The sequence below is a fragment of the Cricetulus griseus genome, chromosome 2 (genome assembly GCF_003668045.3).
Source record: "Cricetulus griseus strain 17A/GY chromosome 2, alternate assembly CriGri-PICRH-1.0, whole genome shotgun sequence".
NCBI classification, from domain to species: Eukaryota; Metazoa; Chordata; class Mammalia; order Rodentia; family Cricetidae; genus Cricetulus; species Cricetulus griseus.
The window spans coordinates 413,525,093-413,669,271 of NC_048595.1; the positions used below are offsets into that span (position 1 = coordinate 413,525,093).

Here is a 144,179-nt window from a genome sequence, read left to right on the forward strand (position 1 = left end):
GCGGGTGTCGCCTCAGCACTGACTTGTGCCTGGAGTAATAGCAGTCAGTGTACCCTGATGTATTCTCTCCAATAAGAGCCTCGTTGTTTTCGGGTATGCACACATGAACACCAGCCGCTGCGGTTTTGATGCGTAGTTCCTTGCACTGATAAGCAAAAACTGCTGAAGTCATGAGGCTGCTCCAGACAGAGCCCTCGTGTGAGTCATACGAAAGCTCCACTCTGCTGACCTCTGGCAAAAAAGGGAGTGAAAGAGAACTGGAGAGGCGGATGGGGAGAGGTTCAAGTGCGGGTTTTCCACTTGAACCTGGACTATTATGGGTCAGGAGCTGTGTGCAAAGAGACAGCCAGGATGCAGTTGCTACCACCGTTCGGAGAGAGGGGAGGCGCACAGCTGTCAGAGAAGCCAGCCTGGGAGCACCGAGGCTGCTGCGTTCGAGGTATTTGGATCCCGGGAGGAGCATCTTTCTTTATTGGTAAACCAAGCAATTCAGGCAGACGCTCCCTTTTGTAGCAGTGTCTGATTCCTCTGCGGTAGGTCTAAACTCATAAAAAGAAAATTCTATTAAAGTCACAGAGGATTTATGGCCGTAGTTATCAAGTTTTGGGGTGTGCTTGTAAACCAGGAGAGGGGAATACTCTTTGGCTTTGGTCTCTTTTGACTTGAAATAGAGAAAGTGGTTCTCCTCTGGCCATCTCCGAGCCACTAAATGGCAGGGCTGAACTGTAGAGGGCAAGCTGCCATACTGGTAGGTCCGCTGTGGATTCTCGGGTTCAGTAATTATCTCATGATGATTAGCAGTGTCTTACTGGATCATTCTGGCATTCCATTAAGTACGTAGGAACGTGGGTGGGCATGGGGGAGACCGAGTTAAACAGAGAAATCGGAAAACATCCATCAAGGAGACTGGGTGAAATTGTGCAGGTGAAGGAGAAACTTGGCATTTCAGCGATAGGTATCATGGTGATCTCTAAGGCACCTGATTTCCAGGAGAGGTGCCTTCAGAGGGTGGAGGGAGCTTAGAAAAATAAAATAAAATAAGACAAGCAAACAGGCAAATAAAACAAAACAAGGGTTTTGCCAGCCACCAAATTGAGTTTGTACACGTACTTTCTTTTTCCTCTAGCTAACAGACATAAAAGGAGCAACGTGTTCCTTGTCTTCATTTCACCCCAGGGGACTCCAGGGCCCTGGTGACCAGAAGCTGGAGAGCAAAAGGCCCCGGAGTAACAGTGACTCTTTTCAGGAAGAGAATCTGAGGCAAGGGTTGCCATGGGTGAGTGAGCCATTGACAGGCATCAAGAAGAATGTCATGGGTGCTTGTCTAGGGAAGCTGGCCTCCACCTTCAGGGATGCCTGTGTGGGTCCCCCGCCCCCGTACACACAGGCTGTCTAATGCTCCTGGGGAAAAGACAAGTCAACATTATTTTTGAAGTGCTCTTTTTGTCTTGTCACCTCTCACCCTACCCCATAAGCAGAAGAAGAGCCTCCCTTTTGGGGCAGCCTCATCTTATTTGAACTTGGAGAAGCTGGGTGAAGGCTCTTATGCCACAGTTTACAAGGGGATTAGCAGGTGAGTGATTTGTCAGACCTTAGATGGGGGTGTCTCCTATTGCATTATAAATCCAACCAATGTATCACAGCCATTCACAGCCTTTGGGACTGTGACAGGACATCTGGGCCAACAGGAAGGAGATATGGTGATTTTAACAGCCTCGAAAACAAAAACAAACAAACAAACAAACAAAAAAACTCCATAACAACACAGATCTTCTTTAGCTAAAATCAACCACTAAAGAAGGTAGACTTCCTTCACCGTTGACCCAAAGAGCAATTACGACCTATAGAGAAACCAGTAAGGTGTCTCTAGAGTTTTTCTTATCCCTTCCTAAATCTCAAAGTGTGAAATTGTAGTGTGAAATGTTTTACTCTTTTGTCTTTTCGAGGGGACTACAACCCAGCACCCAAATAAATACATTCTTAGTTATGAGTGTCTGCCCTTAGCTTGGCTTGTTTCTTGCCAGCTTTTCTTAAGCTAGATTATCCCATCTATCTTTGGCCTCAGGGCTTTTATCTTTCTTTTTTTAAAAAAAAAGGCCTCAGGGCTTTTATCTTTCTTTTTTTTTTAAAGATAGATTTATTTATTTATTTATTTATTTATTTATTATGTATGCAGTGTTCTGCCTGCAGGTCAGAAGAGGGCACCAGATCTCATTATAGATGGTTGTGAGCCACCATGTTGTTGCTGGGAATTGAACTCAGGGCCTCTAGAAGAGCAGTCAGTGCTCTTAACCTCTGAGCCATCTCTCCAGCCCCTATCTTTCTTTATACCTGTATACCTTTTCTTTCCCTCTTATTCCATGTCTGGCTGTGTGGCTAGGTGGCTGGCCCCTGGTGTCCTCCGTTCTTTATTCTCTTGATCCTTCCCTTCCTCAGTTGTCCTTCTATTTATTCTCTCTGCCTGCCAGTCCTGCCTATCCTTGCTCCTGTCTTGATATTGGCTGTTCAGCTCTTTATTAGACCATTAGGTGTTTGAGACAGGCAAAGAATCACAGCTTCACAGAGTTAAACAAATGCAGCATAAACAAAAGTCGCACATCTTAAAATAAGATTCCTTAACATAAGATATGCAAAAAACTACATCCTGTATTTTCTGAATCTGTAAAATATACAAAATGGCTGGAAAAAGAGAATGCTTATTCAAAACCCTGGTACTGGTTCTAAGATGGAATTCTGATCTTTCTGGTTGCCTTCTAGTAAGTTATCCTTACTTTCTTACCAAAAGTTGGAAAAGTTTATCCTTTAATATATGGTACTCCAATAGAGAAAATAATGACTTAATGGTAGTCATGTTTTAAAAATACAAATATTATAAAACTAAGTATTTTTATTTGGAATTTGTATACCTGTTGCCATCTTTGTTAAAATAATATTATTAGGGAAATACAATCTGAAATGCATTGTGTAGAACCAGAATTTTATTCATGACCACAAATTATGCTAAGAACCAAAAAAATAAAGTATTTCCTTCAATGAACTCAGCTTAGTAATAGGATAAAAGTGCATTAGAAATGCTTTGACTTGAGCTCACAACCATATAAAAACCCAGGGGGAGCTAGCTACACATTCCTATAACCCCAGTACTGTGAGGAGAGGAAAGAGTGGGACAGGAGGATTGGTGGGGTTTGCTAGCCACCAGACTAGATCCAAGTTCAGCAAGAGACCTTACCACAAAAGAATAATATATGTATTACATATAAGAAAAGAATCATATACTTCTACTATGTATAATATACCACAAAAGGATTATATGCATGCATGTATATTCATATCACATAGGAGAGGGAGAGAGGTTTATAATATAATAAATAAGAATAAAAACTGGCTTTAAACATCCATTAGAGATGGGCCAGTTAAGTAGTCACTGTACTATGAACTAATATGAAAAGAGGCCCAGTATTGAAGAAGAAGGAGGAGGGAGTAGTGATGGTACCTATATAGAACCACATGTATTCTACAGTCCTGTTTAAGGAAATAAACAGTACTTATAAGGGTCTGAGGACAAAAGATTTACTTTTAGTGATTGAAACTGGAGACATGACATTTATGACTTAAATTCACATCTCCAAGTACTATGCGGTGGCATATACCCATAGCCCTATCACTCAGAAGGCTGTGGTAGGCCTATAGAAGGCCAGCCGGGGCAGAGTGAGATCTTAGCTCAAAAAATCCTATCTTAGATGTTCTAGACAATGTAAGAAGACTGAGACTGAAGATCATTTTTCAGATTGTAGCATGGTCTTTCTAGAAAGCCCAAGCCAATCCACCTTAAATTATCAAACCTAGTCACACATGGCAATCATCTGATCAGTTGCAAAGTCAATACAAGTTGCTTATGTATTAGAAAGAATTATTTAGAAAATATAGTAGAGAAAACAATTCTCACAACAGCAACAAAAATATAATTGTCAGTATTAAAATGAGCAGGGTTCATAAAGACTTGTTATGGTACACAAAAAACTTAAATCAGACAGTTTGCTGTAATCAACTAATTTTTGTGCTGTGGATATTTATTATGCCCATGCCGTGTTTTATCTGTTAAGAATACTTTGGAGAACTAGAGACAAATACTTCCACACTTGTGGAGTGAGGGAGGAGTACCAGACCATAAACAAAACAGTAAAACAGTGGACCAAAGGGGGCTGAGAAACGTCGCCAAGGCAATCACAACTTTAAAAAGAGTGATAAGAAGAGGCCTCACTGAGAAAGAAATGTTTGGACAGGGAATCTGAGGAAGGTGACAAGAAGCTAGATGCAGGGACACAGAGGACAACTCCAAGCGGTGGTGGTGGTGGTGGGGTCTGTGTGCCAGAATCAACCCCAACATTGGAGGAGTTGGAAGGAGGCGATGGCTGGGAGGAGCTAGTAGGCGTGGGAGTAATTTGGTGGATTACAAGGTGCTTGCAAATACAGGACAGTTAGAACCTAAAACCGTGGAGATGACATTGGTTCTCTGACTTCAGGTTTTGATGTGTACTAACTAGAAGTGTTCCTTGAAATATTTAAGGAAGTTGTGATTAGACACCCACCCTGGCTCCTGGGAACCCAAATCCAGGTATACTCAAATCACTTGCCAAAAAATGTTGCATATAACCCAATACAATGGAAATGTTATGCAAATAGTTGGATGTGGAATTGTATAGGGAATGACAAGAAAAAAGTCAATATACATTCAAATATTTTCAATCTGTGATTGGTTGAATGCACACACATGGTACCCACAGACACGAGAGCTGGTTTTATAGTTTAAGCACAATTAAAATCGTGTAGCAAAGGTATACATGATAGATCAAAGACATTTTTAAAAACACGGGTCTTGCTAACATAGCCCTGGCTAACATGGAATTCAGTATGTAGATCATGCTGGCCTTGAGCTTGTGAACTTTCTTATCAGTGCCTCAGTACCACCACACCTGACAGAAATATGACTTTTAAAAGCTCTGGATATGTACAAATCTAAGTAATTAGTAAAATTTAATAAATGAACATTGTGACCTTTCAAGTCAGTAGGGAACAAAAAAATGTTCCCCCAAACAGCTCTAGGACAGTTAGCCTTTTTGCAAATTGAATATAGAATAAGAATACAGTGGAGTGAAGATTTAAATGAACAAGAAAGTGCACAGTAACTGGGTATAAAGGTCATCTGGGTGCAACCTTTAAGCTGGTGAGATCTGTGTACGCATTTAACATTCCACATACAGGAGTGCGGTGGTCATGGTGCCCATCTGTCCATCTGTGTTCCAGACAGCACTGACTCCAAGACACTTTAACGAGTGTTTCATTGAAACAGCTATAGTTAAATCGATGCTGGCAACCCTAGACAAAAATCAAATTCTTTTACAACAGATGCCTTCAGCCTTTCAAAACTGCCTATGTACCACAATTATTGAAGAGCAGTGGAAATTCTGATAGAGCAGAACATTTCTAAACATATTTAAACAAAAAGGGTTTTTGTGGGTGGAGTGAAATAGAATTTTATAGACTCAAGATCTCATTAAAATAGTCTAGGAAATACTATACATAAAAAAATTTAAGTTCAAAACTTAAAAGACAAGTGAAAGCAAGTGGTAAAAACCTATGTAAGACATTCCTGTGGAAAGATGAGGGAAGGATAAAATAAACAGAAAAGGCTGGGGGAAATATAGTTCCAAAAGTAAAGAAATTAAAATTAAATTAAAAAGCCATACACACACAGGCCAGCCTGTGAAGTTGAAAACAAAACTAAGCCCACACTGATGAGGGGTTTGGCAGAGTGGCATGGGCATCAATGGAAGAGTTTCCAAGGGGGAAAATCTGCCAAAACCAAGGCACAAAATTAAATGGTATTGAGTTAGAACCCAAAGAATAAAATATCTATGAGTCTCTGCTGCTCCAAATGAATGGTTCAATAAATTAATAAATAAGACAGAAGAAATAAATCTCCATGCAAAGGAATTCCAGATATCTTACACAGGTCTACTCTCTCAGAAGAGGATGACAGCAGATCCATTCCCAAAGTGCAGGTTACACTTAGGGATGTCAATCCTAAAATAGGGGCGGGGGTGGGGGTGGAGGGGTGGGGGGGGGAGGGAAGGGCAGTCACTTTACAATAGACATTCAACAAGTGCTACCTCAGAGAGGCATTTACAATCAACATCAAAAGTCCTAGGTCTTGACAAAAGAATGCCCCTGTGACATAATATGGTCAAGATGGCTCTTGACCTTCCCTAAATTCAGAATCCCAGCTTAATCTTAAGAGAGACTTCAGGAAAAAACTCAAGAAAGGAGCAGCTCTCTACCAAGTTCTTAGCCAGCACGCCTCAAAACCATCAAGATCACCAAACACAGGGAAAATCTGGCAAACTGCACGGCCAAGAGGAGCCTAGGGAGACACAACAACTAACATAGTCCTGGATAGCATCTTGGACAATAAGAAGGACATGAAATAAAAGCTGAATAAATCCTAATGTGCTTTAATAACAATATATCAACATTGGTTCATTAATTATTATCATTATTTTACACTAGTTCAGTGTTTTGTTTTGTTCTGTGGGGCAGATTCATGTATTTCAGTTCTGGCTCAACTTTATATGTAGCTGAGGATGACCTTGGTGCTAGAATTACAGGTATAGGTCACCGTGCCCATTTTGGTTCATTTCTTGTTACTGCTATGCCTTACTAAGTAAGAGTCAACAGTAGAAGAGACAGAGTGCAGGGATATGGGGACTTTCTATGCTATTTTCTCAGTTTTTCTACTTTTTTTTTTTTTTTTTTTTTGGTTTTTCAAGACAGGGTTTCTCTGTGGCTTTAGAGCCTGTCCTGGAAATAGCTCTTGTAGACCAGGTTGGTCTCGAACTCACAGAGATCCACCTGCCTCTGCCTCCCAAGTGCTGGGACTAAAGGCGTGCGCCACCACCACCCAGAGTTTTTCTGCTTTTCTAAAATTGTTCTTTAAAAAAAAATGAAATTTAAAGCAAAAAAAAACAAATCAAATGAAAACTATGATGATCATTTCTGTAGCTAAATCTTTTCCCATAGCCCCCATTATTTTCTTAAGGGAAACAGTCTCACACTAGCCCAAGCTCATCTCCGGAACTCATCATGTAGCCCAGTCTGACCTTGTGGCAACCTTCCTCCTACCTCAGCCTCTCAAGGGCTAGGGTTACAACAGGAGCCACCAAGCCCATCACAGTATTCTTAAAATAACCCCAAACTGCAAGTTATAGGAATTTGGAATTGGCAGAACATACTGTGGTGTGCTTGTATGATAAAATATAGCATTATTAAATGTCACAGTGTGTAAGAGTGAATGATAAAACCAGGCATGGTGGCTTATGCTTGTAAACCCGGTACTAGAAAAGTCAAGGCAAGAGGATTGTTATGAGTTCAAGGCCAACTTGTTTTGAAAGATCATGAGTGATAATAGAAAATGTGAAACCCAGAGAGAACAGATTATCGACAGTGGATCTCACTGTATTAAAAACAACATGGCCGGGAAACAAACAAACAAGCAAACAAAAACCTTCTTGAATCTCTGTATTTATTTAATATTACAAACAAAATTATAAAAACAAATAATAAAATAAACAACAAAAAAAGAAAAAGAAAGAATTCAGCTGTTATCCGAAATGAAATGTTTATGTACTAGGACATGTGAAGGAATGCCTTTGTTCTAGCATCTTCAATCAAGCTGTTGCCTTGAACCATCTCAGTGAGTGTGTGTGTCTGCCCTGCCCCTTTCTAGGATAAATGGACAACTAGTAGCTCTAAAGGTGATCAGCATGAACGCCGAGGAGGGTGTGCCTTTCACAGCCATCCGGGAAGGTAAGACCAAGAACAAATGGACCCCAGAGGTTGTTTTGATTACTTTATGGTGTAAAAACAATGTAAAGGATTCAGGCTGCTCACTCAGCATGCCGTCTCTGGTATTTCTAGAAGTGATACTATAATTTCAAATTTTGATTTTGTTGCCATTTCCCAAGATTATTTTCACTATTATTTTAGTATTTGTTCTTGAAGACAAAGTTCAGAGCTGCCGTCCATATTATGACCTCTATGAGCGTTTACTAAATGTTTTCTGAATGTTTGGGTTCTTGCTAAAACCAAGTCTATACAACCCACAGAGATTCGTTCAAAAGAGAGAGGGAGAGAAGTGTGGCATCATAGGAATACTTGGAGTGGGAGAAGGGGGAGGTTCGCCTGATTACAGCATGCTTTCTTGTTTTGTTTTTGTTTTTCCTGAAGTGTTTAGGGATTGAACAAAGGGACCACACATATTCGAGTACAGATGCTTGCATGCGCGCGCTCGCGCGTGCACACACACACACACACACACACACACACACACACACACACACACACACTTTTTTTTTTCTTTGAGACAGAGTCTCACTAAGTTCCCCAGGGAGGTCTTGAACTTGCAACCCTTCTGCTTCAGCTTCCAGGATAGATGGCATGTTCTTTCAGCATTCTTTCTCTCCCTTTTTCTCTATCTCCCTCTGGAACTGTCTCTGTTTTTCTTGTTTGTTTGTTAAAAATGAGACAAGATCTCACTAATTGCCTAAGCTAGCTCCAAACTTTCTATGTAGCCCACTCTGACCTCAAATTTGCAGTACCCCTGCCTCCACCTCCCAAGAGCAGGCACTGTAGATGTGCCTACAAACCTAGCTTCCTGTGTTCTCTTTGCTCCCTGGGCAGCATGGTAAGGCGGTAACTAGGGTAACTAGATCGGAGTTTGCATCATCTGGTTGCTAGGCACTAATGAAGTGATTCCAGGTCCATTGCTTCTCTAAGACTCGGTTTTCAGCAGAAGTGGCCAACAACAGGACATGTTTCTCGGAGCTGTTATAAAGACCAAATGATAATACATGACACTTTTCACAATCTCTTTTTAGGTTTCAATGAATAGTCACTGCTATTGTTTTATTCTTGAATTTTATTACTTTTTAATTACTTATCCGTGAGAAGATTTATACCACAATGTTTAACATTAATAATTTTTAAACTTAAAACTAACATTGCAAAATAAAAGAATATAATTTATCAACATTCCACCTAAGGTTTCTGTTTGTTTGTTTGAGGCAGTGTCTATGATAGAGTCCAGACTGGCCCCAAACTCATTATATAACCAAGAATGGCCTTGAGCTCTTGATCCCCCTGCCTATGCCTCCCAAGGGCTACCATTACAGCTGTACCACCAGCTCAGACTTATACTTCCTGCTGGGAATCAAATCTTGAGCCTCAAGCATGCTAGGATATTGGTTACTTTTCTATTGTGGTAATAAAATACCATGACCAAAGGCAACTTGAGGAAGAGTTTATCTGGCTTACAGTTACAAAGAGGGAAGAGTCCATCATGTGGGGAGGGAAGGATGTTGGGAGAGGCAGAGCAGCAAACAGCTGCCATGGTAGCAGGAACAGGAAGTTAAGAGAAAGCACCTTCAAACACACACACACACACACACACACACACACGCACGCACGCACGCACGCACGCACGCACGCACAGCGAGCAAAAGAGCAAACCGGAAGTGGGGATGCCGTGAGCTCGAAAACCAGAACCTTCATTGATGTGCTTTCTCCAGCAAAACTGCACTGTCCCCAAACAATGCCACCAACTAAGAACCAAGTACTCAAATACTCAAGCCTATGAAGTACATTTGTCTTTCAAACCACCACACTAGGCAAGCATTCTTATCAGCTAGATATGCCCACACCTTATGTGAGCAATTTGAATGATGACTATTGATCTCTGAAAGAGATCCTAGAAATGGCCCTTCTTCAGCCTTAGGTTCTTCCTCTTAGCTTTGTGTCTTCCCTTCTTTACTGGATGGGTGCAAAGGATAGTGCTGAATGTTTGAAAAATGAACAGAGAAAGCCCCATTCTCCGTTCTGCTGTTCTCAGTCTTAACAGAGCAGATAAGTCAAATATTGAGTGTATAGAGGCTGTTGTAAGTGGAGATGAGTCTCAGTGTGGCTAATGGAGGCATAGTTTGGACTGGACTTAGAATAGGTTATGCAAACAGGCATAAAAAAACAATTCAGAAAATGAGTTTATAACTCAATTTGATGCCATTTTCAAAAGCCTCTGATGTCCCTAGGAGACATTTTAAATTTAAGTAGAAAGGCCAAGATGCTATCAGTTTAAGTGGGGACTCATTCTGATAGGATCAGGTGCAATTTGGGGGAACACATGGTTCAAGTGTTTAACATGATGGAAGCTGTACTTACTGATGTACTTAATAGTGGTCCAAATGAGAGGATGATCACATTTGGAGACAAAGGTGTGGAGAGATGAAAGAGGATTTCTGAACATAGTCAAAACCTCCAGGTCACCAGAAAGTGGACTCTTTCTATGTCAAGGCTCTCTCCCATCGTTCTCTGGACATTGCCTTTTGTGACCTTGAGTGCACTGATTACGCTTATATTTTTGGTTGTGAGCCTAGCCTTTAACGGCTGAGCCATTTCTCCAGTCTGAGTGCACTCATTACTCACAATGGGTTTTGTCCTATTTTCCCCATAGCTTGGGTTCTCCCGGTCCACACATCTGGCAGTCACAGTGAAACCTTTTTTGCAGCAGGTTTTGCTAACAGATGTTCTCAGCCTGGCTCAAAGCAGCGCCCCCGCCCCCCGCCCCGTGTATATTTCTATATGCACAACCATTCCTGCATTGCTTTACTGCCTGCTGCCTCCCACACAGGTGTTCACAATTACAGCTAGGGTTCCACTTCAGACTTCTTGGTTTGTTTTATGGACTGCCCCTTACTGAAGGCTTTGCTTGTATGATTCGAAAAACCATGAAAGGATTTTGACACATCGGAGGTGGTTTGACTTCCAGTTTCCAACAATGGCTGCTTCTTTTTCCTTCAGTGTCGTGAAACTTGCAGCCTTGAAAGCAAGGCTCTACTTAAGAACTTTGGCACTGGCTCATTTTTCCCTGGGTAAGATCTCATTGGATGTGAGACCAGAGAGAGACCAAGGTTAAATGGGGAGGGCTGGAAAGCAAGATAAGAACAGCTGGAGTTCATTAGTTAAAATCAAGGGTCATTAGCTAAAAAGGCAACCAAAAACCATGTGCAGAAAAAAACTAGCAGCCTTCTTTCCAAGTCCTGAAAGCAAGAATTCTGTTTCTGAGCAGTCTGCTTGCTCTAAAGATGTGGCAACCTGGGATTATTGAGTAGAATTTTGCTACATGGGCAGCCTCTCAATAGGTAAAATTTGTGTTTGTATTCATGTGCTCTTCATATATAATATGAAATTAATAGAAGTCTGAACAGCACTAAGGGAACATTTTAATAAGCCTTCATGCATCTTTCAGTCCCCTTAACACCTTTTGAGACATTATATCACATGGGCAACAGTCAAACCAAATTTAATTCAAACAAACTCTCATGACTTTATGTGTACTCATGCTACAATATGTACTGGGTGCCTGAGATGGCCAGGCACTCTGCTGGCTACTGGATACATAATAGCATACAAGCAAGTCCCTACTACCCTCACTTTTTCTCCCTGTGGTATTGAGGATCAAAGCCAAGGCCTCACACATGCTTAGACAGTGTTCTACCACTGAGCTATTTGCCCAGCCCTCTTTTTCATTTTTTTATTTTGAGACAGCATCTCACTGATTCGCCCAGGCTGGTCTTGATCTCCTGAGGTAGATGGGAACCCAGGCCTATGACGTGCTATTGTTAGACCCCTGAAAACTCAGATATCCAGGATCCCAGGCCATGACCGAGGTCACCCCGATCACCAGGTGGATTCGAAAGCTTGCTGCAAACTGCATGAGGCTTTATTGTAATTTAAAGAGCTAACCCCATGTTAGCTAGGGTCTTTCACCCACCTGCCATGGTGGATGGCTAGCAAAGACAGCTCAAACCCGCTGCATACAGATCTTTATAGGGCAGCATAAGGGGAGTGTCTAGGGGTACGCACAGGCTCAGGATTGGTGTGCCTCCAGGCTTGGAGGGTTTGCCGTGTGTTGATTGGCCAACTGGTTGTTATGGCCCATAGGCCCTCCCAGGGTGGTTGCTATGCTCTGCGCATCATTGCTGTGTGCTTGTCCGTAAAGTACACCCAGGGTCATAAAACATAGTACCACCAGCTAACTTCTGATTGGTTCCTTGTCACGAGGCAGGCATCTGACCTCTAAGTGACCAAGGCAAGGTTATGGCAAGCATGTGTTACTGTCGTGGCTGCTGAAATGGGGAGCTGGTCCCTTCACTATCTTTATCCTTTTGCTAATTAAAGGATGACAGAGCTGAATATGGTGATACATACTCATAATCTCAGCACTCAGGAGGCAGAGGCAGGAGGATCACAGTAAGTTCAAGGCCAGTATAGTCTGCATAGCCAGTTCTAGGCAAATCAGGTCTATATGGCAAATCCCTGTCTCAAATAAAATAATATGAAAAAAAGATAAAAGATTGGAGGCTTTTGTAGCAACTTAGAATCTTTTATTATTGGCTCAGAATCACATTTCAAATGTTTACTTTTATAAATGGGAGAAAATGCTTTGAGTAGGCTGATTTTTATGGATTTTAGATCAATGTGCCTTAGTTTTATTGAATTCTATATCAGCATCCTAAGAACGGATCTTATTTAAAGGCCTTTCTAGAAACAGACAGCTATGGTTTGAACCTGTCTGCAGTGGTTTTTTAAAAAAAAATTTATTGATTAGTTTTTTCATTTATTTTACATCCCAACTATAGTTTCCCCTCCCTCCTCTCCTCCCCTTCCCTCTCTGCCTCCCCTGTGCATCCCCCCATGCTCCCGCATCCACTCCTCCTCTGTTTCTGTTCAGAAAGGGACAGGCCAACCATGGGTGTCAACAAAACATGGCATATCGAGTTGAAATAGGACTAAGTTCCTCCCTTTGTATTAAGGCTGGGTGAGACAACCCAGTATGAGGAATAGGTTCCCCAAAGTGAGCTCAAATGTTAAGGACAGGCCCTGCTTCCACTGCTAGGGATTCCACAAATACACCAAGCTATGCATCTTTCACAATATGTAGAGGGCCTAGGTCAGTCTCATGCAGGCACTCTAGCTGTCGGTCCAGAGTCTGTGAGCTCCTATGAGGCCATGTTAGTTGTTTCTGTGGGTTCCCTTGTGATGTCCTTGACCTCCCTGGTTCGTACAATGTCTCCTCCGCCTCTTCAAAAGAATTCCCAGAGCTCTGCCCAATGCTTGGCTGTGGATCTCGGAATCTGCTTCCATCCATTACTAGATGAAGGCTCTCTGATGACAATTAGGGCAGTCACCAATCTGGTTGCAGGAGGTGGTCAGTTCAGGCACCTCTCCGCTATTGCTAGGAGTGTTAGCTGGGGTCATCCTTGTGGATTCCTGGGAGTTTCCCTGGCATCAGATTTCTCCCTGACCCCAAAATGTACCCCCCTAAAAATATAGAACGCTTCACAAATTTGCCTGTCATCCTTTCGGAAAGGGCCGTGCTAATCTCTGTATCCTTCCAATTTTAGTATACGTGCTGCTGAAGGCAGCACTACGGTGTTTCCTTAAGAAGTTGTATATACACTCTTTTCTGAGAACCAGGAATGTGACATGCCTCCCTCTACCCCAGTTTTTGTCACTCCCTTATATTAACACCGGGAAGTACAATATGCTGCTGTTGAGGAAATGAAGGAGTCTGAGCCTCAGAGAGGCTGGGTAACTTGTCTGAGGTCACAACCTTCTTCAGTGTGAGAACTAATGTCTGTTACATTTAAATTCTCTCCACTACACAAAACTGCAAATGCTTGCTTGACTGAAGCATCTCCTTCAGCAAGAGCAAAGGTGAAAAATAGAACTCTGTTCTATGATGCTGTCTGTGTAAAAATCGAGGCAAGCATAGAAGACTCCAGAAAATAAGCCGATAGTGTGAAGTCAGCAGTTCTCCGGTTTATCCTATGGAACCCGAAATGGCAGCATTTAAACTAGAAACAGTTGCAGCTGAAAACCCTTTGAGATCATTGTAGAGTAATTACTTCTAATCTATTTGTGAGAAAATTCACCCAAAGGAGGTTCAGGAACCTTGCTGGGGGTCATCTGATAAGATCAGCAAAGGGTCTAATTAGAATCTCAAGTCAGCTATCACCACAGAGGGTCCCCTTGGCTGACAGGAATTCTACCTCAAGTATAACCTGATCTCATCAAGGACATAACGTATTCATTGCATAGTTACAGCCTTATGAGAAATAACCCCAGGGATTTTTTTAATTCTAAAATTATTGTGTGTGTGTGTGTGTGTGTGTGTTCTCATGCACACTCAAAGCTGTGCCATGATGCCTATGTGGAGGCCAGAAGACAACTTGGGACAGTCATTTTTCTTCTACCTTTACATGGATTCCAGGGACTGAACTCAGACTTGTGTGGCAAGCACTATTGCCCACTGAGCCATCTCACTGGTCTTAAGAGTTGTATTAGCATATATTAGCACAACAATGGGTTTCATTGTGTCGTTTTCATACATGGTATATTTCGATCATATTTACCCCATTAGAATTTTTTTGTTTTTCGAGACAGGGTTTCTCTGTGTAGCTTTGGAGCCTGTCCTGGAACTCACTCTGTAGACCAGGCTGGCCTGGAACTCACAGAGATCCACCTGCCCCTGCCTCCCGAATGCTGGGATTAAAGGTGTGTGCACCACCACCCTGCCCATTAGTATTTCTTGTCCTGACCCCTACCTTCCAACTTCTATTTTCATATTATTTTATGTGGCGTGAACTAATGAATTTAATTAGGGTTTCTTACAGGAATATGAGCAAATTACCAGTGCCACCATACCAGGGAGGAGATATCTTTGTCCCTTATTGACTATCAATTACCTATAGATCCTCAGGGAACTAGGGGGACTTGTGAGCTCCTCCCCTCCATAATGGAATGTTGATTGACCCAATCTCTTGCAGGCTATCACAGAGGCCGAGAGTTCAATGGTAATGGCCTGAAGACAGTATTCCACAACATTCTGCCTCTTCTTCCAGCTTTTACATTATTTCCATTCTCTTATTCTTTGGTGTTCTCTGACCCTTGGAGGGGGTAATATAGATGTCTTATTTAGGGATGGGCATTCAATAGGCATTTACTCTTAGTACTTTGTCCAGTTATGAGTCTTTTCAGTAACTACTGCCCAACACACACACACACACACACACACACACACACACACACACACACACACACACGGAAGCTTCTCTGCTCAAAGCTGACAGCATCATTAATCTATGGATATAAACAGAAATATTCAAAGGCAATTTAACAGGCATATCATGTTCACTTAGCACAACAACAGTAGCTTTTCCACTAGGGCCTATGATCTGAGCCACAGACTTCTGATGGAGTTTATAGTACCACATATGAATTCCTTCCTGTGGAGCAGGCCTCAAATCCAAGGATGAAGTCCTTGGTTACCCCTCAAAAATGTATGCCACCATTGATTGCACCAGAGGACATAATGTGATGGGGGTCTAACTTCCAAAGAAACCAGAGCTACTTATCTGACAGTTGCCTTAATATTTATCAAAGATTTCTCTAGATTATACTGCTTCTTGGGATGCATAACTTGACTTCTTACCATGATTTGTGGCTCTTATGCCAGAGAAAATGTAACATTAGGGAATGCAAATCCTTTATTTATTGTTCAGTGTCTAACAGAGTTGGGGTTATAATCCATTATTGATTCCTGCTTATGTAGGAGTCATTAGAAGTGGCATAGTGTTTATTGATTCTCAAACATTTACTGAGCACTGAACTCCAGGCCTGTGTTAGTGCAGGAAATGCAAAGTCACAGGTGGAGTAGTCTGTGTCCTCAAGTAGCCTATAGACATGAGAGAGCCTTGGTTACCAGGATATACAGACATACTCTAGGACTGGGAGACAGACTTGTTCTACCTACGACTGTTACCTTTCACATCTTTTCCTAAACTAAATAGAATAATGTAGAAAATATCAAAATATCATGAATCACCGTGCTGGCAAAACATCAGTTTTCCTTAAAAAAAAAATCACTCAACTATAGGTCGTAATGAAATAAAGAAAACCAATAATGTAAGTATTCATATGTCACTGTGAGATAGAAATATTTCCCTGAATTATTAAATATCTCACATCATAGTATATCTAAATGTTTACCTTTCTTTTATGCTGAATAAAGGTCAGCGTTGACCATTTTCCTTTGGATTAAGTTGTTTTATTCATGTTTCTTATTTGATTTTCTGGTGTTTCATGACCAAACCAAGTTAATGTATATGAAATTCTTACAGCAATGCCTGGTATATCTTAAATAATCTAGGTGTGTTAGCTGTCATCATCATTGTTACCATCATCGTCGTCACATTATTTTAGGAGCAGCATACAGTTCAGTGGAAGATCCACTCAAAGCTCTGGGATGATCCCCAACATCCTACTAAAATAGTAGTAGTCAGAGAACTACTTTTATTTTTATTTTTATTAAAAATAAAATATTTTTATTAAATATAATATAATATAATATTTTTATTAAAATTTATTTTTATTAAAAATAAAATAGTCAGAGAACTCTCACTGTTACTCTTCTAGAGTTCTAATTATCTCAGTGTCTTTTCTTTGAAGAAAAACAGAAGTATTTTGACATAAGGGACAGTTTGTTTTACTTTGAGACAGGGTCTTATGTAGCCTAGATTGGCCTTGATCTTACTATGTAGCCGAGTGTGAATTTGAATTCCTGATCCTCCTACCTGGATACATCTTCTAACTGCTGGGATTGCAAGCTTGAATCCACATATCTCTCTTACTTGATAGCTGTGAAATTTCCAGAATCAGCACACCAATTCCAGTATCGTTCCCTCTTTCTCAGTTGACTTTTGCATCCTTAAGTCTTTAAGACCAGATCCCACATCCTACTGTAATGACTACAGAGTCCTCAAAAGTAGAAGAGAGAAAGGCTTTCCTCCAGGAGTTTCCTTCTCAAACTTACCTATAGGCCAGAGCATGTTAGACCCTCTGGTGTAGGGGCCCAATCACATACCAGCAATTCCATGAGCTACAGACTTAAACTATCTCCTGCTTTTCGTGCAAATCCCCTATTAGTTACTCAGTAAAATTCCATTCCCATGTGACTTTTTCAGTATCCTGGGGCATTGGAAAAACAGTGGAAAAAAAAGGAGCAAGAGATAGAATGGTTTTGATCTAGGTAAGGAAGGTGTCTGAAAGGAGCAAGGAACAAAGCATCTTCAACAGAAACACTGCTGTCCAAAGCTACACATATGAATGATACTATGGAAGGCGTCATCACAGATTTGACAGTAAGTAGCACTCCAGACAAAATTCTAATAAGTATCAAAGAGCCAATAAGCAGAAAAGGCAAGAGTGGCTGTTCTCCGTGAAGCTTATGGTCATAGGGGAAGACTGACAGCAAGCAAGTTTGTGTGTGTGTGTGTGTGTGTGTGTGTGTGTGTGTGTGTGTGTGTGTAAGTATGTATATATATCTGATGACAGGTATATGCTATGGAGAAGACTAAAAAAGGATGATGAATAGAGAGACTCCTGGGATGAGAGAGGTAGAAGGCTGCGATTTCATCAGCAATGGACAAGGAAGCCCATATTTTATACATACTGTTTGAGCAGAGTCCTAAAGAGAGAGAGAGAGAAAGCATGCAAAGAGGGGGAAAAAGAATTGTGGGTGGAAACAATGATAGCCACAAGGAGGGGGTGGGAAGTGGAGGGTGGTGTTGGAAAATGCAAGCATTGAGGAACAGTTAAGATGCCATTGTGGCCAGAGTCAGGGAGTGAGAGTGAGAATGGTAGGAGACAAGCACTTAAGAAAGGGATGGAGTGGGGTGGGGTTGGGGAGGTAGGGGTGGGAGGGTGGGGGCAGGGGGTGGGACTGGGCAGGCCGTTGCAAGTCCTTTGGCTTTTTCTGAGTGAGCTGGGCGGTCACTATAGGGGTTGGAAATCAGAAGGGATTTGCTTTGAACTTTACTGAAAAGAATCACAGGTTCGGACTGTAACAATAGGAAGAGGCAGCAGAACAGACAAACAGGGAGACTACTGGGTGCCTTTGCAGCAATTCAGCAAAGTATGAGCATGGCCTGACCCAGGAGGACAGTCAGCATCATGGAAAGCAGTGAGGGCCCTCAAGTGTCTTACAGATTTCCAGATGGGTTTGTTGAGGGCATGAAAAACTAAGTTGAGAGGAACAGCTGTTTGCAAAAGGGTGAATGGCTTTACCTTCTGCAAAGGTTTTGTGAACTGAAGATAAGATTGAAGTGCAAATAAGTTCACAACAGAGAAATGACAAAAGAGGCGCATTCCCCATTGCTGAAAAATGGAGATTATTGAGAAAACTACAGAAGTAAAGCACTCAAGTATGTATTTTTTGAGCATCTTAGCAAATGATAGTTTTGAAGCTGTTGTGATTAATAAAACATGTCACCACAATTTTTAAAGTAAGCCTGAGGAATTTTAGTGATATAATTATGTAAAAACAAAGTTACATCAAAAGTGAAATTAGCCTTTAATCCCAGCACTTGGAAGACAGAGGCAGGCGGATCTCTTTGAGTTCGAGGCCAGCTTAGAGCGCGTTCCAGAACAGCCTCCAAAGTCACAGAGAAATCCTGTCTCAAAAAAAAAAAAACCTAAAAAAAAAAAAAGTGAAATTAAAACTGGGTGTGTTAGCAGCTATCTGCAATACGAAATCTTGGGAGGCTGAGGCAGGAGAATCATTTCGAGCCTGAACCCAGCCTGACCTACACATTGAATTCCAGGACAGGCGGGGATACATAGAGAGACCTGGCCTCAAAATAAATACATAAATGGTAAATTAATTAATTAAAATATTTTAATTTTCTTAGTCATTTGTTTTTCCATATCCTTTGGAGGAAAAATCGAATTTTGTGTGTAGCGTTAAGAATGGAATCTAAGGCCTTGCACTGAGCTATATTTCCATCCCTACAAGTAGACACTTTGTCCTGTATATATGTAGAGAAACAGAATATTCTGAGATTATTTATAAATAAAAATGCAAGTGTTCTCAACGGATGGCCAGAAGTCATTACTGTAAGTCTGGGAGGTATTAGAAACTCTAATAAAAACACACCAAAAATTAGACTTTATAACTGGGAGTGGGGGTTTTGTGGGCTCAAGGTGAAAGAGAGAGTGGGAAGCCGGTATAAAGACATTAACTGTAGTTTGCATCTCTGTAACACTTGGCACTTAGCAAGGGTTTTAGGAATGGGGTCTGAGTCTATTCACAACCCTGTGAAATGAAGTCAGGAAAGATGGTATCTCCCTCTATAAGGTGGCAAGTTCTCCAAAGCTCACTGGAAGAGAAAGTGACAGAGCCAGGATTCACAGGAGGGCTCCTGGCTACACAGCAGCCCTCCCTTAAGACAGTATAGATACTTGATAAATTAAGTGCTTACTCTTGGCTAAGTATCGAACTGCCTGTTGCACAAGGTGGTGTGGTGGCATCCAAAAGACAGAGAAAGTCACTCTGGTCCTGGGCAGATATCAGTCTGGGCCTAGCAAAATTAAACAGAGGCTGTGAAATTGGCTCTCATATCCACAAAAGGAATTCACTGTTAAAAGTGAAAAAATAAATGTGGTCCATAAGGACCCTGTGGCCACAGGGAAGGCGGGCTTTCCTAAGCCTGAGGGGCTTTGCCTGTCTCTGAACCAATCATCACAGAGATTAGGGTGGGACTGTGCAGCGTCCAGTCATGGACACTTCGAGGTCACATGGCCACTATTGTGTAAAAGCAGGTAGCTCAGCTAGAGGAAATGGACTAAGGGGAGTATTGGCTTTCTAAGGAAAACAACTGAGTTCCCACTAGAGGGAAAACTGACCATTAGGAGGCAAATGCAGTAAGAAGCATAATAAGACACGGAATGGGGTGTTTCTAGATTGCAGAAACACTCAGTTTATTTGGGGAGGGGAGAGGTATCCGTATGCACACACATGTGCTTGTACATGTACGACTGGGTGTGTGGAGGCCAGGGCTTGGTGTTGGGTGTCTTTCTCGATGGCTTCTCCACCTTATTTGTTGCCACAGGATCTTTCACTGAACCTGGAGCATAGTGATTACTAGGTGGGTCCATGAGCCCTGGGATCATTTGGGTCAGCCCCACTCTCCAGTGCTGGGATTACAGGCCTGCCCTGACACACACACACACACACACACACACACACACACACACACACACACACACACACACACACACACACACACACACACACACACACACACACACACACACACACACACACACACACACACACACACACACACACACACACACACACACACACACACCACAACACACACACACACACACACACACACACACACACACACACACACACGCACACACACACCCTAGCTTCTCCTTGGGTTCCAGGGATCCAAACTCAGGTGCGCATGCTCCTGAAACAGGTACGCACTTACCCCCTGGCCATCACCACTGCTCTGAGTTTGTTCTTAATCTTCAGAACTCTACAGTAGGTAAAAGTTGGTACAGGAGACTCATCAAGTAAAAATGTAAGCGCAAAGCAAAACATTGAGTTTTGAGGTTTTCTTTTCAAATACACTATTTTCCTTTTTTGGGGGGGAGGTTTCAAGACAGGGATTCTCTGTGGCTTTGGAGGCTGTCCTGGAACTAGCTCTTGTAGACCAGGCTGGTCTCGAGCTCACAGAGATCTATCTGCCTCTGCTTCTACCTCCCGAGTGCTAGGACTAAAGGCATGTGCCACCACCGCCCAGCTCACTAGTCTCTTTTTTAAAAAGGTTTATTTGTTTATATACTTTATGTGTGAGTGCTTTGTCTGCACATACACCTGCAAACTAGAAGAGGGCATTGGATTCCATTATAGATGATGGTGAGCCACCATGTGGATGCTGAGAATTGAACTCAGGACCTCTGGAAGAGCAGCCAGTGCTCTTAACTGCTGAACCATCTCTCCAGCTCTATTATTTTTCTTTTTTAATTAGTGTTTTTAGTTAGAGGATAAAATAATGGATTTCATTATGACCTTCTCACACCTGCATAACATTGCATCCTACTAGAATTTTTCTCTTTCCACTACTCTTTCCTGTCTCCCTCTCCCCATCATTAATCCCTTTCCTCCCACTAGATAGTCCCCGTTTTGATATATATATATATATATATATATATATATATATATATATATATGCATGCATGTATATTTGTGTGTGTGTGCATACATCGGTTCCCCATGTTGCCAGGAGCTGATGTGAGTGTCATCCTCAATCACTCTCCACAGTACTTAGAGAGGCAGGGTCTCTCACTGACCCCATGTTTATTGGCTCAGCAGTTTGCCCAGAGATCCCCCTTGCCCACCTCCTGCTTTTATGTGGGGTGCTGGCAGCTGAGTTTCAGTCCTCCTACTTTCAAGGCAGGAACTTTACCCACTGAGCCATCTCCTCAGCCCTCTATGTATTTAAATCTTGATTCTATGTGTGAGAGAAAATATGTGATATTTTGTCTTTCTGCTCCAATGCCCTTTCCTGTTCTCCTTTTCTCTCCCTCTAAAGGTTTCTTCCCCCCTTATATTTCAGCCACCACTTTTATGTCCTAAATATAAGTGTGCATATATGTATATATATGTACATATATGGTTTGTGTTTTATTTTGTTCCATTCTCTTATGTCTTTTGTTTGTTTGTTTTTGATGCAGGGTCTCACTCTGTAGCCAAGGCTGTCCTTGAATTTGCAGTTATCCTCCAGCCTCAGTCTCCTGAATGCTGGCATTACAGTCATGATCCTTTGTACTAGGCATCACTTTAGTCTTAAGAATTCTATTTTCTTCATGCTTGGACTTATCATCTCTATGCCTGTCCCTGTTTTCCTCCTTCTGAAGTTGTGGGCCTTCCAACTCTCTGGAACTCCCAAAAAACAGCCTTTCCTGGTCTTTTGTGTCAATCTCTCCTCTCTAATTGGGTGCCTTCATGAGGTAACAATGAGGGCAGGCCACTGGTAAAATGCCTGAAGCAAGACCCTAGAATTTTAATTCATTAAAATAAGTAAACAATAAGTAAATATCTGCTTTTAGAAACATAACAATAACCTGTTACTGACTGGCAGGAGACAGCTGCCAGCACTGCTTAAGCTCAGTGCTCTCTTTTAAGTTTGCATTTCCACAGAGGGGGTCTGCAATATTCCCTCAAGAGGCTCTTCTGTAACCTGAGGCCTCGAACCAGACCATTGCAAGTGTCGCAATGAACACTTGCAAGTAAAGATATGTGAACAAAAGGGTTTACTGCATGACTCACTGTTGTCACCCTGCAGCTTCCATGATGACACTGATTTTTCCGTTTTTCTTTTTTACTCTTAGGCTTTATTTTATTTGGGTCTGTTGCAAGGGCAGAGGGTGGAGATGAAGGGACAGGAAATGAATGGGATCAAGATGCATGATGTGAAGGACACAAAGAATAAATAAAAGGAAAGAAAAAGAAGAAGAAGAAGAAGCAGCAACCCTTCTGTGCCATATAGGTTACCACCACTCTTTACCCCACACTCCTGTCCTTCCCTCCCCCCAACCACATCTATCAGCCTCCTTGGCTTCTGGCTGGACTTGGCCTGTTAACTCCTGGCCACTTATTGGAAACTCCTGCTCTAAGAGGTGGGACAGCCAGTTTCCTGCATCTCCGATGGCCTTTGTGTCTCTGAGACCAGGCTCCCATAGCTCTGCATCTGGAATGGTGAGAGTCCCGGCGGAGACACTCACAAATTGCTTGGAGGAAATTGATTAGATAGAACGGAAGCACCGTTTGCAACCATTAAGCCTGTCAGAGATGGTGGCTGTGGAGAGGTGGCGGTTCACCATTTTTAAAACAATAAAAGTCCTTTGTCATTTCAGATAGTCGTCCAGAAGAGATTCATTCCCAGCAGTAAAAACCCAAGACCGCTTGATTTGAAATGTTTAAAAAAATAAAGATTGCTTAGGTTAAAAGGAGGGCTTTCTTGATTGGGGGTTGATGTAACATCTTGTTTAAATCTTTCTAGCCTCCCTCCTGAAGGGTCTGAAGCATGCCAACATTGTCCTCTTGCATGACATTGTGCACACCAAAGAGACTCTGACATTCGTATTTGAATACATGGTGAGTTCTCTAGACTTCTCCAGCACATGGGGGGAAAGCCTGGTGCTTGTATAATGAGTCTGTTAATATTTCATGGCACGATAAAACTTTCATTATAATGTGGAGGGTATGAGGGGGCGCTGAAGTGCTGAGCAGGGCCTTGCTGCTCTGGCCGGAAATGAGTCGCACGTCTAAACCTGGATTTTGTCTGCCTTGTTCCCCTTGCCACCAGTAATAAACTAAGATTTTGCGTCTGCTTTCTCATAAAATTTTGCACTTTTTAAAGGCTATTTTAATTGCCAATAGAGCCTGATTTGTATCATTGTCTAAGCAGATAGATATAAAACACAAGATATTTAACGGGCATATACAAGCTTACTAAAGAATAACTCAATTTGTACTTTTGAAAGGGGAAAAAAAAACATTTAAACGAACAGAAAGAAATCCTGAGGTAAGTGTTCTTGACCTACCTTCAAGGACACTTGGAAAGTGAAAGCTTCTTTTGCTGTGTTCAGAACCAGTCACTCAGATGAGTGTCTCTGTGCCAAGAAACAGGCTCTGTCGACCACTTTATCTGACCTTAAGGATGGGGTCCCAGAAAAATCTGGCTGTTTCCCTTTTACATTTTAGTCTAACACATGCTTATTTTTGCTGTACCTCCTCGGGTGCATGGTATGATTTAAGATCCTGTCCGAGCACCACTGACTTCTGCCCTCTTTCCCTGCTGTTCTGCTTAGCACACAGATCTGGCCCAGTACATGTCTCAGCATCCCGGAGGCCTTCATCCTCACAATGTCAGGGTGAGTGCTTTGAGAGTCAGGCTCTCCTCTGGCCTGTCCACAGAGAAGCTTCTGGAAACAGACAGTGATCACAGAGAGAAGTCCATGGTGCAATAATAGACTGGATGTGATTGCTTACACCTCATCCCAATGCTCTGGAGACAGAGGCAAAGGATTATTGTGAGTTCAAGACCAGCCTGGTCTACATAGTGAGTTCTAGATTACGTAGGCTACGGTGTGAGATCCTGTCTCACAACAACAGCTAAGCAAACCAAAAGAAGACAGACATCATGAATACTCTAGGAAAAGAAACTGTTCCTCAAGAAACCAAGATGTGGAGCTGGGCAGCCTAACTCAACAGTGCGTTTGTTTGTATTGACCAATTAAATATAAGTATATCAAAGGGAGGGAAGTGAAATGAGGCCAGCATAAAATAGACCTTTATCATGGCAGGCTGCTGTGGCCTCTGATGAAGTTCACAATGCCCACCCCAGCAGGTTCTATGAAACAGGAGATTAAATCCCATTTTCTCCTTCATTCGAGTAGAAATCATAAACCCTTAGCTGGCTGCAATTCTATATGTGATGTATTTCATATATGGAATATCACTTGTATTTCAAACTTCTTACTCCCCAGGGTCTTATCAGCATCAGCAAAATGATCCACTCTTAAAAATAACTCTATGTGAGTTGCATTTGATGGGGTTGTTCGTTATAACTAATAAGTACTTGTGTGTTCATTTATTAAAGAAATACATATGGAGTACTTAGTGCTGCCTTGAGGTATGTTGATTCGATGGTGAGAATGTTGTGATTGTTATTTAGAATGAGTTTAAAGTGCAGTTGGACTTTACAAGGTAGTTAGAAGTACAGTGTTCAGTGCCTGGTTATGTGGACAAGGAATTCTGGGAGAATACTTGGTAAGCAGAGATAGCCTGATCATAGAAGCAAACCTTTAAGAAGAAGATTTGGGGACAAGGAGCAATAAAGAAGAGTAATAAAAATTAGATAGTGGTGTGGAGACAGGCTAGAGAACTAGACAGAGATGAGCTTTGTGGAAGTGTACACACACACTTGTGTACACACACACTTTGAACTCAAAGGCCAACCTGGGCTATATATCAAGACCTAGAAAGCTAGTCTCCTCGCCAGAGAGAGAGAGAGAGGGAGAGAGAGAGAGAGAGAGAGAGAGAGAGAGAGAGAGAGAGAGAGAGAGAGAGGAAGGAAGGAAGGAAGAGGGTTGGGGAGGTCAGAAAGGGAGGGAGGGAGGGAGGGAGAAAGAAAAGTAGACAGAGGAAAAGAAAAAAAAAAAGAACATGTAGTACTGTCAAGGGCCCTCATGAGAGCAAAACATTAAATTGTCTGCATGACTATGTTTTGTGGGGTTTTTATAATTGTTTTAAAAGATTTATTATTATTATTATTATTATTATTATTATTATTATTATTATTATTATTATCATTTTGGTTTTTTGAGACAGGGTTTCCCTGTGTAGCTTTGGAGCCTGTCATGGAACTAGCTCTTGTAAATCAGGCTCGTCTCACAGAGATCGCCTGCCTCTGCCTCTCAAGTGCTGGGATTAAAGGCATACACCACCACCACCCAGCTCAGATTTATTATTTTTGAAATTGTATGTATGTATGTATGTGATTACAATTGCCTACAGAAGCCAAAAAGGGAATTTGATCCCCTGGTGTTGGAATTACAGATGGTTGGAGGCTGCTATGCAGGATCTGGGAACCCGACTTCCATCCTCTGCAGGAGCAGTCAGTGCTCATAACCCTGAGCCACCTCTGGGTTGGCTACACCACCTTTCCTTCTTGAAAACGGTCGTATTAACAATTCCAATGGAAGAGTAGAGAAAGCAGGCATTTCAGTTGATTCGGATGTGAGTTCTACCAGACATGTGGAAAGAGGGTGGAACAGGGTGTGGAAGAAACTGACAAAAGAAGTTAAAGAGACGGTACTGGCTTCTAGACTGAGTCTAGCCTCAGTCACTGTGTGCCAATAAGCAGGATGCTAAGGGGAGTGTGGACTGCAAAAGATACAGAGAGGATGATTAACTAGAACACTTGGAGAAAAACCAACCTCAAAACTCGAGTAACACACATAGCAGATTGTGAAATGCTGAGAAGTATAAAGACACAATTCCTGCCCTCAGACACTGTAATAAAAAAACAATGTAATATTGTTTTTTTAAAACATGCTCAATAAGGGGCTGGAAATATGTCTTAGTGTCTAAAAGTACTTACTGCTCTTGCAGAGGACCTGGGTTTGGTTCCTAGCACCCACATAGCGGCTCATAACCATCTGTAACTCCAGTTCTACGGGGTCTACCATCCTCTTCTGGACTCTGTGGGCATTGCATGCAAGTGGTACACAGACATGCATGCAGACAAAACATTCATACTCATAAGATAAAAATTTTTTAAATTTAAATTTTTAGTAAAAAGTAAGACCTGGTCCTGTAGCTATGCAAAGAAGTAAGTGCTTTCTTGTTTGTGTAATTATTTTTATTACATTTTGTTTATTAATTTTGTGTGTGGTGGTGGTGGGAATACATACTTGCCATGGCACAGGTGTGGAGGTCAGAGAACAACTTGTGGGAGTCAGTTTTCTCCTTTTACCATATGGGTCATGGGAACTGGACTCAGGTCACCAGGCTTGGCAGCAAGTTTCTTACTGTGGGGCAGAGTTGGGGCAGGGGAAATTTAATATGATCAAAATATATTGTGTGAAAAACATTTAGAAGAAAGCAGAGGCCGGAGTCAGAAATCCCAGTTGGAAACTTCTGATGTGCATTAGCCCAGTGCTTGTCAAACCCATCGAGGAGATGGATGGCTGGGATTTGGTTCAGTACATCAAGGATTAAGCTTGGGTGGGTTTCTGGAATTATCCATAGTGTTGTGGAGGTGCTGGGAGGACCATAGTGTAGGGATCCAGATAAGACTCTCCAAGCCCTAGAGTATGGTAGAGATGCAGGAATGGAAAGGAGTGTGGCACACAATAAGAGTTCAGGGAGGGTTTGGTGACCAGCTGGGCATGAAGAGGAAAGGAGAGGGGGAGGCAAACACGATGGATTTTGAGCTTTATTAACCAGCAGAATTATAGCTGAACTGACCAAAATGGGAGAAGAGGGCCTGGAGAGGAAGCGGAGAATCAAGGCAACTACTTGGGGTGGACTGCACTCCGGGAAATGAGCAGTAGGCAGATGAGGAGTTGGTGAGTGAGGAGGTTGAAGAGGGGGGCCAGGAGCTGAAAGAGGTCTTAGGGTCACTGGCACGTGGGGTTTGGAGTAAAAATTGAGAGCAGATAATTGAATGGGCACAGACAGGAGGACTCATGATAGGATTCTTGTGCTCAGGGGTAAGAGAAGGAGTGCATAGCGATTTCAAGGACATAGGCCAGTGCATTACAACTGTCAGAGGTGGTGCAGCTGGAGACATTAGCAGCATGGCTAGCTCCCATCTTTTAGGGCCTGCCTCTTGGGTGAAACCAGGTTCTTGGTCTTGCCACAGAAAAGAATTTCAGGTTGAGCCAGCATGAAGCAGTGTTGGAGCTTATTGAAAGATGTGTGTATGTGTGCATGTATGGGCGTGTGAATGTGTGTATGTAGCCCTGGCAACCCTGGAATTTGCTCTGTAGACCAGGCTGGCCTCAGACTCAGAGATCCACCTGCTTCTGCCTCCTGAGTGCTGGAATTAAAGGCGTGCACCGCCACTGCTCACATATATAGGATTTTAAAAGCTCTATCTCCATTCTCTCTCATGATAATGGAGATGATAAATGGCTCTAGGGGTATCTTGAACAGTAATACAATTTTATGAGATCAAATCAGGAGCCACTAAAGTTTCCAGCATGGTTGGGATATATCCTTGCACTGTAAATGAACTTTCTGGTGACATTTCTAAAGAATTTCAGGTATACAGTTGGATAGAGAAAAAGACTGTAAGCAAATCTTAATTGTGCTGGAACTCATGACTTCCAGCCAACAAGAGGTTTCAACTAAACTCTAGATTGAGGGTTCCTATCTCTGCTCATATCCCCATAATTGTCCCTATCTTTGTATCCTGCCTCAACAAACACCATGAATACCATTAAAAAGCATATTCTTGACTGCAAAGACATTGTAAATGTATTAGCAGTCCATTAATAAGTAGAAGAATTTATGGGTGGGTAGTTTCCTATGAAGGCAAAATGTTATCCAATCTAAGGTAGTGGTAGGAATGGACTCCCCAAGTGGAAGCAGCTGTGAAAGTACTAGGAAAGGCACCCCCAAACTGAATCTAATCAGTAAATTTTGAATTTGTAATTCATGGAATTAGAAGCAGTTAAATGTGTGATTAAGTAGAAGTCACAGCATAAGATTCTTCTGTGTCATGCTACTCCATAAAGGACTTACCAGATGCTTTTATTTATTTGTTTGTTTATTTACTTATTTTGTTAGCATACAAAATAAAGGACTCCACTGTGACATCTTCATAAGTATATTGGTGTCATCTAATGGCATTAGGCAGGGAGGGAGCAACTCAAATTTTTTTCTCAATAGTTCACTCAAATGACTATGTGGGACGTGAATCAGAGACGGAAATTTCTCTTTTGTGTGTATGTTATATTCCCTTGACTTGACATTCACCTTCTACGTTGCCTCCAACCCCCACACTGGAAATCCTCTTCCTCTGCTGACTCTTCAGTGCTGGGTTACAGCCTTGACAGTGAGCCTGGTTAGGACAGCCGTGTACAGATGTGAGCTGACGCTGGGAAAGGCTGGGTCTGTGATCAATTAGCCAAAATTGATGAGCGAAGGAGGAGTCAGCAAGAATATTTCTGGCTTTGAATAACAAGATGGAAGGCAGTGAGGGAGGAACAGGAAGAAAATGGATTTTGGATGGATATAGTGAATTATATTTTAGCCTGCTGAGTGAGAGCATTATGGGATGTTTAGACTATGTGAGTCTAAAAGTCAAAAAGGAGATTTGGAGGCTGGGGAGATGATTTAGTAGGTAAAGTACTTGCCGAAGAGGCATGAGGCTCTCAGTCCGGATCCCCAGCAGCCACTTAAAAGCCAGGGATGGTGGTGTGCATCTGTAACCCCAGTGCTGGGGAACTGGAGACAAGTGAGTCCCTGGGGCTCGATGGCCAGCCAGTCTAGCCAAAGCAACGGTGTTCAGATTCAGTGAGAGGCTTTGTCTCAAAAGACAAAGTGGAGGGACTGGTGGGGTGGCTCAGTGGGTAAAAACACTTGGCACACAAGCTGAGGACCTGAGTTTGATCCCGACACCCACTGTGGAGGAGAGAACAGACTCTTGAGGGTTTCATCCTAAAAGACACAGGTGCACACACATACGCTTGCACATGCACTCACACAGATACACATGCTGTGTAGAAAATCCTTTCATATGCTATGGAGAGTTGTCACTGTGTTTCATTTAATAAACAAACTGCCTGACCAATAGCAGAACAGGATAAAGTTAGGCAGAAAAGCCAAACTGGGAATGATGAGATGAAGAATGGCAAAGTCAGAGGAGTCACCAGTCAGATAGAGTCACCAGTCAGATAGAGAATGAGTTATGCATATATAACAGAGGTAAAGGGCACAAGCCTTGGGGCAGTACATGATAAATAGAAATGGGTTTAGTTGTAAGAGAATAATAAGCCTGAGCTATTGACTGAGCATTTATAATTAATATAAGGCTTAGTGTGGTTATTGTGAAGTGACTGCTGGGACACAGAGAAACTCTGCCTACACACACACACACACACACAAACACACACACACACACAAACACACCATGCATACATGTATAATCATAATAAAGAAAAATAATAAACTAGAGAGAAAGACACCTGGTGTCAATATCCTCTGGCCTCCACATGCACATTCACACACAGGTGAGCACACCCAAGTACTCACATGTACACACATGCTTTTCACATACCACACACACACACACACACACACACACACATTTGTAAAAAGAGACATTTGATTTGGAGGTAAAGATTTTTAAATGATCCTAATATAGTTGTTGACTGTGGCCATAATAGAGATAAGATGGTCAATGGAGAGTAGTGATAAAAATGGCCAGTGGAGAGTAGTGACAAAGATGCTGAGAGAAGGCCAAGAACAGAGCCCTGAGGCCATTCATCATTAGAAGCGGCATCTATAAACAAACAGCCAGCGAGATTGGTGGATGGAAACAATTAGGTCAGAGAGTGCTTCAGAAAGGAAGGTATGGTCAACATTGCCAACTGCTGCAATGGTAAGGAATGAGGGCTGTCCATTGGATTCCATAGCGAGAGGCATTGTGACTACAACAGAAAACATGAATGGAAAAATATGCATATGCCTTTTTAAAGGGATATGAGCTTGCATTTCAGAGGACAAACAGTTCCATAGGATCCAGCCGGTGACCATGGAAGCTAATGGCTGAAGATGACTGGAGAATCAGATATTGAGAGCTGAGAAGCTTGGCTAGAATTATTCTCTGACACGCACATGGTGAGGAACAGGTTATCCAGAAACCCATGTCTTCAGTGAATGTAGGCCGAGAGTCCAGTGGATGGCAACAAATAGAGGGACAGAGGGAGATGAGGGGGGTATAAAAATGTAAGGGACACACACAATTCAAGTTGGAGAAGGGACAGTTCTGAAGTGGGGTCATGGAAGCGATGATCACAGCTGAATCCTTCCTTTTAGCAATGAAGGTTACAAGGAAGCCGGAGAAAGCTAGTGTCCGTTCAAGAATGTTGTAACGGACAAGAAGCGCGTGTGTGCGTGTGTGTGTGTGTGTGTGTGTGTGTGTGTGTGTGTGTGTGTGTGTATGGTGTTTGCACTTGCACATGTGTGTGCATGTGTAGAGGACAGAGGTTGATGGCAAATGTCTCCTTCAGTTGCGCTCTATCTTAGTCACTGTGAGGAGACACCACAACCAAGACAACACTTAAAAAAGAAAGCATTTAACAGGGTCTGGCTTACAGTTTCAGAGGTTTAGATCGCTATCATCACAGTGGGAGCATGGTGGCATTCAGGCAGACATAGTGCTGGAGAAGTAGCTGAGAATATCCTAATGCACAAGCAGAGAGATGTGCCTGGAATGGGCTTTTGAAACCTCAAAGCCTACCCCTGGTAACACACTTCTTCCAACAAGGCCACACCTCCTAATCCTTTTAATCGGTTCAAATTGTGCCACTCCCTATGACTGAGTATTCAAATATATGAGCCTATAGGGGCCATTCTTTTCTTTTCTTTTCTTTTCTTTTCTTTTCTTTCTGAGATAGGGTCTCTCAGTGAGGCTTTTTGAGATCGGGCTTCTCACTGAACCTGGAGCTCATGATTTGACTAGACTAGCTTGCCAGTGAACTCCAGGCTTCCTCCTGTTTTTGTCCGCCCAGCACTGACATTATAGGTGTGTGCTGCCTCACCCCAGCCTTCACATGGGTTTGGGTGCTCTGGACTCCGGTCCTCATGCTTGCACAGTAAGCATTTTGCTGACTTAGCCATCTCCCTAACACCTTGTTTCTGATTCCTGACAGAACAAGCCTCAAGGATAGATACTTCAGGAGTAGGAGGATCTTGGCCTTCCTGCTCAGACTTGGTTGATGCCACTGTAATCTATCTTGATGCCTTTTCTTTTGTTTTCTGCTCTGTTCCTTGTCCTTTTTTCTAAAGATAGTGTCTTACTACGTAGCTCAGGTTACCCTCAAACTTCCAAACATGTTATCTTCTTGTCTCAACCTCTCAAGTGCTAAGATTCCAGTTCTGGCTTTGAGAGACGTCTGGCCCAATAACACTAACTTAATGGGATTACTTCATTGCCCACACACTCTGGGGTATGGGAAGCTGCTCTGGAAGGAGTAGCCCAAGATCTAGCTTGACATTAATTTCCAAAGCACCCTCAGATTTGGCTCTATTATAACTGTTGAAAGAAGAACCTGGCTTGAGGTGGTGGTGGAAGAGTGAGTGGGTGGTGAGGTTTGGTAAGGTTAGAGTTTTAAGATGCTGTGAAATACCATATTTAAATGCCCTTGGGCTTTTCCACCTACGATCCTGAGGAGGAAGAGAGAAGAGGGGCTGGGCAGCAAGAAGTGTCTAATTAGTGCACAATGTCTACATTCTGTCTACATTCAGGCATTCTGCTGACCCACTAAGAATCTCTGTCTCTCCCTCAGCTAGCCTGCTGTCTTCCCTTTTAACACACACTAGATAATTCCCTTGTTTTCACTTTGAATTTAGGGTTTTAAAATAAGTTATGAAGACAATAATTCCTTTATTTCTTTTTCTCAGACTTAAAAAATAAACAAAAAATCGTGTGTGTGTGTGTGTGTGTGTGTGTGTGTGTGTGTGTGTGTGTGTGTGTGTGTAGAAGGCCAACTTCATGGAGTTCATCCTCAGGGTATTGAATGTCGGATTCCAGGCTAACACAGAAAGTGCCTCTACCTACTGAGCCATCTTACCACTCCCCTTTATTTCTTAATAGCATCTGAAATATATTTCCCAGTTGGCTCTACTGATATCAATCGATTTAAAAGAGTTCATATCAGAGCCTGGAAAAACACAGCAAGTATAACTCTAAACTATTATTTCCAGGTCAACTTTGACCTGACATGCCACATTCATCTGTGGGTCAAAATTATATCTTTCATATCTAAACCAATTGCAAATGCTCCTAAGGAGACCTCAAGGCTTCACTTAGGTTTTAAAAGAAGGGCAATTCCTTCAGTATCAAAGGAACAAGATGTCAGGAAAAGCCAGAATCCCTTTGTTTGGGATGTAGTCTACTTGATTCCCTTGACCTTTTCCCCTCTTTCTGAATGATTCTAAAAATCTTTCTTTCATCTCTCAAGAGACACTTTCACTCTATTCTTTTAGAGGAATGTTTTTGATTTAGAGACGAAATCAACACACAGTGGTTCAAGTGTCCTTAGGTATGGTGTTCATTTCTTCCAGCTTTTCATGTTTCAACTTCTGCGAGGCCTGGCATACATCCACCATCAGCATGTTCTTCACAGGGACCTGAAACCTCAGAACTTGCTCATCAGTCACCTGGGAGAGCTCAAATTGGCTGACTTTGGTGAGTTGCCTCTCAGGTCTGCTTCTGGCCTATGCACAATGAGTCTTTTGTATGTGTTTGTTTGAAGCATTGACTAGGCTTGGCCTTTGAAAACTAGAGCCTAAGATCACGATGCTGTGTGTGGATGTCAAACTGACATACGGGAAATGGGAGGCAAGAGGGAGGGAGAGTGTGGACGTTTCTTAGAATTCCATCAAGACATCTAGCCAGAAGCCTAAAATAGGCCTTCATATTGTCCCACTGTCACTTTTGAGGTAGTGACGTCTGTAGAGAAGACTGTACTTAGGAGATGTCCCTATATCTAAGTGGATAATGACAACTGTGTCAGAATAGATCAAGGCTATCCTAGGATGGAAGAATAGAGAAGCTGACCCTAGAATGCAGCGTGGACTCTGACATAAATAGAAATTATACTTGGTTCTGCAACCTTAAATGTCAACATCACCTTGACTATGTTCCTAGCAAAGGAAATAGACTTCACCTATAACTGTATCTTTCCCTTTTTAGCAAAACATACACACATATGTAATTGTATGTGATTTTAGATTTTATTCTCCTTTACTAGAAAGTAGTTGAGAGTTTTTGCTTATCAATATATTCCTAGTGTGTACTAAATGTTCAGTGAAATTTTTTTGAGACAGGGTTTCTCCATGTAGCCCTGGTTGACCTAGAACCCACTGTGTAGACAGGCTGGCCTTGAACTGGCAGCAATCCTCCTAGCTGTCTCTCCCAAGGGCAGGAATTACAAGTATTCATTACCACACTGGGATGACACACTGGTTCTAATATTTTATTGTTGTTTGGTTTGATCTTTTTATTCTCTGTTTTAGATAGTGGAGATTGAACCTAGGGCCTTGTGCATGCTGGGAAATTACTCTACCACTGGGCTACCTCCCGAGCTCTGACACACTGGTTCTTGTGAGATAAGAAGCCAATTTTCTTTGTTAGAGGATGTCAAATGGCATCAAATTGCTTTGTGGTGATGGCTCTCATCCCAATATTTGTGCATTTAGCAGATAGCCATTCACCAACTCTCTACAATACAACCCCTCTTGTTAAGGTTTTTCTCAACTGTGGGTGCAGCTGTTCTGTAAGATGGGCTACTGACTCACGATAGTACTCTTGTTTTATAGAGGAGCACTTGAGAGGAAATGACCTCAGAGTCTACCACATTAACTAATTTGGACCAACAATCTTTTTCTACTACACTGGTAGGGAGGTCCTACAGAAATGTAAAAGAGATATATTCATCTTGAACCAAGTTATTTTATTGCTGCTGTAGAGACCCACAGTACAGTGGTAGGGTGTTCTAGAAACAATCTTTACTCACCAGAGCAGTCAGAGTTGTCATGGTAGCCCACCATCTTTATCCAGTCTTCATCTGTCATGTGGCTCCACCATCCTTCAGACATTGCCCAGTGGCATACTTCGGTGTAGTTGTCACTACAAGCTCAGAGGGAAGCTGAAGCTACAACCCATCCACTAAGGGCATGACCTGGAAGTTCAACATCACCTCTATTCATACCAAGTAAGCAAGAATTCAGTCACTTGACCACACTTGGCTGCCTGGTCTAGTTACAGCGCAGGTCAAATTAAGAGATCTTCTTGGTGCAATATACGCAAACCTCAAGATAGCTGAGTGCTTCTGATGAGAGCATCCACAGTGGCATGTTATCCTTAATGTTGTTTACTCTGCCATTTGCTTTCCCCCATACAGTGTGTCACCATGCCTCCCCAAAAGACCCAGGGTAATGAGTGCTATCTTATCCTCTTTGGACAGGTCTTGCTCGAGCCAAGTCCATTCCCAGCCAGACGTACTCTTCAGAAGTGGTGACACTGTGGTACCGGCCACCTGACGCCTTGCTGGGAGCCACTGAGTACTCCTCTGAGCTAGACATATGGTAAGAACTAATGCCAACAAAACAAAGATACCCATGATGATTGCCTTACCATCTGTGTTCAGTTATGACAATTACTCTAACAAGGATAATCGTTATTTGTGTATTAAAACATTGAAACATGAGGTGCTTTGTAGTACCTGTCTCACTTGACAGGTAAGAAGACAGGCAAGCAGTCAGATAGACAGATACACACATAATAAAATTAATATTAAAACAAGGGTAATACACTCTCCCTATCACAGGATGAATGGGACCAATTCAAGCCTGAGAACTGGAGGCTTAAGGATTACTAGGATACAGTGGTGAGTGGGCACTCTCAGATATTTGTCATCTTAGAGCAGGAATGACTCATTATGTGGGTCTTATATTTTACTTATGAATTGGGGGATTGGTGTGTGGAGATCGGAGGACAACATTGTAAGTCAGTTCTCTTTCACTATGTGGGTTCTGAGGAATCAAACTGGAGTTGTCAGGCTTAGGAACAGGCTCCTTTATCCACGAGCCCTCTGCAAAGTCCTCTCCGCCCCGGCTGTTTTGCTCTTACTGCTAGAGCTATCCCGGTGGTGTGGGGACCACAGTTACACATGTGATGACTTCACAGGCCTAGCCAGCTTCTCAACAGTAATAAAATGTATGGACCTTTTTCAAGGCCTTAGAAAATAGGCTTTATATAAACATGGGCTCTATTTTTTAAAATCAGTAATAGTGGTTTTTCTTCAAAATGCTATTTTTAATGTCCAGCTGTTATTTGATTTGAATGTGACAAGATAACATTTTTATTTTTATTCTGGTAACAGAAAATTTTTAAAAATTCTTAAATATAATTACTTCCTTTCCCCCTTCCTTTTTCTCATTCCAACATCTTTCATGTCTTTCTCCTCACTCACAAATGCATGGACTTTTATCCTTTAATATATGTAAGAACATGCAGATAGATGATAGATAGATAGATAGATAGATAGATAGATAGATAGATAGATAGATAGATCCCAAGTATATAAGCACTATCTTCTGAGTCTATTTAGTGTTACTTGTGTGTATATGATTTCAGGGCTGACCACTTGGTACCGGATAACCAATTAGGGAGCTAATCCCAGGGGAAGACTAATTTTCTAGTTCTCGGCATACCTTGGTTGCCTGTAGTTCATTGTAGTTCTTTGTCTAGGAGTGGGGCCCTATGAGATTTGCCCCTTCCATGTTAGCATTCTGTTGGTGTTATTCTAGGTCAGGTCTTGTTTAGGCAGCCATATTATTGAAGTGTCATGAGGTGTAGCTTCCCTGTCATTTCTAGGAGGCAGTCTCATAGCAGAATTCCTGGTTCTCTAGCTCTTACAGTCTTTCTGCTCCCTCTTTCTCCATGTGTCCTGAGCTTTAGGTGTAGGAGTTGTGTTGTAGGTGTATCCACTGAGGCTAGGTGCCCTGACCAGATATTCTCTGCATGTTTACAGTTGTGGTTGCTGTAATGGTTTCTGTCTTTTGCAAAGAGAACCTCCTTTGATGAGGGGTGAGAGCTATGATTATTTATGAATATAAGGATAAGTGTTTGGAATGCAGTTAAGAATTATGCTGGTTTAATGAAATAAGGATGTAAGCTCTCCTCTAAGACCCATGACCTCACTAGCATTGGTAGTTGCCTAGGTTTCCAGTGCCGGGCATGATTTCCCTCCTGTTCAGCAGGTCTTAAGTCCAATTAGAGAGCTGTTGGTTACTGCTAAGAAATGCATGCTGTTACTGCACTCTTAGGGATAGCTTGTCCTGCTGGTCATTGCTATGGCCACCAGCATCACAGCCGGGGAGGACTGCGGGTTACTTCCTTCCCTTGGAAGCTTATACAGCACCTTCTGGAACTAGGAAAGCTAATCCACAGAGAGGAGGCTTTCAGCTCCGGTTCAGATCCTCTGGGTCCTGTATCTGAACAATAATAGATTTTATTTTAATTAAGCAGATAATTTTTAATCAGGGTTAAACTTTCAGATTTCTCAAAGAATTAGGGAATGATGACATCTCCCCTCCCACAGTGCAACCAGTTATGGGCTCCCGATACTGGGCCATTTCTAGAGCTGTCACCTGCTACTCAGCTACTCTGGGGCTGTCAGCCTACACTGCTCTGCAGGCTCAGCTTCAAAGGCCTTCAGCAGGCTCAGGTACGCTCTGCTCTTAATGATGCCTCCTGCTTGTGCTTCACAGGTGGAGTGGAGCTTCTACCCATCAATTTTAAACTTTATTACAGAATATTTAAAACAAATATATATATATATATATATATATGTAATTTATATAGTTAGATCAGTGATTCTCAATTGGAGCAATTTTACCCCCCAGGGGACATTTGGTAATGTCTGGAGACATCTTTGTTGTCACAGCTGGTGGTAGGGTAGGGATGCTGCTTAACATCCTGTATTGCAAAAGACAGCTCCCATGGAAAATATTTATCCAGCACTAAATGTCAGTGTCATCACACCTAGAACACTGGGCCAGCTTAAGAAATGTAACACACAGCCCCAGTAGCCCATGCAAGGGCTACAGCACAGTCGACACTGCTCTGCTGTTGTGTGTGCCTTCCTGCCAGCCTGCCCGCCACCAAAGGGGCTTCTGCCTGAGCTTTATCTTAGTTTGCAGTCCTTACCACCTTTCCCCTTTAGAAAAATAGTTTCCCATTTTGTTTGTAATCTTTTTTTTTGGTAGGGTGTGTGTGTGTGTGTGTGTGTGTGTGTGTGTGTGTGTGTGTGTGTGTGCGTGTGTTCAAGGCTGGGTTTCTCTGTGGCTTTGGAGGCTGTCCTGGAACTCGCTCCTGTAGATCAGGCTGGTCTTGAACTCACAGAGATCCGCCTGCCTCTGCCTCCCAAGTGCTGGGACTAAAGGTGTGTGCCACCACCACCCGGCTTGTTTGTATTCTTAACAATTCTTTTAACTATCTTATTTTTGCCTACTTTTGATCTTCTAAAAATAATTTTTAAAAATTGCATTTATTCATTTGGGGTAGGAGATGAGTACAGCAGCTCAAATATGAGGTCAGAGGACAACTTGTAGGAGTTGGTTCTCTCCTTCTACCGTCTGGGTCCTCCACACCGAATACAGGTTATCACCAGGTTAGTCATCTTGCCAGACTTACCTTTGAGCTTTGTAAAAAATAGTATTATATTGGATTCAGTCTTCTGTGGCTTGTTTTCTCTCCTGATATAATGATTTCTAAGGCTCATCCATTTCCTGTTAATCATCATCTCAGATGTTTCATTAGGGTTTTGCTTCTGTTATACTTTTGTGTTGTTGTTATTGTTGTTTTTCTTATGGTGATGAGCTGTAATCCAGCTCCGAGGCTCACATGTGCCAGGTAAGGGATCTACCCCTCAGTTATATCTATTGCCTTGTTTATGCTAATTTGAGCAGAAGTAGTGTTTGTATTTAAGGGTTGTATTTAAGGTTGTCTTTTGATTATTTTTGTTTCTTGAGACAAGGTTTCATGTAGCTGAGGATGGCCTTGAACTTCTGATCCTCTTGCCTTCACCCCCACCAACACCACCCTCAAGTGCTGTAAATACAGGGGTGCACAACTATACTCTAATTTTTCTAGAATACTTGTGCATATTTGTTCTGTCCCAAAGAATACATGGATTTTCTACTTCACAGATGGTGTCGATTGTTTGCCAGAGGAGTTATGACAGTCAGTATGCCAGCACTGTATCACAGCATCTTGCAGGCTTCTGACCCAACTTCATGTCACTGTGTAGAACTCTTCATTCACCAGTCAAGTCTGTAAAGGAGAATCGTGTTGCCATCTAAATGTTTATTCCCACCTAAATTTTTACTCCCTAATACTGTTAAGGTTGGACCTTTTTTTTTTTTTCTGGATTATTTGTTATTCATGTTTTTCCCTGACATTTGTTCACTTCTTGTTGGTTTCTCTGTCTTCCTCTATCTGTGTCTTGATTGGTTGATAAGAATATTCATCACATATGCTGGATAGTAATAGGTAGTTTATCAATTATGTGTATTACAAGTGGCTTCTCCCAATACAGGATTTTAGTCTTCCTATCTTGATGTCATCTTTTTTTAACAAATTTCTTTTAAGAAAATCTAAATTACATTGTAATTGATTGGTTTGTTTAGTATGTGTGCTTGCACGTGTAAACACTCATGCCATAGTGAGTATGTAGGGCTCAGCAAACAACTTGTGGGAGTTGCTTTCCCCTTCCACTGTGTGTGTTCCAAGGACCCACACGGGTTTAGGTTGGTAGGCTTGGCAGCAAGTACCTTTACTCACTGAGCCATCTTGCCAGCCCTTGAACAAAGTTCTTAATTTTAACATTGATGATTTTATTAATATTTTCTTCATGCCTTCCCCCTCTTTAGTTCTTGTTTTAAAAAGTCTTTTCCTAACATCAGGATGATATGTTATAATAAATCCTTTTAAAAGTTTGTTTTTAGTTTCTTCTTAAGTTTTGGGGATTTATTGCATTCTAACTATGTATATACACTTGATTCGGTGTATACATAAAGAATCAAGGTACCTGAGGAGGCCACAGGAGGACGTCAGATCCCCTGGAACTGGCATTATGGGCAGTTGTGAGCTACCTAACAAAGGTGCTAAGAATTGAACCCTGTTTCTCTGTAAGAGAAGAATACTCTTTCACCTATTGAGCCATCTCTTTAGACTCTCTTTCACATTTGATTAATTAATTGATTAGTTTGATTAATTGTTTTGGCAGGGCCTTTTGGGGGGGGGGGTTGAGACAGGGTTTCTCTGTGTAGCTTTGGAGTCTGGCACTCGCTCTGTAGACCAGGCTGACCTCGAATTCACAGAGATCTGCCTGCCTCTGCCTCCAGAGGGCTGGGATTAAAGGCGTGCACCAAGGCCTGCTATGTAACCTTGATCAACCTCCCAGTTTGCTCTCTGAGATCTGACATTACAAGTGTGAGCTACCATGTCTGGCCTCTACTTCCTATACTGACTTTAATCCATGTTAACCAGTAGTCTAATTCCAGTTTCTTATGCTACGTGCCATGCCAAATTTCTTTATTAAATGTGACATTTTATTAATTCTTTGAGAATTTCATATGTGTATACAGTATATTTTAATCATGTACAATCCCTAACTCTCCCCCTACCACCACTCAGATCCTTACTCCTGTACTCTGTTTTTGACTAACTCACCACGTCCTGTTTATGCTGCCCATATACTCATGGGTGTGGTACTGTCCACTGGAGTAAGGTCACCCTTAAAGAAAACTGACTTTCCCTTCCCTGGCATCCATAAACTGTCACTAGGTCCTCAGCTAGGGTCAGAGGTTTATGAGCCCTGCTCTCTCTGTGCCAATAAGTTACTGGCTTGACCTTGTACAAGTCCTGTGAACATGTCAAATCTCTTCTATATCAAGTTTCCATAAATGCCTGGTCTGTATCTAAGCTCTCTATTCTATCACACTGAGGTCAATTTATTCACTCTTGTATTAACTTCCGCAGCTTTATAATAATAATTGATAGTCCATAGGACAAGTCTCACCCTTCAAGAATCTCTTAAGAGGCCAGGGAGATGGCTTAGTGGGTAAGTGCTTGCTACACTAACATGAGAATGTGAGTTTAGATCCCCAGAACCCATGTAAAAACAAACAAAACAAAACAAAGCAAAGCAAAACAAAACAAAACAAAACAAAACAAAACAAAACAAAGGCCTGGCATGATAGCAGGTCTATAACCTCAGTGTTGAGGAGGCTGAGACAGGAGGGTCCTGGGGACTTGCTGGCCAGCTAGGCTAGCTGAATCAGAGAACTTCAGGTTCTGTGAGGCCCTGTCTTAAAAAATAAGTTGATGAACAATCAAGGAAGACACTAGATACTGACTCCTGGCTCTATGCATCTCCCCCTCCACCACCCTCTGGCAACACACACCTTATACACATGAATACCATACATACGCGAATGTTTTGACTCATTCCTTTCTGATTATTTTATGTCATTTTAGACTCAGTGTTTCCAGTTACATAAAAATTCCTAGTGGGGTTTTCATTAGAATTGCGTGGAATATATAGAATATTATGATAATAATTGTGCTCTTTATTTTATAGATTTTATATGTATGTATGTATGTATCTGTATGTATAGAGAGAAAAAGTAAGAGAGGCAGAGACAAAGATAAAGATAGAGAGTGTGTCTCATGTATTGACCTAGGCCAGGCTGGTCTCAAACTCTGTGTGTAGCTGAGGACAACCCAGAACTCCAGATCTTTCTGCTTCAACCTCTTTGTAAGTGTGCACCATCGTGCTTGACTTGCAAGCTTTGAACATGGCCTGTCTTTCCATTTTCTTAAACATAGCTTTCTGTTTAAGGCCTTACATATCTAAAGCAAAAGTCCTTGTATCTCCTTTATTGTTGATTGTTTCTCTTGGTCCTTGCATATGTTATATTCTCCCAAGCATGTTTTATTGACAGTTAAATGTTAACTTTCCCGGACTTATATTTGTGATACTTTTGTGTGTGTGAGTGGCAAGGAAACATTATTTAAAGCGAAACAACAGAAAAGAAAAGAACAGAATACAGTGCAAGAGACTGCAAGTGAATGCAGACTCTCAAAGGTCATCTGTGGACGTTTTTGAGGCCTTAAATGAGGTAGGTTCCCTTGGAGAGAGTTTGCATGAAAATGCTAGAGATGCATACATATATACTTTTTAATTAAAACTATACCTTGTACAGTTTATACATTAGACAACATTATAATTTTGTGATTTTGCATAGTTTTAAATGGAGAAAAATGGCAAAATTTTCAAGTTACAACCCCCCTCTCCAATCCCAAAGGCTACAGAAGTGGCTCTCTAGTTAAGAGCACTGGCTGCTCTTCCAGAGGACCTGGGTTTGATTCCCAGCACCCACATGGTAGCTAACAACTGTCTATAACTCCAGTGCCAGGGAATCCAAAGCCCTCTCTGGCCTCCGCAGGTACTAGGCATGCACATGTAGACAAAACACCCACAAACATACATACATGCATAAATACATGCATACATACATGACAGGGTTTCCTGGTGTGGCCATGGCTGTCCTGGAACTTATTATATAGACCAGGCTGGCCTCAAACTCACAAAGATCCACCTTCCTTTGCTTCCTGATTGCTGGGATTAAAGATGTGTGCCACCACCACCAGGCTCTTTGAAACAACTTTTTTAAATCACATTTTTCTCAGTGAGCTACTACAACAAATATATTCAGAGACATCATGTCTTTGAATTCCTCTTGTACCACAGGCAATGAAACTGAGTGGAAGCCTGGTTTTCACAATCACTGCCTCAAAGGAATAACACATGCTGGATCCTCCTGGAATGCAACCTGGAAATGTTTTTCTTTTAGACGTTTGTTAGGGTGGGAAATGCAACTCAATTGGCAGAGAACTTGCTTAGCATGGACAGAGCCTAACTTCAATCCCCAGCACGGCATTGGGTGTGGTGGTACATCCCTGTAAACTCAGCACTAGGGAGGGGGAAAGATGGAGGAGCTAGTGTTCAAGGTTATCTCCAGCCACTCGGTGAGTCTGAGGCCCGTCTGGGTGCTAGAAAACAATCCTCAGTCCTCAGAAACAGACATCTTTCCAGCTCTCCAAAACAGTGTTTGTTTGTTTTTTATTTTTTTAAATTGACTTTAACGTACTTATTTGCTTGCTTATTAATATATCTTACCTAAGTGTTGGTCTTCCATCTAGATCTTGAATTCTTTATATCACTCTCTACTAAAAGGAACTACAGCTCTTGGAGGAATTATCTGATTTTAAGGTGGGAGCAAGGGAGTCTAAAAGGGACTTGGAACATCTTGTTGGGCAAAAATATTTTCTTACAAAATGACACAAAATAAATGGAGACATGTCAAAAGGACATGGGAAGCCGTCTGGAGATGCTTCCTCTGGTCAAATCTGGGACACTTTTAGCATCAAAGTAAATTATGAGAGAAATTAATTATAGCCTAGTGAGTTAAGAGACCATACTGGAGACAGCTGGCTAGCTAGCCAGAGGGCTGGGAAGAGAAATCCCACCCACCCCACCCCCACAGTAGAATGCCAACTAATGACAGAAGAAACAAGCAAAAACAAAACAAACAAACAAAAAAAACCTGATATACTTGGCAAATCACTATTTTGCAACCAATACAGTATCACTCAGTTGGAAGAAGATTCACTGGTGCTTAAAAGGGGAATGTCTGCTGAGGAAGGAGACATTTATATGCCACAAAGCATAGCCCCACAGATTGCATATCAATTACAGAGAGAAAGCAGTAACTTTATGGCAGAGAAACTTGGCAGACCACACCTTAACAGCAGCAATTAAAGGGACTATAATGAATAATGGAAAGACTGACATGGGTTTCCTACTAAGATATACTAAGAACACAATGTCATTTATGAGTTATTCCTGGAAAAGCAAAGTCTATCCACCTCCTACCATAAGCAAGTATCAGATAATCCCAATTCAAGAAACAATCTACTAAAGCAATTGGTCTGTAATCTTTGGAAAAATCAAAGTTTTGTTTCAATTATTTTTCTTGTGAAGGTGCTGGCACTCAAACCCTGCACACGCCTTATACATACATGGTAGGCAAGCAGTCTACCAGTACTGCATACTCAGATCTGGAATCAGAGTCTTAGAAAGCCAAGACAATGAGAGAACTATTCCAGATTAAAGAGACAGCTCATCTACAAGCAGTCCGTGGCCCTAGATTGGATCTTGGGAGAAACTGAGTAAAACAGAATACTATCCAGCCAGTGAGATGTCTCAGTAGGCAAAGGCACTTGCCATATAAGCCTGATATCCAGCAGCCACATAAAGGGGAGAGGAGAGAACCAACTCCACAGAGTCGTTCTCTGACCTCCACACGTGCTCCATGGCACACATGCCCACACTAAAGATAAATATTAAATTATAAATTAAAATCACCCCACTTGTTGCCCAGTAAAACTAAAAAGGTAAAACATAAATAGGACGGCAGGTGTCACCCCTGAGTTTACTGCCTGTTCACTTTCAAGTCATTGCTAAAAACTGGGGGTTTACACTATGATCCACTTTCCTCTCGTTTTCCTTTTCTGGGTGATAAGCGAAGGAGTGGGCGGAAAGGAAGAGAAGTGGGGGATTCTATTCTGCTAGGGGCTGGATGCTGCCCCCAGCATTGGACTGAGTGCCTTTGTTGGGAGCAGATGACAGTCATCCAATGCTGTAAGGACACAATCAGCAGCTCTTTTGGGAGCACTGGTGGCCACACTGTCAGTAGAGGGTCTAGGGCAAAAGCACTGGGCTCTGATGGATAATAGGTTTCTGTACCCTGACATTAGGTTTCTCTACCGATACAGTACGCCAGATGATGCTGAACTGAAAAAAATAGAACAGGTTTATTTGAGCAAAGCAGCTCTTGAGTGGGTCCTCTAGTCCCATAGATCAAGGCCGGAGAAGCCACACTCAGGAACTATAAAGCAAGGTTGTTGGTGAGGGGTGATGATGTGTCTGCCACAAGCTGGATTTATGCCCAAGTGTGGTGAAAAGCTGAATGCTTTAAGCGGGGACTTGGGCTGCTGGCAACTTCAGGGGAGGAGCTGCTGTGGCCCACAATGCACAACTGGGCTTTTTGGTGCCTTCCCTTTGTTCAGAGATTCTAAGTGGGTGGGGATGGGATAGACAGGAATGGTCTTCTCAGACCTGCAGGAGCTGCAGAAGCCAGCTGGAGGTTCAAACAAAACAGTGGATTGTGACAAACTTTCTCAGTCAGTGTTCTCTAGTGTCCCAACACTTTCTCCTGCTTGTCTTTCTCCACGTAACCCTTTCAGAACTTAAAAGGTCCTTGTCGGTCCTCGTTAGGGACTTAGGGAGAAAAGATGTTTAGAATCATTACAGACTTTATTCTGTGATTCTTTTTTGCTTGTTTGCTTTTGAGGGCAAAGCTATATTAAAATGTACATAACATAAAACAGAGTGTTTAACCATTTTACATAACAACTCATTAGGTACATTTGTATCGTGTGACCATCATCTCTGTCCATCTCTAAAACCTTTCATTATCCCATATTGAAACTGTACTCACTAAACAGTAAATTCCCACTAACTTTCCCATCAGCCCCTGGGAACCACTGTTTCATTTTCTGCATGAAGGTCCCAGGCCCTCACCCAGCCCCCTGCTTTGGCAACCATAATAGGCTGCAGAAAAGACCCAGCAAAATGCAGGCCCCTGACTCAGCCGGATGTGCTGTGTCCCCAACCTTGACTAACCTTGCTCTAATTATAGAAACACACACACACACACACACACACACACACACACACACCATAAGGTAAAGAACTTGTCAGAGCCCAGGCTAGCAGGCTCTGGATGTTCTTTACTGATAAGTATGGAATATAGTAACCACAGCAACCACCATTAAATGTGGCAATTTTCCAGGTGCTGTAGTTAACCAATCAGCTTAGATCATGTTCCCCCAGCCCGGTGGTGCACCAATCCTGAGGCTGTTCCTATGCAATTTGCAGGCCACCAGACACCCCCCTCTTGCTCTACCCCCAATAAATGCCCTACCCCACTGTGGCTCAAGGTCTTTCCTGCTCCACTGCTGTGGAGGGCTAGGACAGGAGACCTCATAATTTAAAAGACTCTTTGCTTTTGCATCAGATCTGGTCTCTTGGTGGTTTGGGGGTTCAGAGTCTGGGCACAATATTGCACATCTGTGAATTTAGCTGTTAAAAGTACTTCATGTAACTGGTGCTGGAATCATAGAATACTTGCCCTTCCATGTCTGCCTTCTTTCATTTAGCATAATGTTTTCGGGGTTTATCCTAGTCTACCAACCACACAAAGGTTTTTATTAAGATTTACTTTTATGTGTGTGTGACATATGTGCACACCCATGGAAGCCAGAAGAGGATTTTGGATCCCCTGGAGCTGGAGTTATTAGTGGTAATGAGTTGCCCCATGTGGGTGCTGGGAATAGAACTCTGGTCCTGTAAGAGCAGGCAGTGCTCTAAACACTGAGGCGTCTCTCCAGCTCCTAGCACCCTGAGTTTTAAGGATGGCTTGATTTTGAATCACAAGGTCCTCTCTTTGGTGCAGACTTCTGCTGGCTTTCCAATTATAGAAAGCCGTCCCTGCCTTGTTCTCCACTACCGGGTTTCCTGCAGCAAACTTTCAAATATAAAATGTGGCCCAAGGAAAGTAACTGGAAATGTCGTGTGATTGCCGTATATCATGTCACTCTGAATTAACTTCAACAGTAAAAAATGAAATATGGATTCATTTCTCCCAACAGAATTTTTATATGCTATGCTCCTTGCATCTCTGAAAAGCTAAAAACTCCTTGAGATGGTTTTCTACCCCAGGGGATTGCCTAAGGAATTTGAGGAATCTCTCTCTCTTCTGGAAGAATTTGTTCATGCTTAGAATAGAGAGAGAAAAAATTCGGAAGATAGCCAGAAAATGCAGAAAACGTTGAACTGTTTGTTCTAACTCGCCTAAAGAGCCACATTTTGGAGCCATAAACTGACTCTTGCCAACTCGCCCTTCTAGAAGGGTACACTGTTTAAGGCCACCTGCTCTTTGTTTCTCATTGTGACACCTCTGTCACAAGGGCTGCCTCCTCCCACCCAACTCCAGTCCCCAGAATCTCCACAGCCTGAAAACCCACAGGACAGAAAGAGCCTGGGTAAGAGGAGACACAAGAATGATGACTGAAAATGATGACTGAAAACAAAACCAGAGAACAGAAGGAAGTAGGAGCTGGGCCCTTAGTGGGACCTGAATGTGGAGTAAATCTGGTTAGGCGCAACAGCTGATAGTTTCAAGACCCTGGGTATTTTGTCTTTCTTTCTTTCTTTCTTTCTTTCTTTCTTTCTTTCTTTCTTTCTTTCTTTCTTTCTTTGTTTCTCTCCCTTCCCTTCTTTTCTCTTTCTTTCTTTCTTTCTTTCTTTCTTTCTTTCTTTCTTTCTTTCTTTCTTCCTTTTTAAAAATTTCTTTGTTTGTTTTTTGCCTCTTGGGACAGAGTTTCTCTGTGTAGCCCTAGCTGTCCTGGAACTCACTATGCAAACCAGATTGGCCTCAAACTCAGAGATCTGTCTGACTCCACCTCCCAAGTGCTGGAATAAAAGGCAACATCAGGCTTTTAAGATAAATGTTCTTAACTCGAAAAGCAAATGATAGCTAATACAGATCTGAAAAATAAACTGTGTAACAGGATGACAGGACTGGATTGTTTTCAGAGCAACTGTTAGACACAGATATACCTTCAGCTTTAAAACGTTTAGCTTAAACTCATTGAGTACAATAGTCATGGAAGTATTTAAGCCATAGCCTCTGTTTTAAAATAAGCATTAGATAAAATAATTAAATATTTATTCAAGTATTGATGGTCCTTAATGGATCTTCCAGGTACTGAAACATAATTGATTCAGGATTTTGTTGTCTTGTGTTTGTAAAGCATGTATAAAAACATACTTGTGTATATACATATTCTATCTATAATATGTACATGAGTATCCTTAGACTCTAGATTTGTTAGATAAGGGTTTCAAGCTACCTTGACTTGCAAATGGAGAACTTTAAACCCCAGCATTTTATCTCTTTAACTCTAAGCCCTTGTGGTATTTTGAAGTGCTTACATAATAGCACAAATGTTCTGGGTCTTGCCAAAGTACACTTTATGTAACTTTGTACATCATCCTTGTATAGAAGATTGTCTAACAAAAAGACTTCTTTCTTGACTTCCCACAGTCCCAAGTATGAAAAGCAGTGCTGGCGGAGGAAGTGGCTCAGTGGTGTGTACTAACTTGACATTTGAGAGGCCCAGGTTTGGCTCCTGGCACCATAAGAAGAAAAAGAGACACTTAGTTTTAGGCAATGAAAGCATTCTTGGGAGGGTGAAAAAATTAGGTGAACTGTAGGTTTACACCTAGAAATAACTATATTGGGTTATTTTGTTGTAGTGGTGTTAGATTTGGGGGGAGGAGTTGAGAGTTGTTTTGTTTGTGTTTGTGGGTTTTTTTCAACTCCCACTCCCCCAGAAGCCCCCCAACGTGTCCCTCCCCCCTCCTCATCCTCTCATGCAGCCTGCAGGTCCTGTGCAGGTAGCCACAGCTGCTGGAGTGTGTGAGTACAACTGACATTTCATGTCCAGGAGACAGCACCATGCAGCACTTGAACTCATCCTCTATCTTACATTCTCTTTGCCTCCTTTTCCCGGACATTTCCTGAGCCTTAGGGTGAGGGGAAGTTTGATATAGGTGTCCCATCAAGGGTGGGCATGTGGAGGCCACTTGGTGACACAAGCCAACTATACTTCTCTTGCCCCATCCCCTACTTGACCAGCAATGGCTTTACCTAAACTCTAGGCTCCCGTTATGTGTATTCTCCTCTGTGTGCTGTTCTTTTACATCTGTTGTCTCAAAAGGCAAGAAACAAAAAGAATATGAATAAATCTTTTTTTTTCTTTTCATTTTTATTTTGAGACAGGATCTTACTCTGTATCCTAGGCTGGCGTGGAACCGTTATATAGCTCCGGCTAGACTTGAACTTGCAGTCATTCTCCAGTCTCAGCCTTCCTAGTGCTGGAATTGCAGGCATGCGTCACCACACTTACTCAAGAACATGGATATTTAAACATAAATTAATGAGAAGCTTTAACATGACAATAATTCTAAAAACCCACTCCAAGGTATTCTTCACCACATGCACAGGCTTCATTTGTCTGATCAAAATGTTTGATCCCATTAAAAAAAAATAACTGTACAGCAGGAACTGATTTAGAAAAATTATTCTGATTTTTTAAAAATTAGAATAAAAATAACATGTTTCTGGAGGGGTAGAGAGAAAAATCTCCTGCTGAGCTCAGTCTAATCTATGTTCCTACAGAATCCTAAGAGTGAGCCAGGGTATTAAGCCCAAACAAAGCAACAGGCCATAAAAATAGCTTTCGTCTATTTAATATCAGATAGGGTTACATTGAACGCTTTCTCTTTACACATCTCCTATCCTCAGACAAAACACAAGACAAGAATGAGTTTTAAATTTAATTGTCAAGAAATATGCTTTCCCCTACACAATCATTAAAAAGCAGATTAAACAGAGTATGTCTATAGTCTACAGAAAAAGTAAAGACTTAAGTATGAATAATACTTAAGACTGTAATTCAAATGAACCTTATAATACATATTTAATACTATGATCATTTATAATAAAATGTTTTACTTAAAATGCCTTCCTTATTATGTCACATGAGTGGCAGAAGAAATAAGGGAGGGGCTGAAGAAATGCTCAGAGGTTAAGAGTACATAGTGCTCTTCCAGAGGACCTGGGTTCCATTCCCAGAACCCACATGGCAGCTCACAACTGTGTGTAACTCCAGTTCCAGGAGACCTAATGCACTACCTCTTGCTTCCATGGGTACCAGCCACACGATGGTATACATACATACATGCAGGTTCTCATACATACACACAAAAAACCTTTAAAAACTAAAAACTTACAGAGTAAATGTCAGTGAGTGAAGGGAAACTTGCAAACAAGAAGGTTTGCTTCATTTTTAACCCTCTAGGAGCCAAATGGTTGGGAGAGTGAATCAGACATGTTTAGGAACATTCTTCTAGCAGGAGTCAAAAGTAAGCTAGCTATGTAATTATAGAGTCACTTAGGAGCCCAGCACCGATGACTCTTGGTTCCTTTATGGCTTATTTTAAGACTTGCCACATCATCAGCCTCTTAATATAGAAGCCATGGGTTAGTACATCAGAGAGTCCGAATCAAATGCTGACTGTGCAGACATTTTAGGAGCACCTAAACCAGTTTATTTCATTTAATGGCCCATATCTTTGCATGTACAAGTATGGTATATTAGAAAGTAACCTATGCTTAATTGAATCTATAACTACACTTTCAGGAAGGAGAAAATAAAATTTGGCCATATCATAATAGGATTTGCAAAGCATGAGTATGTACGTGTGTGTGTGTGTGTGTGTGTGTGTGTGTGTGTGTGTGTGTGTGTGTGTGAGAGGGGGGGGAGGAGACAGTGTAAGGGTTGCAATGTTTTTTCCTCCTGTTTAAGCTTCCCAAAGACTGGGAGTATAGGTGTGCACCAGCATACCCTGGGATGCAGTCTTCAAAAGCATTTTTTAGGTTTTAATTGACACAGAGTAATTGTATGTAGTTATGAAGCAACGTGCTTTTCTCTCTTAATGGCACATACACTAGCATCTTATGCTGATAGCATCTTAGGTTTAATGATTTAAATTGGGGATTCGGGGCTTTCCCACCCCACAGAATGGGGAGCTGGTGAACTTGGGTGACTTAAGGTTTCTAACTACTTCTGACTGTTGCTGCCCTTGCTCCAGATCTCTTTACTTTTACTGTCCTCACTTATGAACTTTCCTGGCTCTGAGTTTTCAATAACATGTGGCCCCTATTTAACAGTATCCCAAGTATTTCTCAGAAGGAGACATTGTAGATGTTAGGTTTTATATGCATGGACTCCTTGTAAATATCTTGTTTCCTTTGCTAGGGGCGCAGGCTGCATCTTTATTGAAATGTTCCAGGGTCAACCTTTGTTTCCTGGGGTTTCCAACATCCTGGAACAGCTGGAGAAGATCTGGGAGGTAAGACAAAAATTCCTCATAAGAAAAAAAGAAATACCTCCATCACAAACTTGGAGCCAAATTTGCCTTGAAAGCGAATGAAGAGATCCATCTGCTCAAGTTACTGAAATGTACTTAGGGCGATAGAAATTGTGGCGCTTGCCACAGAAATGAGTCCCTTCCAGATGAGTGTTGTGGAAGCTCCTGCCATCCCGTGCCAGCCTATAAGTCACCCCACTAAAGACATTTGGGTCTCCCGCTTCCTATTAGTAGTAGTATTTTCTCAGTTCCCAGCAGCGTTTTCTGCCAGTACTATCTGGCCATCCCTGCGCTGTTAGCCTCCACTTTAATTCTATGAAGACTTGGCCTGATCCTTCACCAACAGGAGATAGGACACCAAATTTTCCTAGAACCTCATAAACCACACTTCCCACGATAGTGTAAGGGAAGCATGGGATTTGTCGTACTCCTGCACCGGAGCATGGTGCCTAAGATACACATATGTGTATGAATGTGTGTGAGCATGGGTGTGTATAGTGTGTGCATATGTGTGTATGGATGTTTGTATGTGCACATGTGTACAAATGTATGTGTTCGTGTGTATATAAATGTGTGTGCGCATGCGTGTCCATATGAATGTGTGTGCATATGTGTCTGAATATGGGCATGTGTGTATGCTTCCATTTCTTTCCTTATTATTTTTTCTGCTTCATTTGCACTCCAATGTGCTTTACTTTTCTTAGCTTTGTAACCAGTGATATAGCCGTACTGTTTATTTACCCTTGTTTTTTTTTATGATTTTTCCTATTTTGGTAAAGTATTCCTAAAATTTGCCAGGTTGATCAATGTGTACTAAGTTACCAGCAGGTTTGATAAATCAAGTCTAGTCATCTTTTGCCTAATAGATTATAGGTAACCATGATGTTGTATATATATTTTTAAAGGGAAGAACGGATATTAATTGTTTTTAATCACAAGGAAATAGCCAATGTTAGCCAAGCAGTGATGGTTCACTCCTTTAATCCCAGCACTTGGGAGGCAGAGGCAGGTGGATCTCTGAGTTCAAGATCAACCTGGTCTACAGAGCAAGTTCCAGGACAGCTAGGGCTACACAGAGAAACCCTGCCTTAAGAAAACAAACAAACAAACAAAAAACTCAAACAACAACAAAAGAAATGACCAGTTAGGTGATTGTACCCTGATACCAACATTGCACAGTACCCAGATGCTAAACATCACATGGGTCTGCAAGACAGCTTCCTGGGTAAGGGCAGTTGTTGCCAAGCCTGAGAAGCCAAAATTCATCTCCAACCCACACCATGGAAGGAGAAAACTCCCACAAATTTTTCTCTGACTTCCACACAAGTGCCACCCCAACACACACAATATAAAAATGGATTTTAAGAAAATCACATAGCACCCAGTAAGCACTATGGAACAATGGAAGTAAAATGAGATGGGAAATGTTACCATTTTAGCAATTAAGTGTACAGTTCGCTACAGTCAGGCCATTGGCGCTGTTGGGCCAGCATCTCTGCGATCATTTCCAGCACCTTCAAATCATCCTAAGCCAAAGCTTTGCAGTCAGAAGCACAGCCCCATCCAGCCTGCCTAACTCAGCCCCTGAGAACCTCTCATCTACTTTCTGTCTCTGTGGATTTGTGAATAACATATCACTGGAGTCATATAGCATTAGTCTTTCTGGGTCTGGCTTATTTCACTTAGTATAATGTTTTCAAGGTTCATTCATATTGTATGTGCATCAAAGTACTTCACACTGGGCTTTTTGTCAGTTGCTAGACTTGATCCAGCTCCTTGTCTTCTGATGAAGATAAAAATGTGCTATGAAACACAAATACAATGTATACAAATTAATCACTAATATTAAACTTCATTTTGGCCACCTGGAGGATATTATGGGGAACATGGGACAAAATAGGGAGGATTCATTCACAAACAAATTTTTTTCAAGCCAAAAGACTTTTTCTTTCTCTCTCCTTCTCCTTCTCCCTCTCTCTCTCTCTCTCTCTCTCTCTCTCTCTCTCTCTCTCTCTCTCGTTGTTATTTGTTTTTTTTTATTTTCGAGACAGAGTTTCTCTGTGTAGCCCTGGTTGTCCTGGAACTAGCTCTGTAGTCCAGGCTGGCCTTGAACTCACAGAGATCCACCTCCCTCTACTTCCAAAGTGTTGGAATTAAAGATGTGTGCCACCACCACCCAGCCAAAAGACTTTTTCTTAGGGGGAGAGATAAAAGCTACATTGGATCATGTCATTGGCTACTGTAACATCATCTAAGCTGGAAACAGTTAATGCATGGCTTTTCTTGCCACTTACTAGTTATGAATATGGACAAAGTTCACACAGCACCTCTTAAGCTTTAGTTTTATAAAATGAGTTTAATCATATGATTTTGTAACCTTGTTATGGGAATTATGTAAGATGAAATAAATAGGGAAACCAGTACACTGTAAGTGCTTGGAAAATATTTGTAGGGGTGGAGAGATGGCTCAACAGGTAAAAGCCCCTGCCATCAAGCCTGACAGCCTGAGTTCAATCTCTGGAACCCGCATGGTGGAAGGAGAAAACTGACTTCTATGGGTTGTCTTTTCTTTCTCTCTCTGTGTCTCTGTGTCTCTGTGTCTCTGTGTCTCTGTGTCTCTGTCTGTCTATCTGTCTGTCTGTCTGTCTGTCTCTTTCTCTCTCTCTCTCTCTCTCTCTCTCTCTCTCTCTCTCTCTCTCTCTCTCTCTCTCTCTCTGTGTGTGTGTGTGTGTGTGTGTGTGAATATATACTGCTTTCTTCTTTCATATACTGTTAATAGAGATGTTTCAGTCACTCAGCTGCCATTGTGGTGTTCCTTCACTTCAGTGCTGTTGCTCCTTGTCCATAACCAAGAAAGAACAATTAGTATTGCCAGTCTTCACCCTGCAATGGCCCTTTACACATTTGAAGGTTTATTTTTTAACCTAGTCAGCTAATATTTATTGGACATTAACCATATGTAAATATTCTATAGAGACTAAGAGAAGTAACAAGTGACAGAAAAAAAGGGAATATGAAAAAATGTGTTTTTCACTCAGAATAGAGTGATGAATGACGTCTCAGTAAAACATGTGTGAGCAAACGTAAACTGAGTCTACTCTAAGAGGATGTGTATAGAGATAGCTAATATAAACTGTAATGCTGAAGTGAGGCATGCTGGTATAATGCTTGAAAAATATCATATTTGAAAAGAATGTAAGTATATCCATAGGTGCTAGTACTGTCTGAAGAACTGTATACAAACTGAGTTTTAAAAAACATTTGGTGCTATTTAAACAACCACACACTTCAAAAATAATCACTTTGCAATTCTTTGCATTTAGCACAGTGCTCAGAAATAGGAACAAGAGTGGACTAGATGTTTCCCTGGCTTCCTAGTTCTTGGTCCTTGGTGACTGCTACTATCACGTGAATGATATTTCTGTAAAGCAGTCAGTGGAAGATACTCTGCTTGAGTTAGGACATAAGGCACCAAAAACCGAGTGCTGCAGCCAAAACAAGTGTGTCTTAATAACTCTCCCAACATACCCTGCCCAGAAAACCATAGTCATGCCTATCTTCATCTTCAGCACACTAAAGGAAACCAGAGGCTTTATTTTGACATATTTTACAACTGATTACAAATTTAAATCAAATAAGCATATCAAAAACAAAACTGACCTGGAGTCAGATCTCATGAGTTCTGGGCACAGCTCTAGCCTTGGGTGTAATGGAGAAAATGTCTACCTCTAAACTCTGAGTCTTACTGTCTTACAGTGTGCTCTGTGCTCTGACTCCGGGAAGTTATGGCTCCAGCAAACAAAATTCAAAGAGAACATTGTAGCTTCTGTCATCATCATCATTTTTGTTAATTATTGTCATTGTTATTATTTTGTTTTCCGAGACAGGGTTTCTCTGTATGTAGTCCAGCCTGTCCTGTAAACCACGATAGCCTCAAACTCACAAAGATCCACCTGCCTCTACCTCCCCAGTGCTGGGATTAAAGGTAGGTGTCACCACTGTCAGGCATTCCTATCATTTTAAAAAACATTTGTCCTGTGCGCGTGTGTGTGTGTGTGTGTGTGTGTGTGTGTGTGTGTGTGTGTGTGTGTGTGTGTGTGTGCCCATGGGGGCCAGAAGACAGTGTCAGATGTCCCAGAACTGGAGTTAGATGTAGTTGTGAGCTTCCTGGTGTTGATGCTAGGAACTGAACTCAGGGCCTCTGAAGAGCAACAAGTGTTCTGAGTCATCTCCCTAGCCCCAGTTCCTATAGTTTTAAATCAAAACATTCTCCTCTGTTCGTTGGGTTTCCCATTTAAATTAGTTATTTCTGGAGTCTGCATAGCTGCATGGCTCACTGTTGACTTTGATCCAGTCCCAGGAAGACAGCTCTGTATTGTTTAGCTATGTGTTGTGGCCAGATTCATTTAATTTAAGCAGATCACCTATTGTATCTATAGTTCCATATTCTGAGGGAAACTAGATAATGTTGCTACGTTCGGTAACCTTGTTGTGTTTTGTAGTTGTTGTTTTGGCTTGGTTTTTTGCATGTATTTTTGGGTAGGGGAGGGTGAACTACCATGGCATGCATGTGGGGATCAGAGGACAACTTGAGGGAGTCAGCTCTCTCCTTCTACCAGGTGGGTTCCCAGGGACCAGACTCAGGTCATCGAACTTGGTGGCAAGCTCTTTTATCTGCCGAGTCATCTCCAGGGCCCAACTTTGTTGCTTTTTAATAGCACTACCTCTCAAGCAGCTGAGGTTTTCTTTTTTCTTTAGAGAGGTGTGTGATAAATGGTAAATGCAAAATAACAGTAATAATTGTATCTCAGTTTGGTCTCCTTATGCAAAATATGGTTGTAATGGGTATGCATTTAGGGCAAGAAGAAAGTCTATTGAGGGTATGAGGACCAAACAGATATGAAAGGACTGTATAACTTTGAGTTCAAGTGCTTTATCTTTTAAACTACTGTATTTATTTATTTACTGTGTTTGTGTATGTGTTCATGAGTGTGGGTGTTGGTGCCACAGCAGGTGTATTGAGATCAGAGGAAAGCTTTTAGGAAGCCATTCTCAGCTTCCTCATTGTTGGTCCCAGGCATCAAACTCAGGTCATCAGATCCTTAAGACTTCCCAAATGCTAGGCAAGCTCTCTACCACTGAGCCACTCCTTAGCCCCAATATGACGTTTTATACATATACATTATAGACTGGCCAAACCGAGCCATTTAACAAATGCATCACCTTACACATGTACCTTTTTTTGTCCTGAAGGTATTCTATGGTATATATGTGTTATACTCCTGCTGCAGTAAATATAAGCCATCTCTTTGACATGCTAATTTCTTTTTTTTCCAAATACATATGCAGGAGGGTGGATTAGATACCATTTTCAGGAGTCTCTGCCAATTTCCATCATGGTTATATTAATTGGTCTTCTCACCAACAAAGAGCCAAAGTTACCTTTTCTCCAGACCCTAACCAACACCCTTCTTTTGTCATTGGTGGGAGCAGGGTGTTGAGATAAGATGTCATGTACTCACGGTCTTGAACTCCTGATCCTCCCAAGTGCTGGGAGTACAGGTGTATGCCACCATCCCTGGTTTATGAAGGAAGGGGATTGAGCCCAGGGTCTCGTGCACTCTACTAGCTGAGTATCCTCAGCACTTATTGGTCTTTTTATTTTTTTCAATAGCCATCCCAACAGACACACAGTGTTATTTTCATGGTTCTAACCATAGTTATTGCTGTCCTACCTTGCATTTCTCTGATTATTAGTAATGTTGAACATTTTTATGCCTTTTGCCCATTTGTGTGTCTTCCTTTGAGAAATGTCTATTGGAGTTTTTACCCATTTTTTAAATTAGTTGATTTGTTTACTGGCTATTGAGTTCTTCGAGTTCCTTGTACATATTAGATATCAACCCCTAATCAAACATATAGTTTGCAAATGTTTTCTATCATTCTGTAGATTTTTCTCCATTCCATTGTCTCTTTTTCTAGAAGCTTTTAGTTTTATGTAGTCATATTCATCTATTTTTGCTTTTATTTCCTGTGAAATAAGTTAGAAAATCAAACCGATTGCAAAGTCTCTGAAGTTGTATCTTACTAAATGAATTTTCACTAAATGAATAATCAAATTTTTGTTTAAAGTTCTAACATCTCAGTTTAATAAAATTTTCCAGAAAATTTGGTATCCATCTGGCCTCAGTTAAGCGTAATACAAAGAAACCAAAGAGTCTGGTAACTTTCACCTTCCAGCAAATATGGATGTGGTTGCCATTCATTTCCTGTATTGTTTCCTCCTCCCTGACTTTGTCTTCTTTCCATTGTGCTTTGCCAACCAACAGAAGACGACTGGGCACCCATGAGTCACACCCTCCTGTCTCCACTTGCATCTGTACAAATACAGATGACAGGAGGCTGAGGAAGAACAATGAGCTTCCCCTCTTCCTGGCTTCACCCACAAAAGAAGAATCGCCCTTGTTGGTTTTTCAAAATGGAATCCAGGTTCCTCAGAGTTCCCTCAGGCTTGGGTTGGTTGATACGAAGAGCCTATAATCCTCTCAGTCACTTTTCGGTTTGTTTAGAGAATGGATCAAAGCTGGAAGCTTTTACTGGGTGGCATGACTTTTAGCGTCCTTTGTGTAAAGGCAAGCCCGATAGACCCCACATGCATACCTCTCCACCAGTGAGCCATTTAACATATGCATCACCCTACACATGTCACCACACCAGTGGAGTGAAGGTCCTGCCTTCCTCATTAATTATATTCAACCAGACAATTAGCTTCCTGTCATAAAAACTGGGCCAGTGTGTATAGCCCGAGTACCACAGAAACATAATAGTAAGATACACTACAAAGAGGACTTACACTGAAGCGATGCAAAGCAAACTAGTAGTGTATCACAAAAGTCATGCTCTTCATACTCCCCCCCACACCGACTATGGGATCTATGGTCATCTTCAAAGAATGGGAAGATGATATCTAGAGAGGATTGCAGTAACAGCTCTATCCAAATTCTGTTTGGCTTCATACTCCAGAAGACCTTCGTTTTCAACACTTCATCTTCATTAAAAACAAGAACTTAAATTTGGACACCTTATGCATAGGTCAGGACTGACAAGATGGTTCGGGGGTAAGGCTTACTACACAAACCTGGAGACCTGAATTTGATGCCCAGAGCTCACATGAAAATGGAAGGAGAGAACCAACTCCGCACAGTTGTTCTCCCCGCCCCATACACATGTCTTAACACATGGGAGAAATTTTTTTAATTAAAAAAAATTTTAAAGCATATTCCAGCTCTTTTTCACATGACGTTACCATTATAATCTACCAGTGGGAAACCAAATTATATTCTAAACTGCTGGACATGGAGAACAAGGAAATGGGACGAATTTAGTAGAAAAGGCAAAGGTTGGAGAGGGCTCGTTTTTTAGCCAATATCCCACAGCCTAAAGGTCGGTAATTTGAATCCTTGTTAATTCAAGCACATCCAGAAACAGATGAACACCAATGCTGAGGCGTAATCCAGGCCCGCAGCCTCTCGGGCCAATCAGCTCATAGGACTGTGATGGGACGTGATGGACAGTCACTCCTGCTGCTTCATATCCTGGCGATTGTGCAGAGTGAGTTAGTGGAGACACATTCTCAGGACTGTGGGGATATGATGCTCTGCACAATAAACCTAAAGATGTTGGAACTGCTACCAGTTCTTCCTCCTGGACATCAGCTGGTTCCATGTGACGTCACCGAATTCTTCATTCCTCCCTGCTGTGTCCTTTGTGTCTCTGTGCCTGCTCCATCCATCTGGCTTCTTCTTACCTTCCTTTCTCTTTCTCTGGCTTGGTGTAGGTACTGGGAGTCCCTACAGAGGACACCTGGCCTGGAGTCTCCAAGCTGCCTAACTACAATCCAGGTAATATTGAGATAAACATACTACATTCTGAGAACCAGCAATGCCAGGAGAGTATTGGCCACATGGGGTGTCTATCTGGCATCAGACCCAACAAAGACTACTAGAGTTGTATATTTTCCAGTGAAGTCTCTGATTTCTCTATTTATTTATTTAGAACAGGGTTTCACTGGATAGCCTTAGTTGGCTTGGAACTTCTTGTGTAGACCAGGCTAGCCTCTATGTCCCACGTGCTGGAATTTCAGGCTTATACCACCATGCCCAGCTTAATTCTTTTATTAAAAAGATAGTAAGGTTAAATCAGTACTCCAGTGTTATAAAACTCTGGTAGCAGGGTGAAAAATAATTAGAAAAGATTGTTGCCATGGCTGTCTTCATTGATTTCCAAGTACACCACAGCTCAAAGGGACAGCACACTTTGAGTCGCATAAGCAAGGAACTGTTCTCACTGTTGAGCCCATGACCATCACTGAGGTTATTTGTCACATGGTTGAGCCTCATTTAAAAGGAAAGCTAAAGCAACAGAGGGAGCTAGAGGCATGCGAGACCTAGGATAAGCAGGTAATATGCCTCCAGAGAATTGTCTGTCCTCCTAACAACCAGTTATTTCTGTAACGTGTGGTCCTTCACAAGTAACTGCTGGGGATAGATAAGGACACATTAGAAGTATTGTCCAAGGGGAGATTCTTTGAGAAGTGGTCAGATAACTAAGAAGTCACTTCACTGTATCCAGAGAGAAGTGAGGAGACATCCAATGAGCCAATGATGAAGATGGACTGTTTCAAAAGCCCTGGAAGCCAGAGAAGTGAGTCAAGGCCATGGCGATGCTAACCCCTCACTGGGAGGGTTAAGGAGGGGAGGGGTGCACAGATGAGGACAGGACTGGAATGAAAGTGTTCCAAGCTAGATTATATAGTCTTTATTTTCTTACATTGTCCCATTACTAAACCCCAAATTTCTCCAAATTGTCATTGTAGAATTTGGTGTGAGTTTTTACTGGAAGAGTTTCATGAGAGCAAGAAATTGCTGGGAGACTTCAAAAGTGATTAAGGAAGAAAACAAAAATCAGGGTGTGGTGGTATCAGCCCATAATCCCAGCACTTGGGAGGCTAAAGCATGAGAAACTTAAGACTAAAAGACCAACTCTGTGTGTGTGTGTGTGTGTGTGTGTGTGAGAGAGAGAGAGAGAGAGAGAGAGAGAGAGAGAGAGAGAGAGAGAGAGAGAGAGAGAGAGAGAGAGAGATAGACAAAAGACATGAGAGGTTTTACTCAAAAAGCTATGCATCATAAAGGACTAAGCCATCAGTCCTTTTGAACTAATCAGAGCTAATGAAATTCCATGGAAAGCTAAAGACTAACTGTAAAATCCTTTCAAGTCCTTTCAACCTCTTTGTGAACAATCATATTCCTTACTTAATGGCCTTAGAGTCATTTAGAACTGTTTTACTATTTCTAACTATTTTTCAAGAGTTTAACACTCTGAAGTTGAGAAGTTGAGGTGTAGGAAAGTGCCTTCCCTTTGGTGTGAGGTGGAGATAAGAAAGAAAAGGCTGTTTATGGAGATCATGGTTCAGTCTGCATTAGCTCCTAGCTCTAGTTGCCATGGTTTCCAGGAAAATCTAGTTCTCATCGTTTCCTATCTAGCCTCTACCCCCTCCCTGTGCACTCCTCTTTGCCTGGGTGAAAATGGACTGCCTTACCTGCCTCTGCTCCCTAACACAGATACTGGCAGAAGTTGAGAATCAGAAAGCATTTAGGTGCATATGCATACAAGTTGCTGTCATGAGCACAGGCAGCTACTCCAGACTTCAAATACTTGCTTGGGTTTCAAGTTGGTCCAGGCAATAATGAGAGAGATATCCCTATGACAGGTGGTCATCAAAGCTGACCACCAAACATGGCCAAACTCTTCCTGCCAGATTTCATACTAAGAAGATAACTGAATTCTGAGAAAACAGAGAGAAATACGCCACATTGTTCATTTTATCACCATGTCAAAGTAATGCACAATTTTATTTATGAAGAAAATTATCCAGTCCCAATATCAATAGGGCTTATGCTTTTGCGTGATTGTCTATGTCAGTTTAACTCAGAGAAGTAAAGCTGTTTTGAGAATCTGCTAGACCCGTGCAAGGCGTTATAGTCCCTGGATAGATGTGTTTGTGAGACTTCAGAGCATGGGTGTGGATTCTCACTGTTGCTGAAGGGCTTGTTTATGGAGGGCTTTTCCTATGGCTTTGGGAAGCCTGTGGTTGTGGATCAGGCTGAGCACAGGAAAGGAAGTTGTATCCTGAACCACAGCCAGGATTTCCAGTCCTGCCTTTGCATATCTTAAGGGTCTAGAGTATCTTAGGCATGGTGTTGGCACTATATTAGTAACTCAATCAAAAAGGACCACGTTTTAAAGGGATCCCCAAGATTCCTGTCCCAGGAGCAAGTCTTATAAATCAGCAAGTCTGTCTTGAGGCATACCCTTCTACCCCCATTCCTGACCTGCCGCTGCTTCCACAGAGTTGATCTGCAATAATCTGTGAAGCACTGGGCATTGGTGGCACACTCCTTTAATCCCAGCATTTGGGAGGCAGAGACAGGCGGATCTCTGTGAGTACGAGGCCAGCCTGGTCTACAGAGCAAGTTCCAGGACAGCCTCCAAAACAATACAGAGAAACCCTGTCTCGGAAAAACAAAACAAAACAATAATCTGTGAAGCACTGAGGAGGAGGTGGGTGCCAGAACATTTCGAATTACCCCTTCTATCCAACTGCACCCCTGATCCTATTCACCACTCCCTCTCCGTCCTCCCCTGCCCTGCCTGCTTCCCAGACTCTGGTTATCTGCCACTTTACTCTTTCCTTCCTATGAAATCAACATTTTGTATAGAAGTGAGAAAATAGGAGATTTGTCTTCCTGTCAGCTTAGTTCAGTTAACATAGTGTCCTCCGGTTTCATCCATGTTACTAGAAACGAGGACGGAAAATCGGAATCCTATTGTTTTTTCGGACACATTGTATTCTGTCACATGTGTACAACACATCTCCTGCTTCCATATTTATTTCAGTTACCACCTGCCTTGGTCTATGCCTTGGCTAGCATACATAATGCTGCAGTGAATGAACATTAAGTATAACTGTGTACATGACATACTGGCTTCAGTTCCTTTGGATATATGCCCAGTAGTAAGACTGCAGGATCATAGGGTTTTTATTCCAGGTTTTCTTTTAAATAAATATCTACTCTGTTTTCCATATCAGCTGTACTCATTTACGTTCCTACCAACAGTGACAACAGTGAGAGTTTCTCCTTTTCCATATCCTCACCAGCATTTATCATCACTACCATCATCATCACCACCACCATCACCACCACCACCATCATCATTACCACCACCATTGTGTGTGTGTGTGTGTGTTGTTTGTGTTGCTTTTTTAGTTTTTGAGGACAGGATCTTGTTATGTAGCTCTGGCTGATCTGGAATTCACTCCATAGCCTATGCCAGGCTCGTACTGACGGTGACCCTTCTACCTCTGCCTCCCAACTGGCATGTGCCTCAACACCCAGATTACTTTCTGTCTTGTTGATAGTGTCTTTCTAACTGACATTGGTTGAAACTCTTGGTTTTGATGCTCATTTCTCTGAGGATTACTGGTGACTGTTTTTCGTGTGCTCCTTGGCTGTTCACGTGTCCTTTTTTTGAGAACTATTCATTCCAGTCATTTGCCCATATAGAAAATCCTGCACTGCTGAGTTAAATTCCTAATATACTCTTTACCCAGCACAATCGAAGGTGCTTGGCAGCTCTGAGCTTGGATGAACACTCGCTGCCATCGATGAGCCTTGTCTGGACTCTGTCTTGAGGAACCATGATGACTCTGATGGGGGTGTTAAAAATCACCCAGTGCTGACTCCAATGAGTACCAGCTTTCTTGCAGTTCTGGTGAGCAGGGTTTTGGACTGTGGCGGGTTGTAGCCCCTTGTACCTGATTAAATCTGCAAGGTGAGATGGGTGTATCGTGTTCAAGACTGCCTCCTTCGCTCCTTCCTTCCTTCCTGTCTTCCCCCACTTTAAGCAAGCTGGGCTGAGAACTCTCAATCCTCCACTTCAAAGGGCCAGTTGTCTTATTTTGATGTGGGCAGATTGAGGAGTAGGCTTTGAAAAATAGGCCCCCTTTTTTTTTTTGTTTAATCTTTCCTCCTGGGATGGCTTTCAGAGCTGTATATCCAAGTGTCAGCGAGGGGGTTCTGACGAGCCTGGATTCCCAGACTCTCAGCGGGATCACCCTCTAACAGAAATATAAAAGTGAAATATTAAAAACCCTGGAACGTGAACTCCATCTACTGAGTAGCCAGTGCCTTGCCTGCTTGTACCATGGGAAAAAAGATCTTGAAAAAGGAGGGAGGAGAAAAAGGTCTTTGACTACGAGGTTCACAGGGTTAGTAGAGCATAGTAACTTCCCCTCAAAGGGTTGGGTGTTGCTCTGTGCCCCCCTAAAACTCTCAGCCTTTGACTCAGCCGCCTCCTCCTGCAAGGCACCCCCCTTTCACATGCTAACTGAGGTGTATGTGATTGGCTGAACAATAAAGTGGTCACACTTGCTAAAGGACTGCTATCTTTCACACAATTAGCCAAGACACATTAATCAAACTGACGGGGGCTGAGGTGGCTGGCCTCCTGTGGTGGGGGAGGGGAGAGATTTTGGTGACCCTTCCTAAAGCATCCTGAAGCAATGATAGAATCCTAAAGAGGATTCTTCTACCACAAGGCCTGAAGAGGTTAAAGCCCCAACTGATGGACTACCTGGGATGTAGTGGGTTTGTGGCACAGGGGATCCCAGAGGCGGAGAGCAAACCAGATGTTCATCTTGGCTGAGATCTGCTAATACAGACAGTAGTGTGAATTTGAACCGCAGACGCCTGTAGACTTTTTTTTTTTTTTCCAAAGCCTTTGTACCTCCTCATCTCATTCACAAGAAATTGCACTCAGAGTTGCTCCCAACCTCAGGCATTCTGGGGCCAACTAAACAGAGACTCTGCCCACCCACACAGTGTGGGCTTCCCATCCAGATAGGAATCAAACTATAGAAGAAGTGAAACAGGCTTGGTTAAGACAAAGTAACAACCAGCATGGTGTTAGTCCTAAGTATGGAGGGTATTAAAATATAACCCATTCTTTGAGAAAAAGAAATGTAAGCATTTGTGATTTTGATCACAGTATTTTCTGATTTTTTTTCCCCGAGTCCCTTTGTCCTTATTTTCCAATGGCAACAAGATCTTACCTTGGAGATCTGTTTGCTACAAAATCTCCTAGGGCTTTTCAGGAAATCAACTAAATATTTAGACGTGTCTCTGTTAAAGTAAACCGAGACTTGCTCCTCTGGAGGCTGTCCAGGCACCGTCTCATTAGATGCAAAGATCTTGTGATAAAGAGGAACTTTTTCTTCGGCCCACATGATCGCAGCCCAGTTGTGGTTTTTAATGTGCTGTTGATTGTTCCATCCAACTCCTTTTGCTCCCCTGAAAAGGTCTGTCGGGGCTCTGTTTGCTTCCTTAAACACGGTTTTTGAAAGCTCTCGTGCTGTGTGAGCTCAAATCCTAGCATTAATGTACTGCTGGGTTCATTTCACCACACTCAAAAGCGCCGAGTTTAAATCCCTCTCAATTCCATTTGAGGCACCAGAAGACTTTATCCTTCTCCACTAATGGTTCCAAGTTTACATCTAGATACTGGGGGTCAAGGACAGGAGAGGATTTAGAAATAACAGTGCGTGACATTAGTCAATGCATTTGCCAAATTGGCAATTAGTTCCCGATGTGCGCGCAAAGCACTTTACTCCTGTCCCTTTGATGCCGGTTCCCATAGAGAAGGGTGCAGCGCGTCCACTGAGGCCTTGGGACTTTTAAAGAAATATCTGCTGAAAAGCACGCCTGATTTGCCTCATGAGCTCAGCCACGGGGAAGCATCCGGGATTAAGCTGATTTTCAGTTTCAGGAAAGAACACCTCATTCGCGGAGTTTTTTTTTTTTTCCACTGGAGGAACTCAGTAGAAGTCAAAAGGCAAGACAGCAGCACACACAAAAAGCCTCCATGCACCCGAATGCCCTATCGACCAGAGAGAGGCTAGACGGCCTTATGCTCTGTTGGTTTCGATATGCTTGCTTTTGCAACTTTTGACCGCTAGGTGGAAGCAAGAAATAACTGGGGCGGACTACTGACCGCAGAAACCTAGTCAAGTGGTGGAGCCTCTGAATTCTCCTTCTGACTTTAAAACCACTTGAAGATGTTCCCTGTATGTATATGCTCTCAGGGCTGATCGTACATACAGGTGACATTATATGGACTAAGCAGATTGTATTTGTGTGTGTGTGTGTGTGTGTGTGTGTGTGTGTGTGTGTGTGTGTGTGTGTGTGTGCTAAGCTGCATTTGCTACCACTGTGGGGGTCATGTAGGAGACAAAGATTGGACTGAAAATGATCCTTGCCCCGAATGGGATGATAAAGAGCTATTGTGCATTAGCCTCAAAGAACTCAGAGCAAATTGCTGTGACCCTGCCTAACATTGCCTCTGCTTTGGCGTCAGCTCTAACCCATGAGTTACTTGCTGTGAGAGTTCATCAGTGGCTGAACTCAGAGGGGAAGGGGCTCCCTTCTGAATTGAAAACCCAACTTCCTCCATTTATTGTCTGGGAGATCTTGAGGGAGTTATTTATTTCCAGTTCTTTGATCCACAAAATGAGAGCTATCCTATCATTTAAAATATGTTCCTTGTGTGCCAGGCAATATACATGTCTATATGCATATATAATATATATCATGCATTCTATATTATATGTATGGTACATAACTGCTAATCTCTACTACTGCTGGCCTAGATCATTGTTGGAGGAGGTAGTGCTACCCTATAGCTGAGGACATTCTCTCCCAGGCTCACAGAGGGGCATTTCCTGATTGGAGAGATGGAAGCAACATCCAAACTTTGCCCTCTTTCTGTTTATCATGCTGTGTCCCTGTCCCCTTTTGCAGCATGGTGTTGAGAAATTATTGAACTGTGTCTGCCACAGAGCCAAGCTTTTCAGAAAAGCTCGATCAAAGTGTCCCCCGCCCCCACCCCGTTTTCTTTGTCATAGTGTTCAAGTTCAGCTGCTCAGTGACTGACCATGGTACAAACCTCATGACAGGTGTGTAAGAACACACTGCCTCTGTTTCTTAGAAACCTGGGCCTCCTTCAGGATGTCAGGCATGCCTTGTGGTACCATGTCTGACTTTTTTTTTTAAATTTATTTATTAGTTCTAGTTAGGGAACAAGCTTGTTTCAAGTTCCTTCTCTCTCTCCCTCCCCTCACCCCCAACCCTCCTCCCCCACCCCCAGCCTACCCCCACCCCATCCACCCACCACTCCCCAGGCAGGGTAGGGCCCTCAACAGGGGCTCTGCAAAGTCCACCAAATCTTCCTGTGCTGGTCCTGGGCCCTTCCCCATGTGTCCAGGGCCAGAGTGTAACCCTTCACGTGGGATGGGCTCTCAAAGTCCCTTCTTGCACCAGGGAAAAATACTAATCCACCACCAGAGGCTCCCTGGAGTGCAGAGGCCTCCTTATTGACATCCATGTTCAGGGGTCTGGATCAGTCTTGTACTGGCCTCCCCGACAGCATCTGGGGTCCATGTGCTCTCCCTTGTTCAGGTCAACTGTTCCTGTGGGTTTCTCCAACCTGGTACAGACCCCTTCATTCTTCATTCTTCCCTCTCTTCAACTAAATTCCTGATTTCGGCTCAGTGTATATCTGTGGATGTCTGTCTCTGCTTCCATCAGCCACTGGGTGAGGGCTCTAGTTCCTGGGTTGGTCGGCGGAATGGAAGAGTCCATGTCTGACTTTTGTTTGGCTTCTGTGGGCCTGTATATTGTCTGGATTCCCACATCATGAAAGTTGATATTCAGTTTTAAGCAACTACCTAAGTGGGTCTGAGTCCCTGCTAAGGCTGTACCTATTTGCTCTCCACATCTAAATTGACATCATATACCCACCCACCCTGTGCCCAGAGAGCCTTTCACTAGGAGAACCCCTGTTACCCACCCACCACAGAATGTAGTAGGCCAACTAAATCAGCTGTATTGGCATCTTCACTGATTATTTCGCTCAAATATGTCATAAAAGAAAGGCCTCTAGAAAATTCTTCTACAAACCAACTACTTCTAGTCCTTCTGGTAAACTTTTATGCATGTCCCTTAACTGGCTCATAATATTAACTAATAGTTGTGAAATGGAATCATCTTACTTGGATTCACAGCCACCTTATCAAATAGGGACAATGTTAGCATCCATACTTAATAAATGAGAGCTGTGGCTTTAAGAAGCAATATCTGCCCTAGGGCCACCTAGCCAGGAAGCAGTTGACCCAGAATACCCAGATTCCTTGGAGCCCAAGGTGGTCCTTATGACAGTATTCCATATGCATTCATCATCAAGCTGTAAATATTAAACAATACCCTGCACAGGGGACAAGCTAATGATACTCTTCTGAGCCCATTTCCTGATAATGATGTCTTTCCACCCAGCCTTGATTTCTGGAGCTGTGCTTGGCTTCTGGAATGTACTGTTGAATGCAGTCTGTTCCTTGGGACCCCAGCAGCACTCCCTTGCTCTTGCTAATGAAGCCACAGGCATTCACAGGGTCTATGAGCTCCGATTGGACTCATTATTGGTATCACTTCAGGGATGCTGCAGAAAGCTCCTGGGGAGTTTCTATTAACATCTTTATTAACCCGTCCCCCACACCAGTCAGTGAAATTAATTTAGATACACAGCCCACTTTGATCTCCATTAATAGTTTCTTCTAGTTTCCACATTTATTTTTGGTTTTCTCATCTTTTATTTATTTGGTAGCAATTATTAGTTTTTATGGAGTGAGGGGTAGATGATCGTAAAGTAATTAAGCTTAGAAAAATTACAAGTGAAAGCAGGTAAAATATTTTTAATATAAAACTGCATGCACACACATGTGTGTGTGCGTACCCGTGTGTGCAAATTTAATTTGTTTGTTTTATTTTTCAAAACAGGGTCTTGCTCTGTAGCCCTCGGTAGTCTGCTACTCACTTTGTAGCCCAGATTTGGCCTTGAATTTATAATCCTTCTGCTTCAGCCTCCCAAGTGCTGGGATTATAGGAATGAACCACCATACCCAGATTACAATTTGTATTTATTAATTAAGATAAATATTGTCAAATATTAAAAAAAAAACAAAGTTAAGTCCTGCTTTGTTCTTCCCCAGTTCCAGAAAGTATCTCAAAAGCACAAATGTCATAGAACTGGCTCTATGGTCCAGAGGTCCCTTTCCCACCCTCATGGCCTGACACCATCTCCTAAAGACACAGAAATTAGACACACGAGTGAGTTTTTCAAGTAAAGAGGTGGTACATTTATTTCATTTCTACTTTGTAATTTAAACCTCAGCTTTGCTCATTCATCCAGCAAGTATTTATTAAAGGTAGGCATTAGGGCTGAAAAATAAAGAACATAGCATGGAGTCTTGCTTTCCAGAAAATAAGGAAGTGAACCAGTCATACAATATGGAAACCATACAGCAGCAGGGTCACCTGGGGACCTTTAGGAAATCTGGAGAAGACACCCTTAATTTGAGGTATCTGAGAATAGTTTCCCAAGAAAGAGATATGAATGTAGACTCCACAATGGTTAGAGAAAGGTGACAGAGGAGGATGGCTTTCTCTGGGTAAGCAAAGGAGCCAGATGCTGGGAACAGGAAGCAGATATACTTAGTCAGCCCACATGCCATCTAGAATGTTGGTCCGATGGAGAGCCATTGCAGGACAGGAGGCTGAAGGGTAGATGGGGCCAATTGGGAGGTGCCTGTCAATCACTAAGAATTTGCATGTTGACCTAGGGCATAGGATTTTTGTTTTTGTTTTTGTTGTTGTTTTTTTAAATCAGGAAGGTGATATAGCAGGGATTAACTTACAAAAACAATTGCCTGGGAGACAAAACACAGAATTGAATTCGTGGTAGGTAAGACCAGAGGCAATCGTGTCTGAGTCCTAGAAGGCAAATCAGATGTCAGCAGTAGAGAAGGCGCGTCAAGTAAAGACAGGAGGGCACATCTAAAAACCTCTTAGAAGGAAGTCAGGAAATTGTAACTAACTAATCAGATTTGAATTGTGAAGGGGAAAAAAAAATCTGTCTCAATGGTGAGAGAAAGAGAGCCCGTCTCAGGGAACAGCAAGTAAAGGGGGACGGGGAGGACGGGGGGGGGGGGGGACGCGGAGGGGAGAGGAACAGGTTTCTAAACTCCAACTTGAAAAGATTCCATTCTAGAAAACAGAATAAATAATGTGTGCATTTAACATTAGCCTAGGGAGGGCGGTGTAGAGAAGGCCATGGCTGACCCTGACCAGGCAAGAAGCAATGGGCCAAGGACAGGACTCTGGAAGCTGAGGGGGAAGAACCAGAGGGGCAGGAGAGGGCTAATTATTAATAACGGTGCCACAGAAATCACATGACCGTAAGGTGTGAGCCCAGGGTTGAGCATGTGGAGGCTACACAGGGAGGGGCAAATGCCCAACGACCCATCATCAAGTATGATAAATGCTGAAGTGTGATCAAGCTAGAACGTCATTTGTGGGAGTGGATGGATGACAGCCAGGATTCTGCCCCCAAGCACGGGTAGAGCCCTGACTACCAGGATTTCCTCCTGGGTCTCCAAGCCCCGGAGTCCGGCCTGGCTTCTCCTTCTTCACCTTAGGAACAGGCCTCAGAGGGTGAGGTAGCTTTTCACAGGACGTTTCCATGCAGGGTTACACCAATGACAAGCCAGACATATTAACTGGAGTGTGAGCCTTAAATACCAGGAAGCCTTATCTGTGAGTGCCCTGACTTTTAGGGCCTCAAAGGTGCCCCCTCCCAGAGATCCCTGAAGCCTGATAAAGATCCTGGGGTCAAAGACTAAACAAGCTCCTAAGCCAGCTCCACGAGGAAGAGTGAAACCCAGAGGATGTGGGGGAGGGGTTTCCCGGAGGGAGGTGCAGTACAGGTGTAGCAGAGAGAGCTACAGATTTCTGCAGTACGCTCTGAGCTCTGAACGTTGCTGCCGGAGATAGCAACATCAAGGCTAGCAGCGTTATCAACTATATAAATATGTGATATCTCAAGAATGCATTGTGTTCAGGAAATTCCAGGGGTGTAGTTCAGCAGACTTGCACTATGAGATAACCTTAGGGCAACCGTGGCGAGACTCTAGTAACCAGAAAAGGTTTTACCCTGAGCCGAGTCTCAAACCATCCACGTGATATTTTATCAATTGATCAATCAACAAATCTCTAGTGATTAAAGGTTCCCCTACTTGAGTCAGTTGTGAAATGGGTCCTATTAAACATTGACAAGAAAACAAACCAAAAAAATCCCTATGTTACCTTTTATTAGGAGAGCAGCTGCTCTGCCCTCGTTTAAATTCGACTTCATTTGGGAATTTAAATATTCTGCTTTTCCCAGCGCACTTTTTCAAACCCGGTGTTACTTTCCTTGGATTCCAACTGAACTCAAATAAGAGCTCACCCTCTTTAAGAAGGCTGTTGATGAGATGGAGGAAAGGCTGCCCTAACGATTTACTATTATCTTTGGGAGGAGGAGGGAAGCACACGGCCTCTAGACCTATTATTTTTAGAGGCCACTGAAACCAGAGTAACAGACCCCGTGTACGATGCCTGTTTGTCTGTGGACCTTTCTCTCATTGATCGGCTGAAACTTAATGGCAGAGAGGCAAGGTCATGCTGCGTGTGGGTGTCTGCATCCATGTGGGAGAGTAGGTCACCAGCAGGCTGTGGACTTGGCTTTGCTGCACAGCAGCTCCCCAACTAACCCTGGCTGTTTTGCTGATGTAGCTACAGAGTAGATGTGGGAGGAGTCAGGATATCGTCTATGCAGAACCAGAGACAGAGAGCTCAAGTTCAAAATGTCACCCTCCTGGGGTTCAAGGGTATCCATTTTGGGATTTCTGGGAGCCTCTTTTGCCCTTGCCTCATTCTCTCTTTCCTGTTTTGATGTTGTGTTCTGCAATTTTTATATCCACTGATTAACGGAATTCTCACAACAGCCTCTTGAGTTGTTGCAGATGAGGAAGTGAAGTTCAGGGAAGCATGTCCAGTTGCTGGCAAGTGCTAGACCCTGCTTTCTTGGCTAGATCAGCACTCCTCCAGTCTTAACCTCACTAGAAACATCTGGAGTCTATTAAAGACATAATAACAGCACAACAACTAACCAATGTGTGGCCCCTCCCAGGCCTGTTAAATCAGACTCGCCAGGGGGTGGAGCCAGGCTGCCTCCTTTTAAAAGTTCTGCAGGTGAGGCAGCCCTACCATGCTGAACCATGCTCCCTCTCCTAAAACTGGGTTCAAGAGCAAAACAAAGAAGGGAAAGAAAGGCAACGAGACCAGTAGCTGGTCCGAATTACATGCCAGAGGCCTTATCTAATCTTTCCGGAAACTAAAAAAATGATTCCCATTTACAGTTATGGAAATTTTCTGTTGCCTCCCCGGACACATTGAGCAATCCTCATCCCCAAGTCCCACAGCACCTGAGTGGCAGAGAGATTTGAGCTGGGATTTTCTGTTCCTGTTATTAAGCCAACCTGGAGTTGGGAAGATAGCTCGGAGGTTAAGAACACTGGCTGCTCTTCCACAGGTCCTGGGTTAGATTCCCAGCATCTGTGTGGCAGCTCACATCTGTCTGTAACTCCAGTTGCAGAGGATCTGGTACCCTTTTCTGGTCCCTGTGAGCACCAGACATGTACACATACAAACATACATGCATACAAACATACATGCAGGCAAAGCACTCATGCCATAAAATAAAATAAAGAAACCTCTAGGGCAGTGGGATGGCTCAGCAGGTAAAACCACTTGCTGTGCGAGACTGATAACCCAAGTTTAATCTGGACCCAGTGGTGTAAGGAGAGAAGTGGCTCCCAAAAGTTGTTCTCTGATCTCCACACATGTGCCACAATGTGCACACACACACATACATACACACCCACACAAACAAAAAAACAAAACAACACCTCTTACACTGTGTACACAAAACAAATCAAGGTAGATGGATAAGACTGAGAGCTACAATTTCAGCGGATGGAAACAGTCACAGGTTTCCAAAGAGAACACCAAGCCAGAGGCTGCTGGGAAGGGGCTGGGGGAGCAAAGTCCACCAGAGAAGGGAAGAAGCCGAGGAACAAATGAACAGTCTTACTATTCAAGTCTCACAACATGTACAGCAGGAAACCATAACTGAGGGTCACCCTGGTGATGGTTTGGATGAGAATGACCCTCATCAGCTTATGTGTTTGAATGCTTGGTCCCCAGTTAGTGTAACTGCTTGGGAAGGATTAGGAGGTGTTGCTCCTTGGAGGAGGTGTGTTACTGGGGACTGGGTTGAGGTTTCAAAAGCAAGCCAAACCCAGGGAGCTCCTGCTCTGGCACTGTGCCAGCCTCCTTGCAGTTGTGTTCCCCATCATGACGGCCATGGATTCCATTCCAACCCTCTGAAGTTCTAAGCCCCCAGTAAACTCTTCTATACTCTACCTTGGTCACGGTGGCTTAGCACAGCAAAAGAAAAGCAGCTACGACACCATGGTTGAAGTAACTTGCTGGAAGTCTCAATGATTTTGTTCTGTTGGCTGGAAGCTGGGATGTGATTGAATGAGGAACCATTCTTTTCTTTCTTTCCTTTTCTTTTTTCCTTCCTTCCTTCTTTCCCATCTTTCTTTTTGCTGGAGAAAATAGCAAACCGGTAGCAGGAAGTAGTTTGTAAATAAACACTAAACAATAGTCAAGACTCCAGACAGTCTTGTCTTTACTAGTTTATTTTCAATGTAGGCACAGGCTAGTGAACTGAGTAGCCTGATAGATAAGTAACCCCTTAGTTCCCACCAGGGCCACTAAACTGCTAGCTGCACCGTCCCATTTGATACCACCTGACCTTGGGAACTCAGTTTCAAGAGCTTTCTTGACCTTTTTACCCCCCTTTCAAGACAGGGTTTCTCTGTGTAGCTTTGGAGCCATCCTGGAACTTGCTGTGTAGACCAGGCTGGTCTCGAATTCACAGAGATTCGCCTGCCTCTGCCTCCCAAGTGCTGGGATTAAAGGCATGTACCATCACCACCCGGCTGCAATCATTCTTTTTACTCTACAATTTAGCTCTGTAAATAAACGTGTAATTGAATTTACTCTTGAAATTAAAACTAATAGTGTCATCCCTTGGAGTCCTCAGAGCATGATTCCACTGCCTAACACAATGTAAGTGCCATGTTAATAATTGTTAAAGTGTACTATTTAGTGTCCCCTAATAATGATAAAAAAAAATTCTGTATGTGTTCACTATAATTGCCCTAGCAATTTGCTTATTTGCTTTTTAATTTCTTGTTTGAGACAAGAGTCTCACTATGTAGCCCAGGCTGGCCCTGCATTATTTTGTCGTCCCCCTCTCCCCCCCCCATTTTAGGATTATATGTTTAAGTCCCTATGTCTGGCCCAGTAATTAAAAATTATGTACTTTTACAATTCATGATTGATTGGATGCATGGGGAATTTGTGGGTAGGAGCCTTCGGATATAGAAGGCTAACTGTATATTTTTTTGTTTAATTTTTTTAAGAAAATAAAGCCAGGCAGTGGTGGTGCACACCAGCATTCGGGAGGCAGAGGCAGGAGGATCTTTGTGAGTTTGAGGCCAGCCTGGTCTACAGAGTGAGTTGCACAGATAGGGCTACACAGAGAAACCCTGTCTCAAAAAAATCAATCAGAGAGAGAGAGAACACACACACACACACACACACACAGAGAGAGAGAGAGAGAGAGAGAGAGAGAGAGAGAGAGAATACATCAGCATGCAGAATGAGCCCCTCTAGCCCCAGTCACTTTTGAGTAGTCTTCTAGGTCTTTCTGGGTACCTACCAACAGGCACATGCCAGGGTTATCCAAGTGGCTGTCTGCCTAAGGGTAACTAAATCCTTAGCCATGATACACAGTCTTAGTTTATTCCACTAATATAGAATGTGGAAGAAGGGATTTTAAAAACCAAAACAATCATATTTTGGATCCAAGAAAAGGAAAGACCAGAAATGCCATCTTAAATTAGAGTTAAAATGTGTTTCCTTAGTCTGGATCAGAAGTTTGAGGCTGGTCTAAGCTCCTGTGTCAAGAAAGAAAAAAAGGAAGTGTGTTGTGTGTGTATGTGGGAGGAGGGATTTGATGAGCAGCATCAGTTGACGTCATCTACAACATCTCTTCTGGCCCTTACGCACATTAGACTTTCAACCACTATTTCTAGTTTGCTTGTTTGTCTGGGTCCCATAGGTAGTCTAGGCTGGTCTGGAACTCTCCACCTTCTTGCTCTTGCCTGCCAATTTCGGGGACCATAGGCATGTGCCCCACACCCAGAAGCCAATTACTAATTCTTACTTGTTTGTTTGTTGAAACCATCTCCCTTTTTAGCCCTTGGACTTGTGGTGACCCTCCTGCCTCTGCCTCCCAAGAGCTAGGAGAGTTAGGTGCTAACTCAATCAACTTGGGTTATTATTTCTAAAATTAAAAAAAAAACTCCTCTTTCATTGTGGTTTTAGTTTGGGCTGATACTAGTGTCATAATCAAAAGCAAAAGAGATTTGTGTATCCAAATATAAATAATATAGCATGTTCCAAATAACATTCCATTTTTTTACTATCCATTTTAAATTTTTTAAAGCTTAAAAAAACATTTTAAAGGTTGATTTTACTTTTTTAAATTATGGGGGCAGGAGGAAACAGCATGCACATGAGTGCAGGTGAGTACAAAGGCCAGAAGAGGGCAGCAGACCCACCGGGTCTGGAGTCACAGGCGTGTGAGCTGTCTGATGTGAATACTGGGCAAGTGCAGACAGCTCTTGCTTAACCACTGGGCCATCCTGCCATCCCTACAGATTCGTTTTTTATTATTTTTGTTTATATGCAGGCATTTATATGAGTGAGTGCCAGGTGTGTTTAGGTATCTCAAGAGGCAAGAGGAGAGCATTGGATCCCTTGGAGCTGGAGTTACAAGTCACTGCCAGCCACCCAGTATGGGTGCTAGCCACTGAACTCAGGTCCTCTACAAACGTAGCAATCACTCTTAACTGCCGAGCCATCTCTCCAGCGACGCCCCCTTAGAAATTTTTATTTGGGGTGTGTGTGTGTGTGAGTGTGTGTGTGTGTGTGTGTGTGAGTGTGTGTGTGTGTGTGAGTGTGAGTGTGTGTGTGTGTGTGTGTGTGTGTGTGTGTGTCCCCTTTTATTCTCCAAGGTGAATTATAAGCTCTTGGAGGGTAAGGGAGTTTCTTTGTATTCCTTGTATTCTCTAGCACTTGGCACACACTCTACACATGGCATATGCTTGTTAACTGACTATTTAACACATTGGTTTGTAAAAGTTGCCATACCAAAAGACCACAAACTGAGACACTCAAATAACAGAAATGCCTTGTTCCTTGTTCTAGAGTTTGGGAGTCTTAAAGTGTGGCATCCGCAGGGTGGGGACTGCCTAAAGACTGAGGTAGAATCTCTCCAGGAGTCTGTCCTTGGCTTGGAGAGAGCCATTCTCATCTTCCTTTGTGTCATCTTTTCTAATACATATCTCTCTGTCCAAAGTTTTCCATTTTATGAGGATCCTATAATTAAATTAGGGCCCACCCTAATAAGAATGTCACTTGGACCCTCTTTCCACTTAAGGTCCTATTCTATGATACTTTTTGTTAGGACTTCAACATACGAATGAGGAGGACACAAAATTCATGCTTAATAGCAGCTTTCAGTGAATCATAAACATTCCTAGAGGAGGCCTTAAAAGTCAGTAGTTAGCTTGCCTGCTTCTAGAATCCTCTTTTACTCCAAGCCAAGAGCATTTGGAATTTTAATAATATTTTTGGCAACCGATTGGAGGGTTGTTCTCGGTTTTAATGTTTCTCTGTGTTCCTTCCAGAATGGTTCCCGCTGCCTAAGCCTCAAAGCCTGCAGATTGTCTGGAGCAGGTAAGCGCCACATTGACCAGGGAGAAAGGGAGATATTTCCACAGACCTCAGTACGCTGAGCACCAGCCCCCAGCACCTCCATCTGAGTCCCAGAAGATGCCTCTGGGAGAGCCAGCCCCCTCGGAGGGTGTTAGTTTTTCTTTATGAACCATTTTACTTTCAGTGAGTTTGGTCATTAAAACTGTTTTGTGCCCCTCAACCATGCCCCAGGCCCCAAGAGCTGTAGTGTTGGCCTCCAAGAAAACCTAGTGGGTTTATTATTCTCTGACAGACAGAAACCAAATAACATCATTGAGTGGTCATTGGAGGGGGGACTTGATTCATGGAGGCCATGCTTTCCCAGGCCCTCTCAACATGGTCTCAGCTCAGACCAGGGCAGACTTCTATTACCAGCTTTCAACAAACCCCTAGTTTCTTTTGCAAAGTAAAACAGATAATAGAGACATTCCGGGAATAGCTAGCTAACTACACTGAGCCAGGCAGCTTCTGAGCGAAGAAGCACTCAGTGTTTTCGGACAATGACCAATTACAATAACCAGCATTATTTGATCTGAGAGTAATTAGCGGAGGCTCTGTTCTTTTTGCTTCAGTGAGGAGGCAAAAAGGGCAGTGAGCGAAACATCAGAGGCTGGGTAAAGGAGCTCAGATGTCAAAGAAAAACACTCCTGCAGGTGGGGAGAAGGCAAGTTTCCCAGCCAAGATCCCAACTGAACGTTGGAATGTTGGTCTTTGAATATGCAGAGTGGTTTAATCTAACCAAATGTGGCTTGATTGTGCCATATGTACCATTTGTACACTTTTAAAAGTTTAGAGTGAAAAACGGGGTACAAAGAATAAACATAGAGCCATAGACTGCCAGGGGATCTCTTATTGGGAGAGACAAGGCCCCCAAGATGCTCTTATTTTTCAAAGCACAGAATCCTGTGCCCACCCCCCCTATTTCGGAGTCATGTTCCCAGGAACTGTTGTTTATTATATCCTTTGTGATGTGCAAACTTTATTCACAATTACTGCTAAGCAAACACAACAGACTGTAGATTTATCACTTTATCATGACATTTTATTTTAATTTTTTTTGTTTGTTGCTTTTTGAGACAATGTTTCTCTGTGTGGCCCTGGCTGTCCTGGAACTTACTCTGTAGACCAGGCTGGTCTCAAACTCAGAGATCTACCTGCCTCTGCCTTCCAAACGCTGGGATTAAAGGTGTATGCCACCACTCCTTGGCAAGTTATTTTTACTACAAGCCATTTAATTGAGTGGCATTGGCAAATGAAAACTCACTTTTTATTTTTTTAGGTTTAGGGTATCAATGATTTTAAGATATCCATTCAAAAACCAAGTCAAAGCTGGCAGGAATTTCGTTCTAACCTTGAGTGCTCCTTGGAGTCCCTAGAATATCAATGATATGTTTTTGACATCCTAAGTAGGAGCTAGGTCAGCTCCATATTCTAAGCAGAGCAGTGCCATTTTTAGTTGTTTCAACTTTAATACTGAAATAAATGTCACCTTGTTCAAACAGTAACAGAAGGAGTGTTGGGCCCCCTGAACCCTGCCTAGAGATACTTGAATCTCTATGCTGTTCCACAGCTCCCCTCCCTTCCACAATCGGCTTTTTAAAACTCCAAACCACAAAGCAACTTAACACTCTATGCTGTTGGTGCTGCCACTGTCACGATTCTGCCACGGGCTTCCTGCTGTCACGCATTCTCCCCCATGTCTTTCTTTTAGCACCGAATAGGACTTGAATTCTCTGTGTCACCTGACTCTCCTGACTACATATCACCCACCTACTGCCTCTGCCCATTCCTGTGCTTCTGGCCTTTGCTCAGACTTCCTTTGTCCCTGCTTGGTTCCTGGAGCATTGCTAATGCAGTCGAGATTAGTCATGTACAGCTCTCAAACTGAAACCATTCCAAATTAAAGTAAATTGTTCAATTGCACTACCCAGATTCCCAGGGCTCAACAACCACATATGAACAGTGCCTACCATATTAGACTGAGTAAAAATAGGCCATTTCCATTGTTGTGGAAATTCTATTAGATGGGGTTGGTCTGTATTAGCACATGAGACAATTCTTGACTCTGTGGAAGACTAACGTTACATAGGATATGTGCCCCACCGTGCACTGATTGGGGGCTACATATTGTTACATTCGTTCTGAATGTGACATTCTGGTGTCAAACAGGAGGGAAGTGAGGCTTAGGGAAACTAGGTCATCTGGCCAGGGTCAGCCAGAAAGTCAGTGGAGGAACCAGGATTCATCTGCTGCACAGGATTACAACAGACTAACGTTGCAAGAAAGGTGAATCTAGAATAGCCGAGGTATCTCCAGCCTTTCTGCACCGTTCCTACAGAGGTGGGATGGAATTGTACAAGGGGCTAGAAATGAACCTTGCTGTGGATTTAATGGCAATCTCTTTAATGCGGGCCAAGTGTGTATATATTCCTGTTTTAGACTGGCAGGCAACTCAAGGACAGCTTTCCTAATTATTGTTTCTTCCTACTGATGGATGTTTCTTATTGTGGGGTCTATCACATCCTAAAGTGAGAGCAGTAGAAAAGTGGCCACTGTAACACTACACTTTCCCCTTTCTATGGATGCAAGAGAAAGCTGAGTACCCAGATGAATTTATGATAGGCTGCTTCACCCCCCACCCCCTGCCCGCCTACTGTGAGGGACAGTAGCAACAATAGAGGAGGAAGATTCTTATACTCAGAGGCAGGGTGTGCAAAGCAGTTAAAACTGCTGTCTCGCTCCTCCAAGAACAACAATATATATATATATATATATATATATATATATATATATGACATGTGCTGAGTGATGGGTTAGTAGCTACTGTTTTATGCAGTCACGAAGCCTGGACAGGGCATGTGGTGCATGGAAGATCAACCTACCAGTCTTCCTTCAGGCCACGGCAAGTAAGCAGGTTCCCTGGGATTTCCAAACATCTTTACCTTGTCTATGGAACAATTACTCTGGAGTTAGAGACTAATAACCTGTTTGTAGAGACAGATTTATGCCAGGCGTTGGTGGCACACTCCTTTAATCCCAGCACTCGGGAGGCAGAGGCAGGTGGATCTCTGTGAGTTTGAAGCCAGCCTGGTCTACAGAGCGAGTGCCAGGACAGGCTCCAAAGCAATACAGAGACAGATTTATATTTTAGGAATCAGATACCTGCAAATTTTTTATGCGGGGGGGGGGGGAATCAGACAAATCACAACTGTAGGACAAGACCGCCAAGATCCTTGCATCATGAGTGTCCAAGGAGAGAACATGCCTCTCCTTACTTCATGCTGATGTGTGGCTTTAACATTAAGCAAGCCCCTCTAGGTTTTATTTGACTGGTTCATTTGTGGCCATGCAATTCAATGAAGGATGTCAGGCTCCAGTCCTGACCATGCCCTCGCATTCCAGGTCAGGGATGAGGGCTGTTAGAACAAACAGTGTTTTAGATGGATAATTCAGCCTAAGATGACAAAATACTTTGGATAATTTATGATCAACAAGAAGATTCCAGCAGCCGGGAAGTCTGAGATGAGGGCACCAGTAGATTTAATGTCAGATGAGGACTCTGTGCTTCATACACGATGCCTTCTTGGCATGTCTTCACATGGTAGAAGAAATGAAAGGGTTCCCCAAAGGTCATCCAATGAAGGTACTGAGCCCATCAAGAAGGCTCTTCCCCTATAACCTTACTATCTCCCAAAGGTCAGACCTTCTAATGCCAAGACTTCAAACCTTCAGCCTAGAGGAGGGCCTTTTCCTTCAGTGTGTTTGTGGGACAGCTTGGTGGGTAGGTTTTGCTTGGTGCCTCCCAGAACCAGCCATCTGTTAACATGTGATAGCTGTTCAGTAAACATAGTTGCTTTCTACAACTTGATTGGGTACCTGGTTATTGCCACCGCCCAGCTCCATCTCAAGAGGAACCAAGGAAATGTCTTAGCTGATAACCCTGGGACTGAGCTTCAGAAACCCTGTTAATATATATTTCCACCCTGCCTCCACTCTCCAGATTGTCTCCCCCATCAGGAAGGACTCTATGCTTCCTGTCTTTGGTACCCAGAGCCTGGAACGCCCTGCCAACTGGGCTTTCCTGCTTGGTGGGGGCTGCAGTGTCCCTCCAAGAAGAAGCCTTAATAATATAGTTCTGTTTCTAGAATCACAAATCTGTATCCTTTGCGTGCATACAGAGACATTGTCTCCCTTCCTCCCAGTGACAGGCCACGTAGGAGTTTTGGTGTTGGGTTATTTGTTCACTTGCCATCTGTTTTGGTGGCCCAGGAAGGACCTATTTGAGACATGTTAAGCCTTGTCACTTAAGCAGTTTTTAATCTGCTCCCTCTTCCAGAATAGCAGCCTCTAGAGCAGCTTTGGTTCTTCCCTCTACTTTTCTAGGTTGGGTGGAGTTCCTGAAGCTGAAGACCTGGCCTCCCAGATGCTAAAAGGTTTCCCTAGGGACCGAGTATCAGCACAGGAAGCACTCGTTCATGATTATTTCAGTGTCCTTCCATCCCAGTTGTACCAGCTTCCTGATGGTAAGTGTGTGTGTGTGTGTGTGTGTGTGTGTGTGTGTGTGTGTGTTCACGCACGCGTGCATATGCAGCAAGTCTCATCTTGCGTGTTTCCCCCCAACACTGAAGAATCATAGAGTCTACAACCAGAAGTGAAGTCAGAGGTCAATTTGCTTTCCAGAAAGAAGCAAAGGGGCCCAGTCTCTACTGAGCTTTGAGTAAGATTCTGTAAAACCCGGAAGCACGGTAGGCAAAGGTGACAAGGACCTCCTTGTTGTGATGCAAACCTTCCCCCCACACAAGCATATGCTTAGAAATTGGAGGAGATGAAAGTTGCCTCTGAGGTGTTTGCTTTAGCGAGCATCTGCCAGGAGAAGCAAAACCAAAGTTTCTAACAAGCTGCTTCTCCCTTCCAAGAGAGTAAGACGAGAGGTGACATGGATATGTCAGGAAGGAGAGATGGGCCCTTCTTGATTGGTAACACGATGCCGCAGAAGGAAGCTGGGAGGTTGGGCGCTGGGGTAAGGAAAGTGCCCTCCCAGGAGAGGCGCCCACTGCAAACACGGGTTACCCTGAAACCAGCCTTGGCTGCCTGCGCCTGAAGTCATCCTCCAAATCTGAAATCTGCCGTGGGGGTCACGTGGCAGGAGCTCTACTTGGGTTTCTCAGACTGTGGCCAGGAAGGGCTCTGAGGAGGATGTGGGTGGTGCGGTCAAGGCCTGGGCTGCTGAGGGCGGGCTGGGGAGAATATCCTTAGGTGAGGTTTCTTTGAAAATATCCCCACTCAGTGGAAAATCATTGTTTGAAGTCCTGAGCCAAAGAAAAGAAAGCTAAGCAGGAAGGCTTGGGGGGTCAGCCTGGGAAGAGGGGACCGGGGTGGACGTGGGGTGAGAGTGGGGATGGGGTGTACTGGGGAGCAGGGCTAACGGCCCGCCAGGAGGCATAGGCACAGCCTTGTCCAATTGCCAGGCTTCCTAAACACAGCTTCCCTGGACCTCAGACATTGTTGTGAAATAGCCACCAATCTCTTAGTTTGGGATTATTGTGGAGTTTTATTATTAAAGCGAGTCACTTAAGTTCTCTAAAAATAACCATCATCGTGCATCTGAGGTTAATATCTTACTTAACCCTGTGAGAAGAGGCAGCCATTAGAATTTATTAAAGCTGCCATTAAGTGTCAAGAACACATGGATTGCTATAAAAAGTTGAGGAAAACAAGAAACGTGTCCTTGGCCTGGAGGATCTTAAGGAGTGGGAGGAAAAGAAGGTGATGAAGGGGAAACGGGGCACCCTCTACACATATTAGCACAAATCATATCAAAGCAGCTGAAATCTGCTCTAATCGGCCACAGATGTTCAGGGGCCACATGTGCTGAAGGCAGCTATGGAGAAATGAGGATAATTCAGGAGCGACGGAGGAGCCTGAGGAGAATCAGGAGGGGGGTTGCAGGGAGGTGAGGGATGGGGTTGGGCAAGTGGGTCAAATGAAGGACATTGCAGTCAAGCTATAGCTCGCACCCATTTCCCGGCACCTGTGCCTCGTATGGGTCCACCCTACCTGTCCCGTTATGCTCTCCTCTTTCTATCTGTGCCTACGATCCTTCCCTCTCAACACCTAACCCTACTACATCTCATACTGTGCTTGTTTGGCTGCACACACACCCACTCACCTCTCACTCCTTAAAGAAATGTTCCCTGTTAGCTTCCTGTGGAGCCTATTATTCTGGACACTGAGAACTGCTGAGATCTTCAAGGTTTTCTGGGCACCAGCTTTTTAATTAGGAAGCAACAGTCACTATCCAAACCGTTGTGTCCCTAGGAACTTGGATTTTGATTCTCCCTAGAAATCTGAAGCAAAGCTATCAACCGACAGACTGGTGTATACACTATCTAAAGGTGTGTGTGTGTGTGTGTGTGTGTGTGTGTGTGTGTGTGTGTGCACAGGTGAGAGAGAGAACAATCTGTATTCCTTCTCTGTTCACCCTGCTGCAGAGCCCAAATCTACTTTGACACTTTGAGAAAAATGAAAAGATGGAATCTTGCAGGAGCCTGCCTGTGCTGGGGGGAGATGAGGAGTGCTCGCAGCAGGAGGGAAGTTGACTTTTCTTTATACATATAGGGGTTTTTCCATGCAGAGTTTAAATTATGCCTGATAAAAGGAGTTTCGTGGATGTTTCAGTTCTTTCAAATTCTCCTGGCTTCCTCCCAATTAAATGAGGTTTGTCAAAGCCACAGGGCTCTGCTGGCTGCTGCCTCGGCGGACAAGCACTTCCTGCAGCGACATCTCCAATCCCTGAGGGAGAAGATGAAAGGGCCAGCGCCAAGAGACAGGGAAGAGGGGTGCGACTGTGTGTATGTGCATGCATGCATGTGTATGTGTATGCGTGCTTGGGGCAGGTGTAGAAGTACACACGGACAGATCGACATTAGGATGTGAGGCAAGTAGGTGGGAAGAACAAAGGTATTGGGAAATTGGAGAGGAAAATGGAGAGAAGCCCCCAAGCTGTCTGTGTATCTTCACAACAGTGGCCCTGACCAAGGGCGCATCCTCCTCTAAGGGCTGCATTCCCTGGCCTGGGCACCACCTCAGCCTGCTTTTTCGTTGCCCCTGGCAAAGAGCCATTGTTAGCAGTCTGCTCTGCAGACAGCCCCAGTGGATAAGCCCAGCTCTGAACCTGCAGGGACAGAAAAATCTCCATTGCTGAGGTGGGTTGCCACAGGCATGAGAATTGTACAAAACTAAGATGTGTTCTTCTGAGTGGTGTGTGAGGAGAATTACTTTGTTGTAATTAGAGAGATTGTGCATTTTACCATGGACCTGTCTAAGGGCTTATATTTACATCAGTTTATTCTGGTTTTATTCTGGTCACAGGATAACAGAGTTGTCACTTTAAAATATATTCTGTTTCCCCTTTGATCTGAAAGATGCCAGCTCTTATTGTCTGGCCTCTGAAGAAGACAATTAAGCATGAAACTTGTAAGTGGAAAATATATGGAGACCAGGGGACAGCCCAAATCCTCACAGAAGACTGCTGTGAGACGTCCCACAAAATCAAAGCTGCCTGTCCATCTGTGCCCATTTTCATCAAGCTGAGTCTCCAACCACACTTTCCCTGGGTTGTGGCAGTAAGTTTAGAGTCACTGATCAAAGGTGATTTGTCATGAAAACCTAGGAATTCCAGGATTAGTTCCCATGTGGAGATCTCTGCTAAACAGGAAAGCAGCAATGTGAGAATGTCTGCCTGTGGGAATGTCTGCCAAGCTCTGACGTTTTCCCTCCTTGACTCTTGAACACCTGAAGAAACATTTGTTGAAGGAGAAATTATTGGTAGTCCCTCTCAAAACACACCCATCAGCAAGCTAATTGCTTTTGCAGATGGCCAGGGAGTAGCTCTCCCCACTCGGGCACCAGCTCATGGCCACACTTGTGGTCCCCATGGCTAAGCCAGCAGTGCAGGCCGTCAGCTGGGGCAGCAAGGGCCTAAAATTAGGCCCTTGGCAGCTCTCTAGTCTCAGCTGCAGGTTCAGCCTCTTTGCTTAATTCCCTTTGCCCTCAGTGTGAACTTGGGCTCTGAGAAAGGAACACCAGTTAGCCATTTGGGAGTGGGGGAGTAGAAAATTATTAAGCTGCCCCTTCTGGAGACGCTCCTTCATTTCTTACAGGAAGCCATCAAACGTTACCCTCACAAAGTTAAGACTGATTTTGGAAGCCCGCCATTCTTAGTACACATACTGATGCACAAGGGTATTTTTTTTTTAATCTGGGCTAGTAAATGCCACATGATTTAAGTGTCTGGTCCTTGAGCCACGGGCCATGGCTCTTGGTTGTCAAGACATCAAAGGCTCTCACTCTCTCTGTCTCTGTCTCTCTCTCTCTGACTTGTTTTCTATCCTAATCCGGGTTTGAGCCAGTCTCTACCATTTCTTCCTGTCCTTCCTGGGCTAAATCCCCCTTTCTCCTTTAAAATAGATCCTGGAATCTTAGAAAAAAAATATCTAGAAGTTTAAAAGCTTGACATATCTCACATACTTTGGTAGATAGAATATGCTACTAGCTCACAAAGGTGGAAGAGCACAAAGCGCTTCCCTCTGCCTTCCCTCCCACCCTCTCATGCCTCCACTCTGAGAGCTCTCTTACTGCCCCATGAACACCAGAGCCTTACTTTGCTTTGCTCCAAAAAGAAATTCAAGTTCTCTTATAACATCATGTCTTTACCCATTTGAGGATCTTGTGACGTCACGTCACTGTTCAAAGTCACTTCTGTCATCTAGGTTTCTGTAATTATTTTTGAACGTGTGTGTGTGTGTGTGTGTGTGTGTGTGTGTGTGTGAGAGAGAGAGAGAGAGAGAGAGAGAGAGAGAGAGAGAGAGAGAGAGAGAGAGAGAGGCCTATGTGGGAGTTGACCTAGGTATCATTCCTTGGGAGCTGTCAACCTTGGTTTTTGAGATGGGAGACAGGACACTGGGATCTGGAGCTCACCAGTTAGGCTAGGCTGGTTAGCAGACATGCTCCAGGGATCCGCCATCTCCTCTCCAGCACTGGCATTACAAGCTCTTGCCACCATGATTTTTACAGGGATGAATGCTGAGGCTGGAGCTCAGGTCCTCATGCTTGCACAGCAAGTGTTTTTCTGTCTAAAACAGAGCCCCTGCTCGTTCCTCCTCCTCCTAACCCAGGACCTCATAAATGCTAGGCAAGTACTCTACCACTGAACCTTACCCTTAGGTTTAATTTCTTTAACTGCCCCCCCACCACATACATATCAAATATACATTTTGTGTCCCCCACATTTTTAGACATTGGGTTTTATTGTTGTATTCTGAAATTCTTCCAATTTTTGTCTCCAAGACTCTGGACACAGCATAAAGTCAGGTTTCTAACATAGTGGGTAAATTATGTTCTAATTCATTGATCAAAGATTTACTGAGTGTCTATTAGGTGTGATGTCGAAGAACAGAAAAATGAGTGAGGCGTGGACTTTATCCTCCAAGAGCTTACAGTCCTTAAATCAATGAAGCTGATAGTGGACAGCTACAGGTCAGCTGGCACATGCAAAATGCTCTGAGTGTTCAGAGGTTAATGCCACTGTGGAGAGCCAGGATAACTGCAAGTAGATCTTGAATGGTAATGAGTTGGGGGGTGGGGAATGGGGAGATGGCTCGATGGGCATGAGGTTTTCTGTGCAAGAATGAGGACCTGAGTTCAAATCCCAACACTCAGATGGGCAGTGGTGGCACACACTTTTAATCTCAGTACTTTTAAGAGGCAGAGGCAAGCGAATCTCTGTGAGTTCAAGGCCAGCTGCTCTATAGAGAGAGTTCCAAGACAGCCAGGGCAGTCACACAGAGAAACCCTGTCTCAGAAAAATAAAAATCAAAAACTCCCAGCAGTCATGTGAAAGTGGGGTATTGCCTGTTATCTTATCATGGGAGGAAGCAGGTGGATCACAGGGGTGAGGATGTGGGGGAAGCCGGTGGATCCCAAAAGCCTGCTGGTCAGCCAGCCTAGCCAAAAAGCTTCAGGCTCAATAAAACCCTGTCTTAAATACTAAGGCAAAGAGTAACTGATCAAGACATGCAGCATCCTTCACTGGCTTCTGTGTACACATGGGCATGGGAAACACACACACACACATATACACACACATACATACAGATATACACATGAATACATCACACATACACACACACACATACATACAGATATACACATGAATACATCACACACATAGACACACACACACACACACACACACACACACACACACACACACACACACACATATGTTGCTGGAGTTTCTTCCAGCCTGGTCCCACAGCTGCTTCAACCCCAAATAAACACACGGATGCTCTATTAATTATAAAACTGTTGACCGATGGCTAGGGCTTCTTATTGGCTAGAGCTCTGTCTTTAATTATTAACCCATAACTACTAATTTATGTATTTCTACATGGCCTTATCTTACCAGAGAACACCTGGTGTGTCCTATTCTCCTGGTATCTACATGGTACCTCTTCATGGTCTCTCTCTGCCTATCTTTCCCAGAATTCTCCTCATCCCTCCTATCTTCCTGCCTCTATTGTCCAAACAGTGTTTTATTAATCAACCAATAAGAGTAACATATATACAGAAGGACATCCCCCGTCTCACACACACACACACACACACACACACACACACACACACACACAAAAGGTGATGAGTCTTGGTGGTTAGGACCAAGGCAATCAAAGGAACGAAATGGGGTATACTTTTCTGGGTGGAGTGCAGGGTCATATATACCCTAGGCTAACCTTGAATTTACTAGGTAAGAATGACCTTGAACTTCCGATCCCCAAATTATAGGCAGGTCTACCACACACAGTTTATAAGGTGCTGGGACATGCTCAGCAAGCACTGTTTACTAAGCTGTGTCCCTAACCCTGTCATGTCCCTCAAGAGTCTTCAGAGTTGCCTTCCTTGAGTAACCCTGGCAGGGTCTTGAGGCTAATACATCACACTTTTACCCTCCTCATTACATGTGGTGTTCTTGCAACAGTTTCAACATTTTAAGCGTATGCTAAGGAAGCTCATTGTGAGCTCCTGTATGACTTCAAGTGCTTCTGTTTATTTCTTTTTTTAAAAAAAAAAATTATTGTATGGGTATGAGTGTTTTGGCGGCATGTCTGTGTGTGCACTGTGTGTGTGCCTGGTGTCCACACAGGCCAGAAGAGGGCATTGGATCCTCTGAGACTAGAGTTACAGGGAGTCCTCTGGAAGAACAGGAAGTTCTTACAACCACTGTGCCATTTCTCCAGTCCCTGTTTGTTGTTTTGTATCTAGTGGACTGAAAGTTTAGCTAGAATATGCTTGAGGCCAGGTTTCAAAGTCTGGAGGTGTGATGAAGAGGGGAGGGAGATTCTAAATCGAGCTGGCTTCTCTATGCCCTCCCCCATCTATTTATTTGTTTGTTTGTTTATATGAGCTAGGACCTTACTGTGTAGCTATGGCTGACCTGAAATTTACTGTGTAAACCAGGCTGGTGTAAGCCACCACAACAGGACCTAAAACAGTGTTAACATAGACCATTCTCTCTAATATTTATTTGTGTGTGTGTGTGTGTGTGTGTGTGTGTGTGTGTGTGTGTGTGTGTGTTGATTTGTTGTTCCTCATGATAGCTCTTCACCTTATTTTTTGAGACAGGGCCTTTCACTGGGACTTGGGCCTCACAGATAAGGCTAGACTGGCTGACCGGTAAGACTCAAGCATCTCCTTATTTCTGCTGTCCTCCCTGGGGCTGGGATTACAGGCCTTTAACACCGTGCCTGACTTTGATTTGAGTTCTGGGGGTCAAACTTGGGTCCTCATGTTCATACAGCAAGAGTGTCACAGACTGAACCATCTTCCCAGCCCCTTCTCCACTCTTCACATTGCTTATTGAGCAGTATTTTCTAAGCAATCAATTAGGAAGCAAACTAAGGACCTATGAGATGTTTCAGTGAGTAAAAGTGCTTCCTGCTAAGCCTGAGGACCTGAGTTCAATCCCTGGGATTGACTCACGTGGTAGAAAAAGAGAACTGACTCCTTCAAGTTGTCCTCTGAATGCCACACAAGTGCTGTGGTCCCAGCACACCCACTCGCACACACACCTCAGGAACACATATGCAAAATAAATAAATGTAATGAAAAATTGAAAAAAAAATAAAAGAAAGCAAAGATAGAAGTATCTAATATAAGACATTTAGTTACTTTCTTCTTTTAAAGTTGTCCCCCAACACATTCTCATACATTAGAGGTGGAGACTGTTTACAGTGTTGCATAGATTTTTGTTGCTAGGAGATATGTCAATCCACCAATCCTTCAATGGCACCGAACCTTTAAGTTGGTTAAATTTGCCTATGTCACAGGCTCAAAGAGTAAAGACAAATCATTCAGGAAAGAGTAGGACCTTCGACAGGTAAAGGACCATCAAGGCTGCTTATCTTACACCTTCATCACAGAGAAATGTCATTGATACCAGGGAAGAATCCCGAGTCACTTTTGTGACTTGGCATCTGTGTACTTTAGGTAGGTCTCATTCAACTGAGGCTGGAATTAGTACTCTCATAGTACAGATCAGAAAATTGGGGCTGCCGGGGTATGGTGGAGCATACCTATGATCTCAGTACTCAAGAGGCTGAGGCAGGAGGATTGCACGTGTAGGATTAGTCTGGCCTACCTAGGAAGATTGACTCAAACAAAAAAGGAATGGAAATTGGGACCGAGAGTAAAATCACACAGCTGTTAAGTGGAAGAGCCAAGGTTTGACTTCACATGAGACTCCCAGCCCATTCTCCTCCCCAAAATTCACTTCACACACAGACCTCACAAGAATGTTATAGCAAAACTGTCTAAAAGCCAAGGTGCATTCTCAGTGCCTACGCCTGTTGCTGCTCTGCTAACTGTAAAACCTTTCTGGGAAAGGTTCCACAGTCCCCAAGTTGCATGTTTCACACCTCCATTTCATGTCATAGAAATCCACACCCAGTGCCACCTTCTCCTGGGCAGTGAGGTCCGAATACCTGCTATTTTTACTCACTCTTTCCTTTTATGATAGCACCCACAAACACCCTGAGGTCTTAAGATTTCTTACTCAGGGATGGTTATTGTTTTTGTTTCACTCTATAACTGTTTTTGCAAGAAAAATAAGCAGCAGATGAAAATAGGGGAAAGACATAAAATAGCAATTTACTCTGGAGGAAGCAAAAACAGCACACTGTCAAGTGGAGGACAGCTTCTGTGGGGGTAGAGTAAAGTAACTGTTAAATTAGGGTTTGGTTTGTTTTGTTTTCCTTTTACCCAGTGACTCCCAGAAGGTGACAATCAAATGATTCTCTGTTGATGGGAGTGTAGATCGGTGACTGTGACTTCCATCAATATCAGATCCAACCAACATTATGTATGAGGAGTTACACAAAACTCTCATAATAGAGATACTTTTATCCCTGAAATTACCTGGCTAAACAATTGAGCAGCTTAAAAAAAAAAAATAATCAAACAAGCCAGGCAGTTAGTTGCAAAACAGTTTGGAGGCAACCTGGGTCACATAGCAATGCCATCTTTCAAAATGGAAGGGGGAGAGGGAAAGAATAAAGGACAGAAAAGAGAGGGGAGAAAGGAGGAAAAGGAAGAAGAGAAAAGCCAGTTGGCATGGTGACAAATGCCTTTGACTCTAGCACTCAGAAGACAGAGGCAGGTGGTTCTCTATGAGTTCAAGGCCAGCCTGGCCTACATAGCAAATTTCAGACCATCCAAAAATACACAGTGAGACACTGACTCAAAAACCAAAACCAAGAATACAAAATGGCACATTATACTCTACTTATGAAAGTTATTTGCATATGAACAAAACTGAAAGTTAAAATAGAGAATAAAAATGTTGTAGATCATTTTCCCTCCTTTTCAGAATTTTCTTTAATGTTGGTGATATCATATCCTTGTTTTAACAAGTCAGACCAAAGTGGCACAAGGGTTCTAAGCTCAGGACTGAGAATTAAAAATCTATGTTTTCTGGGTACCCCCCTCCTTTCCCAAAAAACCAGATGCACCAGTGGCCTTCATAAGCCTTGATTTTTCCATCTGCACAGTGGGTTAACACTAGGTTCCTTTTTATCCCAGAATGAACTGAACATTTACAAAACCTTCAGCTCACTGAATACAAGGGTTTGTGGAAGTGTGGCTCTAGGAGAGGCAAGATGGAGAGGGAAAGACAAATAGGGACTAATTAACTTTAAAAGGGAAGATTATCTGCCTTAATGGGAGGTGTGTGTGTGTGTGTGTGTGTGTGTGTGTGTGTGTGTGTGTGTGTGTACCAGGCCCTAGTCTGAGTGGTAAGTGTACTCCATGTTAGTTAGCAACTTCCATTTAAGGTACTCTGTGATCCCTTGGGCTTTGAGGATATGAAGCTGCCATGCATACACATGAGCTAGGATTTTGGTCTTCTTTGCAGAAGGGTGCACTCTGAATAATCGCACACAATAAGCAGTTTTAGCAGATGAACTGATGATGTGTAAGAATGGTGAAGCATCCATGTGATGAGGGAAAGAGCAGGACATTTTGCAAGGCTAGTTTAATTTCCAAGTTCTTTGTAACTCCGGCTCTCTCCTTCAGCCAGTACCAACAAGGGAGATTTGATTATCTTGTTTCCTGTGAAGGTTATTCAGCCCCCAATCCCATTAAGTCACTTTCTGCACTCCAGTGCACCGGCCTTCCCCAGGTTATCAGTGTAGGGAGAGTAAACGGAGACTCTGGGATCCGATTTCTAAGGAAGAAAGTCAAAGCGGGGTCTGAAAGGGGTGACAGCCAACTGCCAGGAGCTGAGGAACTCAATTAGACTGAGAGGCAACTATCTCATTATCTCCTCTGAAGTGATCTAAATACAGAAGAATCTAAAAAGTTTTAAGTAAACTTGTCTTCCCGACAGTCTAGATGACTGAATTTCCTTCTCAGAAAACTTCTGAGCACCCACTTTCGTATTTATTTATTCTAAGCGCAAAGCAGCTGCGATAATTACGCTGTCAGATTCACTAAGCTAATGAGCAGTCACTGGAGTGGAAGGGCTTGCCTTGCTGAGATTACCGAGGGAGAGCCGTCTACTGCCTTCCCCTCTTCTCCCCTTCCCTTTCCATCTCTTTCTTCCCTGCTTTTTCGTTTTCTTTTACAGTGAGTTAGGAAGGAGAGTCTGGCAGTCCAAGGCCAACTTGAATCCTTTTGATTAGATTCTCAGTCTCTCAGTCTCTCTCTCTCTCCCCCTTTCTCTCTCCTTCTCCTACTCTCCCCCTCTCCCTCTCTTTTTTCTCTCTCTCACTTCCTCCCTCTCTCCCTCTCCTTTCTTCTTTCTCCCCTCTCCTCTCCTCCTTTCCCTACCCGCCCTCTCTTCCCCTCCCCCCTCCTACATCCCCATCCCTACTTTCAAGGAGCAAAGAAGCCTCAGGGAAGCCCAAGCTTTTCATGCCACTGTCTCCAAGGTCTGACAAGGTTTCTTGTGGAGACAAACTCTTAAATCAGCTGGTATTTGAGTTTACAGTGTTGTCTGTAAAGAGTACACACTGTTCACTTTAGCCGTTTAACTGTTTATGCTGTGATGGGAGCTAAAGGAGAGTACACAAGGGCATATGCTAGTATCCCTGTGAAAAATGTCTTATTCAGATCAGCAAAAACTTACCCTGCTCCCCATGCCAGCTTGGCAAATCTATAATTCCAAACCAAAGATGTCAGAAGCACAGGTTTCCCACAGCATCGAAGCAGAGAAGTCCAGGCCAAGCAAGGCAGGGCTGACAGCATGGTTTCTTTCTTCTCATTGGGTGTGAACAGCTCCAAGCAAACAGTATCATTAAGACATTATGTGCCTCTGGTGTGCCAAGCACAGGAGCTCTGTCTCTCATACATATTGAGCTATTTGGAGCAACCCAGGCTCCTGCAGATTGTGAGCCTGCAAAAGCAATGCCTGGGTGGGAAGGATTCTGTAAGCAACTACTGTCACATGCCTTGCTGAACTGAGTCTCCTATGTTGCTCTGCTCATGACCCCAACAATGACAACTGTTCAGTGCCTCCTGCATGTCAGGAACTGTGGAAGGTGTCCTGAACATGCTCATGTTTTTTAGCTCACAGCAATCTTCTGGGAAGTTTTGTTTTCCTCTCATGCAAATGAGTCCCTTAACTGAATGTTACCTTTGGAAGACCTTGGCCCATCACTCTACTGAGCGCACTCAGAGACAGTGGGTGTGTGATAAACACAGGCATCTCTGGAACTGCAAACTGCCAGGGTGCCCAACCAATCAGATACAGGCCATCCATGATCAGCAATGTTTACATTTAAGAGCCATGTGCAGTCAGTAGGAACCCTAGAAGGGGCCTTCCATGACCATGGGTCCCCTGATTGTAGAATCTATCACTTTCAGATTCAGACAACCCCACATATTCAGGGGACCATGAGCTTAACATGGGCCAACTTTTCTCTTGTGTGTAACTGTTTATACAGTGTGTACCACATTAGGTGTGATGGGCAATCTGGAGACAATTTAAAGGACACAACATTGTGTGTGTGTGTGTGTGTGTGTGTGTGTGTGTGTGTGTGTGTGTGTGTAATATGCGCACATACAGTTCTGCTTTACATGAGAGACTTAGAATCATTTGGCACATACAGTAGTCCTGGAACCATGGCACAAGGGATGACTTTGTACCAAGTTTTGATCCATTTGGGGGTCTAGTGATGTACTCTCTCCTCACAGGGTGGTGGCAGATTGGTACATGTTCCCAGTCTCACAGTCTCAAGGGAAACAACCAGCTCTACTGTGTACAGTGTTGCTAAGCTCTGATGTTCCACAGGTTAGGTGTGTTAAATGCTTGTTGTTGTTACTGTTTTGAAATGGGGTCATATTAAATACATTTTTGTATTTGTTTATGTATATGGGCATTTTACCTGCATGTATGTCTGCGTACCAGAAGAGGGCATCAGATCCTGTAGGACTACAGTATAGACCATTGGAAGCTATCATATGGGTGCTGAGAATTGAAGACTTCTGAAAAAAACACTGGTGTTCTTAGTCACTGAGCCACCTCTCAGCCCTTTTAAATGCATTTTTAATGGAGCTGGAGAGATGTCTCAGTGGTTAAAAAAAAAAAAAAGCTATTCTTCCAGAGAACCAGTTCCTAGGTTTGATTCCTAGCACCCACACCACAGCACATAACTGTCTGAACCTCCAGTCCCAAGGGATCCAATGCCCCATTCTGGCCTCCACGGGTACTGCATGCATAGTACACAAACATACATGCAGATAAAGCACCCATACACAGAAAATCAAGTTTACATTTTTGGTGTATGGTATCTGTTATCTTTCTTTTGTGCTGGGGATTGAACCCAAGGACTTCCAGTGGTTTACCAGGATATATCCCATGGTAAGTCAAGGAACATCTGTCTGTGGATAAGGATGAAGGCACCACAAAAAGATATTTTAAATAGTTCTTTTTTAATTCATCAAATTCATGCCTTAGCTCTCTTTAGAGCAGTGATTCTTAACTTTCATGACGTGGCGACCTTTTAATACAGTTCCTCATAATAACCCCCAACCATAAAATTATTTTCTTGCTACTTCATAACTGCATTTTTGCTGTTATGAATCTCAACATAAATATCTGACACGCAGAATATCTGGAATATGGATTATCTGGTATGTAACCCCAAAAGGGTCGTGACCCACAGGTTGAGAGCCATTGCTCTGGAGACTAATGTTATCTGACAGGGTTAACCTTCCACCGTGTATTCAGCCCCATGCGATGTTCTTTGACTGTCCTTGTTGGGACTGCAGTCTAGACTCCTTGGCATGACCTTCTAACTCTTCACCATGGGTTCCAGACCCTTCCCCAGTTTCACCCACTAGTGTTCTTTTGGTGGATATGTACTGAACTGAATTAAATAGGGAGCCCTTGACAACTAGTAAAGATTTGGTAAAGTAAGTCACCCCTGAGTTAGTATAAATTATTAGTAAGTCTGCCTATTTTGACATCTCTTTGGGTAACAGATATTACAACAGGCAGACAAAATATATGTACTGTGAACTAATATATTGATGCTTTTCTCTTTTCTTCCCTACAGAAGAGTCTTTGTTTGCAGTTTCAGGAGTGAAGCTAAAGCCAGAAATGTGTGACCTTTCAGCCTCCTACAGGAAGGGTCACTACCTAGCCGGGTTTAACAAATGTTGGTGAAAATAAAAGGTGGAGTCATCCAGATCTTTGCAGGTAAGTAAGCAGTCCCAGAATGGACACATGATCACCGCCTGCTGGAGGGGACACTGTTCACCTCTGTCTACCACTCCTAGGACAGCCTCTTCAGAACTCCATTTCCTACGCTGGGGAAGAGGTGAGGATGCCCTTGGCTGCTACTTCCACTCCTGGAGCTGTAGTGGGCTCCTGAGTCACTTGCGAGGAGTTCCACCAACACTGGTGGAACAGCGCCTCAGCGACGTCATTTGCCTTAGCTAGGTAGCCCTTTCTGTTAGTTGGCAAGACATACCAGAGCTCACAGTGACCAACGGACTCCCTTTCCCCCAAGCCTGAGAGGTTTCCTGGGGTATGGGCTATTAGGTGCTGAAGTGGCACTGTTCCTGCTCAGCCACGATGCTTTGCCACCTTTTCCCATCTGGTGGTGAATTATCTTCTCAGGCAATCTCAAGGAGTAAAAGGTACTATGATGATTTTCCCAGATCTACCATAGCCTAAAAGGGTTCTGCTGGCAAGCACAGAAGCCTGGTGGGACACTTCCCAAAGCCAAGAACAGACACCCCTCTGTGTCTTGGGAGGGCCTCCTACACCATCTCTGCCTTGAGTGCAAGGGACAGTAATCTAGAGAGAGTTAAAGTGAAACCATGTGCAGGGCCCTCCAGCCCTTTAGGTGTCCCTGGGAAGATTCCAAACCATAATAACTATTTTACGATTGGGCCACCCAGTTGGCAACCACAGATTGGTCATGTCTCCTGGGTGGAAACCACTGGCATATCCCCGGTGTGTGCACCCCAGTGTCACTCACATGGCATTTTCCAGCTCTTTGTGACTTTCTCTTGGGTCTTTATTTCTGACTCTAATGATTTAAAGGTGTCTATGCCTCAAAGATGTCTGTTTTCTGGCTCTTCAGCAATGATTTGTCTTCAGAGAATATTTATAATTACAGCTGTTCCCCAGAGCATTTTATGAAACACCTAGGTTTGTATCTTGACAATCACAATGGGAATTAGAATTAGCAATATGATCATGGTATTTCCCATGCAAAACATTTTCTAGGGCAGAGAGTTTTTCTGTTTTTGTTTTGTTTTGTTTGCTTGTGCCATTTCAGACTACCTAGTTGAGAGCAGCATGAACCCAAACTACAATCCCCGAAGTGAAAAGTTAGTCCCTCACATAGCTATCAAAGAGGCCATTCCCTCTTGAACTGAAGACAGAACCCACAGCCGGGTGTGTGCTACACAAACACTCAATACACTTCCCTATCAAAGATAAGACCAACAGGAATGGCCTTGAATGCCTGTCTGCCTTAGTGTTACTATTATTTCTATTCTTGTTACAGACTCATCCTGCTTTTTAAATTTATTTAAATTTTATGCCCCCCCCCAACAACAAGAAAAACAGCCACGAGGAGACAGCACACGCCTTTAATCCCAGCACTCAGGGGGCAGAGGCAGGTGGATCTCTGTGAGTTCGAGGCCAACATAGTCTACGGAGCCAATTCCAGGACAGCCAGAGCTGTTACACAGTAAAACCCTGCCTCAAAAAAAAAAATAATAATAATTTTGTTTGTTATGAGTGTATGTCTCCTGCAAGTATGTGTACCACATGCAAAGCCTGGTACCTGAGGAGGCCAGCAAAAGGCATCAGATCCCTAAACTGGAGTGACAGACAGTTGTGAGCCAGCATGTAGGTGTTGGGAACAGAACCTGGAGCCTCTGCAAGAGCTGCAAGTACTTTTAACCACCGAGCTGTCTCTCTACCCCCAATTTTGTCCTACTTAAGCAGCTAGAAGGGAGGGAGCAAACCCCACCCCTCTGAGACTTTCTGACCTACAGGGAACTTTCAAAAGGAACTACTACCTGGAGACATAAAATTGGTCACAATGGAAAATCAGCTGGCTACATATGTGAAGTTCAATTCTAGCAGTAGGGAGAAGGCAGGTCTAGCCTCTATGGGAATGACTTCATGATGTCCTTAAGCCTCTGCCCTCACATGGAGATGAAACCTGTTGAAGATGAACCACGACTGGGAAAAGCCAGAGCAATTCAACTGTTTAATAGATGGCAGGGATCTGTAACACTAGAGAGTACTAGAGTTAAAGAGAATAAGATCTGTGATCGCATGGACACCGGAGGCCTGCAGATCTTCTCCCCTGAATTGGATTTATGCTAAAAAAAAAAAAAATCACTTTTCAGGAGAGTCAAAATGTAAATTGGGGTATTAGGACTTGAGAAACGGCAGCAGTTCCTTAAAATGAAGACTCTTGGTAGAGTCACAAAAATATCTGCTCGGGACTTTTAAATAGACACTGATGTCGACAACAAAGGAGAGAGGAACTGAAGTGCTCTGCTTGCCAGCCATCACCAGGCACTGTCGCAGGCCCTTCTCGTGTGTCCCTTTAAAATTTGCTGTGGTTCCTCCTAGGGGTGTAGTGAGTTTCAACTGTGGGTTGTAAAGTCAGAGAATTCAAAATATTTACTGATAGGTCTCACTCTGTAGCCTTGTCTGGCCTGGAACACACAGAGATCCACCTGCCTCTGCCTCCCAACTGCTGGGATTAAAGGTTACACCACCACACTGTGGCAGTGGTGCCTTTTGTGGCTGGAGAGATGGTCAGTGCTTAAGAGCGTTGGCTGCTCTCTCACATGGTCAGGTTGGATACCCAGCACCCAGAGGTGCTACAACCATCTGTCACTCCAGTCCCAGAGAATGAAGCCCCCTCTTCTGGTCTCCTTGGGCACTGCGTGTTCATGGTACACAGACAGACCAGCAGACAAAACACACATAACAACCCACATGCATAACAATAGATAAAATTTTAATGACTATTTTAAGATAATGTAATCCTTTATTATTGCCTTTTAAAAAACCAAAATGTGGAGTTCCATCACTAACTGCAGTAGTGTCTAACAATTTTTCTTTATTCAATCTGTACTCTCTCACTCCTTTTCATTTTGTTTATTCTTCATTCCCTTTCAGGACTGTTTCGTTGTGCCAGCTTACTATGAAGCTTCATGCTCTATTCCATTCTAGACCAGAAATCTTTATTCTCTCTTCTGTCACCTGGGATATTTAAAATACAATATTCAAGGCAAAGACATAATACATGAAGAGAATTTAATGGAAGGTTATTGCTGTTATTGTTACCTAAACAAACAGACATGAACTGAGGTGGCGTGAGAAGAGTCCTTCAGAACAGTTTCAGCCATTTGGAAAATTCCCTGGGCCAAAAGCTCCATTTCTTTACAGGACAGATTGAGACAGACAACTGGAAATTTCTGGAGCCAGAACTGGTGCTTGCTGAGGCCTGCCACATTTGTGTTCCTTACAACTCCTCCCAACCCAAAGACTTCTGTGACAGGGGAGGATTAGTGTGGCTTAGAGAGGTCTCCAAGGAAGGTGGTCTCTTGGATAAAGTTGTCAACGGGTGGGCTTGCTTGGGACTATTTGTGATGGTCCCCAGGGATGCATTCTTCCTCCTTGACTGGCTTTTGGGATGCATCACTACTTCAGTCTGCCCAGATTTTAGGAGGTCACACTGAGCTGCTGGCTAGAGTTGAGTTTCAGTCTATCACCTGCTACTGAGTCCTAATTATCTACAGTGATGGCAAAAGCAATGAGGAACCTAAGCTTCCACTGATGGTACAGATACTGGGGTTCCAGAGATGTAACTCAAGCTCTGTGGCACCAGCAGACACACATGCACACGCAGCACCCTCAGCAGGAGACACTGCTGACACTTGTGCCTCCTAAGGAAGCCTGAAAAACTCAAATTACTTCATCAAGGAGACATCTCATGAAATAGTAGCCTAGAAACCAGAGACCACAATGTATCCTTTAGAAGAAGGAACCAATTAAGAGAGAATTTTAAAATGGTAACTTTCCAACCAGGGTCTGAGATGGAAGAAGGGAAAAAATACATGCATTTACCCACCCCCAAAAAAAGCTGCCTTTGTGTATATTAGCAAGCAATTGGACAAAGTCTGCCCACTGCACCTGCAAGATGAAACAGTGTGGGCTGGACAGGGCTGGCAGGGTGTGTGTGCAAAGAACAGATCTTATTCAACCTAGAAAAAAAATGCCACTAGTATGGTATCATAGAGGATTTAGACTTCAGTCCTGTTCTGGTCAAGGATTTATGTTGATTGTTTGAATAAATCAGAGAAAATACATAATTTATTCATACAACTCACTGGGGGAAAGGTATTGTTGTTATTCTGCTGTAGACGTGGAAACTGAGGCTCGGCACTTGGGTAATTTCTCTAAGGCAGCTGCCAGAGTTCAAGTGCAAAGCTGGGGTCAAACTATGTCGAGTGTCTGAGATCTTTCTGGCAACCACAACTCTATCAGATTTGTAGACTGTTCTACTGTTGAAGAGGCAGCTGATGTTTCAGGTTGGATCATGATTCAGAGGACTCAGCAACAGCAAGTCAAAACAATACTTATTCCTGCCTGTTTTTTTTTTATCCCATTTAAATTCTTACACATTGGCCTTAAAATGCCTCCAACTTAAGTAAGGCTATGACTTAGTGGAAAGTGGTTGTAAGTACAAGGTGAATTAATTATATAATCTATCGGCCCCCAACAGATAATGCCAATCCCTTCAGGCTACAGAAATGAAATACTAAGACAAGACTATGCACCCCAAGAAGAGCAGCTTAGTCTCTGATCTGGGCACATTTAAATCAGGAAGCTTGGCTCCACCTATCACATGCCACACTCTAAAGGAAGCATCATGTGAAATGGATGTGTACTGTACACCTATTAGTTTGCAGATCTAATCTTCTATAATCTTCTTAACAATACTAAGACATAGTAGAGTTTACAGAGAATACTCAGAATCAGATATAAGTAGCTAGGATTTGATGCACAAACTCTGTCCCCAAAGCCTGGGCTTTCCCCAGCACACCTCCAATTCTGCTGCATGCTACCAGGACAAGACACATGGAGGAACACCTGTAAGAGAAAGCCAGAGACACTCTTTCCAGTAGTAGGCTGTCACAAAACAAAGGGGCTGGATGACTGCTGGGCCACTGCAGGGTTAGCACAGACTGCTGCTGCTTTGGGAGGGTCAGCAAGACTCACCAACCCATGAATACAGACTAAGTCCCCTGAGCTGGCTCACCTGCCCATGAACAAGGACTGAGTCCTCACCACAGTGGTGGCCTCCTCTGCCTCCTGGATGATGCAGAGAGTGATAGCCAAGAATCCTAGTTGGAAGTTAAAACAGCTGGTCTTTCAGATTCTTGAGCATGACCCCTGAACAACTGTGACAGATCACACTGGGTTTCTGTAAGATCCAGTTGCTGCAAAAATAGGTGCAATTGTTTTATTTTCTGTATATATGTTTCACTTATTGGTTGAGGAATAAAACACCGATTGGCCAGTAGCCAGGCAGGAATTATAGGTGAGACCAGGAGATGAGGAGAATTCTGGGAAGAGGACACAGAGAGGCATTGAAGGAGACGCCATGCTGCCAAATGAGTAACATGCTGGATTACAGGTAAGCCACAGCCTCGTGGCAAAACATAGCTAATAGAAATGGGTTAATAATTAAGAGAGAGCTAGCTAGTAAGAAGCCTAAGCCACTGGCCAAACAGTTTATATTTAATATAAGTCTCTGTGTGTTTATTTGAGACTGAAGCACAGCAGAAACAGGTAGAACAGAAACTCCAACTACAATTTCCTGTGAAAGCATTTTTTTAATTAACTTAACAAATTTATCCTCTTTAGCTAGGTGGTAGTTGTGAATGCCTTTAATCCAAGCACTCAGGAGGCAAGAAGCAAGCTAATCTAAGTTTGAGTCTACAGAGTGAGTTCTACAGAGTGAGTTCCAGGGTGGTCAGGGCTACACAGAGAAATCCTTCTTTGAAAAACAAAACAAAAGCAAAAATTACCCTCTTTAATTCTAAGTGGAAAATAAATTGTGTTTGTGCTTTTTCTCCTTTAATAAAAATATTAATAAAAATTATGTATACAGCTCTAAAAACATTCAAATTTTCCTTCACTCCTTGATGTTGTGAAATGAGCATCCCTGCTATTTATGCATTTTTCCTACCATGATTTTTGTTGAGACCATTCCTAGAGATGCATTTAGCTTTTAAAAACATAATTACTTGTATTCCATTTGATTAGTAACACATAGCCATTGCTATCGTTCCTTTAGAAGTTCTGTTTCTGGATCATACAGTACTTCCTGACTCCTTGGTGGGGAGAACAACATGATTTGTTCTGCCAACGGCTTGTGGGAGGGAGCGTTCAGTGTCATTTCTGGGCCCACCCTTCCCTGGATAACAGTGCAAGGTTTTCCAAGTTCACTTTGTTTTGTTGTTTGGGGCCACATGGGCCAGATGAGCCAAGGAGGAGGAGATACAGGACAGAGCTACCAAATCACACACACAGTGGGAGAGAGACATAAAACTTTTTACTTGGACTGGAGGATAGGTGAGCGGGTAAAAGCCCACAGTGCTCTTGCAAAGGACCCAAGTTCAGTTTCTAGTAGTTCCCAACACCCACATCAGGCATCTCACAACCATGCATGACCCTCCCCATATAAAATAAATCGATATTTTTAAGTCAATAAGTGGGATTTAATTAGTGGGCCAACAACACAGGAACCCACTCCTGTCTTCTCTGGATCTTCAGCACAGTGGTCCTCAGGCTTGAGCCTCAGGCTGGTCTGTATCACTGTTCTAAGATCACACAGCATTTCCAAGCTACATCAGGAGCACCTCTGTCCAGCAGGACAAGAAGGGATTGCTTCCAATGGAATTAAATATCATTCCACTTAAAATTCTTAAATTTTTAAAAATTTTTAACAGGGGGTGGTGGTCTCACTCTGTAGCCTGAGCTGGCCTGGAACTCACGGTACTCCTCCTGCCTCAACCTCCTGAATGCTGAGATTACAAGCATGAGCTACCATGCCCTGCTTCATGTGTGCTTCTCTTTACCTCTAACTGGCCACACTGCCATCTCTCCTCTCCCAAATGAAGATTATTCAGAGTTTCTTTCTGACCTGAGGTAGAAATGCAAATACAGCTAGGGTGATGTCACCCAGACACTGGCTCCATGCTGTTTGAAGCCTGTAGCCATCATAACTGTAAGGCAAATAAATCTCTTGCTTTATAACATACCTCATCTCAGGCATTTTATTATAGCAACGTAAAATAGACTAACATAGTCGAAACATTAGTGGATGGAAATTCGTAGCAAGGGGAGGTATTGTGGGGGGGAAAGGCAATAAAAGTTGGGAAAAGCATTCTGTGGTTGTGTGGTCTACACAGCAAGATACTAAGCTGGAGTGACGGGACTGCAAGGATGGTTCTGTGGTAAGAGCACTGGCTTTTAAGATAATTGTACAAGAAGTAAATAGGATCCAGAATTCGAAGGGAACCAATCTAGAGCATTGGAGAGAACCAGGGGTGGCAGTGCACACCTTTAATCCCAGCACTCAGGAGGCAGAGGCAGTCAGAGCTCTTGAGTATAAAGGAGCCTGGTCTATTAGAATTCTAAGCCATCCAGGGCTACATCGTGAGACTTTTTCACAAAGAAAAAGAAAAAGGAAACAAGAGAAAAGCTTAAGAAGTGTGACTTATGAGGTAGAAAGAAGCAAAGGAAACAGTACACAAACACAAATATTAACAGGGGAACTGGAGAGACAGCTTAGCAGTAAAGAGCATTGACTGCTCTTCCAGGGAACCCAAGTTTGATTCCCAGAAACTACCTGGCAGCTTACAACTGTCTATAACTCTAGACAGTTCCATGAAAATCCTGCTGGCCTCTGAAGACACATGTATGTGGTGTACAGACATACACTTGCAGGCAGAATATCAATACATATAATAAAATAAAATTTAAGAAGATATTAACAAGCTAAACTGGCTGCAGAATCAGGCAGAATTGGGTTCCTTTTGCTCAGATCTGGCTCTGCCACTTAACTGCTTTTGCAAAAGGCTTCTTATACTGCTTGTACAAAGGGCTTCACATAGTGCTTGTGCAAGGGGCTTCATGTACTACTTGTGCAAGGGGCTTCATGTACTTCTTGTGCAAGTGCTTCTTGCTTCTCTGAACTAGCACTTCCTCTTGTTCATTCGTTTGTTTTCTGAGACAGAACTCACTGTGTAGCACAGGCTGACCTCAGGTTTCTGGCAATACTCCTGCTTAAACCTTCCCTGGGATTACAGGCATGAGCCACCTTGTCTGCTCATCTCCTTTTTTTTAAAGTGCAAATGACAGTCTCTCTCAGGGAGCTGCCTGCAAGCAAACAAACTACCACCCTGGAGTTGTTTTAAACAGTGCCTGGTGCATAGTAGGTGCTTTAAAAACTGCTTGTGATAATAGTAGTACAGGTGGTTCTGGGGACCAGTAAAGAGAAAGGGAAAGAACACAGAGGAGAGAATTATGCAAAAGACCTAGGAAGGAAGGCAAGAGGACAATAAGAAACACAGTCTCCAGAGTATGGCGGGGCTGGGGCTGGGGAGGGTGCCCTCAGCTGCTTCTGCCTCTGCTGTGCCTGGGTTTGATCCTGAGCCTGGCTAGGTGTGGTCCTGATGCAGACACTAGGCTTTCATGGTCTGAACTCATGCTCTAATGCACAGATTCAAAACTAATGACCAACGTTTGAAAATACAGACATATTACTTTCGACAGACAGGCTCCAATCCCTGCAAACTCACATGAAATAGAAGAATGACAATAGATTCCCCCTCCCTCCACCACATCTTTTTGTGTTTTCTTTTAGTTTTGTCATTTACTACGTTTAAACACATTTGGGGAATCTAAGAGATTCTAACAGTGCCCACGACAATGGCTGCTCAGGGCCACAAGGCTCTGGAAAGACAATTCCCCAAAAGGGTGCCTGGGGAAGGCTGATAAAAGACCTAAGTTGGGTCATGTGACAGGTGTCACTTGAGTAAGATACTGAGGCCAGAGATAAAAGCCCACTCCTTCTGGTCACATGACACAGCTTCATTACGCTCCCAGCAGGGGGCCAGAGAGGCTGGATGCCATTTTTTACTTATTTATTTATTTGTGTTTTTTCTTCTTATTCTGTGATAATGAGAAAATGTTTAAACTCCCATCTCTGTGTTTAAACATTTCTTCCTGCTGACAGCAGCGGGACGCCCTTGATCAACTGTCAGATTGGAAAGTGCAATTTTTCTGGAAAGTAAACAGTGTGTTAGCTGGTGGGAAATAATTCTCTGTTTATTGGTAGCTGTTAGCCTGGGAGTGATGGAGCCTGGTGACAGCCCTTGTCAAGCGAAGAATAAGAAACAAGTTCGGAAATACCTTTAAGACATCTCTGACAATAAGGCCTGACGACTTTCTGATAGAAATGTACTCTGAAAAAGTTAAATTAAACCCAGTCAAAAAAAAAAAAAAAAAAAAAAAAAAAAAAAAAAAAACTTTCCCAGTGTTACCAACTTCTGGAGATCCTGTGGCAAAATGGGCATGGTATCAAAGCAAACACTCAGCATGCAGCTGTCAGAGGATCCTTGACAGTCACTGAACTTGATGGCCTGCTTTACCACAGGGAAACTGAGGCTAGGGCACAGGCCTAAGCCCGTCTCACCAGAAAGGGGAAAGCATAGCAGTCAATATAACAGAGAAATAAGCTTGTTTTCTTATAAAATCATGCATGGAACTGCCTGATGGGAGAGACCTGCTCTGCCACCTGAGGCCATGGTGATGTCTGTGCCCATGTTCCTACTGCTCCCGGGGTCTATGTTGATATCCACAGCCAAAGGCTATGCAGATGTTCATGGTCTGTGCTGCAGTCTGAAGCCAGCAGCTGCTCTTGGGAAAGTTGGCCCTACCTACGGCCAACAGAGGGAGAGAGCTGGTCTGGTGGTGTGAGCCCAGGAGAGCTGGCAGGCTGACCAACTCAGCTACCATCCAGGCCCAGGTCCAGGGCTCTGAGTTGGCCTACCCCAACATCTACCTCATCTATGAACGGCTGGAGTGTGTGAAGGGACCAGTCCTCATAGCCGCAGGATCTCCACGCCTCAGGGATAGAGCAGGATACCCAGCTTCTCTATGAACGTCCAGTAAGTATTGTTGGTGTAGCAGAAGCCAGAGACCTTGAACTAGACTCATGACTCATTGCAATGAACATTCAAAAGGAAAGCTATTTGGGCAAAAGAGTATACTGCTATGGTAGTTTGAATGCAATTGGCCCCATAATCTCACAGGGAATGGCACTGCTAGGAGGTGTGGCCTTGTTGGAGTAGGTGTGGTCTTGTTGGAGGAAGTGTGTCACTATGGAGGCAGGCTTTGAGGTCTCATACATGCTCAAAATATTGCCCAGTGACTAAGACCATTTCCCGTTGGCTGCAAGATGTAGGACTCTCAGTTACCTCTCCAACATCATGTCTGCCTGCATGCCACCATGGCCCACCATGATAATGGATTGAACCACTGAGTTATAATCAAGCCACCCCAATTAAATGATTTCCTTACAAGAGTTGCCATGGTCATGAGGTCTCTTCACAGCAATAGAAACCCTAACTAAGCAACTGCTATATACGCACACAACACTAACAGTTGTGTGATGGAGAGGTGGGAAGGACACAGCAGTGGATTGGGACATGCACAAAGGCTGTGGCTGACAGAGGAGCAAGTTGCTGACCAGATGGCCTTTCTTTTGGTTTGTTGTTGTTTGGTTGGTTTCTTTCTTTCTTTCCTTTTTAAATTTTTTTTTTAATTTTCTTTCAGGGGGAGGCTACCGGGATGGAGGGTGGATATGGAAGAACTGGGAAGTTAGTAGGACTGGTGTCATGATGTGGAACTGCCAAAGATTCAATAAAAAAAAAAATAATGTTAAAAAATAAAAGTCATATGTGAAGATCAGTGGAAGAACTGGGGAAGGGGCAGCTTTAACATTTCTAGCAATGGTCAATGGGGTGTGTGTGTGTGTGTGTGTGTGTGTGTGTGTGTGTGTGTGTGTGTCAGAGAGAGAGAAAGAGGTGGTATAAATAATATATAATATATAGTATATTTTGTGTGTAATATATTGCAATAGCTAAAACAACATCATTATAGCCTTTTACTGATTAAACACATGAGAATAAAGTTCCTAACAAAAGGTAATATGTAATCCCAAACCATATCCAGTCTGCCAGACAATGCCTAGCTTGCAGTAGAGGAAACCTGAGGTCTGAATAGCTAAGCAAATGAACTTTGAGTCAGGGTTAGAGTCAGGTAGCCCAGAGCAGGAAAGTCCCATCTGAGGATCCCATCTGTCCTGTCTCTGTTTGCCTCCTTTTCAGCTTTGATACTGGATCAGTGACAGCTGCTCTGCAAGGTAAGTGTGTAGACTCATTCCACAGCAACCAGCAGCTTGTCCAAGATGGACTAGCACTGAGCAAATTAAATTTTAATCGTAATAATAAGTAAAAGTGAATGAAAGGAAAGTTAAACTGAATGGCACTTCTGTTTATGTGTCTTTCTCCCCTTCCAGATTGTCAACTCCTCAGAGGCATTCCCTGGTGGGACACAGTAGGCACTCATTAGTGAATTCAGCCACTCATTCAACAAGCATTTATTATGTTAATGAAAGAAATAAATAAATTTGGGTTAGGATAGAGACTAGTGGTTAAGGGGGAATAAAAGGCTCATGTATTTGGCACTCTCAGGAATCATACCCATTGGCAGTTGGGTAGAGCTTTAGAGACCTTATTTAAGGAGTCTCAGGAACTGGTGAGGAAGTCAGCTACAAAAGACCATCTTATTCTTATTTTTAACACTTAATAAAAAAACAAACAAACAAACAAAAAAAAAAACGATTAAGTGTGATAGTGTATCCCAGCAGCACTTCGGGAAGCAAAAGAAAAAGGACAAGTCTCAAGCCATCCTGCCCTATGCAGTGGACCCTGTCTCAAAACAACAGTGTCTATAGACAGAATTACTTACCTGGATTTTAAATTTTTGGTTGATTTATTTTATGTGTATGAGTATTTTGCCTGAATGCATGTCTATGTGTACTGTGCATGTGCCCAGGAAGGTCAGAAGAGGGCATCAGACTCCTGGAACTGGACTAGGGAATGGTTGTGAGCCATCATGTGGGTGTTGGAAATAGAGCCTGGGTCCTCTGCAAGAACAACAAATGTTCTGAACCACTGAGCCATCTCTCCAGCCCCTATTTTAATTTTTAAAAATTTTTGTTTTGTTCTTTGAGATAGCATCTCACATATCCCAGGCTAGTCTCAAACTGGAACTGGTGTTTACTAGCTGGTTGATGCATGCCAGGGATTGAACCTCGGGGCTTTGTGCAAGCTAAGCAAGCATTTTACCAGTTGAGCAAACCCCCAGCTCTGCTTTGTTTGTTTCTTTGTTTGTTTGTTCTGAGCAAAGGTGTCTGGTAGCACAGCTAGTTTTGAACTGCATGTGTAGCTATAGCTTACTATTTCTGAGTTAGAGACTGGTGTTAACAAAGTCACAACTCTGGGTCTGTAAAATGTGGAACGAGGGGTCTGGGGAGATGGCTCAGAGGATAAGAGCACTGCCTGCTCTTCCAGAGGTCCTGAGTTCAATTCCCAGCAACCCCATGGTGGCTCACAACCATCTGCAATGAGATCTGGTGCCCTCTCCGACCTGCAGGCCCACATGTAGACAGAACACTGTATCCATAATAAATAAATCTAAAAAAAAAATGTGGCACTGAGAATGATTAAGGGAACAGAGATACCACCAGGAAACACCTGGATTTTCACATGATGAGAAGTCGGGAGACTGAGAAAAGTTCAAGGGAAAAGATCCTGAAGACACCAGGGAATACTGTCAATTCCAAATTAAGTAATTCCTCAAGCACTTTGTATCTAATATGCATTGAAGTATCTGAAGCTCTGCCCGTTCCCAAGGCAGGCAGAAGACACAGAGGTGGCCATCAACAGCTGTTATTCCAACAATAGCAAAGGACAAATAGAAGCATGCGGCTGACATGCCCATCAAAAACCAATGTCCTCTATAGACACATCCTGGAGATCTGTGTCATTCTCAGGAGATCTGAAGGCTACCTCCAGAACAGCCCAGCACTAAGCCACCCAAGGAATAGATGGAAGAGAAATGAATTCACACGAGAATTAATGAATGAAGACTCCAGACCAGTCAGACACCAAACTACAAACCCTGTTAGGTTTCCTCTGGCCATCCAGACTTAACAAGGCAATGTAGGAACTCACTATGATAGAGATTGTGCCAGGTTAGCATGGAGGTCAGCAGGCAACCCCCAGCCTCAGATAACAGGCACTCTCCAGGAACGTGTGTTAGGAAAAGTGCAGGATTGTAGTGTCAACTTGTAGGCTGAGGAACAACATAAAGTGTTCTTGTCTGTCACCTCCTCCACTACCATTGGAATTCCGCCACAATCTGATAGGAACACTTTGCCTGCTTTCAGGAGAACTCTCCACTATCAGGGAGACTGTGTTTCATACTTAGGTTATCACCAAAGGCTTTCAGAACAGCCTGGAATGCTATCTCCCAGCACCAGTAGGGTGTGTGTGCCTCATGAGGAGGTGGTAGGTGACCAAAACCATGCAGCATGCTCCGTTTACTACTCAAGGCTTTCAATCTCATTTGTTTCCAACTGAGCCCAAGGGTCAGTTCTATGCTGCATGTGGCTCGCCATCGTCAGCTCTCTGGGCTACATTAGACATAAGCAAGAGTCACATCAAATCAAGTCTATGGGACTCCACTGGCTACACTGAAAGTCTTCTGCCTGCAAAAGAGTACAAGGCATCAAGAGCCACTGTGTGGAAAGAACTAAGGCACCAAGGGACGACTCAATAACTTCTTGGCTGGATGTTTTTGGATAGGTTAGTCCTAAACTTCCTCACCTGTGAAAATGGGCTTGATAACAGTACCTATTTCTATGGGTTACAGTGAGACTTGAGAGGAGCCAACCCACCAAGGGTATTCAGTCAACAATTATTATTAGGACTATGACACAGATCGCAAATACAGTCAATATTATAGGTAGGTGTGTGTGTGTGTGTGTGTGTGTGTGTGTGTGTGTGTGTGTGTGTGTGCTTGTGAGGACACAGTATGACAAGGAGGGAAAACAATAACTGCTATTTACTGAGCACTGTCTACATGTCATGCAATATATACTGAGTACTTTACATACATGGTCTTCAGCTTTACACGGATGACTTTATGTATTACGAGCAGCTGTCCTGTAGTGTGGTTAATGCTACAGTCCTCCTTCTCAGAGAGCAACGGTGACACTCAACCAGGCTGGGTGACTTTCTTGGAGATGAGGATTCCAGCGCTGACTCCAGAGCTTATGTTTCCAAACACTATGATATAGGGGCCCTCTGAGAACATAGCTTTTAAAAAGAAATAAATCCTAAAAACTCGATATTTTCACGTATGTATTGTCTTGTAAAGAAATTGCTTCGAACCCCGCCACCAACTTGTCCTAGCAAAGCCTCTGTTGTCCCCACTCTTTGGTTCCCACAAGCATATACAAACCTCCTACAAGAAACTACTCTGCTTTAATTTTACCATCTTCATCATACACTCCAAAATGGTGTTCCTCAACTTGATTGTACACCTTAGTTCCCAGGCTTTGATCTGAATGAATTCTGGATGCTGTTAAAAATCAAATCCACCTTCAAAGGGTAGATATGTGCTCTCATCAGGATACGCCAGAGAGCGTCTAAAGGGAGAGCAACCAGGGGCTTTTAAGCAGCATCTCTGGGCTAAGTGATTCGTCTTCCAAGGAGACTGCTTTGAAGGGAGGCTCATGTGGGATGCACGCCGTCTGGTATGTTTATTTAAAACATACCTTCAGTGTCCTCACATAGATTCACAAGGACACTCCATTCTGCTGAGGCAGGGGGATTGATGAGGTCACTGTGTCCTTTGGAATTGTGTCTGGCCTGCACTTTTGAACTTTCATTTGGTGCTATAAACATGAGTAAAAGGGCCAGAGATGGAGCTCAGAGGTAGAATGTTTGCTTAGCGTGTACAAGACTCTAGGTTTGATCCCCAATGCTACAAAAATAGATAAATACATTAATTAATAAGATGATCATGAGCAAGAAGCTCTCCTGAGGGAAGGGACCCACCTGAACAGAGAGACTTCCCACACATGCGCACTGTCCCATCTCTGTTCCCTAATGCTGAGCCCAAGCCAGAAATGGCAGTTCTTCAGGGCTCTGAGAGATGAATATTAAAAGTTAGCTGCAGTGTTCTCATAGGAAGTCATCCACTCTGAGCTTGATGAAATGCCTCTCACCTACCAGAAACCTGGTGTGACATCCTAGCCCAGACAATGCTGAACAAATTCTGACAAAAGTTGTCAAGTTTTCCATGTATTTCTAATGTGGCCAGCCAGACACCCATCTATCTATCTATCTATCTATCTATCTACCTATCTATCTATCTATCTATCTATCTATCTATCTATCTATCTTTTTTTGAGACAATGACTTCATGTAGTCCAGGCTGGTCTAGAACTGGCTCTGTAGCCAACACAGGCCTTGAACTCCCGGTCCTCATGCCTTTTTCTACTGAATGCTGGAATTTCAAGCATGTGCCACCACATGTGATTGAGATTTATAAAGTTCTAGGTATCAAACCCAGGATTTCCTGCATGCTAAGCAAGCATTCACCCACAGAGTTACATCTTCAGCCCCACATTTAATGTCAAACACACATAACCACTGTTTCAGAATGTCAGCTCGTAACACACAATAAGTTAGGCAGAGTGCTGGCTAACCTAGCCTATTGACATTTTCACTGGGTTTAGGCCCTATATAAGGCACCCCCTTGATCATTTACCCAAAGCATGGTCCCACTTTTTGCACTTACATAACTTCCTGTCACTTTTGTTTTCTTGGCTGTTGTTACTTGGTTTCTTTTACTTGGTTTGTCTTATCAATTAAATATGTAGACTTCCCTTCGTGTGTAAGGTAATGGTCCTCAAAGACGCCCACATCCTCATCCTAGATATCCGTGGCTGTGTTACATCATATGACCAGGGAAAATTAGTTGAGATTTAGACAAAGGGGACTAGAGAGATGGCCCAGCAGTTAAGAGCACTGGCTGCTTTTCCAGAAGACCTAGGTTCAATTCCTAGCACGCACATGGCAGCTCACAACTGTCTGTAACTCCAGTTCCAGGAGACTCAACACCCTTATACATGCATACATGCAACTAAGACACCAATGCACAAAAATAAAAACAAATAAGCCCCCTTTTAAAAGGTTGCAGACAGAATTATGATTGTCAATCAGCTGACATGAACAGTAGAGAAAGGGTACCAGGCTACCCATGTAGACCTTTGATGTGTTCATGGGAAGTAGATGAAGCAGGCAGAATATTGTTCAGGAAAACTGGGCCCTGCTGCTGCCGGCTGTGAGAATGAAGGAGGGTAGCCAAGAGTCATGGCATGTGGGTGCATTAGATACCAGGGAAGGTAAGGAAACAGGTTCCCCTCTGACTCCCAGAACACAAGGAAGAGCCCTTAATTTTAGCTCAGTGAGGCCTATGTTAAACTCACTTCAGAATAATATGGTAAATATATATTGTTTTAATCCATTAAATTTATGGTAAATTGCCATAGCAGCAAGCAGAAATAAGTAATGGTTCATTAAATCTAAACAACCAGAAAAAGATATTCACCAGCATTCATAAAATATTTTATTTTTATCTATGAGTCAGAATGAGTATAAGCCGCATGTGTGGAGGTGCCCCAGAGGCCTCCACCTGGAGTTGATGGTGATCATGAGCTACTTGATAGGGGAGCTGGGAACCGAACTTGGGTCCTCTAGAAAAGTAGTATATACTCTTAACCATCTTTCCAACCCCTCACCAACAGTTTTTACGCATATCACTTGTTGGAGAAATGATCAAATGTCAAGAAAAATTTAAGTCAGCAATTTTCTTTAAATAACAGATTAAATTGGATTCTAAGCTAGACTCTGACCCAGCAGGCTGAGGGCACAGGCTTATAGGAAAGAGATGTCGGGTAAGGAATCTTGAACCCAACCGAGGGGGACATCAGCCTGCAGAATAGTGTCATCTGAGGCTGGAGCTGGCTTACAGGCAACTGCGGAGCTGGCATAGTTCCCCCTAGCTGCCCCAAAGCAAGGAAAAGGGTTACCCCTCCTTGTCCAGTTTGGGGAGGGCGTAACCCCTGATGAGGCCGTTCCTGGTGGCTGGTGGCTGAGAGCGCCAGGGCAGCACAGCTGTGAGCTATCAGCACTTGATATTCCCAGCTGCAAGGGGATGGATAGGTCAGCCATGAGCAGGGAAATGCATGGGAACTAAAGCATTCGCTGCAAGCCAGTGATATTTCTAGGATATGTCCTGACATGTTATACTGTGCTCTCCTTCAGTCCAGATATGTCGATAACAGTAATCTGGTGCTTCCTGGGGAGTGAGCACACACTATGCTAAGGACTTTACACTCCCCAGTCACAGTCCCAGGAGAGTGACTGCTGTTAGTTCCATTTCACAGATGAGTTCACCAGGGCTCACAATGCTTTGACTCATAGAGCAGTTTGTCCTAGGCCACCCAGCTAGCAGAGAGGCAGGGCAGGTTTCAACATCAAAGCCGGCCCATTGACTCTGCAGTTCACTACAGAGAGAGCACACAGGCCAGCTTCAAACATCAGTTGGACACTGCAAGACTTTCAGTCCTGAAAGAGAGATAAGATTATATTCGGTAAACTTAACTTCCTAAATAGGAAAAAGGAGCCCGAGACTAGTTGATAAGATATTACACAAGGGTTGAAATGAAAAAGAACTTCTAGTGGTCCCGGGGGGTAGGGGGGTGTTTAAGAAGATCAGGGCTTGCACTGCACACTGTAAATCAAAGTTAATTACATTTTTACTCCATATTGCACATGGAGAAGTGGGTCATAATTTTTACTTATGCCTCAGTATTCTCTTTCCAAATAGAAGCTCCTAAGGGGAAAAGTGTCAAGTGTTCTAACTTTCCCTGGATGGCTCCTAGCACTGTGTCAACCCAGGACAGCACGCAATAAATACCATTTGATGACTTTTTCCCTTGCAGTCATGTCCTCAAAACCCTCAAACTAAAGGCCTACAGTGCAATATCTTTTACCATAGCCTTCTCCCTGTGGGCTGACTCTGAAAAAATATGGTGCTCTGGGAAATGCTGTAAAAGTTCTCTTCTTTAATAAGGGTCCTGGTGTCCTGTGATGGATGCTATAAAATCTTGGACCGGCTGGTGTGTTCATAGCCATGTGGGCCCATTAACAGCGTCTGGTTCTGGGGTAACATACTTCATATCCAAAGTGCAAAAGCAAAAGCATTTATTATAAAGAACACTGGGTGACCTGGAGTAAACACAGCTGTGCCCTCGTGGTGTCTTGTCAGTGGTGCTCCCTCAGTAGATTAAAGAAATCGATGTTTTATGGGGCCATCACTTATTCTGTGTATACACAGAAGGCTGGTTGGCTAGCAACCCACAGGCCTGCTGTGTGCAAGGTTTCAGGCCCAGGAACAGGAGGCAGCAATGGCGCTCTGCTAGAACACTTATTCTAGCAAGTTCTAACATTTTCAAAAGGGGACAAGGTTTCTATTCCCTCCTAACAGACATCAAGTCACTGTGTCCAACGTGTAGCTGCCCTTTGGTTTCCCACAGAAATTCTCAAGGTGTCCCTGGCCACCTCCTCTGCTGATGGCATGATCAAGAGATTATCTGGGAAGGCCTGTTACTGATTGGCTGTTCGACTTGGAGGCTCTGCCCTGAACTGGTTGAATATTAATTTTCTTCATCTGTACCTGAGAGAAAATGAGCTGTGCTTCCTAGGATCTGGACTCAGTTTCATGGCTGGTCCTCCAGCAAGGGGTTACAGTGAGAAAGGAGCTGTAACACAGACTAAGACCCAACAAGGAGTTAGGCATGGAATTCTGCCACTCACGAGGCTGAGAGCAGAGGACTGTGAGGTTCAGAGCAGCCTGAACTGCACATCAGATCCTGTCTCAAGAGAAGAAAAAGAGAAAAGGGCCCTGTAAAGCTGCTGGGAAAGGAGTTTGAATGTTGCCATTTTACACAATTTTATTTCAATATTAATAAGTATAAGCTTTTAAAATATATCAATCCAAAATCATGCAATGGTTACGAATTCATATGTAGATGTGTAGGTACGTAAGTACCCTCTTGTCTGCAGATTCAGAATCAGTGCATTCAACTAGTCTCAGATTGAGAATTTTTTTTTTAAATAACATCTGAGGAGTGGAGGTAACTAGCTCAGTGGTAGACACTTACCCAATATACACATAGCTCTAGGTTCAGTCTCAGTACTACACATACATGCACACACGCATGTACATGCACAGACACGTACATACATGCATACACACACACACACACACACACACACACACACACACACACACACACACACACACACGTGTTCTGGTTTACCTCACAGTCAATTTCAGAATATTTTTATCAACTACCCCTCCTCTATCCCATCCAGTCTTATCTAATCACTAGCCTACTTTCTGTCTTCACAGATTTGCCTCCTCTGGACATTTTATAGTTGTGAAGTATTACAATGTGTGGTCTTTTATGTCTGGATTCCGCCATGTAGTGTATTTTCAAGGGTGACCCATGTTGTGGCATGTACAATACTTTATCCCTTTCTGTGGCTGAGTATTATTCTATCTAATGGATGTACCTTCTTTATTTGATTTGTGAGACAAGGTCCTGCTATGTAGCCCATGCTGGACTGGAGTTGTCCGTCCTCTTGCCTTAGCCCCCCAGAGCTAGGATTACAGGCATATCATCACACTTGGCTACAATCTTCATCTGTTGATCAACTGTTGAATTCCCAGGTTCTTTGTATTTCAGGGCTAGTATGAATAAGACTCCTAGGAACCCTGTACAAGTGTTTTGATGGATGTATGCCTTTTTTTCTCTTTGGTATAAAATACCTAGGAATGGATTCCCTGGTCATATGGAATGACTATAGCTAACATTTTGAGGGACTGCCAGTCTGTTTTATATTCCCATGGGAGTGTACAAGGATCCTATTAATTTTCATCCAAAATTCACAGCATATTATTCCCTTTGACATATAAAGACTTGCCTCCTAAGGAAAGAACCAGGAAGTGGCCACAGCTTTTAGTCTTGATTGGCAGTTAGAGCAACTAGGCCAACCCTTTTGTTTCAGGAAGACTCATCCTCTGGAGTATTGGAATATAATATTTAGTTTCCTGTCTTGTATGAGTGTTTTAAGGAGAGAACTTCTTTGGGAATCCCTGGAACAGAAGAGTACAGTTTTATGAGATCTGTTGATGGTTTCCACACAAAATAAAGAGCTACAATACTTAAAATTGTTGTGTTAGCCCTGGAAGAAATAGTAAAGGCCTTATAATCCAGGCATGGGAACTGATAGAGGTTCACAAGACCAACAGCTCAGCTCAGATGTAGGTACTTAGATTATATAGCTCTAGCCAAGCTTAAGAAAAGAACTAGGATTGATTAGCAATGTCTGCTGAGACGATGGGAGAGCAGCAGTGGTGGTACATCTGATACCTATTTGAGCCCCCTGATTGACGCCAGTCATAAAACTGCCAAGGAAACAGATGACCTAGCAACCAAGGTCACACAGCTGCCTCAAGACAGAGATGGAACAGGAAGCCATTCAGATGTCTTGCTTCTGTGTCATATTGACAGTTTTGAGAAGAGTGACCTAGTCAGACGGTCAATTTCTATCCTGCTATACCCAGCAATTTTCATCTACACCTGTGGGGCTTGCTCCACTAGGGTAACTAGTTAATGATTATAAAGGCTTAGTGAATGCTCACCCAGACAGAAGGCCAGCCCATCTGCCGTATTTCCACATCTCCAGCGCCCATGTGGCACACCCTTTGAAGGCCACAGACTTTGTGCATTGGTACAGTTAGTCTTGAGCAGGATAGGTTTGGACCAAAGAGAAATCTTCCGAGAATATTTTCCATCTGAGCAAATAGAGAGACCCAGACTTGGACTGTAGATCAATTCAACCCCATTCTCCAGAAACAGTAAGAATGGGACTCATTCTAGGTAGATAAAAATGACTTTTCTATAGGAAAGAAATGAATCTTGCTTATACAAGATAGCCATTGATATATTGCCAATGTATTTAAGAACAATGACCTGAAAGTGGTTAAAATGGTAAAAATTTGTTATTGTATTTTATCATAGCAACTATATCAGAATCTTGCTGTGTTGCCAGGCTGACCTCAGACTTCTGAGTAACTGGGACCATAGGCAGGTGCCACCATGTCTAGTCTACAGCTATTTTTTTCAATTCCTCAAATCTCTTTGGATCTATTTAGCATGTAAAATGTGTACGAGCTTTTCCATGTCTGTCTTATTAACAGGTGAACCTATACACCTATACAACAAAGCAGAGAACTGATATCTTGTGTAATTCTTTTTGGATGCCATTGTATAAAAGTAAGACATGACACCCAAGGGGCTGGGGAGAGGATGGCTCAGTGGGAAAGTGCTTACTGCATAGCATGGAGACTTGGGTTTGGCCTCCCAGCACATGAAAAGCCAGGTCATCAATACTTCACTGTAACCCTAGCAGGGCTGGGGGAAGACAGGTGATCCTAGGAGCTTGTTAACTAGCCAGGCTAGCAGAATTGATGGGCTTCAGGTTCAGTGAGAGAGCCTGCCTCAAAAAACAATGTGGAGGGCAATAAAGGAAGACACCAAACATCAACCTCTGCACCCCCACTCACATTCACACACACACACACACACACACACACACACACACGCACGCACGCACGCACGCACGCACGCACACGCACACGCACACGCACACGCACACGCACACACACACACACAACACATACATATGCACTCACACACTTATATACACATACACCTACAATACACACAACACAAACACACAACACACACATACATATATATACAGTCTCACGCCACACACATATACACACACAAACAACGCATACACCACATACATACACCACAGAGAAATAGTAAATTTTTTAAAAGCTCCATTCCTTCTGCTTTCCTTTTCTTTCCTTGCTCCCCATAATCACTTGAGTACTTATGAATCCTCCTATGAATCCACTAAGGACACTGTGGTTCCCCCACACTGGGAGCTCAATGTCCATGTGGCCTGTGCTTGTCCACTCCCCAAGGGACAGTCACATGCTATTCCTCAGCCTGGAGAAGGTGACAGAGAGCAACCACCTCTGGGGAAAGGCGAGGTTAGGAAAGTTTCTTCTGAAAGAAATTGTCACGGGACAGAGAAGCAAGAAAAATCTTCCCATGAATAGTACAGAAGGTTCTAGAACTACAAAAAGTTGAAGATCTGAAGCATAGGGTAGAAAGAGGGACACTGAAGGAGCAGCTAAGATGGAGGTGGTGAAACAGGACCTCTCTTCCCAGGTTCCTATGTTTCCCTGTCCCTTCTTAAAGACACCTGGATCTCTTCAGGAAATTGTCCAAACAAAACTGAGTGCAAGTCGGGTTGTGTATGCACACTCATGCGTTTGTGAGAGAATGGAGTTGGTGATAAATACATTTGTTAAAGATTGGAATTCTTGTCTAACCATTCCTTCTGATCTCTGGTTGCATAAGATATCATCTGTTTAAGATGACAGGCTCCTGACATCAGCCTCAAAGGTGAGGGCTGCCTCTGTCAGCCAGAGATTTGTTGAAACCTTTTGTGAATGTGATCATGATATTTTCAGAACGCACATCTCTTGGATGTCAAAGGAATGTGTAGGTCTCCCACCAATTCTGTCCCTCTCTGCCTACTCCAAACCCACTTCCCTCTCAGGCCAGTGAGTGGCCCCTGGCTCTGTGGTCAGGATTCAGCAACCCGTCCAAGGAAAAGTGACATGCCTCAGCAAGGTGTTAGAAAGAAATTAGTGTAGATTTGTCCACCTCTTTCCTTCCTGTTTTGTTTGTTTTAAGATAAAGTTCATATGCTGTAGAGTTTGCCTGATTCAGAGTATGTGAGTCAGCAGGGATTTTAGAGTGTGTTTGTTTTTGTGAGAAGGGTCATGAGCCCAGGCTCGCTTCAAACTTGCTGTGTAGCCAAAGATTATCTTGAACTGGGGCTGGCTCAGTGGTTAAGAGCACTGAGTGCTCTTCCAGAGGACCTGGGTTCAATTCCCAGCAATGACTGCTCACAACTGTCTGTAATGCTAGTTCCAGAGGACCTGACACCCATAGCCAAACACCAATGCACATAAAATAAAAAACAAAAATCAAGATTATCTTGAACTTCAGACTCCTGCTATGCTTCCATATGCTGACACTGCCTTTGTACCCCAGCTTTATGTGATGTTGGGGGATGAACCCAGAACTTTGCTCATGATGGACAAACACTCTACCAGCTAACTGAGCTACACCCCTAACCCCAATTCAGTGTTTTAAATATTTCCATACAGTTCACATATAATAGGTGGTGCCAGAGCAACACAATTTAGAATTTATTGACCCCAAAGAAAGGTATACCCATTACCAGCAGTCCCTTTTGTTCCCCCCGAGTCCTCTGCCCTTCATGCTAGGTAATCACTAATCTTTCGAGTGATCTGCTTATTCTAGACATTGCTTCTAAACAGAAATAGATAATGTGTGTCCTTGTCATGTACATTTGAGGCCATGTAAGGCTTTCAAACTTTATTTTATACATCTTCTAGTTTTTCATTTCATTTTGTGGCTGAACAATATCCACTTTATGAGTATGCTATTCTTCATTCATGCATTCTTTGATAGACATGCATGCTGCTGTTTTTCAATTTGGCGCTACCGAATAATCTGCAATGGACATTTATGGACGTGTTAAATGAGGCCTTGTTTCTATTTCTTGGTATAGATATAAAAGTGACTCACGTGAAAGTTCCATGTTTGATATTTTTAAGAACTACCAACCTGTTTTCCCATACAAATTATCCTAGTTTCTATTGCTGCAATGACATACCATGACCAAAAAGCAAGTTGGGGAAGAAAGGATTTATCTGGCTTACACTTCCACACCATTATTGAAGAAAGTGAGAACAGGAACTCAAATAGGGCAGGAACCTGGAAGCAGCAACTGATGCAGATGTCATGGGGCAGGGGTGCTGCTTACTCATCATGGCTTGCTCAACCTGGTTTCTTATGGAACCAAGGACCACCAGCCCAGGGTTGACACCACCCACAATCGGCTGGATTGTGGTGATACATTGATTATGATCAAATGAGGCTTATCTGGAGATCAGAAGGCAAAGCTAGCCACAGACATAGAGGCCAGGCAGTTGGTGACACACACCTTTAATCCCAGGACTCAGGAGACTGAAGCAGATGGGTCTTTCTGAGTTCGAGGCCATCCAGGACTACATGAGAGTGAATCAGTCTAAAAGAGGAACAGAGCTCACACCTTTAAGCCCAGCACTACAGAGGTATATAAGATAGGAGCAGGGGGTCTCAGAGCTGGCATTCAGTCTTAGGCAATTAGTCTCCAGTCACGTTGAGGACAGGATTTCACCAGCCTTGGTACACATAAGAGTTCTCTGCCTCATGCTTGTGAATCAAATGTAACCTCCAAAACCATGCCCAAATGCTTGCTGCCATGTCTCCTACCATGATGGTTATGGACTAACTTTCTGGAATTGTGAGCCTCCCCCACAATTCAACATTTTCTTTTATCAATTGTCTTGGTCGTATTTTTTTTTTTTTTTTTTTTTTTTTGGTCACAGCAATACAACAGTGGCTAACACAGAAGCCCTGTTCCTTTTCCTAGTACACTGGTGTCTACAAAATCAGTCAAGTTTAGGGTAAAGGCCTGGACAGTTCTGGAGTTTCTTTCCTGCAGCAGCATAGAAAAGAAAAGACCAGGTGAGGAACTTACCATGACCAAAAGACCTAAGCAATCCTTCCTCGCCTAGGTGGATTCGGGTATCCGAGACTGAGGAGGGTCAGTGGGATCAAGAAAAGCGTTGAGTTATTGGGCCGTGGTAGCAAGCCTGTTGTAAGGAATGCCTGGCCTACACAGCAAACCACCCACCTATTCTGTGCCAGCCACTTTATGTCCAGCCCCTGGTTCATCCCCATCCTTGTGGAGGAGGAAGGCATGGGCTCAGAGAAGAAAACACTTGCCATCTGTCCCATAGCAGCAGAAGATGGATGAGGGTGAGTCCCAGACTGGCTTGAGCCAGGCCACCAGCTCCAAGATCTGGAGCCCAGATGCTGGCAAATAAAGGAGGCACTGAGGGCTTGGCACCATTTGCCCCAACATCCACCCACATCATTCGGTGGCCTTCGACACCAGCACCTGGCCCAGCACAGCAGAGCAGCTGTTGATGCTATTTTGGAGGCAATCATATATTTTTAATGACCTGCAAAATCTCCCTGTGAGAAGGGAGGGAGAGTTGAAATTACAGCCAAGCAATTTACATTGCGAATCAAGTTGCCCTCCCTCCTGCCCTCCAAGAATATGCAGAAAGAAATAAATGCCTCCTAATGAACCCTGGGGGGCTGAGGCTTTGATATGAAGTCTGCTGGAAGGGTAAAGAGTTCTAGCCAGCCAGAGACCCAGCAGGAAGCTGGAGCAGGAGCGCCAAGGCAGTCCTCTTCCAGCCATGGAGGATGAAAACTGGATTATCTTGCTAGCAGTTGGTGTTTTTCTATGCTTAAGACCACAGAGGAGAGCCTCTCTGGGAGAGAACTGGATTCAGTGCTGCTTAACCAACTCGCTCCGGTGCCCTGCTGCACCCTCTCCACAGTAGCTTTGCAGCCCCAGTCAGACACCCCAGGTCTTCACCAGGTACTCCAAAGCTTTTCTCTTCTCCAGGATTTAAGAAAACCTATCAATAGCTGGGCATAATGGCACAGGACTTTAATCCCAGCACTGTCGAGGCAGAAGGATAATATATAAACTCTACAATTGACAGAAACATCTCACTACATGGACAGTCATCCAAAGTTCCTCTGTAATGTTGGGGCATCCATCTTCAGCCCATAGGTCACAGTGTGTCTGGCACACTTCTCCATTTCAGCAGGAACCCTTCAGGACTGTTCATCTTGTTTTGTAAGTTCAGCAGTCACTTTCTTGTGGGTCCTGTATGTCCAGTTTATATAGCAACAAACAGTCCAGGCAAGAGCAGTTTCTTGCCCAAATGGCTAATCTTGCCATGTTGGAAGCAAACTCCATAAGGAGTTTCTTCGATGCCCATCCTCCTTTCTGATGTACTTGGTGTGCCAGGAGCAGTTGTGTCTCACTGTCATGAAAACCCTAAACCATTTAAATGCCATATATTCTGTAGGACTTTGAAAGGTTTGAAGGATATCTATACATCTCAAATATATATCTGTATATCTAGAAAACCTAACTAACCTAATTATAATTTTTGACTATTATAGGTGACTATACAATCTGTATTTAATTATGCATTACATTTTAAAAGATCTGTATAAACAGAATATCTAAACAAGAGGAGACATAGACATATCACAAAATTGACCTTAGAGTTGTATCAATAAATGAAAATCCATAACAATGTAAAGTATTCATTCCTATATCCTATTCCCCTTTTTTCCGTTAAAAAGAGATTAACTGTGATCACTACCACTTATAACCAACCCCATTTAAATGAAAACAAACATTTATAAACAATATTTATGAATTTGGGCGTCATTCATTCCAAACTGCTTCCTGCTGGTTGGGGGCGATGTCCATACCATGGGGATCATGATTAAACACAGAAATCTGGCTGTAGTCATCAATGGCTGCATCATCTCAGCTGTTTTGGATGTAGGATCAGTGGGGCCATTGCTTCAGGGGGTCTTGCTTGATCAAACCATATTACTCTGGGAGAAATCCACAGCTTTTTACTTTCTGTGAAAACACAGCAAGAAATCTTTTCTCAAATAGTCTGTCGTTAGACTTCAATTTTGAAGTCAAAGCATTGTTAAAATGTGTAAGTTGGATTAATTCAGCAGCATTTATAACCAAATGTATTTTAGCAGCAGTAACTCTTTCCTCGGCAATCAAACAATTTAAAGACAACAATATAGCATATAGTATCCAGACTCTCTCTATTATTACCCAAAAGTCCTAGCCTCAGAGATGGCCCCTTAGAGAGGTGAATATACAATTTTTAGGAATTGGAACTCTATGTAGAGTTGGCTAGAGTGTTAACTGGGTGATCTGCATTGGACTGGAAGGTCAGAGAGGAAGGTTAAAACCATATGTCACAAACAAAGCTATAAATCTCTGGGGTCGTGATCTCTTACAGCAATGGAATACTCAGATTAATATTCCTCCAGTATCGGATATGAATTATGTACAATCTTTAGATAGTAGAAAAGATCTGGTAAGATGCTATGGAAAATAGATACCAACCATCCAGGCTGTACAGAAACAAAATACAAATGATAAACCTTCAGAGGAGCCAAAGGCCCTACCATTAAAGTGGCTTACAGATGAACCTGTTTGGGTAGGACAATGGCCTATGACCTCTGAGAAGCTAGAGGCTTTAGAAAAGTTAGTACAGGAACAGCTAGAAGCTGGGCATATAGAAGAATCTACCAGCCCTTGGAATTCTCCTGTATTTGTTATTAAAAAGAAGTCAGGTAAGTGGAGAATGCTGACAGACCTGAGAGCTATAAATAAGGTAATTCAGCCAATGGACTCTCTGCAGCCTGGAATGCCATTGCCTTACTTAATTCCTAAGGGATGGCTGATTATAGTCATTGATCTAAAAGACTGTTTTTTCACATACCATTATAAGAAAAAGATAGAGAAAAATTTGCATTTACTGTACCAACTCTTAATAATTCACAGCCAGTTAGTGTCCCGCGCTATCGCCTCGCCAGCAAGAACCACACAGGACATTCGGATCCTTCTGCAGTAAAGCTTTAATGCGTCTTGAGAGGAGAGCATAAGCTTACCAGAGCGGAGACCCCGAGCCAAGAATCCCGTCCCCTAATAAAGGCTGGCAGCCGCCGCCTGGGACGTGTCACCCTATGATTGGCTGCAGCTCATCAGGCCATATAACGCCACAGAATAGGCAGAGATCAAGGAATGGAAAATTACCCAGCGCCTGCGCAATAATTTACATTCAGTGCCTGCAGGCGCCATCATTGTAATGGAGAATGCAGGGACGGCTCCCTACATCTCCCCCTTTTTTTATTAATTAATGATAAGGCTTTATATTTTTACAAGCAAATAGGTCACCCATATGTTGAGGGATAGAGGCAGAGGTTGTACCTTCCCAATCAAACATTAAGACTGTGTACAAGAGTCGCCATCAGGCTGTTAGCTTGACCCGAAGCGCTCTCGACCTGTCCTCTGCCGTTTTTCTGGGAAAGGGAGACTAGGGCAGGCAACCCTTATGCAGGACAACATGCCTCCCAGAGAAGCCTGCATACTGGGCAACTCTCTGTGCGATGCCTTGCTCGACATCCCTCATGGGCTGCTCAAGCCAGGCACTCTACCCTGTGCAATGAGCCTAGGCTCCGGGTGTGCAAGAGCTGTCTGGCCGGCGGCCTATTGCTTAAGCATTGTTAACCAAATGTCAGTGGAAGCCCCTTGTTCCAAAGCTACAAGTGCTTGGGCGATAATCATCTTGTCTCTCTTAGTTTGAGCCCTGAGCCTACAGACCAGCCAGAGAAGCAACATTAATCCGCAGCAAACGGCTGCACCAAACAATCCCATCCCCACCCATTAAGCCATCTATGATGACAATCTCTCCGTCAAGGACAGGAGTTAATCTGGATAATAATGGCTCTCAACTCCCGGGGAGAGGGTGGAGTTTCAACTTTTGAGGGTCCGAAGGGGCTCTTCATGTGAGTCTTTCCGGGATCCACAGGGGATTCTCTTCATCCTGTGGAAAAACACATATAGCTCCCCTGGATCTTATGAGAATAGGATCCGGGCCTCTCCAAAGACCAGTTAAGATATCTATCCATTTTACCATTTCCTTTGGCCTTTTAGGTTCTGAGGTGTGGCGCTTGGCCGCAGTATGGCCCTGAGCGTCAATGTTTATGAGGCTTTCCCCAGGCATTCCAGGCCTCTAAGCAGGGTTGAATTATATGCGCAGCCTTTTCCCCTATCAAAGACTGGGAAAGCCATCTGCAATTTTCTCCGCTCCTCTAATGGTAAAAAGGAGTCGGTACCAAATAATGGGGGTGCTGATGGAGGTACACCCGCTGGATTAACAGGCGATGGCCTCATATTTGCTTTCACTTTTCTATCAGGGTGGTATCTGTCTTGCTCTAGCTCTGTTTCCTCGCTAGAGTCTAAAATCTCAGAGTCTGAGCTGCTCAGCTCCAAGGCCTCTAGTTTCATTGTAGGGCAGAGGCTAGGTTTTGAGTCTTTATTTCTCTTAAATTTACCGGGGTGTGACCGGTTATTCCCTATTTTCTCTCCCCCTTTTTTTGTATCCTGGGGAGGGCCTTTTTCCTTAGACATGTCCTTCCTTTTTTGAGCTCCTAATCTCTCATCTCGTTCGGTTTCTGATATATTATCCTGTACCTCTTTAAGCGTTTTTTGACTCTCTGCTACCATGGGACGGCAAGCCTCAATCTCTAGACAGTTTTTAATTAGGTCTCTCTGTTTTGAAGAGCCCATTATGCTGGAGGCTACCTGGGGTAAGCTTGGTCTCGAACTGGAACACCAGCCACGGTGGGCATAATATAAGACCAATGTGAACAAAAGAAGAATAAAGACTAGAATTAAGGCTTTTCCATCCCATAGTGGTGACAAATTAAAAGCAAAGTCAAAAAAGAAGGTGTCAGAATAAAGCATACCTCTCCGAACTTACCACCTTGCAGTTCTGAATCCGCCCCGTTAGAGGGGTCTCCACAGTGCCGGCGATGTTAACAAGTTCCCGGGTTTCGGCACCAGATGTCCCGCACTATCGCCTCGCCAGCAAGAACCACACAGGACATTCGGATCCTTCTGCAGTAAAGCTTTAATGTGTCTTGAGAGGAGAGCATAAGCTTACCAGAGCGGAGACCCCGAGCCAAGAATCCCGTCCCCTAATAAAGGCTGGCAGCCGCCGCCTGGGACGTGTCACCCTATGATTGGCTGCAGCTCATCAGGCCATATAACGCCACAGAATAGGCAGAGATCAAGGAATGGAAAATTACCCAGTGCCTATGCAATAATTTACATTCAGTGCCTGCAGGTGCCATCATTGTAATGGAGAATGCAGGGACGGCTCCCTACAAGTTAGGAGATATCAGTGAAAGGTTTTGCCACAAGGAATGCTAAATAGTCCTACCTTGTGTCAGAACTTTGTACAGCAACCTTTGGAAATAATTTGTAAGAAATTTTCACAATCTCTTGTTTATCATTACATGGATGAGATTCTTTTATCAGATTCTAATAAGGAAACTTTGGAACGTATGTTTGAAATGGGGAAGGAAGTTCTGCCTCATTGGGGGTTACAGATTGCCCCAGAAAAAATACAAAGAGGAGATTCTATTAACTATTTAGGTTACAAGATAGACTTACAAAGAATCAGACCTCAAAAGGTACAAATTAGAAGGGATCGTTACCAAACTCTTAATAGTCTTCAGAAACTGCTTGGGGAAATTTCTCAACTACAGACGATTATTGGTGTGGAAGGACATGACTTAAAGCATTTAAAAATGGCCCTTAAAGGGGACAAGGACTTAAACAGTCCATGAATATTATCCAATAAAGAGGAAAAAGAATTTCAATAGGTGAAAAGGAGAATACTGGATGCACATATAGATCGTGTAAGACCCTAATCTAGACTGTATTCTGGTCATATTACCATCCAGAGAATATCCTTCTGGAATTCTGATGCAGAGGGAAGATATTATAGTAAAATGGATATTTTTGCCACATAAACAGAATAAAAAGCTAAAGACATATATAGAAAAGATTTCTGATTTGATTCTAAAGGGCAAATTAAGACTCCATCAACTGACTGGAAAAGATCCAGCAGAAATTATAGTACCTTTAACTAATGAGGAAATTTCCTCCTTGTGGAAAGATAATGAATATTGGCAAATAGCTCTTACTGACTTTGGGGAACAATTAGTAACAATTATCCCAAAACTTATAGAATTAAATTCATAAAAAAAAAGACAGTCTGGATCCTTCCACGTATTGTAAGACAAACTCCTATTTCTGAAGTTCTTACCTTCTACACTGATGCCAACAAGTCAGGTAAGGCAGGTTATAAATCAGGAGAGATAAGTAAAGTAGTTCAAAGTCCATGTACATCTGTACAGAAGGCAGAATTATACACAATTCTCATGGTACTTAAGGATTTTACAGAGCCTCTTAATATACTTAGTGATTCCCAATATGCAGACAGAGTTGTCTTACACATTGAGACTGCAGAATTTGTTCCTGATAATACAGAATTAACTACACTGTTTATACAAGTACAGGAAACAATCAGAAACAGAATTAATCTTATATATATTACACATATCAGATCCCATACGGGTCTGCCAGGCCCACTAGCACAAGGCAATGATAAGATTGATCATTTATTAATAGGAAGTGTGCTAGAAGCCTCAGAATTTCATAAGAAACATCATGTAAGTAGCAAAGGTTTGAAAAAGGACTTCTCCATCACTTGGCAACAAGCCAAGGAGATAGTGAGAAACTGTCCTACTTGTTCCTTTTATAAGCAAACTCCATTGCCAGCAGGCTGTAATCCTAAGGGCATTCGGAGAAATGAGGTTTGGCAGATGGATGTCTTTCACTTTGCAGAATTTGGAAATTTAAAATATGTGCATATACTATAGATTCATTTTCAGGGTTTCAAATATCAGATAATATTCCGGAATTATTGTTGATATTTTTAGATGGAATAATAGTATTGTGATTCTTTTAAAGCCCAGAGAGTCTTCATTGTTTAGAAAATCCTGTGAAAAATCCACTGGTTAAATGAACACTTCAAATAATCTCAGTAGGATGTCAGTTTGGGAGGCAGGGGCAAGTGTATCAAACAAAATTGGGTTTTGTTGTTGTTGTTTGTTTTTTTCCCAGACAGGGTTTCTCTGTGTATCCCTGGCTGTCCTAGACTCACTCTGTAGACCAGGCTGTCCTCAAACTCAGAGATCCACCTACCTCTGCCTCCCCAGTGCTGGGATTAAAGGTGTGTGCCACCACCACCCAGCTTATAAAGGGTTTTATCATATAATTTTTGAATTTTGTTTGGACATTTCCACAATTAGAATTTTAAAAAGAAAAGAGAAACTCCTCTGCAGATGCCCCGTGGAGGGTGCCTGTGTCCAGCCATCGTATCACCAGGGCAACAATGATTCATAGGGGAACTTGGACAAACGAGGAAGACCGCAGCTGGGCAACACTCCCTGAACCCTATAAATCAGCAAGAACAGCTGAAGCCATTTAGTACGAAGCTTGTTAATCAGAAAAATCTGCTCTAAATGGTTCATTTTATTGGCAAGAGGGAGGAGAAGATGATGAGCAGGCCCCCTGGCAGTGAGGAGGTTTCTAACTAATGCCAAGCTCTCCCTCACAGAGAAACCAGAGTTGAGTGGTGCTCACTCTGTGGCCACCTCAAACCTTTTTGAGATGGACTCCAAAGAAAGAGCGAAGGGAGTAGGGGCGGAACCCTGAAAGCTGGGGTGCTCACATTGGGTTATCCATCCACCCTAAACGTGCAGGTTGAGCTGGGAACTTCAGAGTGCCAGAGGCTACATCTGGGATGGAAAACAGATTCCCATGGATGATCTGGGGTGAACGTTTGGAAGGAAACCAGAGCCAGAGAGAAAGGTGGCCTGGCCAAGAGGTGGGACTTTGAAAGAGAATCACTGTAGTAGTTTTGGCTTAGGTGTGGTGGTATTCCCAGCAGAAACAGGCAGATCCCTGAGTTCAGGGTCAACCTATTCTACATATCAAGTTCTAGGCCAGCCAGGGCTACACAATGAGACTCTGTCTCAATTTTTATTTTTTATTTTTTTTTTTATTTTTGACTTAAAACAGGAAAGGATGGGGCCAGTGAGCTGACTCAGGCAATAATGACAAACTGGGACCACCCATGGAGGTAGAAGAGAGAACCTACTCACAGACCTCCATATATGTACTATGGCATGAGAGTGCCCACACACATAACACAGACACACATCACACACACATTACATCACACACATGCACACATTACACAGACACACTTCACACACACATCTCTCTCTCTCTCTCTCTCTCTCTCTCTCTCTCTCTCTCTCACACACACACACACACACACACACATACATCACACACACCATGCACATCACATACATACATTACACACACACACACCACACACAAACATCACACACATATCACACACACCACACACACACATACACATCACACACAAACACACCACACATATACACAATTTTATTTTAAAAAGAAAAGTCAGAACTAGGCATGGTGACACATGCCCATAAACCTAGCACTGGAGAGGCTGGGGCAGTAAGGTCACAAGTTTGAGGCTAACCTGGACTACAGAGTAAAACTTAAAGAAGGAAGGGCAGTTTGAAGATGCTTTAACACAGGGCTTTGCCTCTGAAAGCCCCATCTTGGTTGGTGTCTAACCACTGCAGGAAGGTACAGAACCCTGAATTCCGAGTCAGAAGGCCCAAGTTCCAGTTCTAATTTTGCCTTTTCCTAGGGATAAAACTTTAAGCAGTCCCGCTTACACAAGTGCCATTTCCCTGCTAGCTAAGGGGAACAGCACTATCCAGCCCATTAGGCTGAGTGGTAAAATGAGTCAGAAATCATATGGCCAGAATGTTATTTTTAATCTCATGTTTGACTAAGGAGTTCCAGAAAAAAAAAATAACACAAATAATGATTTAAAGACCAAGAGTCTTTGCACTGAGGCAAAACAACAGCAAAATCACAAGCTCTGCTTCAGCCTGCGCGCTTGTTAATGTGGGATCCTACCAACCTTGAAGTAAGAGTGCATAGACAGCCATCTTGCCCAGACCCTGTACCTCATGGTTGCTGAAGAGACAGCACGACACAGCTCTTACCAAATTAGGCCCCTTCCGCTCAGGCTGCACAATAACACCCACCTCTCCCCTGACTGTGGCCTCCACCCTGGCTGGTTCCCAACCCTCCCACGGAGCAGGAGGCAACCCCTGCGGCTCAGGGGATGTTTTCCTTCCCGTCTGCCCCTCCATTCCCTTATGGTAGACACCTAGAGTGTGAAACTGCACACCCATAATGTTGGCCTTCTGCTTCTGGAGGCCTCAAGAGGAAAACAGCAATCCCTCTGCTTACTGGGATGGAGGAAGTCACACTAGCGGGATGGTTAAGCACTGAATGAATGCTTGACAGCAAATCAGGGCTGGGTTGAGACCTCAGAGTTTAAAAATAGATGTCTGAGCCTCCAAAGTGCTTGTCTCTTTCCAGTCCCACCTCCACTCCCTCTTTCTCTTTCCTTCCTACCTTCTCTTAGGGGGAGGGATGGGCCAAAGGGGTTAATCTGCTCTGAGTGGGCCCTTGTACCCCACTCACCCTGCTTGCACTCCTATGGTCTCTTGTCCCTCTTCTCCCATGCAAACTGATTTAAAAGCTCTTTGAGTTTGAAGAGATTTGTGCCACCACAGTTCTGCTGGCTGGGTGCCATGCAGTGTGCAAGCACACACAGTGTTAAAATGGGAGGAAATGGTCCAGTGCCTGGAAGGACAAGGGAGAGGCCTTTTGACATGGGGATGAGCTGCCACTGGGCTTCTTCAGCCACCAATTACTGTTGTTGAAATATTAGGACTTCTTGTAGTGGCACACACCTTTAACCCCAGCATTTGGGAGGCAGAGGCAGGCAGATTTCTATGAGTTTGAGGCCAGCCTGGTATACAAAGTGAATCCCAGGACAGCCAGGGCTACACAAAGAAACCCTGTCTCTAAAAAATAGAGAAGCCAGGTGTTGGTGGTGCATGCCTTAATCCCATCACTCAGGAGGCAGAGGCAAATGGATCTCTGTGAGCTCAAGGTCTGGTGAGACCAGATCTCTGTGAGTTCTGGTCTACAAAGCTAGTTCCAGAACAGGCTCCAAAACAATACAGAGAAACCCTGTCTCAAAAAAAAAAAAATAGAGAGAGAGTGAAATATTCTGATTTCTGTTACAACTACTAATGCACCAAGTGAGGACCAGGTGCTTCAGGTAATATCACACACAAGAATGGCCACTTCTCATTTCAGATGTACAAGCCCTCCCAGTGAAAAGCCTGCATACCCCAGTCTGCTAGCTATCTCTGTAAACAGTGTTGGAAGTGCTGGGTATCTTGTTGTCGGATGGCGCCAGTGAAAGGCATCCTCTATAAGGTAAGTCTTATAAAATATATAGATTTATGATAATTGAGACTAAGCTAACAGATGAGGATCCTAGTCATTGGCCAAGCAGCATTGTACCTAATACAAGTCTTTCTGTGTATTAATTGGGGCCCTAACTCAGGCGGGCGGCTGGCGTAGAGCGCACACATGGCGGTGGGGCTCGGCAGCTTTTGGCGGAAAGATTTATCGTAACAGTTGTCTCCTGTTTAAACCAGGTCTCCATGATGAAAATTTTAGGGTGTCATATGTGAAAAGCTTACATGGGAGCAAAGACCAAAAACTTGGGCCCCTGGGTCTTCTAGCTTCAGTTTGAGTCTTAGCTCTGCCCGTCAGTGCTGTGTAATCTTGGACCCCTACTTGGGCTCTTTGTCATCCTTTCCTCATAAAAAATAATAACAATGGGTATGGGGGATTACATCACTACCTTCAGGTTGATGTGAAGGCTGGAGATAAGGAAGGCAGGTCATTAGCCCAGTACTGAGATCTCAACAAGAGCTCCAGAGTTAAAGATGCATTTACGTTACTTGACACCCTGCATGAACAGAACCATCCACACATAGCCCCTAGAACACACCGGACATACTGGTATTCTCAGCAAACTAACTAGGTTTACACCTTTCTCCTGGCCCTGGGTCCAGGGACACGTTGGAAGAGATCAAAGTAATGGCAAAACCCCCTGGTTTGTAAAGATGAACAGCCTGCTACTCTATCCTCAGATTCAGCTTCGAGTATAGCATCTCTTTGTGCCTTGTGTTTTCAAGAAAAGAAATGAGGCTCAGCAATAGCAGTAGGCCATGTGTCCAAAGGCAGACAGTTTACAAATGGCAACTCAAGTTTCAAGTTCTTTCTCTCACTCCCAAGTCCTATTGCCCAGCTCCCAGCACATGAAGATGTTGGAAGGATTGTTCGCCTACTACACCCCTCTCCATTTCTCTCCTGGGGGCTCAGCTATCTGAGAGGGAATTCCTCGATGTCCCTATGATAATGCAGAAACTTGGGTCAAGGGTTGACCCATCCTAGGGAAAAAAGTGTCCCCATGTTGATGGACATCCTCTGTTGACTGGCTTTCCTCCACAGGAATCACTGCAGTAGGGACTGCCAAAGGACCAAATTACAGTAATTCAGTTTAAAGATAATTGGCTTTATTTCTTAGTCTGGGATTGAGCAACACTTCCTTCCAGAAAACAGAATGGGTGTTCCTTGGGCTGAGCAGAGGAGGCTGGCTCTCCAGACAGAAAAGGGCTGAAGGAAAGGGCAGCTAAAAGCAAGGAACAGTTTCAAAGTGACTTGCCTTGTAAGGCAGGGCAGGAAAACAGAACAATAGGAAACCACTACTCCATCAAGCGGGTTACTTGAGGTTAGCTGTAGGATTAAGCTAGAGGGAATCTGATTATCGTGCCAGTTGAAACTGGTTCCACTTAGGAAATCTAGCTGTTATCTCCTAATCCTGATTTCTCAAAGGTGAAATCAATGGCTTAGTTTCATCCTGGTGACACAGTTCTTCAGCATGAGTGATGGTTCTGATGTGTTAGCCTGGTCTTCAGGGCCGAGTGCAGAGGCTTAGCCTGAGACACTGACCTCCTGGAATTTGTACTTAGAGCTTCCAAGTCCTGCATTATCTTGGTGGGGAGCCATCTTTTTCTTCCATGTACATTGAAGCTGTGGTGACGTGAAGTGAAGAGAAGGTATCGAGGTTAGGAAGCACAGCACTCCTGAACTCTGTAGGAAGAAGCCCGCCAATGGACGCCTATATCCTAGACTCAACACCACTTCTCACCCAGCTAGAGTCAGCCATTTTGTTCCACTTAACGTTACCCCCAACCGTGTGTGTGTGTGTGTGTGTGTGTGTGTGTGTGTGTGTGTGTGTGCTAGGGATCAAAGCCAGGGCCTCACATACAATAAGTTTAAGGGTTCTATCTGAGATACAGCCCCAACTCTACACCTTGTTTGATCTTAGCGTGATCCCATGAGGCTCTGTGAGATGGTTGCTGTCCTTACAAAAAGTGGGACAAGGCAGCGCTCAGAAGGGATCACTGAGATGCCCACAGTGCTGGGCCAGCATGAAGGGTGTGAGAGCTATCTCATCCTTCCTGAAGGCTGCCTCTTCTTCCTGCAGATCTGCACTTCCTGGACGATGAACGGAAAAAGTCAAGTTTCTGTTCCCAGAAGGTCAGACACTGGCCAACCCATGACTCTACAAATGGAACAGTAAACTGTGGCAACTAGTAGAAGCCACAGAGACAACACTGCATTCCAGAGATTGTGGTGGAAATTACTTTAACTATGTAAAGATGTGTTACATTTGCTTATGCTGCATTTCTTTAACAATGTAAGGATGTATGCTTAATTATGTAAAAATGGGTTGCTTTTGTTTCACCTTGCCTGCCTAAGACACCTGATTGGTCTAATAAAGAGCTGAATGGCCAATAGCTAGGCAGGAAAAGGATAGGCAGGGCTGGCAGGCAGAGAGAATAAAAAGGAGGAGAAATCCAGGCTCAAGAAGAGAAGAGGAGAGAAGAGAATGGGGAGACGCCCATGGCCAGAAGACAGGCAGCTGCCAGCTAGATATAGAGACAGCAGGTAAGTAAGATATACAAAAAGAAAAGGTAAAAATTCCAGAGGCAAAACACAGATGAAAAGAAACAGGTTAATTTATAAGAGCTAGCAAGAAACAAGCATAAGTTAAAACCGAGCATTCATAACTAATAAGTCTCCATGTCAAGACTTTGGGAGCTGGTTGGTAACCCAAAAGAGAAAGCTTGGTACAAGAGATGACTCTGCATTCTAGTGTGGGCCTAGAGACCACTCCCTCTGCAGATGGTATAAGATTGCCTGTCTCAAGGCAGACACCCACAGCTAAACACTGAACTGAACTCCTGGAACCCAGTTGCAGAGAGGAGTGATGAGCAAAGGGGTCAAGACCAGGTTGGTGAAACCCACAGAAACAGCTGACCTGAACAAGGGGGAGCTCATGGATCCCAGACCGATGGCTGAGAGGTCAGCATGGGACTGATCCAGACCCCCTGAACGTAGGTGTCAGTGAGGAAGCCTCGGCAATCTATGGGGCCTTGGGTAGTAGATAAATATTTATCCCTGAATAATATTTATCCCTGACTTTGGGAGCCCTTTCCACATGGAGGGATGCTCTCTCAGCCTGGACACATGGGGGAGGGCCTAGGCCCTGCCTGGAATGATATGACAGATTTTTAGAGATCCCCATGGAGGGCCTCAACCTCCCTGGGGAGTGGAGGGGGTATGGGGTGAGGGCTTGGAGGAGGTCGGTGGGGGGTAGTGGGAGGAGGGGAAGGAGAGGGTGCTGGGATTGACATGTGAAGCAAGCTTGTTACTAATTTAAATTTAAAAAACATAAATTAAAAAAAAACAATTAACAAGATTGCCTGTCTCTGTAGGAAAGAGGTCAGGGGTTAGCCTGATTACCCTCTCTATGCCCATAAGGAAACTAACTGTATCTGCCATTTCCCTAGGACAGAGCAAAGATCATGGATTAAACAACCATAGCAGGGGACTTGGCAAGATGGTTCATCAGATCTTGTAAGCCTGAAACCTGTGTTACATCCCAGGCATTGGCATAAAAGGGGGAGGAGGGAATCAACTCCACAAAGTCGGCCTCTGACCTCCATATACCCATCATATCATGCATGGGTACGCCTGTACACACATACACAACAGACAGATATAGAGATAGATTAAACAAATAAATCTAATTCATAGCAGAAAGATTCTGAGTAGACATTAGAAGGGACTTTACAGTCACGAAAGCTAGGAAGACTAAAGTAGGTTTACATGAGAGAAGGCTATATCTTCAGAGATTTGTAGAGAGAAGATTAGCTGCTAGGAACTGGGTATGGTGGCTCGTACTAAATTCCCAGCACTCGGAAACTGAGCAAGATGATCATCACTGAGGCCAGCCTGGGCTCCAGGATGAGACCCTGTTTCAAAAACAAAACAACTGACAAAATGCTTAGCTGTGAGCAGGCCAGCGTAGAGCACTGTGGAGATGGCACTGAAGACAGGGTTACTTGGATTCCCTTTGAGCCTCTAGCTAAGGGAAAATATATAAACACAAAGTGGAACTAACTTATTTTTAATTGAATAACCATTGCTTACAATTTGGGATGGTTTCAACAATGCTTCTTGTATTTCTATTTTGGCTCTCTAGGGCAAATTTGAAGTTTCCTGGTAATTTATAATTTTAACCACAGTTTTCCTGAGGCAGTAAGTTTATATGGGAAAATAGTTCACTCTGAATCTTAAAAAAAATTTTCTATGGTATAATTTGCCAATCACACTAAACACACATGTCATTATCTCGTAAGCTCATAATTGCTGACTCCTTTAACCCTGACATCTCAGAACAGGTAGTTCTCATTCAAGGAACAGATCATGGCCTTCCCAGCACAAAACCAGCTTCCGTGAATGGCAGGTGGAGACATCTGAAAAGGAACTAACCCGACTCAAAGCCTTGATGCTTTCTTTAGAATGTCTTTGTGGTTTGTTTTGTTTTTGTTGTTTGTTTGTTTGTTTGTTTGCAGAGACAGGGTCTCACTGTGCTGTCTATGTTGTCTGGGCTGGCCTTGAACTCTGGATTCTCCTGCTTCAGCCTCTTGAACAGTTGAGACATCAGATGGTCACCATCACTCCCAACCTTCTTATTGGGTTATATGCTGTTGTCTTCTTTTTTCCAGTTATTTTATTTGTTACGTGTGTGTGTGTGTGTGTGTGTGTGTGTGTGTGTGTGTGTGTGTGTTATACATGTGTAGGCAGGCTCGTCGCAGCTTGTGTGGGATGTCAGAGGATCAGGAGTTGGTTCTGTCTTTCCAAAGTAAGTTCTAGGAATCAGACTCAGGTCATTAGGATGGCATGGCAAGTGTTTTGTCCTACTGAGCCACCTCACTGGCCCAAGTCCCTATCTTTTGGATACACATGGAGTCACTGATTTACTCTCAGATGTAAATTTTGGAGGCCTTTCTGGTAGATGATGGGTTTGCATGTATCTGGATGCACTCTGGCCTTCTCTATGCTTAGGAGACAAAGAGGTAGATTTGGGAGGCTAAGTCACTCCTCTGCAGATACTTCATCTTAAGCTGGCCAGATGGCACAAATAGTGTAGAAGCAGATTTCATCAATAAAGACTAGATCATAAAGAGGACTTCAATCCCCAGCCTTTCTTATATCATGGCACCCAGAACAAATGACAATACAATTTGACAGATTTTTTGGAACCAATTGAGTGGTTTCAGCTATTCTTCACCTTGCCTGAACACCCAATGACTGATGAACCAATATTTTGTACCACCTATTAGAAGACTCAGGTGTAGAAAAAAATAGCTGTGGTAGAATGGTGCTGGGTGGGAGGGCCTCCAAAGTTAGAACATTTAGATTTAAGTTTGAGCACAGTCACTCTTACTCCTTGCCTCAGTCTCCTCACATGTGGCAATGGTGCTAAATCACAGTACCTATTTGAAAGAACTGTCCTGAAGACCAAATGAGTCAACCCATGTCAAGTGCTTAGAAAAACCTGCATGGAGCAACACTGGGTAAGTGACAGTTGCTGTCACTGCTGCGCATGCTGGGGCTGATGGTATCTCACTCCAACACCAAATCCAGTTCTACCCTTTCTGTCTTCTTACCTGTATCTTTTCCCCTTCCCTAATGTGGCCATGAATGCCTAAGAGGTATCAGGAAAAGAGAACTGGTCTTGGAGCCAGACTCACATCCAGTTCCCCTTCCTCCACCCTACAGTGAACTCAAGTCACCTCACTATTCTGGCCTTTAAGATTCTCCTGGGTTGACCAGATGGCTACAGAGGTGCTCTGCTCCAATATGTCATGATTGCTATGGCATGTAAGTGCTCACACCCCCCCCCCGCCACTCTCATCTGTGTGTGTGTGCATGCACTCGTGCTTGTGCTCACACTCATACACACATGTGAATGTAGGAAGGGTACATGAAAGCCTAACACAGAAGCTCAGGACAATTGACACAAAACAAGCTAGTGCTTTCTGGTTTCTGTGAACCAAAACCCTGCAACATGCCCCCACCTGCCCACCTGCAGTAAGAACACACCTTTTAACTTGCAGATCTTGCCCTCCCAATAGCAGAATTCTAAATTGGAGCCATTTCTGCTACCTCAAGAATAAATCCATAAATATGTCTCCTAGGTAACCCCTTGTCAGCGTTGTTACTCAAAGCTCTTAAAAATAATAAAACCACGCTTTTTAAAATAAATTGTAATTCAGGCATCTCACTTAAGGCTCCCACTTAATTTGTGTGAATCACTAGAGTGTGCTTCTCACTTCTACCCATATGAAGATACTAGATGAATGCTGCAAACTTACACATATCCATCAAAAATACATTAAAAAAAAAATGCTACTTTCCAGTATCTCGGGTTATTCTTCCCAGCTCTATTTAGAGTTAGTTAGAACATGTACATCCTTCTTGCCATTAAAAATTAATGCTAGCTCACATAGTCACCCAAAATAACACCCAGAGCAACGTCTCAATTGCATCCTGATCCCAGCAAGAGCTGCCTTCCACTTCCACAGTTTAAGCAGAATTTTCTTTTCCTTCTCCTCTGTCCCCTAGAGGGGAGGATTCTCTGAAGCCATCTGTCACTCCTCAGAGAGAGAAAGCTGTGTTGCTTGTGCAGAGTCCCAGGAGACTGCCCTGGCACAACAAGGAAGGAGCCCAGGCAGGGCTGTGTAGTCCACAGGATCTAGCTGAACAAAGCCCCAGCCTGCAGGACACCATGGTTTTACTGTTTTTATTGACATAACTCCCTTCTTTGGTAGAGTCCAGCACAGGCTGTGGGAGAAAGACTTTCCTAGAGTTTGGATACCTGCCACAGGCTCAAATGACTGCCTAGCCTACCTAGCAAGAAGGGAAGTGATTTTGAAGACTTGGAGAGAGCTCCCTCCTCCTTCCTAGGAATGGATGGAGCAGAGCCAAGTCCAACAACCGTACATCCTCACCAGCTTTGTGTGTGTGACTAAAGGCTACTCCAGGGCTAGCAGCATATTGTGCATGAACCTACATCCTAGAGAAGGGGAGATAAATGTGGCTGGGACTTTTATTGCCTGCTGTCTCTGACAAATGACAGTGGTTAGCAGAATGAGTCCACTAACAACAAAAACAACTCACAGTGCAGTCATGAAGTCTTTGAAGAAAAGTGTTTTGCCATCTCTGGTGGCATAACCATCACCAAAGCAAAGAAAAATAGGCTCCTGAGTGTGTCTTGAACTAACTAGACTTGCAGTGGTCATGGGGAAGGTAATCCTGGAGGCTGGGATGCTACCTCTAATGACAAAAGGGACTTGAGCAGACATCACTGTCATAAGGATCTTGAATGATATATTAGTTAGTATCTTGTTGCTGTGACAAAAGCAACTCAAGGATTTTTTTTGGGGGGGGGGCTCACAGGTGGAAATACAGTTCATTATGGCAGGGAAGTTACAGTGTCAGGAGTATGGGGTGGCTGGTCACGTAGCATCTTCAGCCAGGAAGCAGAGATGAATGTAGAGTTCTGCTCAACTTACTTCTCTGTTTTATTCAGCCTAGGACTCCATCCCATAGATGGTGCCACCCACATTTAGGGCAGGTCTTCCTTCCTCAGTTTACCCAGTCTAGAAAAACTCTCTCAGTGACATATGCAGAGTGCTCTCTCTCTCTCTCTCTCTCTCTCTCTCTCTCTCTCTCTCTCTCTCTCTCGTGTGTGTGTGTGTGTGTGTGTGTGTGTGTAAGGGAATTTATTGGAATGACTTACAGTTGGCAGTCCATCAATGGCTGTCTATGAATGGAAAGTCCAATAATCCAGTAGTTGCTCAGTCCCACCAAGCTGGGTGTCTCAGCTGGTCTCCTGTATATGCTGGAATCCCAAAGAAGTAGGTTTCAATGCCAGTGAAGGAATGGATGTGCTGAGAAGGCAGAGGGCAAGCAGGCAAAAAACAAACAATCCCTTCCTTCTTCCAGCAGAGGGTGTGGCCCAGATTAAATGTGTGTCTTCCCACCTCAAGTTCTGAATAAAGGGTACAAGCCTTCTCATCACCCCTCAAGATCCAGATCAAAGACATGTTGTCTTCCTGCCTCAAGATCCAGATCACAAGTGTACCCTGAATTCCTGGATTACAGTTTATCCCAGATATAGTCAAGCCAACAACCAAGAACAGCCATCCCAGTACCCAAGGCTGGTCTTGAACTGCTGACCCTCTTGCTTTTGCTCTCAAGTGTTGTGATTATAGGGGTGCACTGCCACCCTAGCTTCATAATCAATAAACTAATCTGTGTAGGCTCCATATAATCATAATACAAGTGTCCTAAGGACTAACTGAAAGACCCCCGAAGAGGTACTTTCGTAGAAGGAGACCCGTACCCAAGAATCAGCGAGACCACGAACTTGGATGCAAATAGCAAGAGGCTTTATTGGATACACGGGTACCCGGGGCGACTTAGCTTCTGTGAGGCCAAGCGCCCCGAGCCAAGGGAGAGGGGTCCTTATATAGCAAAAAGGCGCAAGCGAGAAGCAGGGATTCTATTGGATAATTTAAATGAGGCGCAGTACAGAGCTATTCCCATTGGTCAATGTAAATGAGGCGCTATTTAGGGTTATTCAAATGAGGTGAAGTATAGAGTCATTCAAATGAGGCAAAGTACAGAGTCATTTCTATTGGATGGTTCAAATGAGGCACAGAGCCATTCCAGACCAGCATATTCTCAAGGTCTGGTGTCTGGTACAACAGACTCAATTCCCCCCTCCGCGTCCAGGTGGCTGACCTTGGGGCGGAGACCTTGGGACGGAGTGTTCCCCATCGGGCGGGGGCGCGGGGGCAGGGCCCCGGGCTGGCCCACCTGATGCTCGCCCTCAGGCCGGGCGTGCGGCGGGCGGGGGGGGGGGGGGGGGAAAGTGGAGGCCGGCGGGGGTGGGGATCGGGGAAGCCTCCGACCGGAGGAGGAGGCAAACTTGAGAAAGAAAGGGCTAAGGGGCAGGGGTCTTTCACTAACTACTGAAGACCAGGTGACCAAAGGCCTAAAGCAGAGTTTAGAATGATGTGCTATGAAAATGGAGAAGCCACAGGGAAGAGAATATAGGCAGCCATTGAAGGTCAAGGACAGATCTTCTCTGTGGCCTTCAGGAGCAGGTCCTGGCAGCTCGGCCTGAGCCAAGTGAAGGCGATTTCACACGCCTGGTCTTTCTTCCTGACTGTTAATGCCCACATTGCTGCTGTGATAAAAACACTGACCAACAACAGCTGGAGGAGGAATGGGTTTATTTCAGCTCATAGCCCACACTCCATCATGAAGGGAAGTCTGGGCAGGAACCCAGGGAAGGAACCTGGAGGCAGGAACTGAAGCAAGGCCATGCTGGCTTGCTCCCTGTGGTTTCTTATGTCACCCAGGACCATCTCCTCCAGTGGGCTGGATCCTTTCATATCAATCATTAATCAAGACAATACCGGCAAGCCGGGCGTTGGTGGCACAAGCCTTTAATCCCAGCACTCGGGAGGCAGAGGCAGGCAGATCTCTGTGAGTTCGAGGCCAGCCTGGTCTCCAGAGCGAGTGCCAGGATAGGCTCCAAAGCTACACAGAAAATCCCTGTCTCAAAAAACAAAACAAACAACAACAACAACAACAACAACAAAAAGACAATAGCCTCACAGACTTACCAAAACCAATCAGAAGGAGGCATTTTCTCAATAGAGGTTTCCCTTCCCAGATGATCCTACCTTGGGTCAAGTTGACCAAAAACTAACCAACACCATGGTGCAGACATTTGTTAGGAAAAGTCAGTTTCCAACTACAAGAGATGCTTGCTTCAGTTGCAAGTCTCCCTTTGTGGCAGAGGCAAGCCTATGAGACAAAAAGAGCATCCATTCTCCTCCAGTAAGACACTCCTACAGACTATGCTTCACTGACAACAGTGATTGCACTTAGGAGGACTGAGATGGGTGAAGGCGAGAAATTTTATGGCACAATTTCATGCTTCACTGTTCATGTATTCCAGTTTAGCCCTTACTGTAACCTTGTATGGCAGATACAAGAGATAAAAGCACTCTATTCTCAGTCTCTCTCTCTCTCCTCCCTCCCTCCTTCTCTCTCTCTTTCTTTGTTTGTTTCTTTCTCTTTTTTGTCAGTCCTGGGGCTTGAACCCGGGGCGTGTGCATACTAGGCAACCAGTCCACCAACCGAGCTACATTTCCAGCTGCTAGTTATATCTGACCAGATGTTTTTAGTTACAAGTAATGGGAAATTCCATGCAAATGGACTCAAGATATTTTATCAAGGTATTTTATAAAATCAAGACATTTGGAGCAGCTCAGCTTCTGCTAAGCCTGAGTTCAATTCCTAGGACCCACATAGTAAAGAGAACCAGCTCCTGAAAATTGTCTTCCGACCTCTACGTGTACACCATGGCACTTGTGCAGATATGGGCATGCATGCACAATAAATAGAGGGGGGTGGGTTGTCAGCTTGGTTTTAAGTAGGGTTTGAAGTAGGGCTGCCTGCTGTCTTCTAGGGAGGGCTGTTCTCATGGTCTAAACAATACAACCCAGGAGGATTGTTTTGTTTCTCAGCTTCATCTCATCAAGCTCTACCCATATCAAGTCCTCTTCTAATGACTCCAAGATGGCTACTAGAATAGGTGATGCTCCCAACTCAGAACCAATAGAGAAAGCAAGAGGAATTCAAGTGTTGATTGGTTAATGTCAAATCACGACCTCCCCACCTAGCACTGAAATCAGAATCACCTAGATTCTTCTAGGTCCTAGAAGGGTGGGAGAGTGATTCCTTGCAGGAAATTGGAGACATTGGGAAGAAGAGGGGAGAATGGGTGTAGATTATGGACATGGGTTGGATCTGGGGAGCCAACAAATGAATGTTGGCAAAACTGATGAGGTTTTATTGTCATTGCTTTTTGAGCTGAAATGAGCGAATTTTCTACCCTCCTAATATTTCCTGGAGTGAATAACCTTACAAGGACTACTTTCTTAATTGGGTATGTATGATAGCTCACACTCCTTAGCATTCCTGGGAACAGGGCTCTTCATTAAGCCCCCAGGGGTTTGAGACATCAGCTTTTGCCTGTGTCTCTTGTCTGTAATTCCTGGAAAGAAGCAGAGCCACAGTGTTGTCCTTGATGAATCACAGGCCAATTGTCTAAGCTGTAGATTGTTGTTCCCCTTTTTCTTATCACTACTGCCTAACCTGTAGCCATCCCCCAGTAGCTAGTTAATAAATAGTCTTGCCCAGAAGAAGGAGGGAGGGAGGGAGGGAGGGAGGGAGGGAGGGAAGTAGGGAGGGAGGGAGGGAGGGAGGGAAGGAAGACAGGAAAGAAGGGGGATGGAGGGAGGGACGGAGGGACGGAAGGCAAGCAGACAGGCCTGAATCAGCCAGCTTAACTCTTAACCAATCCTGGAAGATGTCAAAAAGGAAGGTAAAAGGGAGTTATGGCCTGAGGGTATCTTGAATTTCCACAAACTGTGATAACTCTGTCCCTCTCCTGTCTTCCTTCCAGATCCTCAGACAGCGGAACCCAGAAAAGCATATGTTGAGGAAGGAATCCAGGAAAGTTCCCTTAGGCAACCAGACAGACGTTTCCAGAGGCTTCATTCCTTTGCAGTCTCCACTTGCCAGGTGTCTCACGTAACTGACAGCATACGTGCTGGGCAATCACTGTCACCATTCTCGGTGTTCTTATTCAACATCCAGATGACTCTGACAAACACGTTGTGTGGGTTAGTGCATTTGATCCTCAGAACAGTTCATATTTCCAGAGGAGAAAACTGCTATTAGTTGCCTTGACTAGTCCCAGGGTTAGCCTCAAACTCCTGATCCTCCTGCCTCAGCCTCCAAAATGTGGGATGATCATAGGCATGGGCCACCATGCCCAATTTCAAGTAACTTTTTAAAGTAAACTTTTTAGAAAATCAGGACAATCGTTTTGGAATCTATTAAAAGTAAAATTGAAGTTTCCTCACAATGGAAAGTAGATAATCACCACAGCCATTGCTGAATAGTAGACAAAGCCAGGGCCTGGGTGAGATGAAGGCCAGCAAGCAGGACTGTTCCTGTCATCAGCTCTTGTCACCCCTCAGCATCTGCCCCCACCTCTCCTTACCACCTACTGGACCCACCCTAACTCTATAAAATTGGTCCTTCATAGAATTCAGACAAAATGGCATATTTTAGCCGTGTGTGTGTGTGTGTGTGTGTGTGTGTGTGTGTGTGTGTGTTAAGTTGTACATGTGGTGTATGCATTTGAGTGTGTGTGGGGGGTAAGTTATATGTGGAGGTGTGTGTATAAACACAGCATACACACACACACACACACACACACACACACACACACACACACAAGCATACATGCAGAGCAGAACTTCAAGCATCTTCTGTAGTTCTCCACTTAACTGCTGTGAGGCAGAGCTTATTGACCAAACTGAAAGCTCTACTTGCTGGCCAGCAAGCTCTTAGGATCCACCTGCCGCCCACCCCACAGTGTTGGGATTATAGGCACTGCAGTCATGCCTGGGGTAGGAAAAGGACAATGGGGATTTGAACTCAGGCCAAACACTCTTTTACCCACTGAGCCATCTCCCCAGTCCTTTTATTAGTTAGTTAGGTAGTTGGTTGGTTGGTTGGTTGGTTGGTTGGTTGGTTGGTTGGTTGGTTGGGTTTTTTGTTTGTTTTGGTTTTTTTTGAGACAGGGTTTTTCTGTGTAGCCCTGGCTTTCCTAGAACTTGCTCTGTAGACTGGCTAGCCTCAAACCCACAGTCTCTGCCTCCCGAGTGCTGGGATTAAAGGCAGGTGCCACCACCCCCAGCCTAGTTAGTTAGTTAGTTTTAAGAACAATTTTTCCCCACATCTAGGAACACAGAAGCCATTTTCACTTACCCCCCAAGCAAATGGGATGGAGCAGAAGTGCCCACCTGACTCTCAGGAGGAGAGAGAGTGGTTGCCTGGACCATCCCGTTCACACCATTCTCTGAATTAGCCAGAGACTTCAGGTTCAAGTATGAAATGGATGGAAATGCTTTCAGATCCAGACCCTAGGCCCCCACATCCAACCTGTCAGTCTTGGTAGAAACTAGGGACTTGGGACACAGTGCTTCTTTTTACCAGCTCTGTGGCTTGGCCCATGTCACCTGCATGGTTTTAGGCAGAGAGTTAAGCAATGATGACTCCCAGAGATACTCAGGAGGGTCATAACAGTATGTTCCCTTAGCCAGGTAAGCAACAACTGTTCTCATACCCACATAGTACAGCCCAGACTTCCAACAGAAAAATGGGCTCTGAGCACCTTTTGCACCTGTGTGATCAACAAGGAAAGTGAAGACCGTCCCAGCTTCGAGCCTCCACAAGTATCTGAGCTGTTGTGGGAACTAAAGAATCAATCTATTCGATTGTGCTTGTAAACTATGCTCAGTGTTGGATAGTGATATTGACAACAGTGATGGTGAATCCCTAAATTCACTCTCTCTTAGTCAGTTTCCATCACTGTGACAAAGCCCTGCTCTGACCCACTTATAACAAATGCTAAAAGGGTTGTTTGGTTCACAGTTGTAGGCGTTTTAGTGCATGAATGGTTGTCACCATGACTTTCTGTGGCAAACCCAGAGTGGAACAAAATTACTCACCTCACGGTGAGAAAGAGAAGAGGGGGCTGGGACTCCAACATTTTCTCTGAGGACACACACCCACTGATCTAAAAGTCTCTGACAGAACCCTGGCTCTCAGGGTCTCCATCACCTTCCCACAGCTTCACGCTGAGGCCCAGGCTTTTAACATGGGGCCTCTGAGAGACATTCCAGATCCATGCTACAGCATGCACCTCCATTCTAATGGTCACAAATAGTCCAAGAATAAAGTGAGTGGGGGAAGAAAAGGACAATAACTGCACCCTCATAATTACCCTCACCAATAACAGGTAAGATCCCTCATGAGGGCAGCTTGCTCCAGAAAACTCTTACGTTGATCCAAAGAGACATCATCTCTTCACTGCCATTGTCATTTGTAGGTCCTTTTGCCAATTTGGAATTGGAAATATCTGCCCTGGGTTGTGTGATTTCATTTGCTTCCCCAGTGTCTTTGTTGACCTGATACAGGCACCAGGCCCAATGCAAAGTGCTATATACCTCTACACCATGAAGTCTTCCTTCTTGGTAGGATAAGTTTTGACTGCTATAGTTATCTCAGGTTTACATAGGAAGAAACTGAAGCCCAGAAAAGATTAGTAACTGTAACTTTCCCAGAGTCACAATGCTAGTAAAGGGACAGAGTCACATTTCAAAGTGCATCTACCTGACTCTGTATTCTCTAACCCTGAGCGTCACTGCCCCTCCAACCCAGAAGGCCTGAGAGCTACAGCCAGGCTAGGCTGTCTTCTCTAGGCCCAGAGGCTACAGTCTCTTTCCTGGATTCTGGAGCCGCCTCCTTCAGAAGGGGTGTTCACTGGGCCCTGTAGTTTCAAGTGGGATTCTAGAGCATCCACTCCCTGCAACCCAACAGGTTCCCAGATGAAGGAGGGGAGTGGACCCTTGCATCAGCCACGCTCAGAAACTGACGCTTAATTGCCCTGTGAGCAGCTTGTTAGACGCTGTGCTGGCAGATGAGGAGAGCGGCAATAGAAGCAGCCAATTAAGCAGCCAATGGTGCTGAACTAAATGTGACCTCCGTCTTAATTGTGGTTGTTGTTTCTCACCAGTCTGGATTTGGGGGAAAGAAAGGAAGGGGGAGGGGAGGGTGAGTGGCAAGGGGACTCTCATGCTCTCCTTTGTTTGTTAAGGGGATAGTAGCATCAAGGATTGGGGATTTCCAGCACAGGAAAGTTGGTGACAAGTGGCCTGTCTCCCTGCTGTAGCCCCGGGCAACTGGCAGGTAGAGGTCCCAGGCTTAGAATAAAAATGGACTAGGCCTTATCTGCTGAAGGAAGTGTTTCTAAACAGGCCTGAGGCTCAGTCTCAGGGGCACATTTCTAAGGAGGAGACAACAGCAGGACCAGCCTGGACTGCACTTTGTGACTCACATACAATATGGAAACTTCTCTTTCCTCTGTGCTTGGTGACTGGGGAGCCCTCCCCACCCCAGCTTGGTCCCCTCCACATATCAGAAAGGTACCTGAAGTACCATGTCCAGAATCGAGTGAACCTGGAGAACAGTGGGTTACAGGTTCAGATAGAAAGAGTTGATGCCATCTCCATGTCTACTGGGAACTGCCAATCTGGCTGTTTCTGCCCTGCT

At 43.5% G+C, this 144,179-nt stretch overlaps 1 protein-coding gene and 1 non-coding gene across 3 annotated transcripts; one reads left to right on the forward strand and one right to left on the reverse strand.

Moving 5' to 3' along the window:
• The first annotated feature begins 214 nt into the window (after positions 1–214).
• On the forward strand, positions 215–99,636 carry Cdk15 (cyclin dependent kinase 15). 2 transcript variants are annotated; one of them, XM_027396989.2, is made up of 14 exons: positions 215–439; positions 1,127–1,276; positions 1,476–1,573; positions 7,784–7,863; positions 23,031–23,125; positions 23,842–23,904; positions 32,834–32,957; positions 34,738–34,858; positions 50,355–50,448; positions 58,304–58,367; positions 75,341–75,389; positions 79,791–79,930; positions 93,521–93,663; positions 96,625–99,636. In XM_027396989.2, exons 1-13 carry the CDS (start codon positions 317–319, stop codon positions 93,628–93,630), a joined length of 1,311 nt encoding a protein of 436 aa, XP_027252790.1. In that variant the 5' UTR covers positions 215–316; the 3' UTR covers positions 93,631–93,663; positions 96,625–99,636. The 2 variants fall into 2 exon arrangements, with proteins under 2 accessions (XP_027252790.1, XP_027252791.1); XM_027396990.2 differs by having other exon boundaries at positions 1,479–1,573.
• On the reverse strand, positions 13,434–13,538 carry LOC113833113. The gene has a single exon (XR_003481771.1). It is a non-coding gene; the product is annotated as a U6 spliceosomal RNA (small nuclear RNA).
• Positions 99,637–144,179: the final 44,543 nt, after the last annotated feature.

Coding starts and splice junctions, on each gene's coding strand:
- Cdk15 (XM_027396989.2), top strand. CDS start 317: ATGGGTCAGGAGCTGTGTGCAAAGAGACAGCCAGGATGCAGTTGCTAC. Junction 23,126..23,841: donor CATTCGTATTTGAATACATG/GTGAGTTCTCTA, acceptor TGTTCTGCTTAG/CACACAGATCTGGCCCAGTA. Junction 32,958..34,737: donor GCTCAAATTGGCTGACTTTG/GTGAGTTGCCTC, acceptor CTCTTTGGACAG/GTCTTGCTCGAGCCAAGTCC.